The 144,179-nt window shown below is 40.1% G+C and overlaps 1 protein-coding gene across 5 annotated transcripts; it reads right to left on the reverse strand.

Moving 5' to 3' along the window:
* Positions 1-7,323: 7,323 nt before the first annotated feature.
* PALS2 (protein associated with LIN7 2, MAGUK p55 family member) lies at positions 7,324-102,039 on the reverse strand. 5 transcript variants are annotated; one of them, XM_055130932.1, is made up of 14 exons: positions 101,253-101,474; positions 79,140-79,439; positions 60,805-60,926; positions 51,329-51,481; positions 40,445-40,597; positions 39,055-39,282; positions 28,617-28,658; positions 26,771-26,902; positions 24,426-24,525; positions 24,014-24,082; positions 22,195-22,356; positions 16,956-17,158; positions 15,745-15,873; positions 7,324-10,850 (listed from the first exon to the last, which is right to left on the reverse strand). In XM_055130932.1, exons 2-14 carry the CDS (start codon positions 79,213-79,215, stop codon positions 10,674-10,676), a joined length of 1,746 nt encoding a protein of 581 aa, XP_054986907.1. In that variant the 5' UTR covers positions 79,216-79,439; positions 101,253-101,474; the 3' UTR covers positions 7,324-10,673. The 5 variants fall into 5 exon arrangements, with proteins under 5 accessions (XP_054986907.1, XP_054986895.1, XP_054986927.1 ...); XM_055130920.1 differs by lacking the exons at positions 79,140-79,439; positions 101,253-101,474 and adding an exon at positions 102,019-102,039; XM_055130952.1 differs by lacking the exon at positions 79,140-79,439 and having other exon boundaries at positions 101,263-101,474.
* Positions 102,040-144,179: the final 42,140 nt, after the last annotated feature.

A 144,179-nucleotide genomic window follows, 5' to 3' on the forward strand; every position in this document is an offset into this window, starting at 1 on the left:
CCCGTTCTCTGGACCCCCTGACCCTCAGGGAGGTGGCGGGTTGGACAGGCTGCGTGGGAAGAGGGAGGGAGGCAGGCAGGGGTCACAGAAAGGTTCTGGCTAACTGCCATTCTTGTCAATAAACACTATTTAAAATCATCCTATTTTTACTGCTTCCACCAAGAATCAGACTTTTTTCCTTGGTTATTGGGTCATACCTGGTGGTGGTCGGTGGGACAACTCCTAGCTCCTTGCCCGGGGGTTGTGCTCGGAGTGGGGGTCATGCATCTCTCCAACACGCAAAGCCGGTGCTCCAGTTCTTGGACCATCTCCCCAGCCCAAGAACCACACTTCTACATCAGTTAATTTGCAAACAAGTTAACTACATCTACATCAGTTAACTTACAAACAAAACTGGTAGTACAGGTGACCCAGAAAACAGCCAATAAAATAGAATTTTCAAGCACGGAGCAGTCACTCTGACGCTGATTTTCAGTCATGAGAGGACCACTTGTCTTTCATAAATGGGCTTGGGAGGCGGCCCTGGTGTAAGCTCATGTGTGGCTTTGACTACGGGCCCCTCAGTGTTCCTGGATTGTGGTAATACATTACCACATGGCAAGAGATTTTGTCTATAAGATTACAATTGTGGGACAGATTATTCTGGACTGTCCAGGTATGCCTTTTTTTTGGTTTTTGTTTTTGGGTCACACCTGGCAGTACTCAGGAGTCACTCCTGGCAGCTCAGGGAACTCTATGGGGTACGTGGGACCAAACCTGGGTCAGCCACATTCATGGCTCATGCCTTACCTGCTGTACTATCTCTCTGGTCCCCGGGAGAGACATTAGCATTGGTGAGACCTGGCGACAAAAAATGCTGGACGAGTTATGAGCAGCATCAAGTGTCAGCGTTGGTCCTCGGGGAACAGTTCGGAGACCAGAGAGCAGAAGAACAAACAGCTAGACTGGGGACGCATGTTCTACAATGGCATGGAGTGGGAGTCAGCTGACAGCTTGCCTGGCCTGAAGTAGTTTATCCTCCCAGACTCCAGCTAAGAGACAGGAGGTGTGGCCTACCCTGGTTTGATGCAGTCCCTGGCACTGCATATGGTTCCTTGAGCACAGAGCTAGGAGTAAGCCCTGAGTACCACCCAGGTGGCCCCAACCCCCCAAAGAGATGGGGTAAGCCCTGAGAGATATACCTTCAGTTTTGTACCATGTAACCTTCGCTAGATTTCAGAGCTATAGATCTGAGTTCAGAAGCTGTGTCTTAAGCTGCTAGTGTGGTAACTTGTTACTGCAGGAAGAAAACTGATAGCCAGTATAAGACGAAAGACTAAACTTTACAGTGGACTAGCAATGTCTGAGGTGTAAAGCATGGAATTTTAGAAACTAGCTAGAGCGATAGCACAGTGTTTGCCCTGCATGCGGCTGACCTGGGTTTGATTCCTCCGTCCCTCTCCGAGAGCCCGGCAAGCTACCGAAAGTATCCTGCCCGCCCGGCAGAGCCTGGCAAGCTCCCTGTGGCGTATCAATATGCCAAAAACAGTAACAACAAATCTCACAATGGAGACGTTACTTGTGTCTGCTTGAGGAAATTGATGAACGACGGGGCAGCAGTGCTACAGTGCAGACAACGTGTGAAGAAGTTCCAGAGCACCGTCCTGGGGGCCAGCCTCTCGCGCTTACCTGGCGGACTTCCACCTCCTGCCTTCCCACTGGAGACCTGGGGCAGAGCTACGCCCCAGTAGGCTGTGCTCCCCACAGGTCTCTCCCCACCCACCCTCTCACCTGAAAGATGGGAATGGGATTTTGGGGTGGGGACACACCCTGCAATGCTCAGTGGACCATACAGGGTTCTGGGGATCAAACCCAGGTTGGCCACATGTGAGGCAAGCAGTTGGCCTCCTGTACTATCTCTATGACCCCTTGATTCTGTCTTAATTTTCTTTGTCTCTCAAATTCTCTCTTGGACTATATTGTCTTTGAAAGCCACTGACTTGAGTCACCAGTGTTGGGACAGGGTAAACAACTGTTAGGGTTTCCTTGTTAAAGAAGAAAAATTAGGGGGCTGGAGCGATAGCACAGCGGGTAGGGCGTTTGCCTTGCACGCGGCCAACCCGGGTTCGAATCCCAGCATCCCATATGGTCCCCTGAGCACTGCCAGGAGTAATTCCTGAGTGTAGAACCAGGAGTAACCCCTGTGCATCGCCGGGTGTGACCCAAAAAGCAAAAAAAAAAACAAAAAAAAAAAAAAAAGAAGAAAAATTAGTGAAGATTTATTTTGGCTGGAAAAACTAAGACATTATAAGCTCTTTTCAAAGATGATTAGTATTTAAGAGAAATTACTAAAGTTAACCTGGTATCTTGTATATATATTTTTTAACTATTACTTTTCTCCCCCACTTTTTGGACTATAAACAGTGATGCTTGGGGTTCCCTCCTGGTGGTGGTAGGGGGCAAGATGGTGGCAGGAATGTACAAACATGGGGATCGAGCATGTAAAGTGCAATCTTACAAGAGCACTAACCCTCTGAGCCATCTGCCTGGCCCTAACTGCGATATATTATCTCTAAACCTTGTTAAAAATGAAACACATTTGTCTAATATTAAATATCTATTTCTTCTGCAAAACATCTTACCACAAGTATTTGATCTCAAGTTGACTGTGAGACTTTTTGGGGGACAGCATATGAAAATGTGTGCAAAGAAAAATTATAGGGAGAGTTTCTGAAAAAAAAAATCAATTTCTGAAAAAATCAGTTTCTGGCAAAAGAAAACTACTTAATTGTACTGCAGGAAAGCTTTGTTTACACAAAGGTATGTCTTTTATACTGGAACTGGTAACCAATTACTTAAAAACAGTATCAATATGGGCTGGAGCGATAGCACAGCGGGTAGGGCATTTGCCTTGCACGCGGCCGACCCGGGTTCGATCCCCAGCATCCCATATGGTCCCCTGAGCACCGCCAGGAGTAACTCCTGAGTGCAAAGCCAGGAGTAACCCCTGTGCATCGCCGGGTGAGACCCCAAAAGCAAAAAAAAAAACACAAAAAAAAACCAGTATCAATATATATTTTTTTGGCCTCCCCTGGCCATAACCAGGGGTTATTCTTGGTTCTACACTTGGGAATCACTCTTGGTAGTGTTTGGGGTGCCAGGGACTGACCCCAGGTCATTATGGCCCCTTTATTCAAATGCTTAAATCAAAATTCTACTTTAGCACTTTGTTCAGCTTATTTTTGGTTGTTGTTCAACATTTTGTCCTCCATTTAAAAAAAAGTTATTTTCTACAATCACTTCAAAGACTAAAAGTTAAAAAGAGCAAGTGGGGTTGTGTTTAAAATGAAGACAGGTATTTGGAGAAACAGTTCAATGGGTAGGGCACTTGCCTTGCATGTGGCCGACCTGGGTTCAGTATGGTCCCCAAGCCTGCCAGGGATGATCCCTGAGCATCACCAAGTATGCCCACCCCCCCACACCAAAAATAAAAAATAAGATGAAGATAAATCAGAATAAAAAAAATAAATTCACCAAAGCAAGACTTTCACATAAAATACTTGAAGGTTGGCTGGAGCGACAGCACAGCGGGTAGGGCATTTGCCTTGCACGAGGCCGACCCGGGTTCGATTCCCAGCATCCCATATGGTCCTCTGAGTACCGCCAGGGGTAATTCCTGAGTGCAGAACCAGGAGTGACTCCTGTGCATCGCTGGGTGTGGCCCAAAAAGCAAAAAAAAACCCCAAAAAAACCCCATAAAACCTTGGTGGATTCTAATACAAATCAAGAGCACATGTAGAAAATTACTCTGACCCTAGAGCTTATTCTTGTCTTTTTTTTTTTGGCCACATCCTGCAATGCTCAAGAGTTACCCCTGGCTTTATACTTTTGTACTCAACATACCTCTGGGCAGGCCATTTGGGATGTCAGGGATCAAACTCAGGCTGGCCACATGCAAGGCAAACACCTTAGTCAGTCAACTATCTCTCCAGCCCTAGAGCATATTCTTTTACAGCAGAATTCAAGGTACTATTTCCTTAAGAATCATTCCTACTGGAGAAACAGGAGCAGCCAGCAGTTTTCTTTTAAAGAGGACATATAGATCCAAGAAATAATTATCTTGTTTTTCAATTACACACAGAAGATGAGCCATTCCTTGAAGTAGTTTCTGCATGAATCATTGTGACATTTCACATCGACACCATATTTCCTTTAGCAAGCCCATTATCTTCAAAGCAATGTTACTAACAATAACAATAACTAACCTCCTTTCCTATTTAAGAAGATAAAACACCTCGTATTTTTCCTGGTAAGTACTTCTGCTTTAATTTTTACCTGAGTTTTAAAATACTATCCTTCCCACCCCCCCAACTCTTCAAGCTAGTTCATAAGCCTTTCTCCAATCTCCCAGGCTATCTTGTTTGATATGAGGAAACTCAAATTTCAAATGACTTGTTAATTTTTTTACTCCTGGCTTGCTATTAATTTGCAGTAATGGCATGCATTTCCCATTTAAAATAAGATATTCTGGCATCTGCTCTGTGGTGGGTAACGATACCTGTTTCGTAGGACTTGGGATATGTTTTACAAGCACCGAGTCGCTTAATCTCTGTAGTTGGATATGACATTCCTGTTCACTGTAAAGATGCTCATTCCATTTGTGCTGGGGATTAAAAAACAGTCAGATCTAGCAGGTGTGGGCAATGAAGATGAGAACTGTCACTTTTAATCACCTCTGGTGTGTAACCCAGATAACTGGACTTATAATTGCACCAGTCAGTGGCCACAAAGCAGTTAGAATGTTTATACATTCACAGAAAATTTGAGGTGAGATGTGCTGACCAGACATTAGCTTTCTCCCTTATATAGAAAACGATTTTTTTAAAATATAATATTGTGAATTAAGCCACAGGATGTGGGGATCACTTTTGAATGTAAGAAAATACAGCAGAGGCTTGAGTGATGACAGGACAACAAGGTAGGGCTGACCTGGGTTTTTTCCCCAAGTCCTACCAGGAGCGATCCCTGAGTGCAGAGCCATGGATAAGCCCTGAGCATTGCCAGGTGTAAACCAATAACCAAATCAAGGAGGAAAAAAAATACAGCAGTATCAGGGAGCAAAGGCTGGGATGTCCTCTGATGTAAGAGCAGAACTAGATTGCTGACTTCGATTTCATTTGGTGTCTGGATGGTCTTGTTGGCAGCAAACATGTGTTACAGGTTTGAACTTAGGACTCATGAGTGATACGTACCTCTCATCAAGTTACCTACTACCGAAGAAGATATGCTTTAAAAGACCCAGGAGAAACCTCAATATAAGTCAATAAAATTTAGTGAGCAGCTAACATAGCCTAGTAAGGACTGTTCTGTTCGGCATTTAATATGACTTGCAAATGACTTTTAATAACTGAAGGGAGACAAATGCCAATGAATCCTATTTAACAAATTTAATATTAAAAGGTGCCATAGTTCGAGTCAGAATTAGGAAACAAATACCACCTATATTTCTTATAAGAAGAGACCATTTTAAAATACTGTGAATTGAAGAAGTAAAATCTAGATAATGTAAAATATAGTTTAAATTTTTAAAAACGTTTTTGTTGGGGCCCGGAGCAATAGCACAGCAGGTAGGGCATTTGCCTTGCATGCGGCTGACCCGGGTTTGATCCCCGGCATCCCATATGGTACCCCATGCACCGCCAGGAGTAATTCCTGAGTGCAAAGCCACTCAAGAATTGCTGGGTGTGACCCAAAAGCAAAAAAAAAAAAAAATAAAGTTTTGTATCACATCAGGCAGTATTCAGGATGGTGGGGCTAGAGGCCATATGGGGTGTCCAAAACATGCAAGGTAAGTGCCCTTACTTCCTAAACATGGTATCGTCCCTTCACTTTTTAGAGTATAAGGACTCAGGAATTCCAGAAATACTTAAAATAACAAGATGAGATGCCCACTTCCCAAGCCACCACCATGCGGACTCACCCACTGGCACTGCTCTACCGATTCATGACTAAATTTCCAAGGAGATGCATGCCAAGTGGCTAAAATTCATAGGCACACTGGGCCCTGCAGCTGAAGACTCTGGGGTGCCTCAGGAGGCTGGTGGGCCACGTGCCCACCCTGCTGATGCTCCAGTACCCACACCCCACTGCTGAAGTCACACCAAGAGCTCAACCCCACCACTTCACTAATATTTTCAGACTCACCAAACTGCGAATAATTTTAGGTACCCTGATGCCCAGGCAGATTCTGGGGTCTTTTCGGAGTGGGGCAGGCAGCTCCCCCAGCCCTGGTACTTCTGAAAGCCCCTGCAGCCATGCGCCACCCACAGTCTCTCCCATGTCAACTTATTGGCTCAGACCATAGATCCCGAGGTCTGTGGAGTGTGTGGCTCTTTTCGAGGCTGTGTGATACCTCTTCACTCCTCAATGCTGTCATTCTACAGGAGCACACCAAATTAGATGGGAAATTAACACAGAAGCCAACTGAACTCAACAAAAATAATAACAAAGGCTCAACTATCAACAAGGAGCTTAGTAAATTCTTAGGAAAGGACTTAACAACCCCTTGATGAGATATAACAATTTCCACATAAAAATTGATTTTTATACTTATTGATTTAATGTTGGAGGTTTGTTATCTAAACAATTTCAACACCAGAATTGCATCAACTGTTGTGGCATTTGTCTACATTAAATAAATTAAAGTGATTTTAAATAATTAAAAAAATAGAAAAAAAAACAGGATGAGTTATGGGCCATATGAAAAAGTAAACAGAATTGAAAGCTAACAAAAAATTTAAAAATAATCTTACCATAAAAATTAAAGGATTATCTTCTTAAGGTTTATAATACATAATTAAGTAAAAACTGATATGCTGAATTATCAGCCAACTGTAGTTCTTATAAATGTGAATAAGAATCACTAGTATTATAAGTAATACTCCAATTACTTAAAATAGTGAACTCCTCTAAGAATTCAAAATACAATTTAGATCTCATCACAGCAAATTCCTTACAACACACAGGAAGAGGGTAAGTACTACATGCTCAGCCTCAATCATAGAACAAATCAATCCAAAAGTTCAACACATTGATGCCAGCACACCTATTTGTGTTAAGTCACATCCAAGAGTGATACGCCAGTGGTACGGGCCAATGTCAAATATTTCCCAAGAGGCTCCATTTAGGACTTTGTCCTTTTTACTCAAGAAATTTTAATTTTGAGCAGAATTCTCCATATATTTTTCACAAAAGAGATTATTAGTATTTGGGCTCAAGGTGAAACTAGAACCTTTTCAAAAACTATGTGATCAAAGTTTTAGAACTGTAATAATTTTGAAGCAATTGAGAAGTTAAGAAAACTAGTTATAATTGCATGAATGAATATATTTAGTTTTATTATTCATGTATTCTGGGAAAATCTTACATATGTACACACATACACACATTTGGTGACTCAAACATTTAAAAAAAATGACCTACCTATATACATAAAACTTCAGGATTGCTTTTTATCCTATTCATTATAAAGATTCATTGCTATAAAATTATTGGCAATAATGTCTGTGATTTCCGGAAAGTAGTGTTGTCTCAGAACTTGTAAAAGTATAATGTTAGTATATTATTATTCTGAACCATTTTTTAAAACTTTAATCTTCATTGTTTACCAATTTATAATAATTACACTTAAACTCCATAACTATCTTAAAAATCAACTCCAATCATGACATGGGTTGTATATCTATATAATAGCTACCAATTTAATGAGTTTTTAAAGCAGTTTTCTCTGTTAATGGAATTGTGTACTTTTAAAGCAGTTAGTATCTTGCATCTTATGAAGCCATATTAATTATAATTTACTGCTATCTGCATTGTTTTTTAAATTTATGTTAACCAATTTTTCTTTAAAGAATTTCAAAATTAAAAAATCTTTAAATTCCTTTAAAAATATAACTATAATCAATAAATTTAATTGCTTCTAGAATCTAGCTCCAAGATACTACTGCTGTAGTCATTGGGTTTATGATGATTTGTTTTAGAAATCTATGTTCAGCAATCATATAGTTAAAAATGGGTCAAAGAATTAAAACAAATTGAGACAGCATAATCAAGGCATGATTAATGAAATGAAATTCTAGTATATCATATACATTCTATCATTTATGGTTAACTATCTTATCCAGTGGGCACCAAATATGAATAAAATGCTGAATGTAATACTCAACTGTATACACCCATGCATTAAATGCCGACTATGTATACTCACCTATCCACAAGGAGTCCTCAGGTACAGTAATGTATTGGCACTCATGCTTCTTAAGATCAAATGTTTCTCAATAGCACTTTAAACCATATTTTCTTTGGTAAAGCTAATTTAGACCATTCCCACAAGAGAAGATCTCATGTCCTTGATTACAAATATTCTCTCAGTGCCTTGGGAGACTCCTTGCCCCAACAGAGCTTGCTGGCTCCTGCAGATGTAAATGGGACTCCAAGTTCAGTGACTATTTTCCCCCTTTTCTTGTGGGGGGGCAGGAAGGATTAGAGTCACACCCAGCAGTGCTCTGGGGCTACTGATAATGCTGGAGGACCAGATGGGGCTTTAAATGGAACTGGGATTTGTCTTATGCAATGCAAATAACTTCACTTCTGTCTTATCTCTCGATCCCCTATCAAGTTCAATGGTTCTTGACTGAGACACATTGAACTATTTTCTACAGATTCTCTTCGGTTCTGGCATTAGACAGAAAATAACTGAACTACATTAATTTTATGTTATATTAGAATGAATCTAGTGTGTACATGAATACTTTGTAGACTATTTCCTAAGGAACATGACACCATACAATAAGGCTGAAAATCTCTCTCCTCTTGTCAAGATGGCTGAACTGGTTTGTGGATAAACTTGTGTGCTGCTCTAACAATCCAAAGCTGTTCAGAGACTCCACACAGCAGCTGGAAGCACACTGCAGCACTCAGTACAACTCCTGAGAGTGTGTAAATAAAATTTTCTTAAAATTTTACTGTGAATTTAAACACCAGGATATGACATCATCTTGACACTCTTGTTTGATGGGTGTTACTTTGAGAAGTCAAGAGTTTGGTCTAAACATATGTGGTTTAAAAGCCACCAAGACTTATAAAGCATATGATCTATTTTGTTACCAATTTCCTGTTCTAGGATAAGTAACACAAATTTGTGTTCTCTATATGAAATTCTGGAATTAAAATTAAACCCATAGATTTCCAATCTTAACAAAGTCACTTGGGAATTTTGTTTCATTGTGAAAAGGAATGAAACACTGTGTATTAGTTCTTAATTTTAGGTAACCATATTGGTGAGAGGAAATAAAATTCAGCAAGTAGTTGGCTGGTGCTACAGCCAAAGACGATCACCAGCATGTAAGCACTTAATACTTTGGTGTAAATAATGCGGATGTGAAAATCTAGCAACAATATAAAATGTGGCCATAATGATGAGCAGCATTATAGATTATTTTTTAGGGATAATTTATACTATCCAAGAATCCCAAAGGAAGGTATTAACCCAACTGAGATTTGGTATCTGTATATATTAATACACCTGAAAGAGAAGAACTGTTTCCCAATCATTAAACAAAATGCATATCCTAACAGAAATGTAAAATACAGATAAGACCATATTGTTCTTCCAAAAGCATAATGACAGTTCACAAAAATCCTAAGTGCAATGTACGCTCTGAGGCATTTGTGATTTTCTTCAAAAGAGAAATTTGCAAAGGCATGATACAGTTGTTGACTATCGTCCTAATTAAAAACAAACAAAAAGGCCCCCCAAAAAACCCAAACTCATCTATCTAGAGTAGAAGGTTCATTTTGTCAGTTAAATTTTTACAAGTGAAAATAAATTAACTTTGAAGTGCCACTTTGCTGCAAAATTTTATAGGTTAAGGCACTCCCTCAGCTGGCATGGCCTTATTTGCTCTGCAGACATTAACTTAACATCAACCTGTCACTGCAATGAATGAGAGAGTGCAAGATATTGCTCTTCACTTTTTTTTTTTTTAACTCAAGATAGAAAGCAAAGGGAAAACCCAATATATCTGTACAAATTAGAATGGAGAGCCACACATCTCTGAATGAATGAAACCACATAGCACTGAGCAGACTTCAGATGTCAGATCTGGGTGGTAGTAGGCTAACTACAGCACTGACATTAAAATTCTGCTTCTGTAAGAAAATATATTAGGAAAGAAGGCCAATAGCTATTTTCTCCTAATAAGAGTAACTTCCTTCATTAAATACGGAACTAAATAACAGCTTTACAAAACTATTTCAAGTATTCATTATCACAGTGAAAATGTGAGACCAACACCAGAGTGAATGATTTGAAAGTTCCTTTGATGAAAAAAGCAAGTGTACTAAATCAAAACATATACAAAATGCTTCAACGCATTTCTTTTATGTGATATGAATAGAAAGATTATCCATAAAAAGTTAGAAAAATTAAGATAAATTATATATTAGAGTACACCTTCCCAATCACATTTTATATAAAAATTCAAAAGAGTGTACTGGTATTTCAATCTACACAATAAAAATGCCTGAACTTGGCAAATTTCTTCTATCTGTGCATGTATTTTTCTTAGTAGAAGGCTAATTTGTTGCAGTCACCTTGTGAAAGTTTTATTTTAATTGTCAACCTTATTGACTCATCAGTAAACCCAGCTGATGGGGACCCACTGTGGCTCCAGTCTCAGTTTCTCTATGGCAGTTTGTAGTTTCTCAAAGGCTTTGTCTAGATTGTCGTTTATGATGATCAAATCGAAATAATGGTTGTATGCTCTCTGAATCCGTGCACTTTCATCCACTGTTTTCTTCAAGTCAGAGTCCTGTGGAAGAGTTTTAGAAGGAAAAGTTTATCGTTCATAATGTGCATTTATTTGCTCAGGCAGGCAATTCAAAGTGAGCATAAGTCAATAGTTTAGATATTTATTATAATTCTGATATTAAATCCCCAAAGCAATCTATATAGACTATTAAAAAAGGCATTACCATCTGGTCAGAGCTAGACTTTCCAGGTGCAGTACATCTGTTTGCATTTATGAGTATTCTGTATTATCTGTTTCACTGATATTAAGACTCCTAATAAAATACTGCTGACAATCTCTGGGTGAAATTGGAGATAATAAAAATGATCATATTTGAGTGTTTTCTAGTCTAGCTATATCATCTTTTTCAAAAAATCTTTTATTTTATGGTCTTAATAAATTATGGGATCCAATTTCCAGTGGCTATTAAAGCTAAAAACCAAATTTGCTGCCTAGATCTGAAAAAAAGAGAATCTTACAAATGTGGGTGTTCTATTTTGTTTTGTTTGTTTTTTAGGCCACACCCAGCAGTGATCAGGGCTTACTCCTGGCTCTGCACTCAGAAATTACTCCTGGTGGGCCTTGGGGGACCATATGGAAGGAATGCTGGCAGATCAAACCCAGGGCGGCCCCGTGCAAGGCAAGTGCCCTACCCGCTGCACTATCGCTCCAGTCCCTATATTTTAAAGACCAACTTTACTTGCCCCCTCCCCAGTCCCAATAATTTTACTTGAATTAGCGTGGCTTATATTTTACAGAGCATTTCTAGTCACTTAGAAATGATAAAGGGAATAAATAATGGGTTCTACACAGCCAAGTAAAGCTTTTCATTAAATTGCAGGCATGTTAAGTATCACAATACTTCTGCAAGTTCTAGAATTATTGAGTTTGTTTTAAAGTGTCTATATTCTTTCATAATCTGTGGATAGAACAATGAAAGAGAAAGGATTTTATGGAAAGCAAAAAGAAGCAAAAAGAGCAAAAAATAGCAAAAAACCAAAAATCTCCCAAATGAATAATTACTATATTAAAAAAGAAAAGCCAGAGGAATTTCTCAATCTAACTTCGAGGCGGTTGACTAGAAAGAGACTGAGCAAATGCCACCTAAGTTGGGAACTACAGTGGGAGAAGTTTTCAACTATTGTGGGGGAAAGTGAATATCAGGCAGAGGTAACAACAATGTAAAATCCAGTAAAGAAATGACCTCAAAATGTTAAAGGTTATAAAGTGACAGCTGGAGGGCTGGAGGGAGGTTGGAAACTGAGGTGAGCACAGACCATGCCATGGAGGACTTAGATGCAGTGAAAAGACATCTCTGGGTTATGATGAAGATGGAAATAACATGAGAGTGAAAATAAAGTTTGGTGATAAAATAATCTGATAGGATGACGAGCCAGGTGTGAAAAGAGAATGAATCAATCAAGAAAGGACGGTCTGGCAGAGATGCTTCCTGACCCTGTACCAGGCTAAGTCCCACTGGGGCACCAGTAAATCTTCAGAGAATGTTGTTAGGGACACCATAATGAGTATGCTCAACACGATGAAAGAAACAGTGGCACAGATAGCCAGCAAAGCTGTAGAGTATAAAGGTGAAATGAAAAAACTACTACAATCAGACATGACAGAAATGAATAACATGGTAGGTGATACAAGAAACTAAGCAGCTCTGAATACCAGCATTATAGCAGCTAAGCAAAAGATCACTGAGCTCCAAGCTGAGGAGAAAACCATCAGAAAACAGCAGATGGCTGAAAATTGTCTGAAATGAAAGCACACCAGAGAACTATGGGCTGAGTTCAAGAGGAACGATATAAGAATCATCAGACAGTCTGAAGAACAGGAAAGCAAAAGCTGATGAAGAAACAAGTTAATGAAATCATAAATAAGAATTTTCCAGATATAGGCACCGAGATTTTAGAGGCCCAAAGGGTCTAAGCAAAAACAGACATAACTAGGAAACTCTGAGGGAAAAACTGTAGCAGGGAAGTAAACCTTTTCATAGAATCACATTATTGGCGGTAGTGAAGAATACATTCTCACACTATAGGGTATTAGCAAATCAGCAGTCATGCAGTATTTTAAGAGTCCTGGCATTTGTGAGAACAGGGAAATTCTAAGGGACTGGAGCAATAGCACAGCAGGGAGGGCATTTGCCTTGCATGCGGCTGACCCAGGTTTGATTCCCAACATCCCATGTGGTCCCCCGAGCACTGCCAGGAGAAAATTCCTGAGTGCATGAGCCAGGAGTAATCCCTGTGCATTGCCAGGTGGGACCCCAAAAGAAAAAAAAAAAGAAGTTAAATAACCCCTAAAATCCTGAATTTGGCTGGGAAGTTTCAGAATGAGTTCATGATAGTGTTTCCTTCAAATAGAGATATTCCCTGGCGCGTGCACTCGCACGCGCGCGCGCACACACACACACACACACACACACACACACACACACACAGCAATTTCCAAATACCTGAGTCCCCTGAAAAAGAGCTCACAAAACAACTAACATGCAATCAGTAATTACCAGAATTTCCAGAAAGAAAAAACCAAACAACCCCCAAAACAACCTAACTTCAATGAGCAGAAATGTCATTAAATCAAAATAGTGCAGAAATGACACACCATGATTAGTAAATGATGACACTTTTAATAATTTAGTTATATTGGCTATTAAAAAAACAGAAACAGGGAACAACTTGAAGAAAACAAAGAGGACAAGTGTTCCTAGACTTCAAGTGTCACAGTTTCAGTGTGAGAAGAACAGCAGGAGGGAGAGATTTTAGAGGAGCACAAGGAAACGTTTGGAAGAGATGGGCATGTCTGTGACCTTCACTGCAATGGTTTCACAGGTTTGCAGATAAGCCCAAGTGTGTCAAGCTAAGTGTGTTTGAAATATGCACAGCTTATTGTGCACCAATTTTATATAATTTACTGGGGAAAACTTAGAGACATTCAGTAAAGGCAACGTGTTGCTCTTGTTTGGTGCCTCATCTGAACAAACCAACTTGTAAATAAGCGATGAATTTCAAAGTGCAAGTAACAGCTTGAAATGCGAGTGCACGTGCTCTGCATGCTGGAAGTCCAGGTTTGATCCCTGAGCACTGCTGGGAGCAACTGCTGAGCACCAAACTGAGAGCCACCAGTGAGGTATGCCTCCTATGAAATAAATACCAATCTGAGGCAATGAAAGCAGTCTGTATATTTATGGCATTAAGAAATGGCCCTTGCTTAGTACCTCTGTTACAAACCACAACACCCTTGGTGAGAGAGAGCAAAAGGGAATGCCCTGCCACAGAGGCGGGGTGGGGTGGAGGGGACAGGGTGGGGGTGGTGGGAGGGATGCTGGGACCACTGGTGGTGGAAAATGGGCACTCGTGGAGGGATGGGTACTTGACCATTGTATGACTGAAACGCAAGCACGAAAGTTTGTAAGTCTGTAACTGTACCTCATGGTGATTCACTAATAAAAAAATTAAAAAAAAAAAAAAGAAAGAAATGGCCCTTGGGCCAGAGCGATAGTCCAGTGGGTAGAGTATTTGCCTTGCATGCAGCCAACTGGGTTTTATCCCCAGCATCTCGTATGGTCCCTCGAGTCAGCCAAGAGAAATTCCTGAGTGCAGAGTAAACCCTGAGCATCACTGGATGTGGCCCCAAAATAAAACAAACCAAAATGTGGCTCTTAATTTTTCATGTATTTATGATGTTATGTTTCTGTCTTATAACCATATAAAATGTTTGGGGGTTATTAGGGTCACATCTGGTGGTGTTCAGGAGCTCTTCCTGGCTCTGAGCGACTCCTGGAGTGTGCTTGGGGGAGTGACTCCTGGAGGTGCTTGGGGGATCACATGTGGTGCTGGGGAATCAAATCAGGGTCAGCTATATTAAATTAAGCCCCTGTGCTCTCTCTCTGACCCCAATGGCTATATTTACAAAGACCGTTTTAAAAAGAATAATACCAAAACATTTATAGTTGATATTTCAAAGATTTGCTTCAAAATAATTTCATAATAAGGGAAGAAGGAGGGAATCTAACAAATAAAAAAACAAACCATGCTACTGAAACTATGTGAGATCCATTTTTACCTCTTTTGTGTTTATTTTGTACTTGGGTAGGGAGGGAGAACAAAAGAAAACATATCCCAAAACAAAACAATTAAAGCACCCAATTGTGTGAGTAATAAATCATGGGATGTGGAGGAATGAGGAGGAAGAAGAGGCGCATTAGAAGTGACAGCAGGATAGCAGGATAGTAGGTCGGCATTGAGGTTTGTGGGTGCTCCATGGTGGTGGAGGGCCAGTAACTGACACCACAAGCATACAAGTAAACAACCACTATTGGAACCATGCTCTCAGATGTGTACCACTCCATTAATCACGGTGAACATGCTTGCTGATGGTCTTTGGGAGCCAGGAGACAGTATAAGTGTCAGAATGCAAGGTAAGCATGTGCCTGACCCACATTCGATCCCCGGCAAGCCACACACTCCCCTGAGCACTCCAGCACACAGGACTAAGCAGCATCGCCCCCTCAGGCATTAAATTGCCAGCTTGGTTTGCTGATAATTGTTGGGGCCACCCCCTGCCCCCCTCCATCTCCTGAGCATGGCTTGAGAGTCCCTAATACAAAGAAAGTCTTGAGGCCCAGTTCCTTCATTAATAAATCAAGAGGGTTGGACTAATATGCATATATTGGTTCTGGCCCATTTCATTAACACAGGGGAATTTTAAAATAAAATTTAAAATTTTTATTTTAAAATTCGTGATTTTTAATTAGGAGCAAAATTGTTCCAAACCCTAGCTACATCTAGGGAATGAATTTTCATTCCCTAATGCCTTATGTAGTATGGTCCCTTCATATGCACGACAGGCTACAGTTAAGGAAACATTTGAAGAGAGAAATAGTCATCCTCCAGCAGCTCACCGTCAGAAGCTTGGTAGTGATACCGGCATCCACCACAGCCTTGTGCATGGCACGCAACGTCTCCAGCTCCGGGGCAGCAATAAACACGACATAGGGCATGAACTCAGATGTCCTCAGCACTTTCAGGGCCTGTGCAGAGAGCATATGCAAATCAGTTCGTCGGGTTAGAATCTGAACTATGCCACCCTTTAGATTTTTACCAGATCCAACGCCTTCAAAGCCATTCTGCCTGCTTCCTGAAAATCAGGGCATCATGCTCCCACCTTTCTAGCCTCTGGACCCCCTTTCAGTTCTTTCTTAAGATGATTAATTTTGTTCTGATCTGTCTTGACGCTTTGATCCACTTGAGCAAGTGAAAGTATTTATCTTAATGATCCACAAATCATCATGACAATGTAAATGCTTTGTTAATTGTAGAGTACTATGAATATCGGAGAAGTAGAAATAACCTCGGTATTCTCAATGGGAGGATGGTTACAAAAGTTAATATTATGCATATTATGAAATGTCATGTTGCAATTGCAGGGATTAAAGAAAACTCTATAGAAACTGGCATAAAAACATTTTTTAAGAAATGCTGCATTCCCCATCTTCTACTGGGGTGACCCCCCACAAAAAAAAACATAATCTTCAATGCAGAAAATTAAGGAATTTGCATATTTATGTCAAAAGAAAACAAAATCCATTATACTTTATATACATGTATTTGTATTTAAAGATAAATACACAAATACTGTTATGTTAATAGTACTGATATAAGTATTATTATTGATATTTATGTTATTGTGCTATTGATAATGTCAATAGCATATTACTAATTGAGAATATATTAATGTCATTTACCATTAATATTTACCTCACTACGGAAGTGAATTTAGGTTGAAAACAGAAGGATAAGAAGAGGACGATGAGATGTGGAATGAAGTGTGTGTGCATGTGTTGTAACTTCAAACTATTCTTTATGTTGCATCCGTGTTTAAATTTTATACATTAAAGAAGCAAATAAACTGTCAACAATCAAGTTCCTACTGCTATGTAAAGTTCTGTTGGCTGACTAATCAGAGATGCATTTAACTAGCTGTAGTGACATAATAACACATTCTCCCACCAAAAGGAAACAGAGGGGGAAAGGCACCTCCACACTCTCAAACAAAATAAAAACTCCAGAGGAAACAAAATTACAGAGCAACTCTGGGTAGCACACAGCTTACTTGGGGGTTGACATCCAAAATGCACGTTCTTCCGGTTTGGACAACTTCAAGAATAGAATCGATCTTTGTTCCATAGAGATTTCCTTCATATTCCCCATGTTCCAAATATTTTCCAGCTTTAATGTCGGCTTCCATCTCAGATCGTGACACAAACTTGTAGGCCTGACCATCTTTCTCATCTTCCCTTGGTTTCCGTGAAGTAACTAAAAACAATGTTGGTAATTTGTACAAAGAAAATGCAGGATATATATACATATATATGTATATATATGCATATATAAAGACTAAAATATGTAAGGTAATTAAAGACTTTTCTATAGTGCAGGGGTCAGTGAACTATGGACTATGGTTAAATTTGCCCTGCTTCCTACTTTATATAAAAGGCTTTATTATTCCACAGTGGTACAGATTTGCTTAAGCTATCTCTGGCTTCACTGTATGACAATGGTGGCATAGTTGAGGTAGACTGAACAGCATGCAAAGCCTAACATAATCACAATGTGACTACTGAATAAAAAGTTTGCTGACCATGATCTAGAGTAATATTTTAGAGGTAATCCCCTAACATAAAATCTGTATCCCCCTCCCCCCGAAAGTGCTCAAACATACTCATTTACCTAGAACCAAAGTCCTAACTTTAATATCTTACTTGTGTCTGGGTTATAGTAAATTTGAGGCCAATTCCCTCTGATTGGGATTCCTCTCCTCTGTGCTTATTTCACCGTTACTGTCACTGTCATCCCATTGCTCATCTAGTTGTTGGAGCAGGCACCAGTAACGTCTCTCATTGTGAGAATTATTGTTACTGTGTTTGGCATATCCACTATGCCACGGGTAGCTTGCCAGGCTCTGCCGTGCGGGCGCAATACTCTCGGTAGCTTGCCAGGCTTTCCGAGAGGGGCAGAGAGTTGAACATGGGTCGGCCGAGTGAAAGACGAATGCCCTACTGCTGTGCTATCGCTCCAACCCTATTTCACCCTATCTTTACATTTTCTAATTGAGTGTCCAATAGGTAAGCAAAGTTCTATTTTTATTTGATGTTATCCATTTTCTGAAATGTAGTTTTGCCTGCAAATGCTCTATCCTTTATCACTGTTTGTTCTGGAGTTATACCAGCTGTGCTCAAGGCTTTCTCTTGGCTCTGCACTCAAGGATCACCTCTGGTGGGCTTGGGAGATGGTTATGGGGATTGAACCCCCCACCCCCATGCTTGCAGGGCAAGCGCCCTACCTGCTGTATTCTCTCTCCCTTTAGTTTTACTATAGATATACTTCGGACATACTTCGGACTGGAGCGATAGCACAGTGGGTAGGGCATTTGCCTTGCACGTGGCCAACCTGGGTTCAATTCTTCCATCCCTCTCGGAGAGCCTGGCAAGCTACCGAGTATCCCACCCACACGGCAGAGCCTGGCAAGCTATCCGTGGCATATTTGATATGCCAAAAACAGTAACAGGTCTCACAATGGAGACATTACTGGTGCCCGCTCAAGCAAACAGATGAACAACGGGACTACAGTGCACCAGTAATGTCTAGCAAGCGCCCTACCTGCTGTATTATCTCTCCCTTTAGTTTTACTATAGATATACTTCGAACATACTTCGGGCCCCAAAGTGAATTAATAAAAGCAAAAGATACCTACAATACATAAAAACAGTTGTTTATATATAAAATTTCAAACTTAAATTTTTACTAAAAATAAAACACCATAAGAAAGGTAAAATAATACTTCATCTGGAATTAATTTAGAACTAGGATATCAATAATTTGAAAGTTATATATATATATTCCTTTAGTTGAATCATTTACAACTGAGATTTATGTATACAATTTGCCATTACTTTACTTGTAACAAAACATGTAAGTGGGCATTAACAGTAATGATTAAATAAAACAGTATTTTATATGCTAGAATATTAAGAAAATGTTAAGATTATTCTTTTTTTTTGTAGTTTCCTTTTTTTTGTTGAATCACCGTGAGATAGCCACAAAGTTGTTCACAATTGGGTTTCAATCATACAATGTGCCAACACCCCTGCCTTCAGCAGTGTATATTTCCAGCCACCAATGTCCCAACCCAATGTCCCTAGTTTTAGTTTCCCTCTCAGCCTGTCCCCAAGCTGGCCTCTATGGCAGATACTTCTCTCTCCATCCCTTACTCTCTCTCACATGTGCACTCCACATTGGTAGTGGGAGATATGATATATATATGACTGAAACTCAATCATGAACAACTTTGTAACTGTGTATCTTGCTGTGTTTCAATTAAAAAAATAAAAATTTTAAAAGGAGAAAAAATAATTAAAAAATATATGATATATAATACCAATCTAAAAGATATGAACTGGCATGTGACTGAAATTTTCACTTGCATATCCCCTATAATAAGTAAATACAATAATACATAATTACATAACATATATAACACTGACCAACCTTTTTTAAGTTTCTTTTTTTTTTTTTTTTTGGCTTTTTGGGTCACACCTGGCGATGCACAGGTGTTACTCCTGGCTCTGCACTCAGGAATTACTCCTGGCGGTGCTCAGGGGACCATATGGGATGCTGGGAATCGAACCCGGGTCGGCCGCGTGCAAGGCAAACGCCCTACCCGCTGTGCTATCTCTCCAGCCCTTGACCAACCTTTTTTGAGAAATGTGTATTCAAGTGCTTTGCTTTTTTTTGTTTTTTTGACTGCCTAGTTATACAATTAATATTTATAAAAATATTAAGTTGCTTAATAAAAATATTAAGTTGCTTTAGTTGCTTGATATTAGACATATGGAGTCTTTGGAATTGAATACAGTTTGGCTCTGTACAAGAACCTATTGTATTAATACTCTGGCCTTTATATCAAGTACATTTAGAAATATAAAGGAACATTTATAAATGATTACAAATGACACTATAAAAGATGTAGGTGTGCACTACTGAAAATCAACATGTTTGATGTATAATATACAGATATTATATATATTTTATATATTACATTAACTTCACCACTGAAAGTGCTTTTCTTTTTTTCTCCATACATTTGTTGAGGAGGCAGAATCTCCTGCCCCCATGTCAGGCTGTCTTCACTGGGCCTCCTAGGAGGGGGGCGGGTTGAGTCTCCCTCCCCGCCCCAAGCAGAGCTCCAACAGCCAAAAACCTCCAGAACCTAGCCACACCATACTCAAGGCCACTTTCTGCATGCTCAGATAAGCCTCACCCATGATGGAACTGACAGAGGAATCCAGGTATGCGGGACCCGTGGCTGAGCTCTCCAAGTCTGCTTGGATTGGGACTGGGCCTCCTCCACCCAGATCCCCGGTTTTCAGTAGCTTGGCAGTCATACCCACAAACTCCCCCAGGGTGCCATGTAATCTCATCAATGGCCAAGATCTAGAGATTATAAAACAAAGCTCCCAGGAGAGCAATGCAGAATCACGCATGGCAGAGCCTGGCAAGCTACCAGTGGCGTATTCGATATGCGAAAAACAGTAACAATAATGGGCCTCATTCCCCTGACCCTGAATGTGACAGGGATGAATGGAGACATTACTGGTGCCCACTCCAGCAAATCAATAAACGGGATGGCAGTGATATAGTGATACAGTGATTAAGTTGATTGTGAGAAATCCGTTCATTAGTTATTGGGTACATGTTACATCCAGACCCTGTTCTAGATACTGGGTATATATACTGGCTCTGCCAAAGAAAGATAAACACTCAGTTCAAGTAACAAATATTTAAGTGCTAAAACACAAGCAGTGGCTATTGTGGAGGCTAGTTTAGTCTGAAGGGTGAGGAGACATGAACAAAAGTGAAATGTAAGTATATGAACAAGGAGGCATTGTATTCCAGGCTGAGGGCCAAGCAATACGCTGGAAGAGTCTGGAGGAAGGAAAGATCATTATGCTGAGTAGGAAAGGAAGTATACACATTTCATATGAACAGTATGCCACTCTGTGCAGACAGCCTTACTGAAAAGACAGTGTTTGACAGTCTCTGTGCTATAAAGGACTTCATTCTCTAACAGGCAAGGTTTTTACCCGATAGTGCTTTATCCCTTTTCCCTCTCTGACCCGAAGAACCCAGAAGTAGCAGCAGAGGGCTCGAGTGATAGTACAGTGGGCAGGGCACTTGCCTTGCACACATTCAACCTGGGTTCAATTCCCGACACACTTTATGGTCTTTCAAGCCTACCAGAAGTGACCCTTGAGCATAGAGCCAAAATCAACCCCTAAGTACCATCAGATGTGGCCCCTGAAACTAAACAAAAGCAATAAGAAAAATCTGGTAAAGAGCCAGGGTGATAGAACAGGAGTTAAGGTGCTTGTTTTGCATGTGGCCAATCTGGGTTTGATCCCTGGCACTGCCCGAGGTCTCCTGAACAGCACCTGGAGGAACCCTGAACACAGAGCCAGGAGGTAGCCCGACACTGCTGGGTGTGGTAAGGGCAAAAAGGGGAAATATTTGATTAAAATACTTTGCATAGATTGATTTGATATAAACAAAAAGGTAAATGTTTGAAAGTACTTAAAATACTTCAAAGTCCTTCTAATGTCAGTGATACAAACTCTATGATCTAATTCCATTCTTAGCATGCATATTTCTGACACCATTATTTAACTTTCCATGCAATATCCAACAGGTTAAGAATGCACAGAAGCCCAAATGAGTGTCTGATTCAAGTTTTCTCTGATCAGTACTATTTATGAACTCTAGTGATCTTAAGTAAAATGCCTTCTCCATAAGAGAATCACTCTTAATGTGCTCTTAGCAGCAGAGATAGGGACTCAAAAGGCTGGAGGACAGGCCTCAAGCTTGACACTTGGAACACATAGAGAGGCAATACCTGCAGAAGCATGTCCCCATCCCCTTAAAATGTTAGCTTTCTGACCTTACAGCTATATACATTCACACTGGGGGTATGTGAGGATATAGCAGGTTTCTTCTTTACCTTAAAGGAGGTGAAATTAGTTGTGCAAGAAAATGTGAAGTTGATACTGCTTTTGCTGCAAATCTTAATACTGAATTTAAGTTACACTGGAAAAATAATTTTCACCAGAACAGCAAGCTGTAAGCACTACAGTGCTATTTTAAGACTGCTATACAATCACCGAGTTTTTCAATATCTTACAACTTTTTCATTTTTACTGGCACAATAAAAAAAATTATTTGGAGATGAAGGAAATAATTTGAACCACCATGGTTTCCCCAAACACAACAACAACAAAACACAGAAAGAGAGAACTTACATGGTACTGTGGTTCCAAATCGAGTAGGATTCAATACTATGAACCTGTTTTTCAAGCTTCTTCGGCCCACACCTTGAGCTCCTATTAATACTAATGTCTTTCTCTGGAAGGGAGGCATTTTGGCTACCTCCTCATATATCTGGATTTCATGACGATCAAATTCTACATGGAAAAGGAAATGGCATCATATTCAATTATCTTTTAGATGAAATTTATTTTGTTCAATGATGGCACTTCATATTGACAGCTAAATACTACTTGAATTACACTCACTTGATATAGATTTGTTTTTATAAATTTGGTAACAAGTGAAAAAAATTATTGTACAGCCAGTTCTAAACATCTGCTTCCATGTATTTGCAAGTAAAAATTTGTATGACTAAGTCAGAGAAATACCTATACCTCATCTTATTACACATCTTACTAAAATCGTTTTTATCAATGTTAGCAAAAATAATTTTACTCTGGAAAATGGCAAATTAATCTATATACTTCAACTATAAACTTCATCAAATATGAAGTACAAAGTACACTTAATCTATTTAAATAAGTCTCAGAGGATAAGTAACATAAGTACATAAATGAATAACTATTCTATATTGATTCTATATTCATAAAATGCAGAGACAACATACTAACCTTTAAATATTGATTATGGAGGACATGTCTCTGGGAAGGCCTCAAGCTTGACACTTGGAACACATAGTGAGAGAGGCAATACCTTCAGAAGCATGTCCCCATCCCCTTAAAATGTTAGCTTCAACATTTGGGTATTATGCATGAAATAAAGTGGTGAATCTGAACTGTTCTAGCAGAAATACATTCAAAATTATAATCTTAGTGGGAAAATTAGAGATTTTTTTTTTTTTGCCTTTTTTGTTTTGTGTTATACCCAGCGATGCTCAGGGGTTACTCCTGGCTCTGCACTCAGGAATTACTCCTGGTGGTGCTTAGGGAACCATACGGGATGCCGGGAATTAAACCCGGGTCAGCTGCATGCAAGGCAAATGCCCTACTAGCTATACTTCACTCCGGTCCCAGATTTTCTATTTTGTAAGAAGGCTTAGAGGACATACGCTTAATAAAAAGGAAAAGTAGATTTGCATTACTACCTAGACATTGTGGTTGTAGCTTTCAATCTGGAGCATAAGATTTCTTCCTTAGGTTATTATCTTAGCAGCAACTTTATGTCTAACTTTTCTACAGCAGACTAAACCAATATTGAGATCATTTTTCCCCCCTTATTATGTTATATCATAATTTCCTTTCTAGTGCACTAGTTTATTACTAATGTAGAGGTAGGTCTGAAATAAAGAAATTGCTTTAAAATGATCACTTCCTGGGGCTGGGGAGATAGTTCAGAGGCTAGGACACAGGCTGCACGTGTGCAGGACCTACCTGCTTCCCAAACTCCTGTGTGATTCTGTTCCAGAGCATCATGGAATCCACTGGGACTCAGCTCTAACTGGCAACTCCTGGTTGGTGAAGAGTTGGGGTACTGGGAATCAAACCCAGGTCGGCCACGTGCAAGGCAAGTGCCTACATACTGTATTAATGCTCAGGCCCCACAAGCATCTATCTTAACCACTCAAACCTACTGTAAACTCTTCTCATGAAGCACAGAGGTGATAATGAATCTAATCAGGATTTAAGTAATTTCTCTACATAATGCTGTACCATGTGTTCATATGCCAGTTCCATTCATTTGGGTATTAACCAGATACGTTCCTTTAAAAATACACATTTGGAGTTAGCTCCACATGGACTAACAATGTAAAGCCATTGCACTTGGTGTTCCCAATAGCTCTTTAAAACATACCTGCATTTCTGGTTGTGAGATACATCATCTTTTTCTTTTTTTTGCTACTTATGGTTCCACAAAAAGGCCCTGAAAGATGATGACAAGACAAATGTAACTAAAACAACATGTCAGAAAATGATATAACTGTCCTGAAGTAATCGACAGAGGTGAGACTGCATTTCCGCAGTGCTTCAGCCTATTATGGAGCAGAAGGGGTAGCAGGTAGGGAATGAGTTAAGCCAGCAGGTGGCAGAAAGAGATTTTTTTAATTTAAATGTTTGAGAACAATACAATAAAAACAAACATATGGGAAGAATTAATTCTAAATGTGTTTTCAATAAATTCATCTGTTAATTCAGATGAAAGAGCCAAAGAAAGGTGGAAGAGGGCCACAGGGACTACTTGTTACTTATTGGGTCAAGTTCGTCACCTGAATTGTCCCAGTCTCTTCTAACAAATGCCTTTCTCTTCTCTTCCAGGAACTGGCTTGGAATGAGACCAGCACTTCCTCCCTCTTTCACATGGCTAGCCTAGAATCAAATTGATGAATTGTGTATCTCAGTGACCAAAGTTTGATACCATATTGAAATAATTAAAACAAAATAGAAAAAAATCAACCAAACAACAAAACACTTAAAAGCTGACCTTGACATTTAAATTCATGGCACTATCAGTTCAGATATTTAAACACGTTAGCACTGAGAAATCTATTAGCACCTACTCAATCTGTCATCTGGTAGTGAAATTTGGGACCAACACGCCAAGGTACATGGCTCTTTAAATTATAAAAGCTTTGATTTATATTACTTAGTCAAAGAATAGAAAGGAATTCATGCTAGTCTATCTGTTACAGAAACATTTCATCCAACACTCTTTAGAAAGGTATGTTCTAGGCCATGTCATTGAAAAAAATAATTGAGAAAACAGAACTAAATGTTAACTCATGCTATTAAGAATCTGAGTATCTTAACAAAGTAAATTTAAAATAGGTAAAACTTCATATTGTGTCAAGAAACTACCTTTTAAAATAAATCTAAGGAATATATTAAAATAGTGGTTTCAAAGAAAAATCCGGTTTTTAGTTTTGCAATTAAAATCTTGAAAAACAGAAATGAAGTAAGAGACACAAAAGGCAAGAAACTACTGAGATAATAGTGACAGGCATCAGAAGAGAAAGAAATGGCACTCACAAAAAGATAGAGAAAAAACTGGTAAAGTTCATTTGTCATTGTCACTGTCATCCCGTTGCTCATCGATTTGCTCAAGTGGGCACCAGTAACGTCTCTGTGAGACTTTTGGTTACTGTTTTTGGCATATCAAATACACCATGGATAGCTTGCCAGGCTCTGCCGTGCGGGCGAGATACTCTCGGTACCTTGCCAGGCTATCTGAGAGGGGTGCAGGAATCAAACCTGGGTTGGCCACGTGCAAGGCGAATGCCCTACCCGCTGCACTATCAATCCAGCCCTGGTAAAGTTCAATAAAGAAAAAATAAAACATGTTTTTAATGAGAAGTTTAAGAAATTAAGAGAAAACCTCTCTGTTTAGCTTTTTTTATTGCTTTTATCACTCAAAATAAAATATAGTAAGACATCAATTTAAATTTATTTTTATTTGGTTTGGGGGCCATATCCCCCGGTGGCACTCCGGGGCTACTCCTGGCTTGGTGCGCTGGGGTCCCTCTCAGTACTGCTCCGGAGACCAGGGGGACTAAACCTGCATGCAAGGCATGTGCTCACCCGGTAAGCTCTCCTTCCAGGCAACATGGCAGTCAAAATTTAAAGACATGTGAGTAAGGCTGTTCTCATTCTATAAGCCATTCCTGCCCCACAACTCCTTACAAGTCAATACAACTTATGAAAACTGTGCATCATTGCTGTTTCATTAAATTTAGGTTTTAGCTCTGGTCTTGGATCCTTTGGATCCTTGCTTTCATACTTTTCTTCAATAAGACTTTCGCTGGTTCTGAGCAGGGCATGGTCTTTTCAGCCACCGCTCTTACAGGTGTGAAAAGGCTTATTAGCTCCACTGGCTTGAGGATTTCAGATTTTCTCATGTCAGTTTCTCCAACTCACAGTTATTAGTCAATGTAAAAGTAAAAATACAGACTCACTAATGCTGGGAGAGATTTCTAAAAGTTGAATGGGGGGAATGGAAAAATACCGCCACACATAGCTAATAGAAAAAAGACTAATATAGCACACAGCCCTTTGACCAAACACAAGGAAAAATCCTCATTTCTTACAAAATGAGAAGACAGGCAAGTAGACATAAAATAGAGTAGACATAAAATATAATACTTATATAAATATAAGTGGCCTATACTTATAGACATATAATAGTGCCATGAATATACACAGATAGAAGGGTGAACAGAGAGACACACTGTAATATTCACTGTACTACATATTCACTGTAAAAGATTCCTGGTTAATAAACAAAAAGCAAATATTGAAAAGGTATGACCTAAAATAAGTTCTTACCCAAGAGTGCATTTTATTTGTCACCCATGTGGAAGAAAGATTGATCTAATCCCTAAACCAATGGGATAGTACCAGAGGCTAGTTAATTCTCCATTTATTAACAGCTACTCACAAATTCCCTCTCAATATGGTCTTCTGTCCACAAAATTAGCAGCCATGAAGCAGGAGCTGTTCATGCAGGAAAAATCATTGGAACAAATGCTAATACCTTCTTCCTGAATATTCAGATACTGGCCAGATCTAAGATTGAAAATAAAACAGCAGTTGAGGAAATTCTGAGAGGAATACTGACCTGCCACCAGTTTGGGTCTTCTCTGTTTACAATCTGAAGAATTTCTCCTTTGGAAAACTTCAATCCTGCTTCTTTGCAGGGTATCAGGTTATCATTGTATGGATTATAATCAAAATGACATTTCACAAACACCTAAAACACATAGCACAATTAAAAATACTATACACATATCATTTGTCACTAGATTTTGACATTTCACAAACACCTAAAACACGTAACACAATTAAAAATACTATACACATATCATGTCACTAGATTTTGAAATAATTCTCAAACCACTGCAATTGACAGTATATTTAACAAATCAACTAAGAGATCTGTCTTCTAAAAGACAATTAAGTCCGTTACAAAAGTCAGCAAACAAGAATATATTAAAATTCCATTGTAACTTCTAAAGTTGAGTCAATAGTTGGAACATCACTTACCTTACTATTTGTATACTTTCCCCCAATCATTTTACATGATTTTCTAACACTAATTTTCATGCAAGTTCTACTTTTCTAATTAGCATATTAAAGTAATATGCAGTTGATTTAAGGCAGATGTTTGGATATGTTAAGAATGAGTCTTTGAGGGGCTGGAGCGATAGCACAGAGGGGAGGGTGTTTGCCTTGCACGAGGCCGACCCAGGTTCGATTCCCAATATCCCATTTGGTCCCCCGAGCACCGCCAGGAGTAATTCCTGAGTGCATAGCCATGAGTAACCCCTGTGCATTACCGGGTGTGACCCAAAAAGAAAAAAAAAAGGCAAAAAAAGAAAAGAATGAGTCTTTGAAAGTATCTTGAGACCAGAAGTAAATAAAAGTTCTTAGTATCCTTAAGAAAATCGAAAACTGGTAATAGGGTTGAAAATAGACCGGCAGCTAGGGAGACAATACCGGCTAAGGGTATTTCCATGCCCTTGACTAGGGTTCGATCTTCATAACCACAAGGTCTCTGCAGCATTGCCAGGCATGCTCTGACACCTCAGAGCAACTGTGCCCTTGGGCCCTCTCTGAATTCTGCCTGGTTGGCTGAGAATCAATGGAGTGATCTCTAACCCTCCTGGGCACCACTTGGGAAGCCTCCATACTTACCCACAGTAAAGTTCAGACCAAATGCTTTCTTTGTGTTTTCAATAGGAGCCCATATACCCAGGAGGGCTTGGACAAGCACATCTCTGGTGTGGGGCACACAGAGGTGGGGGTGGGAGCATGTAGCATGGTTACATTCAGGACTTTATCCATGGCCCAAAATTACTTTCCTAAAATGTTTTTATGGCATTTAAAGAAATTCAAATTTTACTTTTAAAAGAATAAACTTAGCACAAATCAGCATGAAAACTAAAACAAGCATGAAAGCACATAATTATTAGTCAAAACCCCTCAAAATTATTTTTCTACTTGTTTATCATACTTCTACACTACAACCAAGCAAAATATTCAAATGGCACAATTAGATACATTATGTTATTAATGCAATAAAACATAATGTGATGGGCGCATATTAAGATAATTTAAAAACAAGTAAATTTAAGAACCTGTGACAAAATTTTAGTTATTCACAATTAGATGATCTTGGTAGACAACACTTAGAATATTTTCAATAACTGCAGAAAGGCAAAATATTAATGCTTAAAATCCAACTATTTTACCTAATATGGAATTTTAGAAACAGCTAAAAAGCAAGCACAAACAATATTAAAGTTGCTAAAATGAACAACTGGCTAACTTGGCTAACTTGACAATGGCATGCAGTTCAAGGTTTTGCAATGAAAAATTCCAAAATGATTAAGCTTAACCAAGGAAAATTTAGTTGGCTGATAAGACAGAAAAGGATGTTCCAGAGAAGGTCCTGGATATCATACCTGACGGACGTGTGCTGGATGCCTCTCCATTTTGACGCAACTCTAAAAATATATTTTTCATTGCATAAATAAAGCCAGACTGTGCATTTAAAATTAAACAAGATATAAACAAATGACTGGCCCAAATGATTCATTCATTTGATAAAGTAACTCAACTTAATTAGCTATGCAGGAGTGTATAGTAACAGGAAATTACAAATGATAGGAGCCAAAATTTGAAGGTGTTTGAAATCAGCTAAGAAAAAGAATGTGATCCCGGCGGCTGCACGTGTGTGGCCTCACTGCAGCTGCACAAGCATAGGGTTTCTTTCTCTCTTTCTTTCATTCCTTCCTTCCTTTCTTTCTTTCTCCCTTTCTTTCTTTCTTTCTTTCTTTCTTTCTTTCTTTCTTTCTTTCTTTCTTTCTTTCTTTCTTTCTTTCTTTCTTTCTTTCTTTCTTTCTTTCTTTCTTTCTTTTCCTCCTTTCTTTCTTCTTTCTTTCTCCTTCCTTCCCTTCTCTCCCCCCCCCCTCATATGCTGGACTTAGCTGCTAAAATACAGAAATCCAAAACCCCGGCCGCTAGCAGGTCTGACTCTTGTGGGGAACTCCTAACAATAATAGTGAGTTTTGGGGCTGGAGCGATAGCACAGCGGGTAGGGCGTTTGCCTTGCACGCGGCCGACCTGGGTTGGGTTCGAATCCCAGCATCCCACATGGTCCCCTGAGCACTGCCAGGGGGTGATTCCTGAGTGCATGAGCCAGGAGTGACCCCTGTGCATCGCCGGGTGTGACCCGAAAAAAAAATAGTGAGTTTTTTGTTGAAATATTGAATGTAACCAAAGTAAAGAGAAAATAAAGTGAAATTTATCAGTTACACAGGCGGGGGTGGGTGGGGGGATGGGAGGTACACTGGGGTTTTTTTGGTGGTGGAATATGTGCACTGGTTAAGGGATGGTTGTTTCAGCATTGTATAACTGAGACTTAAGCCTGAATGCTTAAGGGACTAAAACATACAAATAATATACAGGCACAGGAAGATAAGTTCAAACTCAGAGTCAAAATATAAATTTAAACTATATTACAATAATATCGTCTTCTTGTGAGATTAAGCATAAATCCAAATATTTAGTAATGAACTATAGAGAGGACTGTGGGCTAACAGGAATTTCCTAATAAGTTGGTGGAACTGGTTTGATACCTTGGAGGACAATTTGGCAATAGCTGTCTAAGTGAAATATACAGAAAAACCATTGACCTAGTCAATCTACCTCTGGGAAAATATCCAACAGCAACCCTGTTCAGATATATGCAACATGGATACGACTACTAGCTATTGAATTATTCCTAACAGTAAAAGATTGAAAGTCTCACAATAAGGAGCTGGTTAAATAAACAATAATCTATGTAATGTATTAATATACTTCTGTAGAAAAAAAGAAAAAACTTGAAGACATGGCATGGGAAACTATCCAACATGAAAAATAGGAAAGAAAGTGATTGAAACAAATGAACAACCACCACTGAGCTCTGTGAAAGCATCAAGGAGTCCAGTGTACTAAAATTAAAGTCTTCAAAGGGCAGGAATGGGTTGGAGCGATAGCACAGTGGGTAGGGTGTTTGCCTTGCATGTGGCCGACCCAGGTTCAATTCCTCCGCCCCTCTCAGAGAGCCTGGTAAGCTACTGAGAGTATCTTGCTCACACAGCAGAGCCTAGTAAGCTATCCATGGCATATTTGATATGCCAAAAACAGTAACAACAAGTCTCACAAAGGAGACATTACTGGTGCCCACTCGAACAAATTGATGAGCAATGGGATGACTGTGATATAGAAAGGAAAGGTATGCAGAATAGAAAAATCATTTGAAGAAACAATAAAAATTTCTCCACATCTGATATCTTTTCAACAATGAAGCTGGCAAAGCTGGGTATGCAAATATGCAAAAATTCAAATATTTGGAAAAACTGAACTTTGTTCCATGCCTTATATACTCCTCACAAATGGATAAGAGCTTAATATAAAGCATAAACTATAAAACTCATAGAAAAGTCTTTATGACATTAGAACATACAATGTTATTCTTTAAACATAGAAAACAGTATGTGATCCACAAAAAATAAGGCTTCATCAATATTAAGAATTGAAATTTTTTGTTTTCTTTTTGGATCACACCTGGCTCTGCACAGGGGTTACTCCTGGCTCTGCACTCAGGAATTATCCCTGGGGGACCATATGGGATGCTGGGAATCGAACCCGGGTCGGCCGCGTGCAAGGCAAACGCCCTACCTGCTGTGCTATCGCTCCAGCCCCAAGAATTGAAATTTTCAATTCAGAAGGAAAGACAAGCCACACTGGGAAAAAAATTGCAAATCATAATTTGATCAACTACTTACACCTAGAATATACAAAAGGACTCTCAAAACCCAAAAGAAACTTGATTTGAAGGTACTTCGGCAAAGTAGATAAAGTATGGCAAATAAGCACATGAAAAAGATGTTCAGTAATATTTGTTACTAGGGAAACAGAACCCAAATCATGCTGATGCCAACGCATTAGAATGGCTAAAATTATAATGACTACACCAAATTTTGGCAAAGATATGGACTATTTGAAATTCTCATACAAGGTTGATGGGAACATAGATAGGTATTATAACTTTGAAACAGCTTGGCTATTTCTTTAAAACCTCAAAATATCTATCTATCTATCTATCTATCTATCTATCTATCTATCTATCTATCTATCTATCTATCTATCTATCTATCTGTCTATATCTACCATGTGACTTAATGCCTCATTTCTGAGATATTTGCCTGAGACTCACATGTAAATGTCCACAGCATTCTGATAACAGCCCCAAGCTGGAAAAAACCCAACTGCCATCGATCAGTTAAAAGGAAAGTTAAAAGGAACACAAAGTGTGGGATAGCCAGGTAACGGCATTTTATTCCATTTGTCAATAGAAAGGAACCAACTACTGATACCATAAAAACATGGATGAATCCCAAACCAAGTACACTGAATAAGAAAACCCAGATTAAAAATAAAATACTTATTTTGTATGCTTTCCATTTATATTAAAATATGGACAACGTAAACGAAACCAGCAGTCGAGCAGTAGTTGAGGAATAGGGGTCCAGGTGAGAAAGGAGCCGGAGGGAAGAATTGCAAATGAATACAAGAAAAGTGGGGGAAATATGTTCATTAATCTTAATTGCCTTACTGGTATCAAAGGTGCATATGCATGTATACATGCATATGCAAGTATATTCTTTAAAAAAATAAGACTTTAGTTGTTTTAAATTAAAAAATAATTGGCACTTGGGGCTGGAGCAATAGCACAGCGGGTAGGGCATTTGCCTTGCATGCGGCAGACCCGGGTTCAAATCCCAGCATCCCATATGGTCCCCTGAATACCACCAGGAGAGATTCCTGAGTGCAGAGCCAGGAGTAACCCCTGTGCATTGCCAGGTGTGACCCAAAAAGCAAAAAAAAAAAAAAAAAAACCTGGCACACTATCTGAATATAGTATTCTTTCATAATTTACATGCTTGTTAACATATTTATAGTCATACATGTAAGACTTATTTCACAAACTTATTGTTTCTTAATATAAGTGATCATTTTACACTGATAATGCTAAATTTCTTCTAAATGTAATTACAATAACAATTTACACTGTCACCTATGATATAGAAAAGGTACTATGGATTCACATCACTAATTTTTGGTAAATGAATGCTGTAAAATTGCATCTCACCAGTTAACATTTATTCATGTATTAACTGACCAATTATCTTCTTTTACTAGTTTTGGGTATGCAGTGTAAACAGGAATACAATATTGTCAATGTCACTGTCATCCCATTGCTCATCGATTTGCTCGAGCAGGCACCAATAACGTCTCCATTGTGAGACTTGTTACTGTTTTGGCATATCGAATACGCCACGGGTAGCTTGCCAGGCTCTCCAAGAGGGATGGAGGAATTGAAGCTGGGTGAGCCACATACAAGGCAAATGCTCTATGCTGTGCTATCGCTCTAGCCCAAATACAATATTATATATGTATATACATATGTATATACATATACATATATGGGGATTACTCCTGACTCTGAACTCAGGAATTACTCTTGGTGATGCTTGGGGGACAATATGAGGATGCCAGAGATTGAACCCGGGTCAGCCACATGCAAGGCAATGCCTTACCCGCTCTATCACTCTAGCTATATATATTATATATTATCCTAACAATAACCAAATTTATTCACTGATTCATCTCCCTATTCTCACTGTTATTTGTTATATAACAAAGTATATATATATGTGTGTATATATGTGTATATGTATATACACACATATATCTGTGATATAACAAATAAAATATATATATACATATATATGTGTCTGGGACTCTTTAAGCTCTCCATTGCATTGCATTGCATTCTATTTCATGCCAATATACATCTTTATACATTAATAATATACTTCCAGGGGCTGGAGTAATAGCACAGAGGGTAGGGCGTTTGCCTTGCACGAGGCAGACCCGGGTTCAATTCCCAGCATCCCATATAGTCCCGCAAGCACCGCCAGGAGTAATTCCTGAGTGCATGAGCCAGGAGTAACCCCTGTGCATCGCTGGGTGTGACCCGAAAAAGCAAATAAATATGTGTATATATATACTTCCATTCCTGCTTTTCTGCCTCAAAATCATCTGGGCTATTCATATTATCAAATACCATAAAAACATTAAAATTTTATTGACATTTTATTAAATCTACAAGTCACTGAGGAAACTTGACTTTTTATAAGATTGTTTTTTATAAGATTTTTTATAAGATTGATTTTTCCTGTCCTAAACCATGATACAGATTTATTTATTTTATTGTTTGTCATAATTTTCTGTGGGCAGAAGTTAATATTGATGTTAGGCTTATTACTGGACATAAAAATGATAGCCTTTGACTCTGTTATAAGTGATGTCTTAGTAAGATTTCTAGATGTTTGCTGAGCATAGAAAAGCAATTGACTTTTGTATTGATCTTATTTTACGTACCTTGTTAAATTACGATTTATAATAACATATAGTTTGGAGAGGTTTCTATGTAAAAACGTTATTTGTGAGAAGTTTTATTTCCTTCCTTCAAATCTTTCCTTCTGTAGTTTGTTTTAGCCTTATGCTTATGGAACTTCCAATAAAATATTGAAGTAAACATGCTTCTCTAGTTATTTTTCCCTTTTTAACTAGGAAAAGACTGTGTGCTTTTGGACCACACTCGGTGGTGCTCAGGGGTAACTCCAGGCAGGATTCGGGACCATACACAGTGCTGGGTATCCAACCCAGGCCAAACACAAGCAAGAAGCTGCACTATCTCTCCAGCCCCAAGCCTTTACTTATACTTGTAAACTTCAGGTTCTGACTTCCTTGGCTTAACTAACCGTACCAGTCACAACTGAAAGGAGGCAGTCATTGAGACTAGGACAGGGATTCAGAATTTTTAATACTGCAGGTTTTTATTTCGTTACATCCTAAACAGAAAATGTTTAAAGTCAAAATTCTCGAAGCTCATAATTTTTCAAAGAAGCTGAGTCTATTCTGTGCACTTCGTTATTGGAAACCTCATCAACATTCTAAACAAGATCACCATCAAGTGGTATTTTTCCACCCAGCTTCTGCCAGGGTCCTTAAGCTTGTCAACACCAAGCTGGTTTAAAATGCTGGGTGGTATTTCTGTCAGCTGCTTTGTCTCAGCATGGCTGGTAATGGTAACAGTGTTTGCTGCAGAGATATATGAGTGTTAGAATTGTTAAAGTAGTTAGCTGTTGCTTGGCGTGAAAACAAATGTATCCCTTTAATATCAGAGGTAACTGTTTCTTCCTAACCTTCTTAGAACTGGAGATTTAAGTTTTCCATGACAACAGACATCTGTGAATTCACCTGTTGTTCTATATATCTTACGAGGGCAGGTCTTTATTTCGAGCAATGCAGAATTGTGCCTGAAATTTGGCAAGCTTCCCTTGGCTTATGATGGGTTCTTATATCATGTTGGAGAGGAAGATGGGTTTTGTGCTGAAGACTACTGGGAGTCCAGGTTCTGATGTTAAAGAGATTGCCTCTAGCATTCAACTAGTCAGAATAATGTTTGTTTTGGTTTTCTTAAATAAGCTGAAGCGCTCTCTGAGCTCTGACCTTGGCCACTACCTAAATCTAGAACTTGGGACCTATGCTTTGCACTCTGTTCAAAGGGCACCAGACTCCTTAGTTTGGGGATAAGCATTGAGGATGCTGGCCCCTCATCACACTGCCCGTGAACCAGTCTCTGTGTGCTTTCAAATCTTACCTCCATCACTCGCCCAACTCTACTGGACTCTCATGAATAGATAATGATCATGTGTTTAAAAATTTTTTTTCTGGGGTGGGGGTAGGGGGTGGGGGTGGGGAAACCTGGTGGTGCTCGGGGCTTACTCCTGGACTCCATAGTCAGAGATCACTCCTGATGGTGCTCAGGGAGGATCGCATGCAGTGTCGGGGATCAAAGCAGGGCTGGCCACATGCAAGGCAAAAGCCTTAACATCTATACAAGCTCTCTGGCCCCTTGTCTTTAAAATTAATGACATCATGCTTATAATTTTACCTTATTTTTTTCTTAGTATATTTTAAGACCCATCCTTACCAGCCTATGTGAAAATTTATATTTTCAAATTTATGAGCACAGTATGTTTCTCTGCATTTGTTTCCTACCACACATATATATTCCTAGTGTATATGTTAAAGTAAGAAACACATTTTTAAAAACAGTAAGATTAAGAAAAAGTTTTCCCATTCTTAATGTACAAACATTTAAAATTTTTACAAATAGGTATTAAATTTAATCATTAATTGTGGAGGTTTTACTCTCTTATTGTTAAACTGTTAGTTATGTGTTAAGAACTTTCTAACAAAATCTTTCTAGCATAGGTGAGAAATCCAACTTGGATATGTTAATTTACTGCTTTTACAGATCACTAATGTTCATTTGCTAATATCTTCTTGAGAATTTTTACAAGTACAGTTTGCGGGGCTGGAGCAATAGTACAGTGGGTAGGGCGCTTGCCTTGCAAGCAGCCAACCCGGGTTCGATTCCCAGCATCCCATACGGTCCCCGGGCACTGCCAGGAATAATTCCTGAGTGCATGAGCCAGGAGTAACCTCTGTGCATCACTGGGTGTGACCCAAAAACCCACTCCCCGCCACCTAAAAAAAAAAAAACCCCAAGTACAGCTCAAATAAAATGCAACTTTAAGACCTCCTATGTTTTGGGGAGATGGATCAAAGATGAGTAAAAGAGAATTCTTATTAGTCTGACCTTAATAAGAAATGGAATTATGAACCACCTTTAGTGACCTAGCCTATATGTAAGCAGAAGAACTTCAGAAATGACTCTACCATAACTTACCCTAATCTTCAAATTTAAAAATGCAGACACACAGAGCCCATGAAAGATTTGGGATTTTTAGTAAGCACCTCAGTGATTCTGATAAAAAGATCTACTGAGAATGTTTTACATATTACTACCCTGGTAGGGAGAGTTTCTATCTGCTCTGATAACAATCTGAGGAAGATCTGAAAGAGGTGTAATAGAACTGGGTGGTAGCTGAGAGTTGAAGACACTAAACATCCTTACTCTTCTGTCACTTCCTTAATAAGAGAAGTCTTCATTATTGTCTCAGCGCTGAATGTCTCTGTTTGGATAAGCTCCCCTCCTCCCCTTAACATTCATCCTCCCTGTTTGAAAGGCTATATAAAAACAGGAATTTGAAAAGGCACAGAATGTGTGATGGTTGTGGTATTTCACAGTTATTCATAACAACAATGCAAAATAAATTATTTTGGCTCTGCTTTGGTGCAGGGGTTTGGGTTTGGGATGGAAACATCCAAAATATGGTGGTGGGAAGGTGTAATGGCGGTGGGATTGGTGTTCAAATATTAAATGTAATCAAATATTGTGAATTACTTTGTGAAAATAAAATTAAAATTTGGTTTTGGAAAAAAAAGGCACAGAATGGGGAACATTTTATGATAAAGACAAGATTAAATATCTTAGCACTTCATATTATCAGAGCAGTTCAACAAAGGAGGAAAGAAGGAAATAAAGACAGAAGAATAAAAAAGAATTTAAAAAACAGAATAGTTCAATAGGTACAGAACCTACAGGGGAATCTGGAACAATTCCCCAGCTACTGAAATTACAAAAATGAATTTTGCTATGCAAGTCTATGGTGAGATGTAAAACCACTAGAGGCTGGACACAGCAGAAAAGACTTCCTGGTGATTGTAATGAACACATAATAATAAAAATAAATCTTACACTCTATTTTCCAGTCTACTCAGGTCTAAATGTCAGGGTGCTAAGTGGTGAATGTTCTGGTGGAAGTGAAGGGGAGAGGAGAGACGTGAAGTCATTTAATTTAATTTGTCTTGCTCGTTTAATTGGTCCTTTTAAATTCTGTCTACCAGAGGGGAAGCCAGATAAGTAAATAATGGAAGTGGCTGGGAGCAGAAAATGGTTCTGAGAGGACAGAGGGTACCATCCAGGTACCCTCCTCTCTGCCCTCTCTCCTACGCCCTGGCAGAAGGAAGAACAGCAGAAGTTCCAATTCACATGCATATGGCTGTAGTTGGAGAAGAACTAAGGAAAGCCAAGAGGCAGGGAGTCCGTGAGAGGTGCAGTCAGACACTATAGAGCAGCAAGGGGACACAGGTGCCAGGGCTGCAGCCACAGACCTGAGACCCAGAGGGCAGGAGCAGGCTGCTGTTCATTGGGAGAGAGCGAATCAGGAACGGGACGCTAGAATCTGGATCCAGGCAGTGAAGTGGCAGGACAAGGGACAGTGTGCACAATGGAAAGGGACCCAGAACCATTTCCTTAACCTGTATGATTAACTAACGTTTAAAACATCTTTAGTTTTGCATGCAAGTCTTTCATGCGATGCTCATGGATCCACAAACTCAGAAATACAACTTTTTTTTGTAGTGATCGAGAGCCATTTGTGTTATGTAATGTCTAATTTCTATTTCATTCTTCTCCATGAACACTGGTCTCTACTTTCATTTTATGCAAAGTTTATTAAAAACCTATTTCTTTTCAGCCTATTTCTAAGTTATTAAAATTCAGTATTTAAATATTCTGTTCTACCCTCCAAAGTATAATATCAAACAAGGAGTCAACATGTTATTGCAAAAGAGTGCATGAAAATATAAGAACAAGGCTTTTAAATTCCCATATTTACAATACAGAAATAAGCCACACTGGCAGCAACTTATATAAAAAGTTTCACTTGCACATGGAACATGAAAAAAATTTCTGAAATAAACACAAAGGACTATTCCCATTTCTACATTATTTGGGCTTAAAACTCTCCAGTGCCAACATTCTGACCATAACCCTGATTATTTCTATGCAATTACTTTATTATTTCTCTCTTTACAAGTCCATGACACCATTTCTCCACCTCCTCACCACCATCACAGCAACAATAACAATGGCTACTTGTTAAGTGCAGCCCTGAGAACTTTACATAAATCAATTAAACCTCAGAACAATATTTTGATAGAGAAAAATGATCCTTAATGACAGATGAGAAATTGAAGCAGAGTGACCTGTGCAGCGGCAATGGTATTTCGACTCCAGCAGCAGTCTCTAAGCTTCAGGAGTTGCCTTTCACAAACTCATTACATTTTTAATAATCTGCCACTGGTCAGAGAATCGCATCTCTCTTTTTGAAATTCACTTAACACAGGACTAGATGACCACTGTCATTAAAATGTTCCCCTGCTGGGGGCAGAGGCATCAGACAGTTGGGAAAGGCATTTACCTGGCACGTGGCTGACCCAGTTTCCATCCCTGGCACTCCATCTGGTCCCGAGTGCAGAGCAAGCCCTGAGCACAGCCAGATGTGGCCCAAAACAAACAAAAAAGTTCCCCCAGCTTAACAATGTTTCACTCAAGATTTAGTTACAAAATATGATTAAATGTGTCAATGAAAGATTCAAGACTCTTTGATCTGTACTCATCCTCCTTTCCTAGCCTTCTTCTCTACTCAGAACAATAGATAAATACTCAGCCAGAGGTGACTGAGACATTCCCATCCTTCCAGGGCCCAGACCAGGAAAGGTTTGCTAGGTTAACATTGAAAGGCTTTATGGGTTTTTCCCCTCTAACACCTAGCTGTAAATTACTTAATACCAGGGTTCATGGTGTTCTCAAGTATATTTTACTACTTCTTTTATAATAGCAACACAGTGTTAATTTTTGTACACTCAAAATTCACCCATGACAAAATGAGACAATGAAGAACAACTAAAATAGTTTTTTTTCCTCTTTGGCTTTTTAAAAAAGTAGCAACTGGTCGTGGTTATATCCTAAAACAGGATTCAAGTTATCCAAGTATTCTTATTGTTACCAAGAATCTTTTTACTAACCTGTTGTGGAATAATGGTATCTCTATAGCTTGGTAAAATTTTTAGGGTGACACTTCCACTAATATTTTTCAGTAATTCTTGTAATTCCTTTGGATTATTTCCGACCTCATGGCCATTGACTTCTTTGATGATATCTCCCACATGAAGCAGACCTTGTCGATCTATCATTCCTCCATGAAGAATTCTAGCAATTACCAGATCATTATTTTCAACCCTGAATGTCACACCCTAAAGAAAATAAAGGAAAAATGATCAATGTTTGGATTTTTAGGAATAAATATTAAATATTCAAACATCTACATAAATATATATGAACTCTAAAAACTTTAAAGATAAAAACTCTTTATATCTTTCATAAATCCTCCCCTTCCTTCTTCAATGTTTTAATCCCATTATATCAGGAGTAAATAAATATGGTAATAACAGCCCCTTTCAAACAAAAAAAAAGAAAAAAGGAGGAGGGGAGGGAAGAAAGGAAGGGAGGGAGAAAAAGAAGGAGGGAGGATAAAAGGGAGAGAGGAAGGAAGGAAGGAAAGAAGGACAGGAGGGAGTAAGGAAGAGAGGAAGGGTGGGAGAGAGGGAAAGAAAGAAGGAAGGAAAGAAGGACTTTTGAGCCCTAGAGCTAGAACAACTGGCGTGGCATTTGTCTTGCATACGCCAATGCAGGTTTGATCCTGGGTACTCCATATGGTCCCAAGCACTGCCAGGAATGATCCACTAGCACAGAGTCAGGAGTAAACCTCAAACACTACTCGGAGTACCCAGGTCCTTCCTCCAGAAAAATCCAAAACAAGCAAAAACCTTTTAAGACTTGCACAAGCAATAATAACCTTAAAAATGACTCATCCATCAGGCACCCTTTCTACATATAACCGGAAGCTCAAGTGAGCAACAAAAGTTATATGTGTACTCTGATGGTCTTGCTGGCATTTTTTTTCCTACTTCACTTATAGTCAACCCAGAAAAAATGATCTCAGCAGGGTGTTGTAAACATCACTATTACAAAGGCCCACCATGGTTTCAATATTAATATTGAAAAACTTAATATTCAATAAGTTTTTCCTAATGTCTCGATATTATCATTAGCAAGCAGATTGCGTTAATTTCCTTCAAGTCTATGGGGGAAAATCGAGTTGATATTTCTGAAATTTCTGTTATTTCTACCTCTAATCTTGGATTTTAAATTTTGGCTTAATTCTTAATGCTACAACAGGCTTAGACAGCCTCAGCTATGTACTTATACATAAACCAAAGATACCGATAAAACATTAGAAGTAATTAAATGGAAAGAAATACTAACAATACAAATTATGAAAGAAAAAAATAAGACAGACTAGAGACTAAGTTCCAAGTATGTCAGTTTTCAGAAGACACTGATTTATCTACTCACCAATGGTTCTCCAGCTCTTTTGTGAATACCAAGAATACGAATAGCATCTACAGGTAATAACTGATTGTTGATAGAAGCGTTATTTATTTCTGGGCTTGAGGGGGGTGAATCATAACACTTTGATGCCACAATGTCATGGGCTTCCAGGAGTGACTATAAGGATTCAAAATAGTCTGCTGTTATACATTGCTGATAGAATGTTATGAAAACTAATCATCTATTAGGAGTGTTGAACACTAAAAATTTCCAATGCATACATTTTCTTTATTAATTAGTTTCCAACATTAGAGAACTGCTAAGGGCAGAGCTTAAATCTTTACATGTTGTCAGTCAAACCACCAAAGTTTCAGCACTACTTTCACCATAAAGACCCCTCTACACATTTATTTCACCCCTCTCCATTCCTCCCAGGTCATATTATTATTATTATTATTATTATTTTTTTTTGCCTTTTGGGTCACACCCAGCGATGCTCAGAGGTTACTCCTGGCTCTGCACTCAGGAATCACTCCTGGCGGTGCTCTGGGGACCATATGGGATGTTGGGAATTGAACCCGGGTCAGCCGCATGCAAGGCAAATGCCCTAACTGCTGTGCTATTGCTCCAGCCCCGGTCATATTAATTTTTACTATGAACTTGTTTTGTATTCTGCTATCTACTTTATATTCTATATCAATTATCTTTCACTTCCTTATTTCACTAGGCAAAATTAGCTTAAATTATATTTATTTTGCCCCAGAATGCATGATTTTACCTTTTATGTGGCACAGTAGTATTCCATTGAGTCTACAGATCACAGCTTTTTATCCAATCATTAGTCTAAGGCCATTTAAGTTGCTATTTTGCTTTTGTTGTGAATAATAGAGCTTTTGTAAATATCACTGTCATACCATTGCTCATCGATTTGCTTGAGCGGGAACCAGTAACATCTCCATTGGGAGATTTGTTATTACTGTTTTTGGCATACAGAATACGCCGCGGGTAGCTTGCCAGGCTCTGCAGTTCAGGCAAGATACTCTCGGTAGCTTGCTGGGCTCTCCGAGAGCGGCAGAGGAATTGAACTTGGGTCAGCCGCATGCAAGCAAATGCCCTACCTGCTGCGCTATCGCTCCAGTCTCCTTTATAAATATAGGGGTGCAAATTTTCTTTCTTTCTTTCTTCTTCTTCTTTTTTTTTTTTTTTTTTGCTTTTTAGGTCACACCCAGTGATGCACAGAGTTTACTCCTGGCTCATGCACTCAAGAATTACTCTTGGCGGTGCTTGGGTGACCGTACGGGATGCTGGGAATTGAACCCGGGTTGGCTGCGTGCAAGGCAAATGCCCTAACCGCTGTGCTATCACTCCAGCCCTGGGATGCAAATTTTCGATGGACACTTTCATATCTTTGGATAAATGTCTAGGAAAGGTTATTGCAGGGTCATATGGTATTTCCACTTCTAATTTATGAAATCACTGTATCATTTTCCATAGAGGCTGGGCAAGTTTATATTCCTGTCAACAGTGTATACTCGGTTCCTTTTTGTCTCTACATCGCTTACCAACATTTGTTGTTTCCAATCTTTTTTCATTTTTGTGTCACATCCAGTGGTGCTCAGCATTTCCAACATTTCCAATCTTTTTCATGTAAACCATTTTCAGGCGTGAGGTGATGCATCATAGTGGACTGATTTGCATTTCTAAATAGTAAGTGATACTGAGCATCTTATCATGTGGTGTGGACCACTTCTGTATCTTCACTGGAGAACTGTATTCAGGGCTCTTGCCCATCTTTTATTTAGTTGGGTTTCTTGTTTCTTTGTTGTTGAGCTATGTTATCTATCTGTAGTTATATATCTATGTCCGTATGTTCTGGATATTGACTTCCTTGTCAGATGCATGGATATGCAAACAAATTCTTCTAATTGCTAGCTTTGCCTTTATGGTGTTTTGGTAGGCATTTTCAGTTTATTTGGTGTTTTTTTGCTATTATAGAAGCTTTTTTAATTTCATGTAGTCTTATTTGCTTGCTGCTTTCATTTCCTTTGCCATTGGAATCAAGTCTACAAATAATCTCTATTCTAGTTCTGAGATGTAAGACCTACTTCTTTGTACTTAGTTGTTTGGAGTTATATGGAAGCCTTTAATCCATTTAGTGTTAGTTTTGTGCATGATGCATGACGTTAAATAATGATTATAGTTTAACTCATGTATGTGGCTATCCCAAGTATACATTATTAAATTTCTAAATATCAGTTAAATCATATTACATTGAAACTTTAACAACAAAATCTATGCTTCCAAGTGTAATACAATGCAAGCACTAGATTTAATTTCCTCATTGTTATCACCATCATCCACATCCAATATTAATTCCTATTATCATACAAATTTAATTGGCAATGATCCTAAGTTTTGCTCTCAAATTATTATCAAATTACATTTCTTTTTTAAAGTTTTTGATTTTATTTTTAAAAGTTGTTCACAATAATGTTACATTTAATCTCCCAATACTAATATTACCACCAATATTACTCCCAATACCAATATACCTACCCATGACCATGTTTCGAATGTTTTCACCCCACCCCAAAAAACATGCCCCCAAAGCGGGACCTAAACAAGCAATTTTGTATTGCTTGTTATGAATAATCCACTTAAAATGATCAAAAAAGTTTCCTTAGAGGAAAGTGTGTGGAGATTGTTGTATCTCACCCTGGAGCCAATCAGCCCTTGTATAAGAGATTATCAACATAAAAAAAATGTCATGTGGCCACATTTGCACCAGGAATTCTAAAATTTTAAATGTCAAAGTACATTTCTACATATACAATGTATCTGATAAAGCTAAGCATTTTGTTTTTAACTGAATGGAATGCAAAATAAAACAGAAAGAAGGAAGTGAATGCTAACAGATTCAGAACATAAACAATTGACACATGGCCTAATTTGGTCATTTCTGACCATATTAAAACATCTATAAAAGATTGAAGAAAATTTTAAAGAAAATATAAAAATTTGTATGTAATAATTATTACTGTAAATGTTATAATGTTATCTAGCCTGCATACCTGGTATGCGGGACCGGTGGCTGAGATCTCCGAGTCTGCTCGGATCAGGACTGAGCCTCCTCTACCTAGATCCCCAGTTTTCCAGTAAATTGAAAGCCACATCCACAAACTCCCCCTCACCCCCAATCCCTGCCATGAAATCTCATCTATGGCCAACATCCAGTCACTATAAAACAAAGCTCCTGGAAGAGAGCGAAGCAGAATCTCCTGTCCCAGCACCAGGCTGTCTTCACTGGGGCCCCCTTGGAGGGGGGCGGGTTGAGTTTCCTTCCCCAACTCAAGCAGAATCCTGGCAGCTGAAAACCTCCGGAACCCAGCCACAGCCATGATCAAGGCCATTCTCCACATGCTCGGACAAGCCTCATGCATAAAGGAACCAACAGAGGAATGCAGGTTCCTCTGTTCCTCTGTGGCTTGAGATCTCCAAGTCTCCTTGGATCAGGACTTGGCCTCCTCCACCCAGATCTCTAGTTTTCCAGTAGCTTTGTAGTCACACCCACAAACTCCCCCCAGTGCCATGAAATTTGATCAATGGCCAAGAACCGGAGACTATAAAACAAAGCTCTTGGAAGAGAACGACACATTTTTTCCTGGAGTGTGTGGCTGCATTTGTGACCATGTGACCTCTTTATTTTTACTTTTTCTCCCTTGAACAGCAGAGCCTGGCAAGCTACCTGTGACATATTTGATAAGCCAAAAACAGTAACAAAAATGTGCTCTTCATGTGTTCCTGGAGCGAGCAAATGCCATTGGGCTACACTAGCACATGACAGGGACAAATGAAGACATTACTGGAACCTGTTCGAGTAAATCAATGAACAATGGGATTACAGTGATACAGCAAAATGGTATCCAAATGTCTAACTGACCTTGTTTTTAACCTTGTGTACTTTTCTTAGTCTTTATTATCCACTCCTCATATTTGAAACAGACTGGAGCAATAGCACAGCAGGTAGGGCATTTGCCTTGCATGCGACCGACCCAGGTTCGATTCCTTCGCCCCTCTCGAAGAGCCTGGCAAGCTACCCGTAGTATATTCGATATGCCAAAAACAGTAACAACAAGTCTCACAATGGAGATGCCACTGGTGCCGGTTTGAACAAACAGATGAACAATGTGACGACAGTGCTACAGTGCATATTTGAAACAACTCACACCTTGGTAACTGGAGAGTGTAGCTCTGGTCTAGAATCTGGTCATGAGCCTTAGATTTATATAGCAAAAATCTCCCCACCAAATTCACAATAATTTATAAAGAATTAAGACTTGTAAAAAACTGGAACATATTAAATTCTAAAAATCCCTAGATGACTAGTATGACAATAAAAGAAATTATCACTCTAGACAAGAACTGAGTGTTGAAAGTAGGTAAAGGTATACATGACAACCTCTCAGTATCTGCACTGCAAACCATAATGCTCAAAAGGGGGACGTGGGGAGGGAGAGAGGGAGGGAGGGAGGGAGGGAGGGAGGGAAGGAGAGAAAGAGAGAGAAAAGTGCCTGCCATAGAGGCATGGAGTGGGGGTGGGGGCAAGAGGGAAACCGAGAACATTGGTGGTTGGAAATGTACCCTGGTGAAGGGATAGGTGTTGGAAACCCAATCATGAACAACTTTTTAAGTGTGTATCTCACTGATTCAATAAAAAATATAAATAAATATAGGGTTATATGGATTTGCCCTTAAAAAAAGAAAAAGAAAAAGAAAAATCCCTAAGAACACAACAGTATTTAAGAAACAAAGGAACGAAAAAAATTGCTAGCATTTGAGATTGCTATTTTGGGGGTGAGGATGGGGGCGTAGAGCCCCCCAACAGTACTGGGGGAGTTGCGAGAGCATAACTGGTGGTATCTGACCCAGTATCTGGGTCTGGCAGGGCAGAGTTATGGTGCAGGGAAGTGGAGCTGCTTGAGATCTATGGTACCAGGTGCCATCGTTCTACCCCAGTGAAGGCAGGGGTCTCTAGAGTCACCTCTGGAGGAAGATGGAGGTCTCCAGGGCTATACCCAGCAGTGCTGGTACAGGAGATTCTAAGTTGGCTCCTGAATACAAAATTATTTCCCCAGCCTGAGACTGCTGTTTTAAACAAGTCTTTACTTTGAAAATTGGTAATGGATCAAGTATCTTCCTGACTTCCAGAAAGCAACTAAATTATAAGGCAAGTGAAAAATCCCAGTTGAAAAAAGCAATGTTCCACATAAGAATACTAGTTGTTGGGGGCTGGAGCAATAGCACAGTGGGTAGGGCGTTTGCCTTGCACGCGGCTGACCCGGGTTTGATTCCCAGCATCCCATATGGTCCCCCAAGCACTGCCAGGAGTAATTCCTGAGTGCATGAGCTAGGAATAACCCCTGTGCATTGCCAGGTGTGACCCAAAAAGCAAAAAAAAAAAAAAGAATACCAGTTGTTAAATACAGAATGAAAGAATCTGAAAAAAGTTACTGTATAATCGCTGATAAAATTGATTCAGGCAGGGGTTATTTGTCTTTATCAGGAGGTGAACAGCATTTATATGTCAGAATAAAATTGCCTGAGATTGCTTCCTAAGAGAGAGGATTCCAGAGGACAGAAATCAAGGGAATAATGGCGGAATAGTCCGTGTAATGCATGCTCTGATGCAGTGTAGTACAGCACCACTGCATTTATGAGGTATCCTATTAGCGATAGCACAGTGGATAAGCTGTTTGACTTGCACACAGCCGACCTGGGTTCGGTTCCTCTGCCCCTTTCGGAGAGCCCGGCAAGCTTCTGAGAGTATCTCGCCTGCATGGCAGAACCTGGCAAGCTACCCATGGTGTATTTGATATGCCAAAAACAGTAACAACAAAGTCTCACAATGGAGATGGTACTGGTGCCTGCTTGAGCAAATCGATGAGCAATGGGATGACAGTGACAGTGACAGTAACTTGACGTATTACTTTTTTTGTTTACTAGAAATTGAAAGAACATAGTGTTAGAAGCAACAAGTTGAATCCAGGAAATAGGACATAATGTAGGAAAACAGAGAGGACAACACAGTTCAGTAAGTTACTATCTTAAGCAAGGAGGAAAGATCCAGCCAGATGCAACACACAAACCTTGGATAGAAAACCATGTGCATAAATCAGTTATATAGAATTTTTGACAGGAAGGTGAAGCATTTGATGTGTACTACATGAGACAGAGATCCACTTCAATAGAAAAGTAGAAATCGATGTATTAAAAAAAGTAAGTCATAAGCCAGCTTGCTAATTACCTCAATTTTTACTAAGTACAAAAGTAATTACAGCCACTTTTCTTTTTTCTGGTCAAGTAAGGTAGCTCTTTTTCCTACTTCTTCTTTTTGGGTCACACCTGGCGAAGCACAGGGGTTACTCCTGGCTCATGCACTCAGGAATTACTCCTGGCACTGCTTGGGGGACCATATGGGATGCTGGGAATCAAACCCAGGTTGGCCACGTGCAAGGCAAATGCCCTACCCGCTGGGCTATTGCTCCAACCCCAAGCAAGATAGCTTTTATCTAAACTTATTTAGGAAGATGTGAGGGGAGAGCGAGTAAGCATGTTCAAGAGAGAACATAGGCTTGAAAAACTTTTTTATCTCAGTTAATAAAGAAAAAAAAAGGGGCGAGAATGATAGTACAGCGGGTAGGGTGTTTGCCTTGTCCGTGGCCAACCCCAGTTTGATCCCTGGCACTCCGTATAGTTCCCCAAGCACCGCCTGTAGTGATCCTTGGAGTAAGCCCTGAGTACTACTGGGTGTAGCCCCAAAACAAATAAATATTTAGAAGGCGGTTCAGTGGTAAAATCTTGCATGTGTTAGGCCCTGAATTTGAGCCCTAGCACTGTGAAAAATAAATGAAAATAATTATAAACATATAGAGGAATGTGCATTAAGATATTACAGTATTGACCTGGAGAGGAAGAATGTGATCACTGTATCACTGGCATCCTGTTGTTCATCGTTTTGCTTGAGTGGGCACCAGTAACATCTCCACTAAGACTTGTTACTGTTTTTGGCATATCGAATATGCCACAGGTAGCTTGCCAGGCTCTGCTGTGCAGGCGGGATACTCTTGGTAGCTTGCTGGGCTTTCCAAGAATGTGATATTTAATTTTCATATTTTTGCTTGCCAGTATTTTCTTAAAAAGCTTGCATAAGTACATATTAAATCATTTCTACTTATTAATGATATATATTATGGGGAGGGGGGGTTAGACACACCTGGCTGTGCTCAGGTGTACTCCTGGCTCCGCTCTCAGACATTAATATTGGTGGTATTGGGAGGACCAGACAGTGCAGGTATGGAATAGGAGTCAGTTGTATGCAAGGCAAATAAATGCCTCACCCCCAGGATGATCTCTCCAGCCCATAATTTTATGTATTATTAAGACTATATAGATATCTGAAACTCTGCCCAGATGCTTCAGAGGTATCACAAACTTAACATGGTCAGTTACCTTAACATTAGCACAACAATAAGCAGAAGAGTTTCACCAAGTTTCCCTATAGCAGCGGATTCATCAGTGGTTAGCCAGGAATTCTGTCCTTATTAATTTTCCACATCTCTCTTCTACAGCTGTCATAGACAACCAACCACCAAGTCCTGGTGATTTTATGGTTGAAAACGTGAGCTTCCTCACATTGCTTCCCATCTGGACTGCCTTTGGAAGTTCCTGCCTTTTTATTAACTCTCTCGCTCTGTAGTCAGATGTCTCCTAGTTTTAACATCTCACCGCATGCCTGCCCATGGCTGCCTACAGCCACAGGATCTGCCTCAGCCAACTGGTCCCTGCAGTACATGGGATGATTGTGACATGACCTTTTCTTGTACCTAAGATACTGATTTATGGAGGGAATTTTCTCTCGCTAAGAAGTTTCAGATATTGTAGTAAAACGTTGATGAGTGACAATGTTTCTGAGAAAAAGCAAAGGGACTATTCTCACAGATAGGAGATGACATTGCATCATGCTTATGATTTGCCTTTTCTGAATGGCAAGTGCGAATTCCATGCACCTGCTTACCTTTTCTGAAGAAGCGTCTCTTTAGATCCTCTGTCCATTTCCATGTGCTGGTTTTATTTTGGGGCCAATCGGGCAGTACTTGGGAATCCATATATGGTGTAGAGGATCAAACCGGAGTCAGCCAGAGGCTTGACAAGTGCCTGACCCACCATTCTATCTCTCTGCCCCCACCTGCCTATTTATAGAGCAAGACTGTTTTTGTAATTATTGCTGTTGTCATTGTTGAATTGTATGAATGCTTCATAACACTTTAAATACTAGTCCTGTTGGATTTGTCAGTTGTATATTATTCTCCCATATTGTAAGTTACCTTTTTATTTCTGTGAAAAAAATTTTTTTTTCAGGTCACACCTGGTGATGCACAGGGGTTACTCCTGGCTCTGCACTCAGGAATCACCCCTGGCAGTGCTCAGGGAACCATATGGGATGCTGGGAATCAAACCCAGGTCGGCCTCGTGCAAGGCAAATGCCCTACCTGCTGTGCTATCGCTCCAGCCCCTGAAGATTTTTTTTTACCTTGCATAAGTCTATTAGCAGATACAACCCCATTTTCTAATATTTGCTTTCCACCCCCCCCTTACCGGTAGATTAAAATTTTCAAATAACTGTAAAGTCAAAGTCAGTGACTTTATGGCCTATAATTTTCCTCTAACTTATCTTTCTGGTTTCTTGTCTTTAAAACATTTGAATTGATTTTCATGTATGTATGGTCTTAAGAAGTGGTCTGGCTTCATTCTCTTGCATGTGGGTCCCCAGTTTCCCTGGCACCATTTACAGAAGAGATTTTTCTTTCTACCATTGTATATTCAAAAATAAGGAAAATCTAGTGCACTGTCAGTGAAATATAAATGGATAGTCACAATGGAAATCTGAGTGGTTATGGCATCCAAAATTCACTGTATCATTGTCATCCCATTTGCTCGAGCGGGCACCAGTAACATCTTCATTGTGAGACTTGATGTCACTGTTTTTGGCATATCGAATATGCTATGGGTAGCTTGCCAGGCTCTGCTGTGCGGGCAAGATACTCTCGGTAGCTTGCCAGGCTGTCTGAGAGGGGCGGAGGAATCTAACCCGGGTCGGCCTCATGCAAGGCAAACACCTTACCGGCTGTGCTATTGCTCCAGCCCGGTTATCCAAAATTAAGAACTGAAATGAGTCACTTGCTTATTTCTATTTGTTTATTGTTTATTCCTCTTCCAATATTAGGAAATACACAATCCCATCTCTGGGTGTGGATCCAAGTAATATGAAAACATTAATTCAAAGAGACTCATGCACCCCAATGTTCACTATAGCATTATTTTCAATAGCCAAGATACGGACACAATCCAAGTGCCATGAAAGGGTATATAAAGACAATGTGGTATGTAAAAATAATAGGCTATGACCCAATTAAAAAAAAGAAAGATGGGGCTGGAGAGATAGCACAGCGGGTAGGGCGTTTGCCTTGCACGCGGCCGACCCGGGTTCAAATCCCAGCATCCCATATGGTCCCCTGAGCACGGCCAGGGGTAATTCCTGAGTGCAGAGCCAGGAGTGACCCCTGTGCATCGCCAGGTGTGACCCAAAAAGCAAAAAAAAAAAAAAAAAAAGAAAGATGAAATTTTGCCAAATGTGACAAATCAGATGAACTTAGATGAACCTAGAGGGTATTTTATCTTATAGAATAATCCATATGAAGAAAAACAAATACCACCAAATACGGTAGTGAATGGAAAGAAAGTTCTTTTGTTGACAATCATAATGCAGCATAATATTCAGTCATCAAATAGCAATGCTGTAAACATGAAACCTACAACACTTGGTTTTTAATACACATGAAACCTAGAGAATTGGTTTAAAAGAGATGTTACTTCAATTAAAAAAAAATCAAAGAGGTGCTGTCATTTGATTTTCAATACTATGATTAAAGAAGAGGTAAATCTTAATTCCTCTATCCCAGAACAATATATTGATCAATTTTACTCTCCATTAAATGCAAATCTGTCATAAATCAAGTTGCCATGCATACGTAAATATATTTCTGGGGTTCCTAGTCCCTGGAATTACTCTATTTTTCTTGTATATTCTCCCAAATACCTTTTCCTATTAAAAACCTTTCCACCTTTGGGGCTGGAGCGATAGCACAGCAGGTAGGGCATTTGCCTTGCACGAGGCCGACCTGAGTTCGATTTCCAGCATCCCACATGGTCCCCCGAGCACTGCCAGGAGTAATTCCTGAGTGCAGAGCCAGGAGTTGATCCCTGTGCATCACCGGGTGTGACCCAAAAAAGCAAATAAATTAAAACAAAAAAAACAAAAAAACACCTTTCCACCTTACAAAATTGATTTTTCACTGTTTAACTATTAACTCTTCATTGACACACATCACTGACTAAATGATATTTCTTTTTGGTAAATATAGGATAGATTATATAAAGGTTTCTATCTTTTTTAACAAGGTATTATAACCTCTTGTTCTGAGATCATCAGCTGCACCCCAGTCTTGGAAGGGATACAAAAATGTCTATTACTGTCATTAGAAAGGCCGGGAACAGTAGGAATAATGAAGAAAAATCCATTAGCATGGTGAAAGCAGGTGGTCTGGGGTTAAGTGGAATACTTATTTTTTATTATCAAAGTCCATTCAGATGCATTTCTGTGACAGACAGTATATATTTATGTAGTGTGTATAAGTTATTCAGCATATCATGGTATTAAAACACATAGGCTGAAACTTGCATATTTATGAGATTACTAATTTTAAACAACTCCTTAAATAGAAACTGAACTACTAAAATTAATTTGGGAATATAGGGGGCTTGAGGAAAAGAGTGACAAGAAAAATATACCTGAAAGTGAGGCTCCTTGAGTATGCCAACCAGTTCTGCCACATTTTCATCCACATTCATTAGCGGAGTGATATCTTCAAGAATTTCATTAACTAATTCCAAGTTATTGTCACTGACAGCTTCTAGTTTTGAATCTTCTAGCCTCTCATGAGCCTGCAATATAATTGCATATTAATATATTAATAGCACTGTCTTATATCTGATTGGATTTCACAATTTGGGGTTTTTTAATAAGGAAAACTTAAAGCTTGATTTACTGAAACAAAATTTAATTATTTTAATTAGGAAAAATTTTTAATTAGGAAATATATATATATGAATTTGTAGTATATGTTTCAGGCAGTATAATAAATTTGGCGTCTGTTCCTATCCTAAAAGTCATGAAAAACTCATCTTTACAACTAAACCATGAAAAATCTGAATAGATGGATGACAATTTAAAAAACATATTCTATTCACTATTCAAAAGGATTTCCTAAGAGACTTTCTAGGACTCTAATACTAGGGGACGGGTTTGTGTTTGTGTTTGTGTTTGTGTGTGTGTGTGTGTGTGTGTGTATGTGTGTGCGCGTGCTTTATTAAAATAGGTGATTAAACATGTTAAAATAACTTTACACTATAAGTAAATGAATTGTTTATGTTTTACACCTTAAATTTATAGAAAGCTGTAGTGTAATTTCCAGAAAACTGAAAAAAAATTATCATGCATAATAAAAATAAGAATATAATCATATGAATTCCCATTTAAAAATAACACATAACTTTAGGAATTTTCAGAACTCAAAATATAGGTAAGTTCAATAAAAATAAGTATTCATTTTTTTGAAAAAAGCAAATGCAGTTCCATATTATCAAATTATTGTCAACGAAGTTGGCATTTCTATTCACTTTAAAGGTACAAGTTACTTTCAAGAGGTAAGTGCCAACTTGAATTTAGCTAATAAAAAAATAAATAAAGGAAACACTCAAAATTAACCAGAGAAACAGATGAAATGTCTTGTTTCTTTTTTAAAGACTTTATTAGAAAGCTAACATAAATTAATAAAACATATTTTACCTGTAACAAGTGATTGAAAGAATATGCCATGACTGGCTTTACAGAATACTTGGAGTAGATACAAACATGACCTAAGCTTGATGTCTAATTCTGGGAATCCTTCTTACTACTACAACATAGAAAAACAAACTGCAGAGAAAGAGAAGTTTCTTTTGGAATTTATGGGACTTCAGCTAGTACAGCTCAATCAAGCCTAAGAATTTAGTGATGAAAGTAATAACAGGATGATGATAAGAAAAATAATATTCCCCGAATCAAGGATCAAAATAATTCATTTTGTTTCTACCTTCTTAGATCCAGTTAAGCACGCAGTAGTTGCTAACTAAATATTTCACAAGTCCACAGTCACAAATAAGAATTTGACCTATAATAGAAATAAGACTCAGAGAATAGAGATGATTTCTATTTTCCCTCTTAAAAGTTTTTGGGTTTTGTCCACACTCTGTGGTGCTCAGAGCTTACTCCTGCCTCTGTGTTCAGGGATCACTCCTGGTGGGGCTGTGGGATCGTATGGGATGCTGAGGAATGAATCCAGGTCGGCCGTGTGCAATACAAATACGCTCCCCACTTTACCGTGTCAATGTTACTCTTTCTTGATGTTGTCTCATATGTCTCATTTTCTTCTTCCAACGGCTCCTTCTCCATTACCCTAGACCGCCCTGATTCCTTCCTCAGTTCCCGTCCCTGTGCAGCTCAGCTCCTTTCTGCTGTGCTCTTTAGTGCTGAGTGAAGCTTTCTCCTACTCACTCTTTCTGTGTCTGGACTCTATTCTACTGATTCCCACAATTCAGTGACTCCTCCCCCTCTGCTGCTCTACTATTCAATAGAGAATCAAAAAGCTCTTTTGTGCTGGGGCTTTTCCTAGACTTTCCTCTTTTCCCATCCAAGCAGGTGAATTCTTCCCTTTTTTCATCACTGCCTGGCACAGGCTAGGGGTGAAGGTCTGATATTTGTGCCATCTAGGCAGCAATTTGTGGCTCATGTTTGCTCATTTCAGCAGAGTCTGTAGCTCTGAGTCTGTCACTCTGGCCCGCTGCTGTGAAGGTGCCGCGCTACACTTTCTGCAGGGGCTCCGGCACCAGGAACGGCCAGGCCTGTGTTGTATCCTGACACTCTTGGTTGCTGGTGCCTGACGGGGGCTCTGGGGCTGATGTTCCTCAGGTCTGGGCAGCAAACGGGAACTCTGGTCATGAGTGTACAACTGCAACGGTAGCACCAAGCAGGCAACACCTGTCAGGTGTTATGATCTGCCTGGCTCTGACAGCAACTATTATTTCCAGAGGTGAGTAGACGCGGGAAAAGTCCTGTGGCCTGACAGCAGAGGCCTGGTGAGACCACAGCACCCACTCTGAGCATGGCTGGGACAAACCAGACTGGATCTGAGCACAGTGAGCTTGAGAAGGCTGCCCTGCCTTCCGTGGACTGTGAGGGAGGCCATGTCTTCTTTTTGAGGACTCTGAAAGTGCTTTCAGACTCTGGGCATTCATTCAGGTTATTGGTTACCCCTGAAAAGAGTATGGGGAGGAGCCAGTTTTGTGTAGCCCTGGGCAAGGGAAAATCACTCAGCTCCCTATTGCTTAACCCTTAGCTCAGAAAGGTGGAATGTGTCCTCAGGCTCTTCCTTGTCCAAGGAGGAATCAGAGATCCCTTCTCCTAGCGAGCTCGAAGCATCCTGCTGAGAGGCAGCTCACTGCAGGGCCCAGAATGTCTTGCCAGCCTCAGATCTTGCCTCCTCACCAGGTTTGCTCAGAGCTGCAAATTCGAATTTGCGCATCACTGAGGTGCTGGTTTCAGTTAGCCCTCCCTTCCCCCAGCACCCTCAGCTGATCAGGAATCCTGGGGGGCCTGTGGGTGCTCGCTGCTCTGCCTTCTCCTGCAGTGGGGTCTTGCCCCGGATAAGTTAAATCCCAGCTGCTATTCCTGGTTCCATGGCAAAGTTCTCACACCCCAGAGAAAACTGATGGATCTTCCACTTAACTTCTTTTTAGTGGGGGTCCATATAGGCTTCGCTATGTCATTCAAACTGTTGTCTGAGGGAAAGGCACTCTATGTTCCCTCCCATTAGGGGTCCTGCTGGCTCTGACTCAATCAGGGACTGGTTTAAATGTCAAGGTAGTAATAGCCATATAAAACAAGATAGGGACTCAATCATATAGGATTTCTTCCTTAAATGTTGGATAGAACTTACTTTTGGAGCATCTGAGCTGGAGAGTCTTTGTAGGAAACCTTTAAGCTGCAAATGTCCAATTTTTTAAACTATTGGGCTATTAAGTATTTGTACACGAACTCTAAGGGTCTCTTTAAAGGAACTGCTTAATTATATCTGCAGTGTCATATTTGTCATAAACTTATTAATAAATTTAGGTGGAGCTGTTTGGCGACTCCACCCCGTCGTGCTTAAGAGCTATTTCTAGCGCTGTGCCTGGGGTCCCTCCTGGCAGTGCTCAGCCTCCCCTGTGTGCAGGAATGAGCCCGGGGCCTATGCTCTCAAAGCCTTTCAACCACTGCAACGCCCCTGAAAATAGCTTACTATCCGTGCAAGGTCCACTGGATTTGAAGCGACACTTTGTCACTCTTGATACTGTTAATTCATGTCTAACCAGAAGCAGAGGTTTCTAAACTTATCTGGTTTATATCTCCCTTTAAAAAAACCGAATATCAAATACACCACAGGTAGCTTTCCAGGCTCTGCCATGGGGGCACGATACTCTTGGTAGTTTGCCGGGCTCTCCGAGAGGGGCGGAAGAATCACAATGAGAGACATTACTGGTGCCCGCTCGAACAAATCGAAGAGCAACGGGATGACAGTGACAGTTTAAAAAAATAAAAAGTCAGCATTGTCCCACCGCCCACCCCCCTGAAAATCTCCCTTCTTAAACCATGTGACAGAAAGTGTCCCCCAAGGGGCTGGCGTGATAGCACAGCGGGTAGGGCGTTTGCCTTACATGAGGCAGACTCAGGTTTGATTCCCAGTATCCCATATGGTCCCCTGAGCACCGCCAGGGATAATTCCTGAGTGCAGAGCCAGGATAATTCCTGTGCATCACCGGGTATGACGCAAAAAAAAAAAAAAAAAAAAAAAGTGTTCCCCAGTTGCACCCCAGGCTGCTAGCACCCCTGACTGTTTCAGCACTTCCAGGGGGAGGGAGCAAGATTGCTTCCACTTGGAGTGGGCACTGAGCTATAGATTTACCAACAGTATTAATATATTCAGTTATATGGATTTTTCTATTTTTGTCATTTTCAAATTTATAGTTATTATTTACTCTTGCTTATTTTGAATTTAATTCTCTTCTATATTTTAAAACCATTACTTAGTACATAGTTATTTGTGCATACATTTTCCTCTAAGCATTGCTTTACTTTACTGCACCCCACAAGTTTGACTTGTACTTTTCAGTGACTTCCATTTCCCTGAATTCCAAACTCTTTAAAGCAGTTGAGCTATTAGTTTCTTCTTCCTGTGTTACTGCCTGGAAACTTCCCCTAGATATTTTCTAATGCTCATCTCATTAATTTCTTCTCTCTCAGGGATCCTGTTCTATGCTGCCTGCATCTAATGTCTGAAGAGAGTCTATCCAGTCACCAAATTTTGTTCCTTATTCTAGCTGGCATTATTTGTCACAAAACAAAACACAATTCTACATAAAGACTTGGCTGTAAAAACGTGAAAGTATAAATTCCTAAAAGCAACAACAGAAGCAGTAAACTCTTTGATACTGGTCTTAATGTAATGGTACTCTGGGTCACACTATAAAATCAAGGCGACAAATGCAGAAATTAAAAAAGTGTAATTATATAAAACTAAAAATCTTAGGAAACCATCAACAAAATGAAGAGGCATCTACTAAATGATTACATTGGAGAACATATTTGCAAACCATACGTCTTGTACACAATCAACTAATTTGATACAGCCTGATTAAAAAGTGGCAGAAGATCAGAACAGGCTTTTTATTTCCAAAGAAGACATACTAATAACCAAGAGACACATGGAAAAGATGCAACATCATGTCATCAGGAATTGAAAAATCAAGACCATAATGAAGTCTACATACCTCACACCGACATATTTCATACCTCATCAAAAAGACAAGAAATTAAAATGTGGCAAAGATAGGGGGAAATGGAATCCTGTGGGGAGGTAAATTGGTAGTTACTATGGCAAATAGCACAAAAGTGCCTACAAAATTGAAAAATAGAATGTAACTATAGCATATCACTCAGCAATTCCACTTCTGGGTATTTGTTTGAAGAAGACCAATACATTAATTTGAAAGCAAGGCACTCCTATGTTTCTGGGTATTTGTCTGAAGAAGACCAGTACATTAATTTGAAAGCAAGGCACTCCTATGTTTGCCTCAGTGTTGTAACTATTTAGCATCATCACAATAAAGTCAATGACCTAACTGTCCATTGATGAAGAAAATTCATCTGTTGCTGATTGACAGGGATGCACTCTGAGAAATGTTTATTAGGCCATTTCATCACTGTGTGTAAATCACAGAGTATAAGATCGTAGATTCCTAGATGGTTTAGTCCACTGGAACTATCATTATTTATGTTGCTCATTGTTGATTGAAGTGTTATTAAATGACAAATGAGTTTATATGTGTGAATACAGTCTTTGGGGGGAAGGGTTAGCAGGGAAAGAGGTTTGGACCACACTGGGAGCGCTAACAGTCCCTCCTGATGATGCTTGGGGAACTATGAAATTCTGGGGATTGAATTTAAAGATACCTCATCTCTGTCACTTATAAGTGAAGTGACTTTCACTATATCACTGCCATCTCGTTGTTCGTCAATTTACCCGAGCAGGCAGCAGTAATATCTCTATTACACTCAGCCCTGAGATTTTAGTAGCTTCTCCTTACTCGTCTTTCCCAACAACTGGAGGCTTTTTCAGGGTCAGGGGAATGACACCTATTGTTACTGTTTTTGGCATATTGAATACGCCACAGGTAGCTTGCCAGGTTCTGTCGTGCAGGTAGGATACTCTCGTTAATTTGCGGGGCTCACTGAGAGGTATGTATATATGTTACTGTATTTGGATATGAATATACCACAGGGAGCTTGCCAGGATCTCCCAAGCAGGCAATAGACTCTCAGTAGCTTGTCAGGTTCTCCAAGAGGGAGAACTAGGCTATTAGATGTCTATAAGCTTCCGGGAGCTTGGTTTTATAGTCTCTGGATGTTGGCCGTTGATGGGATTACACGGTGCCCCGGGCAGTCTCTGGGTGTGACTGCCTAGCCACTGGAAAATGGGGGATCTGGGTGGAAAAGGCCCAGTCACAATCCGAGCAGCCTTGGAGATCTCGGGCCCAGGTCCCACACACCTGGGTTCCTCCACCAGCTCCCCATGCATGAGGCTCATCCTAACATGTGGAGAGTGACTCTGAGCATGGCCTTGGCTGGGTTCCAGAGGTCTTCAACTGTCGAGGCTCTGCTCGGGGTGGGGAGGGAAATGCAATCCGTCCCCTCCGAGGGGCCCTGGTGAAGACAGCCAGGCTCAGGGACAAGAGACTGTGGCTCTCTTCCGGGAGCTTGGTTTTATAGTCTGTGGATGTTGGATGTTGATGGGATTATGAGGGGTGTGTGTGTGTGTGTGTGTGTGTGTGTGTATGTGTGTGTGTGTGGAGGGTGGGAGGCAGTCTCTGGGTGTGACTGCCTAGCTACTGGAAAATGTGGAATCTGGGTAGAAGAGACCCAGATCTCAAATTTGAAATAGTCAACATAAACTTGAAAGAAACAACTTTTAAGAATGTACACATATATCCCGGAGAGGCAAAACGGTATAGTAGAAATGGCGTATGTATTTCTATGTTCATTGCAGCACTATTTACAATAGCTAGAATCTGGAAAAAACCAGAGTGCCCCAAAACAGATGACTGGTTAAAGAAACTCTGGTACATCTACACAATGGAATACTATGTAGCTGTCAGAAAATATGAAGTCATGAAATTTGCATATAAATGGATCAACATGGAAAGTATCATGTTGAGTGAAATGAGTCAGAAAGAAAGAGACAGACATAGAAAGATTGCACTCATATGTGGAATATAATGTAACTGAGAAGTACAAGTTGGCAACGATGCAACTTCTGGCAGATATCTCTCTGGACTTAGTTACTAAAATACTAAAATACAGAAACCCAAAACTGAGAGGCCACTAAGTGTGGTCACTCGACCTCATACCTCTTCATCCTCAGCAATGGAAAACAAATTATCTAATGCTTCCTTTTCAGCAGGTCTGACTTTAGGGGAGAGACTCTCCAAACAATAATAGTGAGTTTTGTTGAAATACTGTATGCAATCAAAGTGAAAGTAAAGTGAAATTTATTAGTTACACAGGCGGGGGGGGGGGAGCTAAGGGTGGGGGGGTTGGGGTTGTGGGGGTGCGGGGTGGAGCTATACTGGGATTCTTGGTGGTGGAATATGAGCACTGGTGAAGGGATGGGTATTCAAGCATTGTATAACTGAGATTTAAACCTGAAAACTTTGTAACTTTCCACATGGTGACTCAATAAAAAATTTAAAAAAAGAAAAAGAATGTACACAATTTAATTGTAAGACTAAACTCAAAACTAATCAACATTACTGGCATGAAAACATACAAAGTAATGAAAAAGCATGTAAAAATAGACCCATACACATAAATAGACCCATACATATAAAGGTTATGAATTATAAAATTGATTTCTTAGAGACTAAAATCACACAATGAAGACAATATCCTTGAGGGAAGGAAACAAAATTAGGTGGCATCAGTTGATTGCCTTGAAACAATTTCTATTCTGGAGAGCTCTCAAGAGAATGAACTAAGGCAAAGCCTGGAAAACTTCCTGACTTGAAAAAAAACTCAAAAATATGAGTCCAGAAAGACTATAGCACCTGGAGATTGTGCTAGTGAGATACATGTCATTGGAGCAGCATTTTAAAAACACTAGAAGAAAAAAAAAACCTGCCAATGTGTTCTATATCCAGCAGAAGTGACTTTAGGTAAGTAAATTTTTGACTCAGTTAGTAAAGCTGTTGCAAAGACAAAACAGTAAAATTATTTTTAAGATCTTTGTAAGCTATAAATATGTTATATATCCATTAAATATTGTTATCTAGCTTCTAACCCTAGAGATCAAAGCTCTAAGTTAAATAACCATGGAGACGGGATGTAACAGATGCATTGGCAATAGAAACAGAGAAGCAACAGTTGACATCAAGGAAGGCAAAGATCGATTTAAAAAGTAACATTATTTGCTCAGATAAGCTTTTTAATATAACTTTCAACAGTAATTCTTATTTCAACAGAATCTGGAGCTATTAATCTCAATACAGTACAGTGATTGATATTTATAATAAAAAGCTTGAACCTGAAAGCAAGTCGTATCCAGTATATTTTATTAAAATAAAGAAATATCTAATCATCTTTGGAATGGTTTAGCCAATAAAAATATTTAGCCAATAAAGAATGGCTAAAATAAAAATTTCAGCTGATTTACCACTGAGTAGTTTTGACACGGGGATCAAGTCGACCTTGTAAGTCTGTGAATAACATGACTGGATTATGAATGGAAAAGTTTTCAAAATCATTAGTGAAAGGTATGATTTTTCAGAACTCTTAGAAAAACAAATAATAGGCTGTGGGTAAAAAGTGATAACCAGAGGGGATGAAATCAATACTCCAGAAGAGTATAAAATAAACTGACTGACAGTGTGGCACATGAAGACAAAGGCAGAGAAGACATGTGGCACAGGTTCTCAACAGCAGGGACCACTTGGGGGAATGCTAAAGAGTGAAGAGGCAGGAGGCTGTGAAGTAAGGTTGTTATGCTCTAGTGATGCTTATGAGATTACGATGAAATAGTGCAAGTGAAATAAAACGTAAGTAAAAATGGCTGGAAAGTTATATTTATAACTGAGCTAAGGAGACTGCTATACAGTTTACTATGGAAACAGACTTAAAACAGCTGAGTAATGCAAGAGAAAAGATTTCCTAGATATAGAAAACCAAGACTGCAAATGACAGGCATTTACAGTCTAACATAAAAGAAAATAAATACCTTCCTGTCGCCATACAGAGATATGACCAGTATCTTTCTCACAGGCCCTACTAGGATATTACTGTGACTTGTGATGCCAAAAACAGTAACAAGTCTCACAGTGGAGACGTTACTGTGCCTGCTTGAGCAAATCGATGAGCAACGGGATGACAGTGACAGTGTGATATCCTTAAAATTGTTTATGTCCAAACTAACAGTCATTATGTCTGTATTTAAAGTAACGTGAAAGAATAGACATTTTTTGTGAAAGATACCATTTTAGTATGTGACAAATGTTATTATTTGCTAATACTGATCCAATTCAAAAGATATCTCCCAAATTTTCAAAAATAATATAATTTTGTGTGTGTGGGGGAAATGTACCTTAGCAAGTGACTTTACAATAGGATTCTCCATAATTCCCTTGAGGAAAATCAAGTCGATTTCTTCTGCTCCTGTTGATGAGGGCAGCTCCGTAAGATTATCCAACACTTGCTGCATTGCCGCTGAGAAAAAAGCAACACAGAAAACTTTAAATTCCAAGTCATTAACTATAAAACTATGCAGTCATAAAATAATGCAAATAAAAAGACAATGCTGCCTTTGAAAGTTCACATTTTTAAAAGTTTGTTAAATACTATAGGTTTTAAGTGGCTTTCCATGAATTAGCAGGATTGATTTTCCCCATACAATTTAGGCCATAGTTGATATATTAGATATACTATTTTTTTTTTTTTTTGCTGCTTTTTGGGTCACACCTGGCGATGCACAAGGGTTACTCCTGGATCTGCACTCAGGAATCACCCCTGGCGATGGTCAGGGGACCATATGGGATGCTGGGAATCGAACCTGGGTCAGCGCGTGCAAGGCAAACGCCCTACCCGCTGTGCTATCGCTCCAGCCCCCATATATTATACTTTCAACTTTATATCCTTCTCCCCCACACACATACACACAAATTTTAAGTCATTATACTGATGAAGTAATACAAAATTTTAACTCTTACAGAAAAAGCAGCTACTGAATTAAGCAGATATACTCATTTTTTTAAAAACTCCCCCAAAGCTTCAGATAGGGAACCAGATAGCTTCACTGGTGAATTCTTCAAAATATTCAAGAAAAATTAAAGACAGGACTGCCCAAACTCTTCCAAAACAAAATAGGAAGGAGGTACTACTTCCCAACTATTTTAATACTCTAATACTAAATTCAGAAAAAGAAACTACATCATAGGAAAATGAAAACCAATATCATTAAAAACACACATGTGTAATTCTTTTACTAACACAAAATTTTAGTAAACTAAACCCAGAAAACTTTAGAAAAAAAATAAAACAAAATGAACAGGAGCCAGAACGATAGTATAGTACGTTTGCCTTACATGAGCCCAACCCAGGTTCAATTCCCAGCACCCCATATAGTTCTTCAAGTAATACCATTAGTAATTTTTGAGTGAAGAATCAGGAGTAACCGTGAACACTGTCAGGTGTGACTCCCAGCCCCCCCAGAAAAACACCCTACAATGAACAACTGCAACTTGTCTCAAGAAATGCAAGGGTGGCTGATCAACATATGAAAATAATTTTAGCATTGTATTATTAAAATAAAAACCAAGAGAGTCTCATAATATCTTACTAGACACAGAAAAAGCATTTGACAAAAATCCAACATACTTTTCCAGGAATAGAATATTCTCAAACTGATAAAGGGTACCTATAAAAATTCCACAGCTAATATTTTTAATGGTTAAAAAAAAAGGATGCTTTCCCATATGAAGAGATAAGGAGTTACACTCTTGCACTTGAATGCTGAATATCAATTCAATATTGTTCTTGGAGTTTGCAGGCAATGTCACTGTCAAGAGGGGGTGGGGGGAACAAAACCAAATCTCCAGGTTAGAAAGGAATACATCAACTATTGTTTTGAAAATGACATGATCATGTATGCATGAGCTTGTATCCTACAAAGACACTAACAAAATAAATACTAGAACAGAATTATTAGCAAGGTTGCAAAATACAAGATCAATAAACAAAATTAACTTGACATCTATATGCTATCATCAATAGGCAATCTGAAAGTGAAATTAAGAAAACCATTCCTGGGGCCCTAGAAGTGGCTCAAAGTTCATGCCGGGCACTCAGAGAGCCTGAGTTTGACCCACAGCACTGCACGGCATCCATCTCCTTCCCCGGCACTGGCTGCTCTGCAGGGCCTGAGGAGCACAGTGTGACTGGGCCCAAGTACTGAGCTGTCTGGCCTGCACTGACAATACTACTGAGTATTGTCAGCCTCTCCCCAATTGTTTTTAGTGAAAAAAAAAATTTTTTTTAAAGCCTTTTAAAAGAAAACCATTTCTTTTACAACAGCAACAAGAGCAATAATCAGGAATAAACATAACAAAAAAATTAAAGGATCTATACAATGAAACTATGTAACAAAACACCCATGAATGAATGAAAGAGGACTTATTAATGGAAAGACATCTCATATTCGTGGATTGGAAGTCTTATAAGAGGTATTATTTCACAAACTGATCTAAAGATTTTATGTAATCCCTATCATAATCTGAGCTGCCCTTTAAAATTTGGAAATAGAAAAGTGCAAGAATTTAGACTAGTAATCTTCAAAAGGAAGAAAGCTGAAGACTCATAATTTCAAGATGTACTAAAAAGCTAATGTTTACCAAGAAGCCTGAGATTCCCTAAAGATGGGCTTGTAACTGCAAATGCAGCATGCAAATGTACCTGTGGCATAGAAGAGTCCAGAAATAATTCAAGCACTGATTTTTGAAAAGATTATTTCTGAAATGATTATTTCCAACCAATGATACAGGGACAACAGGATATACGCATTTATAAGTCAGTGGCCCACACCCCTACTTCATTCTGAAATGCAGCCATTTGTTAAAGGTATACTAATATTGCTATTTTATGATCTACTCATTTTAGACATCACCTTGTCATGATCTCAGTTCTACATAAGTCCAAAAAGTAGCTGTCATTAGGCTCCACCCATCCCTTTGTTTCTACATATACCACATATGCAATATTTGTTTTTTGCTTCTTATTTCACTTATCAGGATCCTCTTCAGTTCCATCCAATTTGCACCAAAAGGCAAAACATTTTTTCTTATACTGAGTAGATATGCTCATGGTGTCTACATGCCAAACTTTATCTACTAATGTCAATGGATACTTGGCTTTGAACTGAAAACTTGAAAAAAAAAAGTATCCTCTAGGGCCAGGAATGCAGCTCAGGGGAGCACATGCCACCCTGTACCACCCACCCACAAACATGAAGGATCTCTTTTTAAGTTCTTGCTGGGCTAAAATTTTCACATTGGCTCTTAAATTGATCATGAACTGAGAAAAGAAGGGGTAGTGATTGTGATATGTACCCTTCCTTATTTTGAAGGTATTCATAGGCTCGTACTGATTTGTGATCTTATTAAGTTAAAAAGGAATGAACCTGGCAATGTCCCATGTCTTGGAAAAGAAATCCTGATTATTGAAAAAGCCACTAAGTCAGGTGTGACTGAGTCCCTCCCCATCGGGGAGTTCGGGCTGAGAGGTAGGGCAGCAGGAAAAGCCAAGGTGCCTCGGGGAGCAGGTATCTGGCAGTAACCAGCTGTCCACAGCGCATGTCATGCTGGCCACAGCTGATGGGAGTCGGGTCTTTGTACAACTTATTTTTGTGGAGTGCTTAATCAAGGGCTTTGGGAAGAAATCTGAGGGGGCACTCCTGTCCCACAGCACATGTGACCTCCCTGACCACCCCAGCACATGAGAGAGGAAACTGATACTCAATTGTCCACTCTCTGGGATGCCACATCTGAACCCAGCACCTTACAGATGATGCACAGAGAATTCCAGTTAGAAACTCGGACAAAGTGGAATTGTTCAGGCTATACAAGACAAAAGCTTGGGATGCCACCCTCGCCCAAGATCCCACTTCAGGCTCACGCCCTCTTCCCCGCCATGGGTGAGAGTGGCCGTCCTACCCAACAGATACTGCAAGTACTAGAGGCCCTGATGGAGGACTCTGGGATGGACTGCTGGAAACGGGGTTGCAGCCACAGTGGGTGCCTGCTGTTAGGAGGCCAACCAAGGGCACAAGTAAGAGCTCTCGGCGACAACTCCTGTCAGCCGCTGAAGATCTACTGCTGATTCCTGGTCTCCCCAACCACTGCCAGGGAACACACGTTCTTCCTTCCAGTAAGAAAAGTAAAAAGGTCAAGTGCTTCCCTTGGGATCAGAGGCTTTATGTTTGAAACCAATCCATCCTTCCAGGGGGTGGGTGGGGTGCCTCCTGTAGACCCAGCCAGACTGTGCAGTTCAGGGTTCAAGCCAGTGCTGTGGTCTCTTTGGGGTTGGGGGGGTAGTACAACTTCCAGTCATAAAGAAGGGTAAACATTTTAAAAAGATAAATATTAAATAATTTTCATTAAAAAAAATTCTCAGTGTGTTAGTATAGGCTTTAGACTACAGAGGCCTTAGTTTGCATTGTGCGGTCCCCTGAGAACTGCCAGAAGTGACCCCTGAGCAGAGAGCCAGGAGAGATGGTGCCTGAGCATTGCCAGGTGTGGCCCCCAAACAAAACAAACAAAAAAATGCCTATGAAAGAGCAAGACGCTATCAGTGCCTTAGCTCTCAAACTAGTATCTTGAAATTCTACTTTAGTTATATTGAATCAGAGGGGAAAAGTAAACTTTGCACTTATTTAACAAACATTGACGGGGATTGAGGGACCAGGTGCAATGTGTGTGAGAGATAAGCTATCTTTCCTCAAAAAATTCAATCTAATTGAGTGTGCCCAAAATATGCAATACATAAGGCACAAGGATAAGAACGCTGAAAGATCTGCAGTTGGGTGACAGAGCAGAGTGGCGCGCAGGGGCTCCGCCACCGCTGAGCTACTTCTCAACACCTGTATAAGCGACCAGTCTCTAAGGCTGCTCTCTGTTCTGTGTTACGTAGAGAAATGACAACAGCCACAAGGTGTGGCTGCAAAATAATATGTGAAAAACTGCAAAAATAATTCCTCCTAACTCATTAGTAACAGTGAGGGGAAATATAAAAGCAGTTAAATGGTAACACATTTGTATTGTATAATATTGTGATGTTCATAAAGTTTTACAATTTTCTGTCTATATTAGACATGATACAATATAAAATTGTGTGATATTTGTATTGTATACTGTGTTGCTCATAAAATGGTATAATATCGTGATTCTCATATTACAAAATAAGTGACTAATCTCCTAAAAGTATGTAAATGCTAATTATTTTATCTAGTATTCTGAAGGGCTTGTCTCCTCAGCCATCCTCATTATGACCACTGCTAATTACTTCATGTAACCATGAGAAGCTCATTTTAATATCAGTAACTTAAAGGGTTCCCTAACTTATATAGCATCATTTAAAAAAATTAGGTAGGCAAGATTTTAAAAAATCACTTTAACTTACCACTCTTTACCTTGTTATCTTCAAGTACATTTAGTTCAGAAAGGAAAGCAGTTTTTTAATACTCTATTATGAGACTGTGTCTTGCTGTTGAAACTACAGAATGTGTTGCTATTTTAGCTTTAATAAGCACCTGACCGTTGGAGAGTTCAGGGCATGAGTTCTACCTTTCTTTTTTTGGGGGGGGTTCACACCGGGTGATGCACAGGGGTTACTCCTAGCTCTGCACTCAGGAATGACTCCTAGCAGTGCTCAGGGGGCCATATGGGATGCTGGGAATCGAACCCTGGTCGGCTGCGTGCAAGGCAAATGCCCTACCCGCTGTGCTATTGCTCCAGCCCCGAATTCTGCCTTTCTGAGGCTTCAATGCCATTTTAGTTTAGTCTTCTGTGTTTAACTGTACCCTCATTTGTGAACTTGCATTTTCATTCTGTTTTAGAGGTGGAACTGCTAGGTGACATGTTGAGCATGACGTTTAATTATACGAGAAACCGCTGAACTTGGCACTGTCTGTCCACATATCAACTACCCAAAGCCCGTTGTGGGAATCTCTCAGTATTCCAGTATCAACCTCTGTGCACGCTCCTCTGGGTCAGATCCAACAGGCACAGCTCAAGGATGAGCCCAGAATGCATAAGCAACTAAATTAGGAGTTTGTTTCCAAACCTCCTTCCCTCTGCAATATTCCTGGTACTTTGGGTTCTCCAGGTGCTTTTAATCAATCCTGCAGCCAGAAAACTAGATCTATGCTTCAGCTACTTAGCCATGTGTTACCTACAACTATGCCTACATGATTCAAGCAAAATAACAGCAAGGAGTGGGGGTCCTCCAGCTGCAGATGACCCCCTCCCACCACCACCACTGCCTTGGGGTGTATTAGGCTGCCTTTGGCTACTGAGGCTATTTCACACCGTGCCAAAGAATTTCCTGGGGACTGGGATGCAAGAGAACACTAAAAAGAAAAAAGATTTTTGCATTCTTGATAAGACCTCTTGATCTTTGATTAAAAAAGTTTCAGGAGTTTTCCACTTATTCTTGGATTTTGCCAATTTTTGGATTTTGGGCCTATTCAGGGTATACCAAGGCAAAAAAAAAAAAGTTTAAAAGACAAATACAGCCTGAGAGATAGTTCAAAGGGTTATGTACGTCACATACAAAGTGTGTGGGAGTCCCAAGTTCAATCCCTGCATGGCAAGGTCCCTGAGCACAGTTGGGAGTGCTCCCCCCACCCCACTAAAAGGATAAACTCACCATTAATTCATTGGTACTTAAACCTCTGATTATCTTTACCAACATACCTGTTACTGACTGCAGAGTTTGCAAGCAGCTATTCTTTTATTCTAAGAGCTGTCCAGCTGCATCCAACACAACATTGTGCTACACTTAGCCTCTCCTTACTAGTTATATTTGCCCTTCACTTTGGGATGGTTTAGTGTCTATTTCCTCAAATGTTATTACTGACCCTTTCTTTCCTTCCTGTCTGTCTGGGACTCTCATTACACACACATATTGAAATTGGTGACATCACTCCACTTGTCTCCAAGGTGCTGTTTACTTAACTGTTTTTTAACCCCCCCTTTTTTGAATACTTCAATACCTTTAAATTGATCTTCATGTTTTCTCTGCCTCCTCAACTGTGTTTAGCCTATATGTCCAGTGCATTTTTTTGAACATTGCATTTTTCACACTTAAATTTTTCATCTGTTTCTTCCATTCTAATTTATTTCTCTACTGGCTTCTCTACTTGTTGAGTCTGTTAACATACCGTCTTCACTTATTTGAACATACATAATAGCCAATTTGAAAATTTTGATAAATACAAGATTAAGCCCACTCATGTTAGTATGCATTGACCATTTTTCCTAATTATCAATGAATTAGACTTTTTTGGTTTTCCTTTTTTTCTTTTTGGAGGGTGTTGGGAACTGGACCACATCAGCAGTCCTCCTAACTCTGTGCTCAGAAATCATGCCTGATGGTTCTCAGTGGACCATATATGAAGCTGGGGAGAGAATTGGCCTAACATGCACAAGGCAAGAGCCTTTTAACCCTGAAACTGCCCCAATTTTTTTTTATGCTTATCAGTTTTGGGGTGAAAATTTAATCTTTAACATAGTATAGTAGCTCTAGATTCATTTAATTTCCCAGAATTGCTGGGTATTTTTTAGTAATTAACAGCTCAAGCCCAATTTAGTAACTGCACTTGAACCGCAGAATCTGTTTTCCACATGGTATGCAGCTGAAACATCTCTGTTCAGTTTTGTTTGTTTTGTTTTTGGGTCATACTTAGTGGTGCGATTGTTCCCAGTGGTGTTCCGGAGAGCATGAAGTGCCAGGCATCTAACCTGGGCATCCTACAAGCAAAATACTAGCATTTTAGCTCCTATGCTAGTTTTAAAATTCTTTTGCTCTTATTTTTAGCATTGTCTAGGGGTGGTGTATGTGTCTATACAACAGTCAATGACTTGGGCAAATATCTCAAGAGTGTATGACATCTGTGTCCTAATAGTTGACTTGAATGTAGTCTGGGGAATGCATTGAAGGCTGCATCCAGCTCTCCAGACCCCATAGGTTTGAACTTGATGGAAGGCGCTCAGGCTCTCAGCTCTCCTTTCCACTTTGCTTTTTTTGGGGGGTCACACCCGGCGATGCACAGGGCTGACTCCTGGCTCTGCACTCTGGAATATCCCCTGGCAGTGCTCGGGGGACCATATGGGATGCTGGGAATCGAACCTGGGTCGGCTGCATGCAAGGCAAACGCCCTACCTGCTATACTATTGCTCCAGCCCCTCTCCTTTCCACTTCTACCAAGTAATCAAGCAGAGCTGTAGGGACACCTGTAGGGATGTGTTTCAGCCTTTCTATTGCTCTCTCAAATCTAATGCTGTTCCTATGAACCTTCTACTAATCCACTGCTTATTTTCAACCAAATCTACCATTTCCCTCAGAAAACCATGGGTTGGATTTTTGTTGTTTTTGTAACATTTCTCACACTTCTGAATTGTTCCCCTCCACCCCCAATTCTTTGAAGTAAAGCCTCTACTTTTCTCAGTCAAGCTGAGCAGGGAAGCCTGGGGAAGTGCCCTGCCCAGCAAGGCGGCTAAGGACTCCCACCTTCTTACCCGAGACTATAATAGCTCAGTATGAGCCATGCCTTTGCTCAACTTCCAGCACCCTAATGTTTTCTAACCATTCTCCCTCCCTCTCACTCTCCACTTGCTTTGTCTCCCCATAGACAATCTCCTTAATAGAAAACTTTGTCCCCTAAACATCCCCTGCTTGATGTATTAGTCTCTACTTGTTTTCAGGGACTTCTCTTCTTGTGAACCACTTTCAGTCTCTGATATTCAACAATACCTTCTAGCAACTTTAGCAAACACATTTTAAATTATAATACTAATATTTATGGTAAAAATTACAATGAATTTGAAACTCATTCATTACTATTTGATTTTCATCCCATAAATCATATTTTCCCCAAACATTTTTGCCATAACTAAAATCTCTATAGAAATTTCTAAACGAACAGAGCCATCAGGACAATGTGGTAATAGATTGAAATTCTTCTTATTCACAAACACAATGAAAACTGTAGTTCCTACACATAGCTCCAGGGTATCTGGTTTGATATTATTAACAATTAAGATCTGTAATGATTCTTCATAAATAGTGATGAGGTTAAAGGGTGTTTCTTACTCTCCGGTAATACTACCTTACTCTCACAATTGAAACTGATACAATAGAAAATCTTTTCTATTATACTATGATGAACAGTTTCATAGTGGTATTACTTTAAGGAGTCCCATTCATAAGAGTTCTTCATAGATTTCCCCTTCTGTAAACACACCTACACATGCTAATTCAACCCAAACCATCAGGTGTTATCAGAGTTCACAGATGTCTTAAATCTCTCACTTGCTGCAACGCCTCCATCATTGACTCAGGATTGCATTCCACACCAGATATGCAAATTATTTTATTTTAATTTCTAAAATTATCTAATTTTAAAATTAGTTGGCCTACCTAAATTAGTCTCTTCAATATTCAATTTTGGAGAGTCTAACTTAATGAACCCTCAGAATTGTTTTTGAAGCCACCACTGCAATTAAGTAAGATCTACTATATGTGTAGAGATAATGTAAATGTAAATAATATAATAACATAATGTAAAATAATATCATTTATTCTTCTATTTTAGTTTCTAAAAATTGTGAGCTGAACAGAGGTACTATTTTTATCTGTAGATAACAAAGACAGGATCTCAAGATGCTAAGACGGGCCAGAGGTAGATCATAGGAGGAACAAACTTTAATAAGACTAGCATGAATAACTGACCCCCAATGCTTCTCATTTACTTTGGCAGTAACTGTAACTTTTACACAGTGTTTCCCATGAAATATACTTCAATAGAACCATTTCAACATTTTCTTTGAACAGAAAGAAGAAAACTGTCGAAAAGAGTGGAGGATATAATGAAATATTGTGAACTACTTTATAAAGCAAAAAAAAAATTAATTAAAAATAAAAAGACTGGAGGATGGAAAATCAGAATATCTGCAAGCGACTGGCCAAGGTCATTAGGGCAAGATAAACTCAGTTCTACCATCCAAGTCTTACATCTCAAAAGGTGGCAGATATGACGGAAAATCACAAAACAATCTAGTTAGGTCAGTGAAGACAGTACCAGGAATAAGAAAAGTAGTTTCTTGTCCCAGTCCACAGACAGTATGACTTGGTCATGACTGTAGCCTGAAGAAGCAGACACAAATTTCTAAAAGGTCAACACTAGCCACTTCTCAATATACCTGTCACCATGCCAAGTATTGGGACCTGGGAAAGGAATCAGAAATATCCCTGAGAGAATTGAAAGCCATTGCCAAGTTCAGTAAGATGGAAGAAATGTCGAGTGCAATAATGATTTGTTTAGGAGCAAATGAGTGAAATAAATGCCTGCAAGAATAATTATGACCCAAAAAAACCCCTTAAGCCCCCACCCCCATATAACCCAACAAATCCCTGCAAAGTTAATGATCATAAAAGGCTGATAAAAATGATCTGCAGTCAGGTGGGTCCAGGGAAGCTGCTGCTTGCTGTATGCTACCTATAACAGAAGATTAAGACAATTATTCTTATACCTTATCATCACTTTCTCCCTGAGGTGTGAATGTTTTACTTATATATATTTATGCATATAAAGAGATACATCTTTCTATTGCTTCTCCAGCAGAGCTTACAGGTCAAAGGGTCACTTCTAATGATTAGCAACTCAATGGTACAGGCATTCTCGCTTATTACCAGGATGGCACCACTGTGCTGCTTGGCCTCTGAGTGCTACAGACCACCAGGACCACCTAGACCACGTAGGAGGAAGGGGAGTGTGGCAAGGGAAATGAACGAACTAAATGTCCTAGCTACCACGCATCCTCCCGCTCATCTTTCTCTCATATTCATTGCTTAAAGTAATCTTTTGTGGTTAAAAGCAATTATCAATATGAAAAAATACTGCAGGAATAATAACAGAACTTGATTTTAATTATGCCATTATACGTTATGTAATAAAATAATTATAATGGTTAAGTGAAGACATGGTCTAAAGGGAATACTGTATTCATAATTTTGCTCATTTTTACAATTGTTTAAAAAATAAAATATATCTGGCAAAACAAGGGGAAATAATGGTATTGCAGCATTTAATAGCATATCATGTATGCATTGTTTCTCTTTATTAAATTAGAACCTCTCAAAAAAACAGAGTTCTCTTTTCTGTAATACCACCCAATGCAGTCAGTGCCTTGTACACAATAGGTACTCAACAAATATTAGTAAATACTTATGTGCAGTATGATTGATCATCTTTATTGCTTCTTTCTTATTATGTAAGTTTTCAACTGGAATTAGGGATGAAATTTTGTGCATTCAATAATTTGCAGATATTAAATAAAGTATAAAGTCACCATGGGACTAACTTTCATTTGTAATAGAACCAGTATACTCAAGGAGTTAATTCACTTCTTAATTCTACCACTCAGAGAAAAATTCAAAATGAAACAAAGTATGGTTGGCTTAAGTGGCTCAGAGAACAATATTCTGGAAGAGAAAGGTGAAGTGTGCTCATCATCACAGATTCTTTCACCCAAGGCATAATTTAAAATTAAAACCAACAATGGTTTTCCAGAAGAAATGTTTTCCTAATGAAGTCCAAAGATTTGAAGTGTTTGGATTTAACAAAATCATGTACAACCCTGAAAAGCAGAGAGAAAGACAGAAAGACAGAAAGAAAGGGGGAGAGAAAACACAAATGCAAAGTGAATAATTTCATCTAAGAGGGTAAAATATCAATATCCATATAAATACAAGTTGAAACCAATCATTCTTGTTCTCATGCAAAAGTCCTCTAAATTGCCTACAATTTGTCTTTTTGCTCTGAAAGGTATAAAGTTACAGAGATGGGCAGATTAAGAAAACCTGATTTTAGAAGCTGTTGCTGTCACTGTCATCCAGTTGCTCATCGATTTGTTCGAGCGGGCACCAGTAACGTCTCTCATTGTGAGACTGATTTGTTACTGTTTTTGGCATATCGAATACGCTATGGGTAGTTTGCCGTGCAGGCGAGATACTCTCAGTAGCTTGCCAGGCTCTCCAAGAGGGGCGGAGGAATCGAACACGGGTCGGCCACGTGAAAGGCGAATGCCTTACCACTGTGCTTAAGTGGCTCCTATAAAACATGAAATAACTGACAGGCAACACAAAGAAATCAGCTTCTAAATAAGCTGTGGGGAAAGCAGAGATGACTTTACTTACAGGACGAAATATTCCAAAGGTTCAGAATTGAGCAGCACAAGGTACTGAAGGGAGAGGGGAACTGTTAGCAGGAGACTCTGACAAGCAAGTCAGCATTCAGAAACTGATCCATGCATGAACACATCTACCGTCACTGGTCCTATGTTTTAATTTTCTTGGATTTAATCATTATTTGTTTACTTTTCCCATAATATTTCCATCCTTCCCTCTTTGTAGGATAACTGCCTGCCCTTATCCTCAAACACACAGGACTGAACCAGAGTTGTTTATGATAAAAATGCATTTCTCCACAAAAAACTAACAACGTGCATGGAAAATAGAATCATCTCACTATAACAGCATGAATGCCATGACGGTGCCTCTACCTACTTCTCCCTCTTGACTACCAGAAGCCTTTGGTCCTATGTTACCTTCCAGATATTGGTGAAAAGTCTTCTCTAAACACTTAAGAGAAAAGACATTCTTCAAGGTCAGTCTTTGCCCCAGAACAATCTAGTCAGTTGGCTACAGAAAAGCTCAACCCGGGATGAGCACTTGAACTATTTCATCCTCCGCTCTCAGCAATGAGCTGATAATCTTGGGAAATGAGAGAGCTGAGCAAAGCCTAAAACATGAAAGACTGGAGATTGGAACAAACAAACAGGTAGAATTTACTTGGGATAATGCAACTATTCAGGAAGAATAAAGGTAATTCAAATTCTTCAAGAAATAAGAGAATATTGTATTCATGAAACTAGAATAAGACTGCTATAAAAGAGGGGCATTCCAAGGAAAACAAAAGAGCTCTGGACAAAAATAAATATGCAGGAGAAAGACAAGAATGCAGTGGAAATTGTGTTAAATTTGGGAGAGCCACAAAAAGTGGAAAATACAGAAGTGAAAAATATCAGAAGAGATTTAGAGATCCTTATGGAAGACAGATAAATATTAATGAAATATTTAATGTTCTTTAGAGCAGAAAGCTCAAAGTTGCTAGGGTAGGGAGATCATAGCAAAAGAGATGAAAATATTCATACCAAGAAATATCATTGAAATTTTTCAGAATACTACAGGTAAAGGTGTGTGTTTGTGAGTATGTGAGTGTGTGTGTGTGAGTGTGCATGTGTGCGTGTGTGTGTGTATGTGTGTGGTGGTGGGGGCCCCCACTCATGTAAAGAATGAGCAACTGAAGTGCTTTTGAACTTTTTGACAATGACATCTAAAGATAGAAGATGGGTAAATGGTGCCTTTAGGAACATTTATAGCTAAACTTCTTTATCCTGGCAAATTTTCATCACCGTGGTGACAGCAGAAAATAATTTTCAGGTTTACTTATAAGGTTTTATAAAATTGACCTATCACAAATACCTTTTATGAGAGGAAGGAAGGAAGGAAGGAAGGAAGGAAGGAAGGAAGGAAGGAAGGAAGGAAGGAAGGAAGGAAGGAAGGGAAGGAGGGAGGGAGGGATCGAGGGAAGGAGGGAGGGAGGGAGGAAGAAAGGGCGTGTTGCCCTCTGCATATAAAATGGCAAACAAAAGAGACATAGGAAAGTGATGAGAAATGAGAATTGGAAGGTCCAACCCAGAAGAAAGGCAAAGGTGACTCCCGGGAGAATGGGGACAGTGTATCCCAGGTATGGAGTGGAAGGAGCACCCAGCAATGTGTCAGCAGCATCACTTTCTGGTGATCTCTTCAAGATAATGAAGGTGCTACAATTCAGTAAATAAAGCCACTAGAGGGTTATTTAGAAGAGTAGCAGAGGGTCCTGGAGAGAGCTTGCTGGCCTCCTGAGTGCAAGGCTGAGTGCTGACCTCAGCGATGGTCTGTGCGCAATCGCCCTCACCACCACCACAACAGTGTGCAATTTCTGGAGCTCAGCCAGCTGAGTGAGGACCCCAACTCAAACAGTCCCGCAGCAAACATAATGGGAGATGTGCAGGCATCACAGTTGGGAGCCCTCCCCCCCCCATTAGGAGCCCTGCCAATGCTCCCCATGACCACTAGGACTAGAAAGAGCTCATGCACCGTGCCCTTCCACTGCCCCCCCCCCCAAGGCGTGCAGCTCCCAGCAAGCACACATGCAGGCACTGACACTAAAGTGTGTGTCCCCAGGAACACTAGAGCCTGATGTGCAACCCCAGCAAGTGCACCTCAACACATGTAGATGAACCCCAGTAGATGAACCACAATAGCAAGGGGAGGGTATGAGGGGTGGTGGGGGAGATTCAGTAGAGATTTGGAGGTTAAATGTGGATAAGCAATGCATATTGAGAAGTAAGCACAGAGCCATTAATGCCATTTTTTAAAAAATACACGTGTAGAGAGACAACTACAGTTTACTGACTGATGGACTAACAAATATCAACCTAATCAAAATAACTAACATAATTATGTTGAGAGGGAACTGAGAGTTCCTAAGTGTGTATGAGTGACAGAAATAAGCTAACTCATCTTTCATAATGATTAAAACTGAAAAAAAATTAAATACATAAGCATCTTTTACTGATAAATGTCAAAACCTGCTGCCAAAACATTTAAAGCAGTAGCCTCTGGGAAGTGAGTCATGTGCCAGGGCAGGAACGCTTAGGGAGAAAGCAGGCTCCTGGCAGAAGGACGTCTGTGCAGAGCAAAACAGTACGGGTGTGAGAAAGCCACGACAATCCTGCATCCAGTAGCCTTAGTCATTATCTAACAAGAGTTTCAAACATTTAGAAAATCCAAAGAGCCATATTTAGGTTAAGAGCAGCAAATTACTATCTCTCCTAAGTGAACAGACTATTTTTGGTGTCAAGGTCCCATTCTTCATTTCTAGTTCCAACAAACTTATCGTGCAGCCTGTTCCAAGGGATGAAAGAACACTCTAGAAAGATGAAATGGTTACTGAACACTGGTAAACTACTTGAATGTTTTACTCGCTACACTGGCAAGCATGTAAATACTAGATACACTGGAAACCCTTGCCCATACTCATTTCTAGAAGGGATTTCTGGTTAAGTGGAACTGGATGCTACATTTTAAGGATACTGGTAACAAAATGTACTAAAAATGTAGGCAATTTGTATCTTTTTTTCTTAAAAAAAAGTTATATTAAAATACAGTTTTACATATTGAAAATTCTAAGTCCTTCTCTATAATAAAAGTTTTCTGGTTTAGCGCAATTTCCTTCATATGCTTTTGTTTGATAAAATGTTTTTATGGTGTAGCCTATATTTAAATGTAATGACGAGATTTGCCCACTGGCCTGGCATGCTACCCTAGCCAAAACTGAGGCCATCACACGCCTTTAGCTTCCCTCACCTCTCAATGCTCCATGGCCTTTCTATTCTTTCCCTGTGTTTCTTTCACAAAATGTTCAGAGTCCGGGTCCCAAATATTGAGCCACACAACTCTATTGCCTTTTGTTGAGTTCTCTCACATTCCCTATTTCAACTATTTTATGACACTAAACTGTACCAGAAGGAAAAGGAAAAGAGGCTATTGTTTGTAGGTTTGCTGAAATTTCTTTTTATGTATCAAATAAATATATATTAGCACCCTCAAATTTCACAAGAAAAATGGCCTTGTGATGAGTCAAGTCCCTCCCATTTTTTTAGTGAGACCAAGAGCTATGATCTCTGTTCCCTAAGTTGAAAATTTTTTCCCTTTACTGTATACTTCGACATTCATATGCTAATGTTTCCTTCATCCTTAAGCAATAATTTTCAATCCTTATTTTATGAGGGAAGAGGGGAGCAGGCAAGTGATGCTCAGGGTGTAATAGTGAAGGTAGAAGGGACAGGTAATTTAGTTAAATATAATTGGTCGTTTTGTTTTGGTTTGGGGGCCATACCCAAAATGCTCAGGTTTATCCCTGGCTCTGCACTCAGGAATTACTCCTGGTGGTGCTCAGGGGATCATATAGGATGCAAGCAGGTTCACAAGCACCCCACCTTCTGTACTGTCACTCTGGCCTAACTGCTTAAAACTCTGCTGAATGTCAGATAATCAATCAGGCAAATAATGGAAGTGTCTATAGGATTGAGATAGTAATAGTTAAAGGGGGAAATGGGTCAGGTAACTTCCTTTTTGATCCTATACTGACCCAGGAAGAAAAGCAGCCTCTTTTTGACCCCCACATGTGCTTGGCCAAAGAGACAAAGTGCAGCAGTGGAGCAACAGGCCCGAGAGGCTGGCCTCGAAGCACAACGACAGACCATAGAGCAGCAGACCTCACAGTAGGCCCACCACAGATCAGAAGCATAGATCAGCATGCACCAAGGGTGGCATACATGGGCACCGGTAAGGAACCAGCGTTAAGCCTGGACTCAGGAGATGGGAAGACTCACAACTACCTCCCGAAAGCTGCTAAATAAGTAGCTGTAGCTTCCCAAACATCTGGTGTTTTGTTTGCTAATATTACATACAATGACGCAAGGACCCAAAGACCACCCTAGAAATACTCAGCCAGGCTGGATGGTTCAACGTTTGGACCCCAATATGCTGTGCTGGGGGGGCAGGGCTGGGCCACTAAACTCAACAAGGCACGTGCCCCAACTCCTGAACTTTCTCCACAGCCTGTAGCCCCTATTTTTGAACCCCAATTTCCTTCTATGCAGCATAATTTCTCCAGTTCCCCCTTCCCATCCCAGTCTCTACTGTCCATCTTCCTCAACCACTGCTCTGCTCAAACTTTCTGAATGAGAAGCTGTAGGATGACCTGACAAGTCAATTCCAGTCTATCCTTGTCCTGCTTGAAGACCGGATCATTACTTCTGCTGGTATCCCCAGATTTTCCTTCTTTTCTTTACTGATCTCTTCATTTCTAGGGTGTCATCCAGTTTTGATATAAGCACAATTTCAAGCCTTCCTTATATCTCTATACATCTCACCTTTTTTCTTCTGTCTTCTTAATTTACTTCTTCTAGGGGTCCCAAAGATGGTGCTTTGAATGTGCCCTATTCTAAGCTACCCACCCAATTTAAGTCTACTATTCTAACTGCAATTCTAGCTTTCACTTCAATTATGACATCACCACCCACCCATTCTCCAAAGCTTAAATCTCTAAACCCCAGAACCTTCTGATAATCTTTCCTTCTCCCCAGCACCCAGACATCTGTCTCTCCTCCATATCTTTTCATTCGGCTTCACAAAGTCTCAAATCGATTCTTAGCATCATTTCACTCTAAAAAATTATAGCATTCTTATTTTCTCTCCTCTGAACATTAAATCCCTCCCTAACCAGGCTACCAATCCCTGTTATTTTCCTTCATCCTAGTTCCTTCAGATTCTACAGCGTATGCAGAAGCAAACTAGAAGTTCAGGCTTAGCCAGAGAAATGTTAGGTCAGAGTATCTCAAACTTGTATGGTTCACTGCCCCTTCCTTTTTTTTTTTTTTTTTTTTTTTTTTTTTTGTGGTGCTCAGGGCTTACTCCTGGCTCTGCACTCATGGATTAGTCCTGATGATGCTCAGGGGACCATATGGAATGCCGGGGATCAAACCCAGGTTAGCAGTGTGCAAGTACCCTACCCACTATACCATTGCTCTGGTCCCAACTGCTCCCTTCTGCCCCATTTCTTAGAAGAAAAAAAAACCAGCATCCTCCCATCCTCTGGAAATTCACCTTCTGTAAGTGAACCAAAGTGCCCCCAACCAAGGTTACTACTAACCCCCCAAAGTTTCTAGCACCCCCAGGGTGTGGCATCACCATTTGGGAAACCACTGTGCTAGGTCCACTGAGATTCTCTTTCAAATTGCTCAGATAATAAGCTGCTCCTAATTTACTCTCTCAGTGCTGGCATCTTGCTTTGACTACATTTTTATTGACCTAACCACTAATTAACGAGAGGTCAAAATTTCATTACTTAATAAGAAAACATGTACCCACAGAATTGTCAGAACGTGTTTTTATAGTACTAACCAAATATGAAATGTGACAAGATCACTGCTAGATTTAGTAAATATCAGAATTTGAATACCTTTTAGTATTTCAAAACTAGATTTGCTTGCTTTGTTTGGAGACCGCACTGGGCTCTGTGCTCAGGGATCACTCCTGTGGGCTCACAGGACCAAAAAGCTAGATCACTTACAAAAAGGGAATTTCATAATTAGTTTCTTTTTTCATTACTAATATATGAACTTATAAAAATACCTCTAACCATACAGACCCAGTGGTGAAGGATTCTTAAATTCAGTCATGATGGAGCTTTTTGAAGAAAACTATGCTTCAGAAGATTCAGTGCTGGGCCAGGGCAACAGTACGGCAGGCAGGGCTCTTGCCTTGCATGCAGCTAACCTGGGTCTGATAGCCAGCATCCCATATGGTCTCCTGAACCCACCAAGATTGGTCCTTGAGCAGTAAGTTCTGAGCACCACTGGGTGTGACCGAAAACAAAAGAAGACTCAGTACTTTTGGCAAAATGGTAAAACAGTCATTGGCAAAGTTCTACAACTAAAGCCAAAATGGCTACATTACACACTCTCAGTTTTGGTTTACCTGAGAAATACGTGGGCTGTCGATCTGATGGCTCGAGGCGGGTGGATGGTAGTCGGGCTGAGAACCTCCCCTCCATCAGGAAAAGGCACAGTCCTCAAGATGCAGTCTCGAGGCAGAGCTAGACAACAGCTTTTTGGCAGAAAGGCCAGGATGGTGGGGGCAGAGGCAGAGGGACAGCACGGAACTCTCTCTCTCAGCAATTCCTCTCCCACTCCCCCAAGTCATTCAGTGATGGTCCACTGCTCTCCTCCTCCCTGTCAAGGCCACCAAAGAATTCCAACACCCAAGTCACAGCAACATCTGCAGGAAGATAGAACAGCTGACCCAGATACACAGGCAGAAAAATCTTATAGGTAACTATTGCAATACTACAATGAAATTTCTCTAAGAAAACAACTTGGTCAGGAAGCCAAATGCAGAATACAGAGTTCAGGGAGGTGATGGACAGAAAATGGAAAAGAGTTACCATGAGAAAATGTAATGAAGTCAGAGAATCTCCAGTAAACACAGAAGAGCAATTCCAGAATATTAAGAAGACCTAAATGAGCCCCTGGAGTTTTCACCAGGAAGACTGATGAGGTTGAAAAATTCCAAACATGAATGTTGAGTATGAAGAGTACAATAAATGAGCCAAATACTCCCCAAACATAAATAACAAATAATACATACCCAGCAAGTTGAGAACACCCAAAATTTTGAACCCCATATGGCCTATATCGTGACATATTATTGTGAAATTATCAAGTCAATGAGAGAGAAAAGTTACTGGAGGTTGCTAGAAAAAAAGGAAAAAGGAACACAAAAAGACACTTCCACCAGGATTTCATTGGATTTCTCAGTAGAAACTGTATACTGGAAGAGTGGAATGACATTTACACTACTTAAAAACTGTCAGCCAAGAACAGTAAGGCCAGCAAAATATGATGGAAAATGCATGACTTCTCAAGACAAAAATTAACAAGAATTTACTTCCACCAAACTTGCTCTACTAGAAATGTTAAAAGGAGTTTTTTTTTTTTTGAAAGGACATTTTATTTGTTTTTTTTTGTTTGTTTGTTTTTGCTTTTTGGGTCACACCCAGCGATGCTCAGGGGTTACTCCTGGCTTTGCACTCAGGAGTTACTCCTGGCGGTGCTTGGGGGACCATATGGGATGCCGGGGATCGAACCCGGGTCGGCCGCGTGCAAGGCAAACGCCCTACCCGCTGTGCTATCACTCCGGCCCCTTAAAAGGAGTTTTAAGTGAAAAGAAACAAAAAGACAGCAAATCCTAACAAGGTGCTGACTAGATACAAAGTACCAAGGGCCAGGATTTGAGACAGTAACAAAAGATGAAGGAGAAGAAAAGAACAGAAGCCATTTAGTCACATGATGAGTCAAGTCAGCCCCCAATACTGCTAAAATATGAAGGTATGATACAATTTCATGGTAACCACAAAGATCTGAAGCAGAGATTTCAGATGATAAAAATGAAGAGTCACCAGAGAAATAGTTAACATAAAAAGACAGAAACACATGGGCAAATATCACTACAATGTCCAAACAAGGAAAGGCAGAATGATGAAAGGAAGCACAACACAGTATCTGATGAACAGAGACAAAAAATCCTCAACAGAATCTTAGCAAATTGAATCTAAGAGCAAGCACATCAGACATATCACTCAATAGGACTAAGTGGGATGCAAGGATAATTGGTTCAAACACGTATAAAGCAATTAATGTATTATATCACTTTTAAAAAAGATTAAAATTACAATTGCCAAAAAAGCTTCTAACAAGATTCAACATTTATTTATGATAAAAACAATACATGAGGAATGGAAGGAACTTACCTCCACAGAATAAAGACCCTATATGACAAACTCATAGCTACAAATGATACTTAGTGATGAAAAACTGAAGGCTTCCCCCCTTACGGTCTTGAACAAGGTAAGTCAGTCCACTGACACTGCTAATTTTTAGCACAGTTTGAAAAGTCACTGTCAGAAAAATTTTAAAAAAAGAGAAAATTTCCAAAAGAAAGAAAGAAAACAAAAGAAATCCAATTTGGGAAAGAAGTAGAAGAGTGAGCAGAAAGAATAGTGACATCCACTATTTTGTGGATGTCACAGTAAAACCTGCTAAAAATGGGCTCAATACAGTAAGAGTACACAAAATTAATGTACATAAATCTGTCTTTTTGGTGTAGCAAACAATGAATTATAGGAAAGGGAGATTAAGACAATAATCCCCTTGTTGGGAGGACCCATTCAGGTTGCAAGATTCATGCTAAAAGTAGACCATAAACCGAACATGAAGGCCACTCAACACCTCTATTGCAAACTACAGCACCCAAAAGGAGAGAGAACAAAAGGGAATGCCCTGCCACAGAAGCAGGGTGGGGGGGTGGGGGATGGAGTGGGGTGGGTTGGGAGGGATACTGGGAACATTGGTGGAGGAGAATGGGCACTGGTGGAGGGATGGGTAAATGATCACTGTATGACTGAAATGCAAACACGAAAGTTCATGTTGTAACTGTACCTCACGGTGACTCACTAATAAAAAATTTTTAAAAAAGAAAGAAAGAAAAGAATCCCTAAGGTCCAATCTCCCAGGAGTAAATCCTGAGCACAACTGGGTGTGGCCCAAAGACAAACAAAAAATAAGAACAACCCTCTTTAGAGTTGCATTAAATTAGACAAATAGGGCTAGAGAAGCTAGCAAAGGCAGGGGCTTAGCTCATGGCCAGCTCTGATCCCCAGCATGGCATGGTTCCAGGAGCACCTGTTGGGTAGCTCAGAACACTTGAGTATGGTCCAAAAAACAAAAAGATTCAAGTACCTGGGAGAAAGTAAGCATAATACAGGAGGTGAAAAGACCTATACACTCAAACTACAAGATATTACTAAAACAAAAGACACAAAGCAATGGAAAGGCATCCAGTGCTCAGATGGGAGGAATAAACATTATTCAAATGACCATTTTACCTAAAGTCATCTCCAGATTCATATAAACTGCAACAAAATACCAATGGGATTTTTCAAGGACATGGAATAAACAATTTGCAAATTTGTACGAAACCACGAAATATCCTGAATAGTCAAAATGATTCTGAGGAAAAACCAAAAACTAAAAATAAAGACATCTGGCTTAATTATTATTATTGAGGCCTTGGGGGGAGGAGGCGGTGAGAAGAGATGTGCCTCAGGGGCTACTCCCAACTTGGCACTCTAGGGTCACTCAAGGTTGTGATCCAGGGGACCATGAGGGGCCAGGGATCGAACCTGGGCCTTCTGCAAGCAAAGCATGTGTTTCAGCCCACTGAGCTGTCTTTTCAGCTCCGTAGACATGTGATTTTAAATTTTAAAATATTTTGTTAATCTTCTGTACAGCTGTCCAATGGCTTCCCATTGCACTATGAAAAATATCCACAATTTGCACCATGACCTCCAGGAAAAAAGCTTTCGTAATTCAGTATCCTGTGTACTCCTTTGAGTACATCTTCTACAATTCTCTCCCAGCTATCCACTCATCTCCAGCTGTACGGGCCTGCCTTCTGTTTTTCAATCATGCCCAATTTATTTCTCATAGTTACCATCTTCTTTCTATTTTCTCTGCTCAGAATACTTTTCCTATCCGGCCCTATGCATATATAAGCTCTCTTCATTTTTATCTCAATAATTGTTACATCTGCAGAGAATGAGCCCAAACACGCAACACAAACTAGCTCCTCCCTTTTTCCTCTTAGTTTCATTTTCATTATAGTACTACCTGAATCTATCTTTTCACCATTGTTTGTCTTCCCTCACTAGAAATTCATTCATTGCTTTATCTCCCCAGCACTAGGCAGTGCCTTGACCATTAGAAAGCATTCTGATATTTACAAATTAGTAAAATGCATGCCGATACCATTCAACCCTCTAGTTCTTCATTGTCAGACTCTGTAAAGATGTCTCAATAATTATAACACTTCCCAAACACCATGTGTTATTTCCTAAATTGGCCTAGCCCCCTCTATTTACTATCTCAATTAATGGAACTCAGGCATTTCTGAACTATCCCATTTATTCTTTATAGCTTTTCTGTTACCAAGACCTTTAAAAATATTTTTCAGTGTCTCAATTTTATTAAAGCCCCATGATTTACATGGGTGTGCGGTAGTGGGTCACACTGGAGATACTCGGGGCTTACCCCAGGTTTTGCACTCAGGGATCACTCCTGGTGGAATGTGACAAACTGTATGTTGTGTCGGGAAAGAAACTAGGTCAGCTGCATGCAAGGCAAACACCCTACATGCTGGACTATCTTTCTTGCCCACAATCTTCCCTTTGAACTGTTCAAACAGCCTTTCTCGGTTCTCCTTAAGCATGGCTCTTTCCATTCTAGTCACACTAGGACACGTGCTATTTCCCAGACCCATCTGCTTCATATGATTACAATTTCATGTTGTTTTAAATGTTGCCTGTACCTCACTCATCCTAGCATTATTTAGAATATCTTAACATTGTACTGTAGTTGATTCTATTTGCGGATTCTGTATATGTGAATTCGCTTACCTGCTATATCTATATTTTTAACCCCCAAATCAATATTCATGGTACTTTGGTGGTCATTTGGTGGACTCATAAATCAGAAAAAAAAGTAAAAACCCTGCCTAATGCCACGTGTTCCAGCTTAAATACAAGGCAACACAGTGACTTTCTGTTTCAGTTTAGCACTTAAAATAAATAGCCTTTCCTGTCATCTAGTTAGCACTGTATTTTTTCACATTTTTGTACATTTTGTAGCAGCTTAATTGTCTTGCCCATACTGTGTTGCCTAGTGTGCCTAAGCCCCAAAAGACTGATTTGTAACAGAGAAAAACACATGTGTCACAATCACCCTGACAAGGCTGCTCGATGTCCGAATAAAATATGTGTTTTAAACAGAAATGCACATAAACTGATTGTATTGACTGATTCATAAAAACATGATTAGACTCTCACAGGAATCTCTCCCTGTCCTTCCCCTAGAAGCACTGACTCAGTATTAACTACGTCAGTTTGCACAAAAAGCTTTATAGAACATAATCACTGCAAATAAAGAAAACAGTATTTTCATTTATGTGTCTGTCTTCACAAAATTAAGAGAATGAGGTAAGAAATAACTTCTTTGAACTCCATTTTTTTTTTTTACTATTTAGCCAGATAGAGAGCAGTCAGTATTACATGTACTTTTAATTATTTGGGAGCTGGGGACATTCACGAAGTGCTCTTGGGACTTAAGGACCACTCCTGGGAATACTCATGCTGACCCAGAGAGCCTGATGACTCAGTGCACAGGGCTTGAGGATGCTGTGATGGCCCCCAGGGCACTACAGAGGTGTCCACTTTCCTTTCCCGCTCCTGGGCAGGGCAGCTAGCATACAGGGGGCTCCTTGTATTAAATGGTCAATATGCTTAAACTAATATCAAATGGAGGTAGGTTAAAGAAAAAACATTGTGATTCTTTGAAAATATCGGGTGTTTGATCATTGTGTGATTGTAACCCAAACATGAAAGCTTGTAACTCACGGTGATTCAATAAAATTAAAAAATAACAAAAAAAGAAAATATCACCATTTCTTCATTAGTGACAGCTCACCCAACTTTTCTCTTAATGTTTTAATGGGTTACACTGCTGCTTAACAACAACAATAATAAAACTGTCACTGTCACTGTCATCCCGTTGTTCATGAATTTGTTTGAGCAGGCACCAGTAATGTCTCTCATTGAGAGACTTATTGTTACTGTTTTTGGCATATCCAATACGCACGGGTAGCTTGCCAGGCTCTGCCGTGCGGTTTCTATACTCTCGGTAGTTTGCAGGGCTCTCCAAGAGGGGCGGAGGAATCGAACTCGGGTCGGCCGTGAGAAAGGCGAATGCCCAACCACTGTGCTATCGCTCCAGCCCAATAATAAAACAAGAACAAAAACAAGAACTGAAAAATAAAATAATAAACCAATGTTTGTGAGCCTCAAAGAAATGGCTCAACGGGTGAGGCCCTGGCTCTGCATGTGGGAAGTTGGGGTTTGACTCCCGCACAGCATGCTTCCCTGAGCACTACAGGTGTGGCCCAATCCCCCTCCCAATATTGTATTTCCTGCTTCATTCTAGAATTTCACTGTTTTCCATTAGCACTGCACTGCAGCACTGTCATCCCATCGATTTGCTCGAGCGGGCACCAGTAACGTCTCCATTGTGAGACTTCTTGTTACTGTTTCTGGCATATTGAATATGCCACGGGGAGCTTGCCAGGCTCTGCCATGCGGGCACAATACTCTTGGTAACTTGCCGAGCTCTCCGAAAGGGACGGAGGAATCGAACCCAGGTTGGTAGTGTGCAAGGCAAACGCCCTACCCACTGTGCTATTGCTCCAGTCCATTAAAAATTATAAAATAGTTATGAAACTTGTATAATGCTATTAGGTATTCTCTAACTCCAAGCAGGTGGGAATGATTTTAAAATTAGTAACTCTTAGATTGGGGATGTATAGCACAAATAAATGAAGCCCTGAGTTTGCTCCCCAATACCACATGGTCCCCATCCTGGGCCACCAAATATGGCTACATTTAAAACAATTTTTAAAGCAATAATATCTCTCCCTTTCTCCCCTGAACCACCTCTCTAACCCAAGACTTCAAATATGAAAAATTAAGGGCTCTACCACAAAGCTACACTGTGACCCCTGGATGGTTGATTTTCCTTAAAATTAAGCAATTTACCTAAACAAGCTTCTCATAAAAAAAACTCAGAGCAGGTCAATTCAAATATTACCAGAAAATATTCTTGCCTGAAAAATTAGAACAGGTTCAAATATTATTCAAAAAAAAAAAAACCCTACAAAAATTCAAAGCTAAACAAGCACACACAAATCTGGATTCAAAAACTAGCTCAACCCAGATCTAGGACAAGACTTGTTACAAGGGAAAAGCAAATCAAATGGGCTGCAGATTTTGGAAATAGACTTTTCCAGAATTAAATTAGTAAAAATAAGCACAAGACACACAAACTTAACAGATAGAAAAGGGAAGGAAAGGGAGGGGAGGGAAGGAAAGGGGAGACCAGGGAAAAATAGAGAAGAGGGATATATCTGGAAATATTTGTCATATACATACCCTTAGGTAAGATACAAAGAAAACCTTTAACAATTAACAACTGAGCACATTAACTGGGATAGAGAAGGGACCATCATGACAAAGATAGTTGAAAATGACCACCCTGGATAGAAACTGCATGTTGATAGTAGGTAAAGGAACAAATGTGATGCCTTCTGAGAGAGACAGACAGACAGAGACAGAGAGACAGAGGAGCCTGCTATAGAGCCATGGAGGCTGGCTGGGGGTGGGGTGGATGGCAGGAGGAAAACGGGGGTTACTGGTGGTGGGAAATGGACACTGGTGGAGGGATGGGTGCTGGATCATTGTATGATTGAAATCTGACCATAAATAGCTTTGTAACTATGAATTTCATGGTGATTCAATTAAAGAAATTTTTAAAAATTAATAATTTTTATTCATTACAAACAAAATTCACTTATTATATATACTGAAAAAAAAACAATTGAATGCATCAGAAGCTGCTGAGAGAAAATAGCTGAGAAGGAGTGTCTGGTCAAGTCTAAGGAAAAGGAGAGTAAGACATTGACTCAGAGCTCTAACACTCTCCAGGGCGTAGCTGCTTTCGCTGCATTTCATGCTTACCCAGTCTTGGCACTACTGACTGACATATTTGGCAAAATAATCCCATATTACTGGAGGCTGTCCTGTGAACTGTTTCACCTACAGGAGGATTCTAGCCCTAGCACTTGCATGGTCCCACAAATATCACTCCCCTAAGATGAGCCAGGAGTAGCCTCTGAGTACTGCAGGGTATAACTTCCAAACAACATTTTTTTTTCTTTTTGGGTCACACCTGGCAATGCACAAGGGTTACTCCTGGCTCTGCACTCAGGAATTACTCCTGGCAGTGCTCAGAAGACCACATGGGATGCTGGGAATCAAACTCAGGTCGGCCGCATGCAAGGCAAACTCCCTATCTGCTATGCTATCGCTCCAGCCCCAATTTTTTTTTTTAATTATCAGAAGTAGTTGAGGACAATCTGCTGAATGCTAGAGAACAGAACAACTTACTAAAAACCTAAAAGAAACTAACAAAAGCAGGGTTTAATTTGGGGAAAGACCCAAAGCTCTGAAAACTCAAGACTCTCCCTGGCTTAAGAATTCCCTGGAAACTTCAGCACGTGTCATATGTTGGCAATTTTCAACAGAAAATTTAGAATTTTCATACTCGTTTTATATTCACTTCTTGCTTGCCAGCCTCTCTATGCCATTGTCTTCCAAACTCTTTACCTTTCAATTACCTTTACCTGCTTTACCTTTCAATTATCACTTGCAAATCTCTTTGTACTATTCTTTTCCTCACTCTAATCCACTCAGCATGGCACAGATGATGTTAAAATAGTTTAATGACAATACTGTACTAGAAATATTTATGAGTTTGTTGCATTGCTTGGTATTTATCTTTTAAAAATCTAGCTTTTATGTGTCTGCCACAGAGGCTGGGTGGGGAGTGGACGGAGTTGGGGATGGTGGAAGGAATACTGGTGGCGGAGAATGGGCACTGGTGGAGTGATGGGTACTCGATCATTGTATGACTGAAATGTAATCACGGTAGCTTATAAGTCTGTAACTGTACCTCACAGTGATTTATTAAAAATATTTTTAAAAAATTAAAATAAAATCTAGATTTCCATCTGTTGAATCTAATTCCCCTATTGCCTAGTATAAACTGTTTTAACCACAGTGATCTTCTTACTTCCCATAGATGTGGTCTTAGTTCACCCCCTCCTAAACGCCTCCCTTACTCACATCCCCATCCAACTAAACTCTTTTCTTTCCAATTTGTTACCTAATCAAGTTAGGGACCACTTCTTGCTTCTTCAGAATCAAAGTTTTGCACTCTTGGTACCCAGTGATGTTCAGGGAAGAATCAACGTTTGAAGCTAAAAGAGATCTGAGAACTCAGCACCGAATGGATTCAGTCAACTACGAAGCATGTCCTTCCCTGAGATGAGAATTTCCTTTCATATCCTCTTTTAGGATTTAGTTTCCTACACACGGCAATACATTATTTATATGCTAATCTGTACTGTTTTCTAATCTGTTAAAATATTAAGCCTATGGTCATGGTACAATGTCTGTTTAATACAAAGACAGCTTTTTTTCCTCAAATTAAGCAAAGGCAAATTATTTTACATTACTTTCTATACTGTAAAAATCAAATGTGTACATGACATTTTTGGTAAAAAATTTTCTGCTTGACAACAAATCATATGTTTTTTTAAGAGATATTTTGGGAAGGAACTGCAGGTTTGAAAAATAAAAGAGAAGGGAAGTAAGGAGATGACCCAGTAGAAGACATCTGCAATGTGCTTCTAGATGAGGCAGAAGCAACTATTTCCCAGCTTTCAATCTAGAATCAGTCTGTTGGGGAGGAGAGAAAGGACAGAGCCAAGTCGGTGTTCCATTATGTTATGTTCTGATGAGTACTGGCATGAAATTATCATGGGTGGAAAAGAACTATAAATACACACTTGGCTATAGCAAGCTGAGTTAAATAAAGGTTACTAAAAGCTTATTTTTTTATCTCACACATTCAAATTATGGTATCTCTAGAACAACAGTTGGAACCAGAAGCTGATAACTTTTAAGTGAAAATAAGGCTCAGAATAAGACATTCTGAAATATGCCTCTTGGGATTTATGAGCCCTTCATTCTGTGTCCCACATGGGAAAAGCTTCTTTCAATAAAGCAGTAGTAGGGGCTAAAGCAATAGTACAATGGGAAGGAAGGAGGGAGGGAGGGATGGAGGGAGGGAGGGAGGGAGGGATGGAGGGAGGGAGGGAGGAAAGGAGGGAGGGAGGAAAGGAGGGAGGGAGGAAGGACATAGAAACTTATTGCCACCAATTGACACATTCTAATTAACTTGCCTGAAATGCTGTAGATATGATATAGTTTATTTGATGTTTTAACTGGATGAACATTCAAAGTTTATAAGGGTATTTATGGGTTTATTTACAATCTCAGACTCCTAACCTTTACTTCCCCTATAGCATCTTAAGTTTTTAGGGAAAGTTTCCCTCGCTTAGAGTCTTTAAGCATGTGCCGAGGAAGGCAAGGGACACTGTGACTGCTGCATTTATCGGCCTCTCCACAAGCTCTGCCCATGTGAAAACGCAGCTGAGATGCTTCTCACTTATCCACCCCCACTTCCAGAAGGTTACTGGTTTCAAAAAGTGAAAGACAGCTGACTCCATGCATATAAAAACATGCATGGCCATATTCTAATTTCAATAAGCAATTTCACTGGATTAAAGACATTTTTTATTTTTTTTTTTTGAGGCCACGCTCAGCAATGGGCAGGCATTACTTTTGATTTCATGCTCTGGCATCACTCACAGCTATGCTCGAGGGACCATTCTGGGTTGGGGTCCAGGTCTGTTATGTGTCTGTTATGTACCCTAACCACTGTACTAATGCTCTGGCCCCTAAACTTCTTTAACCAGTGTTTATATCAATATAAAGGGGTCTTTTTTTTTAATAAAATGTAAAGGCAACCTTACTTATATGCAAGTAATTTTTTAATAAAACATGATTGTACATTACATAGACATACATAGTCTAGGTTAAAAACAAAGATAATTCCAGGGCCAAATTAATCCATTGTATATAGAGCATATTATCAGATTTGGAAAAAGTAGTGACATTTATTTACTGAACACTTAAAATGTATCAGACCCTGTATGAAACATTTGACTTACATTATCCAATTAAAACCTTACATTAAACCTATAAAGTAGGTATTATATATGCTACTTTAGAACTGATATGCCAGAAACAGTAACAAGTCTCACAATGGAGATGCTACTAGTGCCCGTTCAAACAAATCGATGAACAATAGGATAGCGGTGCTACTTTAGAACTGAGATAGAGTAAGTTCAGTAGTAATGGCAAACATGTATGCCAGAAAATTTATTCTCTACCTAACGAAGGTATATCCTGAACAAAGAGCTGGAATTTAGAAAAGCTGAAGTCTCTCGCTCTCTTTCCAGACTAAGAAAATTATAAGTGGGCCTGGAGTGATAGCACAGCGGGTAGGGCATTTGCCTTACACATGGCTGACCTGGGTTTGATTCCCAACATCCCATATGGTCCCCAAGCACCACCAGGAGTAATTCCTGAGTGCAGAGCCAGGAATAACCCCTGAGCATTGCTGAGTGTGACCCAAAAGAAAAAAAATGAAGAAAATCATCAGATGATGCACTGCAGCTCAAGGACTTCTATTAACAACTATGTAAGAAAAGGTGAGGACCAGGGTGATACTAAAGCAGGTAGAGTGTTTGCCTTGCACACACGGCTGACCTGGTTTTGATCCTCAGCACCATATATGTTGTCCCTGAGCACAAAGCCAGGTATGTGTTCTCTCTCTCTCTCTCTCTCTCTCTCTCTCTCTCTCTCTCTCTCTCTCTCTCTCTCTCGCACATTGAAAGCATTTTCCCAATAAGTGAGACTCAAAAAGAAAATAAAAAGACCATTAATGAAAAGTCAATATATTTACTAGAAGAGTAACTCAAATATTAAACTAATAATAACAGTAAGGTATTTACAGAAATGAAAAACTATTGTTATAGCACTAAAACAAGATTTCCTAAGTTACAAAAAGTGCAAGCAACTGTGGCGAAAGCTTCCCTTGTATTACCAGGTTAGAAGTCATTCAATAAACTGTAGATGGGAATTGGGAGCTGCATTTCCTTTATCTTAAAGTCATTAATTTTTGTATAAAATATGATGCCTAATGGGCTGGAGCTATAGAACAGCAGGTAGGGCATTTGCCTTGCCAACTCAGGTTCGATTCCTCTGCCCCTCTCGGACAGCCCGGCAAGCTACTGAGAGTATCTCACCCACACGGCAGAGCCTGGCAAGCTACTCATGGTGTATTCAACATACCAAAAACGTAACAACAAGTCTCACAATGGAGACATTACTGATGCCCTCTCATGCAAATTGAAGAGCAACGGGATGACAGTGATAGTGATGATGCCTAATGGGTTTATAGATATTTGTGTGTGTGTGTGTGTGTATAAAATACACACAATACTACACTTGATACAAGACTACAGGAGTTATTTTATTGCTTCTAAAAAACCAAGCTGAATGCATCAGAAAGAAAGTAAGACACAAAACAAGAACACAAATAGCCAAATGTAGCTTAATTAAGCATAGGAAAATAATTTACACAACCAAGAAGTCATGAAACACCAGATTGATCCTAAGCCCTTTGCAAGTTTTGATTTCTACCCTAGAAGAATGTTGACCCAGACTTTCAGGCAAAAGATGAATCATTTTACAACTCCTCATCACTTAACTCAATTTTCAATCAACCAATAATTACCAACAGTCAAGAACGAGTCAGATTAGAGGGTTTTATGTGCTGATTTAGGTATAATTTTTTTAAGAATGATATGTAAAAAATTATTAGCTAAGAGCTCTCTTCATAAATATTTATAAGCCTCAGGTGTATGACATTTTGGAGGAGACAACCTTTGGCTGTGGAGGCTGGTCCTGTCCGTTACCCGCAGGTTTTCTGCTCGCCTCTCATAAATGGCAACAGCAGCACCTCCCCCCTTATGACAGTCAAGTGTCCCTGAAGGAGTGAGGGAAAGACAGCAAAACTGTCGCCGGCTAAGACATACTATCTCAGAAGTTGAGAACAGAGTAAAAGCCTCTCTTTACTGATCTGTTTGAATTATCAATGTGGTAAAAGCATGGACTCCTGAAAGACAGTCACATCTTAGTTTCTGACTAGGATGTTCGGTAACACCCAACCATGGGTGTTGCTTAAAGACCCTAGGAGGGTCTTATTTAATATGGCCAAGAAAAGGCTACTGTGATGTAGATTATCCTGGATCACCAAGTGGGACTGAAACGCATGCAATAAACAAATATACATTACATATGCCCCATATGTATTTCCCTTCTTCATTTTCTCCTTCTCCCTTACACACACACACACACACACACACACACACACACACACACACACACACCATTCTCTGCTTACAACCTGAGTGTTGCTCAATAATGCTGATGAGAGAGTATAATTCTCTTCAGTATTGTCATCAAGTTTGTGGCAATTTGTCACAGCAATCACAGAAAACTAATAGGCATTAACTTTGGTTTCATTTTACTTATGATGAGAAATAACAGAAAGTCTAGGGAACCCTAAACATGGCTCCTGAAACCGAGCAAGCAATCAGTAATACTGTTCAAGCCATGATCAATATACCAAGTCAATTCCTCTAAATTCCAAGTCCTGGCACTGAGAGAAACAAATAATAAAGATATTCAAAAGGACAAAATCCAGCACACGTGTGCAAGGGTCCTGTGAGTGAAAGCATATAAGCTAGTCACTTACAAGCTACTTGGCAGTTACATAAGTGTTGTGTAGTTTTCCATATGCAGAAAATAAATGTAGATGTGGCCAGGAAAAGTGTTTCTTGGGGGAAGCAAGCTTGAACATTCTTTTTAGAAAAAAAAAAAACAAGGCAGAGGAAGAAACAAACAAAGATGAAAGAGCAAAGAGATGGAATCAATCTGGCTGAAGTAAAGCCAAGGGGATACAGACCAAATTCTAGAATTATCTGAATGGCACAAAACCCTAAAAGACACGTAGAGATAAAGTGGTCTTTACAAAGAAATGTGCAGGGGCTGGAGTGATAATACAGTGCATAGAGTTTGCCTTGTACACGGTGACCTGGGTTTGATCGCTGGCATCCCATATGGTCCTGTGAGCCCCGCCAGGATTACTAAGTGTGGCACCACAAGTTACCTCAAAGCACTGCCAGGAGTGCCCCCCCCACCACCACCAAAACAAAACGCATTTATGTGTACACACACATACACTATACGCTACATATACGAGTTCCATCCAGCAGTTCCTGGGACCCAGGGGCCACTCACAGTGATAGTTTGGTGGTTCTGTCTGGCACTATGTGGCTTGGCTGAGTGATGAGGTGCTATTTGGGCTGGGAGAGCTGGGCCAACCACACCCAGAAGTACGGGAAGGGCCCTGGGCTCCACTCCTCTACGTCAACTTCTTGGCCCCTAGAGACTTAAGAGATTGTTTTTGCTTGCTTGTTTGGGCAGTTTAGGTAACACGGTTACAACAGTGTTCATGTTTAGAACTTCAATGTACCAAGTTACTGCACATTTGACACTACAAAAGTGCCCCAAACCCCTGACCAGTGTCCGTGAACTGCTTCTGGTCCTCCTCTTCCTTCCCCACCTCTCCCCTTCTCCACTCCCCAAACTGTTTGGAATCTGTTTTGTAATTCATCATTCCATTCTGTCTATTCCTTCATTTTGTTTCTTCACGTACCGCAGATGAGTTAGATGACCAGGTATTTATTCTTCTCCCTGTGATTTATTTCACTTAACACGATGCCCTCCAGTTCCAGCCAGGTAGCAGCAAACTTTAAGATTTCATCTTCGAAATAAACAGAAACTTTTACAAGGAAGAGATACGAATGGCCAAAAGGCACATGAAAAAGTGCTCTACATCACTAATCATTAGAGAGATGCAGATTAAAACAACCATGAGATACCACCTCACACCACAGAGACTAGCACACATCCAAAAGAACAAAAGCAACCGCTGTTGGAGAGGATGTGGGGAGAAAGGGACCCTTCTACACTGCTGGTGGGAATGCCGACTGGTTCAGCCCTTTTGGAAAACAATATGGACGATTCTCAAAAAATTAGAGGTTGAGGTCCCATTTGACCCAGCAATATCACTGCTGGGAATATATCCCAGAGGAGCAAAAAAGTATAGTCAAAATGACATCTGCGCTTATATGTTCATCGCAGCACTGTTTACAATAGCCAGAATCTGGAAAAAACCCAAGTGCCCTAGAACAGATGACTGGTTGAAGAAACTTTGGTACATCTATACAATGGAATACTATGCAGCTGTTAGAAAAAAATGAGGTCATGAAGTTTGCATATAAGTGGATCAGCCTGGAAAGTATCATGCTAAGTGAAATGAGTCAGAAAGAGAGAGACAGACATAAAAAGATTGCACTCATCTGTGGAATATAGAATAATAGACTAGGAGACTAACACCCAAGAATAGGATAAATATATACCAGGGGGTTGACTCCATGGCTTGGAGGCTGAACTCTCATTCTGGGAAACTCAGAGAAGGGAACACCAAGTAAAATGTGGTTGGAGGTCATGCAGGGGAAGGGTGATGTGTGCCGAATGTAGACTAGAGACTGAACGCAATGGCCACGCAACACCTTTATTGCAAACCACAACACCTAATCAGAGAGAGAGAACAAAAGGGAATACCCTGCCATAGTGGCAGTGTGTGGGGGGTGGGGAGATGGGACTGGGGAGGGTGGGAGGGATGCTGGGTTTACTGGTGGTAGAAAATGGGCACTGGTGAAGGGATGGGTTCTTGAACTTTGTATGGGGAAAACATGAGCACAAAAATGTATAAATCTGTAACTGTACCCTTAAAAATAAATAAATAAATAAAGATTTCATCTTCGACCACATAGCTGAGTAGTATACCAAACTTCTTTATTTCCTTACCTGCCACAGGACATTTGGGTTGTTTCCATATCCTGGCTATTATACTTCAGTGAACACATACCTTTTCGAATGAACATTTTTGGGTTTAGGGGCTAGATGCAAAAATGGAATGGCAAGTTCAAGAAAAGAAAATCTTTTCTAATATTCTGAGAAATCACTACACTTTTCCATAGAGGCTGAAACAGCTTATTATCCCACCAACAGTGAATGAAGGTTCCTTTATACAATGTCACTACTAGCACTGGTTGTTTCCAGTTCATATATGCCATGCTCACTGGTGTGATATCTCACTGAAATTTCAATTTGCATTTCCCTGATAAGTAATGATGGAGATTTTGTCATATGGCTGTCCACATGTCCTCTTCAGGAAAGTGTTCATCTCCTCTCAACATGTTTTGATGGAGTTGTTGGTTTTGGTTTTGGTTGTTGTTGAACTTTGTGAGTACTTTATATATATCTTTGAGCAATATTTGTTTCTTATTTTAGCTCAAGTTGGGGGTGGGAAGAGAAAGCATAAGGATTAATATTATTGTCTTGCCCAGGGCCTTTGATCCCAGGTACCACATATGGTCCCCTGAGCAGAGCCAGGAGGAAGCCTTGTGCACCACTGAACTGTGGTCCAAAAAACCAAACCAAAAGCATATTGTCTTTTTATTTTATATAGTTCCATTTGTTTATTTTTGTTTCTGTTGTCCTTGCCAATGGTGTCACTTTTGAGGTCCATATCCTGAAGAACTTCACCTATGCTTTCCTCAATTTTTTTTAAATAAATTCTGACCTAATTTAGGGGTCTTTTAATTCACTTAGAGATAACTTTTGTAAGTGGTATAAGATAGGGATCTGGTTTCTTCATTTTTTTCCCCTTTTCTTTCCTTCTTTTTTTTTTTTGCAAGTGATTATCCAGTTTTTCAAACATGCTTTGTCAAAGAAGTTTTCCTTTCTCCTCTTTATGCATCCAGTAAAAAAAATGTTTCATGGAATGTTATACTTTATGAATACATTAGATATTGGGGATTTTAAAAATATAAACATGTCCAGTTCTGCACCAGGCACCAGATTTACTCAATTAAAATCTCTCTAAAGCAGCATTTTCCAGAGAGGACACCATTCCCTGGATCACAGCAATGGGGGCAGGAGGGAGCAATTGAGGGGTGCTTTCTCTTTGCTTAAAGAAGGTAGATTAACAGGGAAGTGCTGAGTGACTTCTTTTCTGAAAAGAAGGTTGCAGGACAAATAAGTTTGGGGATCCCTAAAGGACTAATGTCCATTTGTGTGGAGAGCCCCCTTGCAAGAAATCAATTCATAAAGGTATCATCAAGTATATATTATACTCTCAAAGTCTGCATTCAACTAAGCTGGCATTATTCTAGGTTAAAACGCCTAAGCTATGGAACTGGAGTGATAGTGCAGCAGGTAGGGCGCTTTCTTCCCATGCAGCGGACCCATGGTAGACCCCCAGCATCCCACAACCTCCCCCAATCACCGCCTGGAGTAATTCCTGAGTGCAGAGCCAGGAGAGATCCCTGAGCATCACCAGAAGTGGTCCATTCCCCCCTCAAAAAAAAAAAAAAAAAAAAGACAACCAAAGAAACAAACAAAAAAACCATCCTCCTAAATGTGGTCCCTCAGGGTCCCATCAGACTTCCCTAGAAGAATTCCTCAATCTTTCTACTTCCTTTCATATGCATATGGCCCCTGATAGGCTCATTTTCCTCATACAGTTCCACAAAAATTTCTAAAAATGTTCAGTGTATCTTCAGCTGCTCACCCCCAGCACTTATCCAATCCTAGTAAGAACAAAGGAACATGTAAAAATTCCATTAATATATCATATAATAAACAATTGATTTCAACTGCTCTATTCACCCCTAATTCTAATGAATATTCCAGTAATAAGTAGATTTATCAAGTGATATTCTTAATCACTTTTTACAAAAGATTTCCAAAAGCCCAGAAGTGTGAAGACGCTCTATAAAAAGCTAATAAGCTAACGCTTTCCCTTCAGTCTTTCTTTCTTTTTTTTTTTCTTCCTTCAGTCTTTCTTAAGTGCTACTAAGTAGCTAGCAAAGTGCTAGGCTCTGAAAGATACAAAGTATATGGAAATCTCCCAGATTGAGAAACAAACTTCCTAAACAGAGTGACAGAAGAATGGGTAGAGCTGAGTAGTGGAGGAAAAACCTTCTAAGTAAAAAACCTGGCAAGGATTTGTTTCTTGGGACTAAAGCCAAAAGCCCTGACTTTAATAGATAAGTCTTTAGAACACCCCCCCCCCATTATTTAACATCATCCTAAAGTTAGTCAGGAACGAATATCACTGAAGCAAAGAAGAGCTCTTCTTGAACTGGTATGTTTGCACACATTTTTTATCTATACATTTTTTTAATTTAAAATAATCTTAGGTCCAATGCAAAGCCCATCTTAAAGAACTGATGATGATAATAAAAATTCCATATTCTATCCTATTTAAACTGCTAATAATGAATTTACTAAGATCAAGGTTGTACTAAGGTCATAGCAAAGGAAGGTCAAGGAAATCAAGTTCTTAAGTTACTGTAAATATACTATCATTTGTTATGTTAATTGTTCAGTATCACTGTATAACTGTCATCCCATTGTTCAGTTGTTCATCGATTTGCTTGATCGGGCACCAGTATCACCTCCCTTGTGAGACTTGTTACTGTTTCTCGCATATCCAATACTACACGGGTAGCTTGCCAGGCTCTGCCCTGTGGGCGGGATACTGTCGGTAGCTTACCCAGCTAGAGGGATGGAGGAATCGAACCCCAGTCAGCCCCGTCCAAGGCAAACGCCTTACCCACTGTGCTATCGCTCCAGCCCATGTTGTTATTGAATTGAAATTAAACAGTAACAAATTTAAATACTGTTCAAAAAGACTTCTGACTTTACTGTATCACTCAACAGAATTTAGTGAACACAAGGTGTGAATCTTAATCGTATCCATCACTACACATGAAGAACTTCACCTATATGGTACAGTTGTCTACAGTTATGTACAGGGGATGCTTCAATATGTGCTCCTCTAAAAGCTTACTAAAATAGATCAGTCTTTTTCCAATGGGATATACACAGGCAGGGGAGGGGGAGAGAGAGACAGAGAATGAGACAAAGTACACTTCAACAGTGATATTCTCTTCAGATCTTTCGAGATTGCCAGTACCTGTGTACACCAAACACATAACTACACTGCTCCTAAGATGAATGTCAGTAAAATCAGATCTTTGAAATGCTTTAATGGATGCACAAAATCCCATCTTTCATTACATTAGTTAGCCCACTTAACAGCAGACCAAAACATGCAGACTGTTAATAACACAATCTATAAAGGGAGGAACTTTGTGAATATGGTGTGAGTTAAAGAAATAAAAGACATTAGACACCTTGATCAAGACTAGTGTCTGAGTGCATCTTTATCAACACATTTCTAGCAGTTTGGCAAAGCGCCCAGAGATGATTAGCAGCCAGTGTAAAGGAGGAAAGGATATGGTCAAATAAAATTGTAAAGTCTCCTCCCAGTGGCAACACACAACAGCAGCAAGAGCAGGAAAGCAATGCAGCTTCTGAGGCTAACCTGGCAAAATCCAAACACTCCATGCAGAACTAGGTTCTTACAATGAAAAAGTGAAATCTTAAAATCAGCACCATATCAGACAACAGAACTCCTAAGTTTATCTGTTCATATATTCATAAAGGTGAAGGATCTATAAGGTAAAATAAGCGAGCATAAATGTTCAGAAATAGGTTAACAGCTTTCTCAAATATCCCAGTACTGGTTTTATCTGATGGGCAGGTATCTATTCTTCCTAAAATAAAGTAAGCATCGCCACAGCCCTTGCAAAAAAGAGTTCTGATACAAATCTAGTCTCTTACCAAATGAACAATTTTGGGAGAGAAAATTATTGCCAGTAGTTAGAAGTCTAATTTGCAAAATCCTCTTTTGCTAAGAACTGAGTAATTTATAAGACAGTAAGTAATGTCAAAAGTAAAAGTAAAAATGTAAAAATACTTATTTTCTAGGTGCATTAACAAACACTTTGACTAGCTCTGGCCCTGAATTACTTATAACCCTGAGTGATCAGTAATATTATAACACAAGCACTGTGGCACTGTTATCCCATTGTTCATCGATTTGCTCAAGCGGGCACCAGTAACATCTCCATTGCGAGACTTGTTACTGTTTTTAGCATGCTGAATATAACACAAGCAATTATCAATAATAATTTATTGACATTCCTTATTTCTAACAAAACATGGATGTCAAAATCACTGTTACTGTCATCCCGTTGCTCATCGATTTGCTCGAGCGGGCACCAGTAACATCTCCATTGTGAGACTTCTTATTACTGTTTTTGGCATATCGAATACGCCAAGGGCATCTTGCCAGGCTCTGCCGTGTGGGCGAGATACTCTCCGTAGCTTCTGGGTTCTCCAAGAGAGGCAAAGGAATTGAACCCAAGGTCGGCAGCATGTAAGGCAAATGCCCTACCCACTATGCTATCACAATATGTTTTAAAAAGCACTGTTTTTTGCTAACAACCCATATTTTATATAGCAAATAAAGGGACAGTAAATATTCAAATAACTTCCATTTAAGAACAGCTTTTATTCAAAGAGTCCCACATGTCTTATTTTTCAGTTATCCTTAGCTAAAAAGAGGGAGAGGAAAGGGGAAGGAAGCAGACTGTATTATCTTCTGGAACAATTTCATCCTGAAATGAGACTCAGGAAAAAAAGCAAACTGCTCCCTAAAATGCTGAAGGAAAAAAAGGATTCATTTTTGAAAAATTCCAACAGTTGGCCTAAGAAAACAAAAAACAGATCCTGTCTTCTACAGAGCCACCGGACTTGAGTAAGTACCTTAGTTTCCCCCAGTGTTTACTGAACTGAGAATGAGAAAAAAAAATTCTTTTTTTTTTCCTGATGGAAAAGAGTAGCATACGCTGGGTGTACAAGCCTAATTTCCGATAATGATATTGAGAATGCCATCTCGATAGGAAGCGAGGAGAGCGATTAAAAGTGTGCCCATCTGTATATTATGTAACCCCGAGTGGGACATAAAACACGGCCCTAAAGAGTGAAACAGAGTGGGACCACACATTCAAACAGTCACATGCATGTCAGATTTCAGGGACACGGAATCTCAGAATGATAAACGCCAAAGTTCTTGATTTTTAATCAGGCGCAGGAGACGCAGCACTCCTCAGGCCTGATACCTCCTGCACAGATGGATGTAAAAACGTGCAGCACTACAGGAAGGAGGTCCACGGTGGAAGTGAGGGCCGCCACCGTCTCCGCACTGCTAAGTGTCTGACGCCTCGCCTACTACTGTCCACACGCCCAAGTTTCTAAAGGACCATCTCAGAAATTTCTCCGGAAGAAATGGCTGCTAAACCGGAGTTCCACCGAAGAGCATTTAAACGCGCCCCCCCCCCACCCACCCAAACGATCCGAGCCTACCGTGCACGGGGCCCCACGCAGGGAGCCTCGAGTGAAATTCCAACAGTCCCCGAAGGGGCAGGGAAGGGAAACGCGTGGCCGGCTTGACCTTACCCAGCCGCTTAGAAGTGCTGCGGAGAATTTTCTGAGCTTCCCTCCCCATCCGCTCCCAATTTCCCTTACTCGCCTGCCCCGACTGCTCCCCCGCTCCACCTTCCCTGCACGCAGATACCAGAGCCTGCCCCCATCGGCGGGAGTTTAAGGGCTGCCGCAATCGCCGAGCTGTAATCCCTGGAGCCAGTGAGGTGGAGATCAAACTCCCAATAAAGTGTCCCCCCCCCAAAAAAAAGTCCTTCTGCAAATAAGAACCCACCCACCAACCCACATCCTGTGATCACACAGCCACCTTAGGCTCCGTGCATGAAGTCCCCCAGGACCCTCCAGTCCGCCAAATAAATGAATAAATAATTATTAGATAGATACATTTTTTTTTTCTGCCCAGGCACCTTTCGGGTTCCAGATCTCCGTGCCCGGGCTGCGAGCGCCCCCGGAGGCGCGCGTGCTCGGCCCCGCACCTCTCCGCTCAGGCAACTGGCGCCTCGTGCCTCTCGGAAGTGGCCGCCGGAGTTGCCCAAACGCCGCCTCCCGCGCCGGCGGGATTGCCCCCTCCCCGGACCCCCCAGAGGTGTCAGTGCCCGCGCCACTCCCGCCGCGGCCGCGTGTCGCCGCCCGATCCCCGCGCTCCGAGGGGGGCCCCCCGGCCCGGGTCGAGCGCGTGGGGAGCGGCGGGCGCCGGACACGTTGCGGCGCTCGGGCCCGCCCGGCCGCCCGCGCCCGCCCGCGCCCCCCAGCCCGCACCGCGCCCAGGTGCCGAGGGGGGCGGGCCGGGGTCCCCGCGTGCAGCCGCGTGGCCGCGAGCAACAGGGCGCCTCCCGGGTGGCCCCGGCGCGGCGCGCGGCCGGACCGTTACCCGCGCGGCGTGGTTGGGGGCCCCCCCGGCAACTCACCGACTCGCACCTCAGCCGCCTCGGCGCCCCCGCCGCTCCCCTACGCCCGCCGCCGCCGCTCTGGCTCAGCCGCAGGCGCCGCCGAGCAGCCCCATCTACAAAGTCGGGGCTCCGAGTTGGGAACTGGAGCGCGCCCCTCCGTGCCGCGCTCCTCGCCGCCGCCAGCACCGCGCGCGCAGTCCGGCTACCCGCAGCCGCCCTCCTCCTCCTCCTCCTCCTCCGGCTCGCCCTCCTCCTCCTCCTCCTCCTTCTCCTCCTCCTCCTCCTCCCGCCGCCGGGGCGCGCTCCCTCCCGGCCTCGCGCGTGCGCCGGACGCCGGGGAGCGCGCTCGGGCGCGAGGGGGCGCAGCAGCCGCCCCGCCGCCCGGCCCCGCCTCTCCCGGCGCCGCGCCGAGGCCAGGTGGAGCCCAGCTCCGGGCGCCCGCCGCAGGGACCCGGGGCGCCCGCCGCTGCCGCCGCCGCCTGCGCCCCTAGCCTCTCAGCGGCTCCCCGCTGTACCGACCCCGCGCCACGCCCGCTCAGGGCAGAGCGCGTCCGCCGCCGCCCCCGCCTCGGGTGCTCGCGGCCGGAATTGCCGCTGTCATTTCTGCGGGCCCAGCTCGCCCCGAATCGGGCCCTTCCGACATGCTCTTCCCCGCCCTTTCTAAGAGTTTTTACATTCCAGGAACCGGGCGCTGCAGCACAAAGGCTCAGTCAGACCTGCAAGAAGAAGCCCCGGGAAATGTCCCTCTTCCCCGACCCCCCTCCCCATCTCCCCACCTCCTCACCTCCTGCACGCACGACCCTGACTCCGAAGGGCGTTTGGCCTGGCTGGACAGCGTTGACGGCGTCCTTCGTGCATTTCATCCCCAAGTCCCCTGAGCAGGGACCCGCACTTTTGAACAGATCTCGGAGCCCGCTCTGCCAGACACGCGCAGGGCCCCCGCAGTCCAGCTCTTCTTCCCCAGGTATCTGATCTCCCCAGATCCCGAAGGATGGGGTTCGACACCTCCTTTCCACGTCCACTCTGATCTGCATGGAGTACGGTCAGCTCTAATGTACAAACGCCCCGGTGCGCGGATGACACGTTTTTGACAAGAACGCAGATTTCATTTTTCAATTGAAAGGAACTAAGGAAAAGCAAGTGTGGCAGCGGCTCGGGCTCGGAAAGAAACCTAGTAGAGAACTTCCCGATTCCCGGAATAGATACCCAATCCACGAAGAGGTCTTAGGAGCCCTCAGACCCAGAATTGGGAGGAGGGAACATTTGGAAAAGCTCTCCTGTTTTCCCTTAATTTGAAGAAACTGCGAAATGCTGTTTAAATTTTGCAAATCATTTGCTGCAGTCTTTTCCAACTGAATGTTCAAAGTGTGAGGGAAACTGACACACCAGGGTGTCACATCAGGCGCCCCCTGACAGCCAGTCCTGGCTGAGGGGCACGGTTTGCACAGCCCTGCACACACCACGCGTGTTTGTGGAATGAGTGAGTGTACCGTGGCTCTGGATTAGAGGTGCGTGCGGTATCAGACACCATGTCCTCCCCCCACTGGCACCCCCCACCCCAAACCCCACAGCCAGGTGAATGGTAGGCATGGCAGGGAGAGAGAATACGATAGACAGGGGTGAATGAAGAAGGCCCAGCGCCCGAACCTGTTTTTCTCCTTGGCCTCAACTAAGCATCAAAGATTAATTTACTTTTCCATTAGGAACATTAATTTTGCAAACCAACATGCAGAGAGACTTTGTAGAGTATTAATTTAGAACCTTGTTTCCTGGAATGGTGGTGCTGAGGAAGGGAAATTGGAAGCATTTCAGGAGAACTGAAAGGACCAAGGGACAAGGTAACTTTGCCCATGTGTGACAGCCACCCTCTCTGAGGACAGGCCAGCAGAGATAAGGGGGTTGGGGGGAGTTGAGCAGGCCCATACAGGACAGAATGAGATTACTCTTCTAGCATCAGAAGACTCCAGGGCCTCCATGTCTCCCACCACCCCTCTCTCCCCATCGTATTTATCTCCCACGGGATACTCAGGGGCTCATTGGTGCTGTAGCTTCTCCTACCAGATCGCCTTCGCTCTATGTGGTACTCAGATGGGTACTCTGGGTTCCTCTGGGGAGCAGAGGGGAATGCTCATTCTGGGTGCCTTTCTGATCCCTTTCTAGTACACTTTTATTTCCTTCATGTTCTTTTGCAAACAAGGTCAGAACCTCAACTTTACCCTCAGGTCCTACAAATAGTATGAAGCTAAGGCAAGACATCTTGCTGAAGGAGAGCTATGGGTCTTTTTGCCTCAAACAACCCCAGTTAGACCTTCTTGACTCGCAACTGGGAAACGCACTGGCCAATCCTCTCCTTTCTGTAGATGGGGGAGCCAGCATGTGGGGACAGGAGCTCAGGAAGAATGATCTTAAATTCAGAGTTCCCAGTCTGTTCTCTAATGGCAGCGGCTCTTAGACAGATGTTCCTTGTGGTTGTTAGAATCTGCCATATCCTCAGAAAAAATGGTTTTGCTCCATAACTACCATCTCTTTGGGATTCTCTTGCAAGAGAAATAAATGTCTCTTTTCACATTTACATTTTATCAAATGCTCATATATATAAGTACTGCTATGAAATACTACTTTTTTACAAATGATAGTGCCCATTTTAGGACATTCTGCTCTTCCTTGAAATTTTAAAGGTGGGGCATGCTTGCATAAAGTGAAATATCATCTGAACATCAGAACCCTCATTATGGCTTGCTAGCCCAACTTTCTGAAAGGGCCTCATTTCTGAGGCACTGCACATCCATTCCCAGGCCTGTTCAAATTCTTCATTCCAGGCAAGGAATGTTGTGATTGAAAATGACGGGGAATCCTTCTTTTCAAGCATCCTTAATGGACCGACTTTTCATTTCCTTCAAGGTTACCCTAAAGGGATCATAATTTTCCCACAGCCTAGTATCTCCTAAGCCATAACTCATCCAAAGTCTGAATTTTGATTCTTAATTCTGGAGCATCTGCCACTGGCTTTATTTCCTCTTTTGAACAGAAACAAAGCATGAACTTTTAAATGCCTGTGGTTTTTTTTTTTTTTCTCTAGTGACCTGCTTTGCTACTTTGGAAATTGTGATTTTTTAAAAAAATTTAGTTAATAGTGAGAGCCCCCAATTTTAGCAAAGCCTGAAATTTTCCTACTAAGCCATCATAATAAGAGCAGTGATGCTCCTGGAATAGAGCTTTGTGAAAAATTGCAACTGACATGCTTCACAGAGTCCACCAAGCTTTCCTTCCGAATACTTTATTTAGCTTCACCCTTTTTATCTCTGTTCACAAAGCCAGGTCAGACTCTGATTTCCAGCCTCCTTGCTGACCTTTCTAATTCTAGTCTCTCTTGCTTGCAGTTTACCCTGAGCTCAGTGTATATACATATACAAGCATATGGACCATCTAGCAGTGCTGGAGGCCATCTGGGCTGCACCTGAGGTGCTAGGGGACTCCGTGCTACTGGGGATCAAACTCAAGGCCTTGTACATGCTAGGCATGTGCTTTAGCACGTATGCCATCTCCCCTGCCTCTGAGCAGTACTTCTTACTTTTGGCTATTGGAATAATTGAGAGAACAATCTTCACCCCTCTTTCTCCCTTCTTCCCTCCCTCTCTACCTCTCTCTTTCTCTCCCCCCTCCCATCTCTCGATTTAATTGTTCCAGGCTGCAGTCTAGACATGAGACTTTTTTCCAGAATTCTCCAGGCAATTCTAAGATACAGCCGGAGTTAAGGACTTTTAAAATGAGTCATTTTTGCAAACGCCATTTCTTACCACGGCTTCTCAGAACTTTGGGATGGCTCCAAGTTACCTCAAGTGATCAAATTAAATATCTAATCCTGTACTTTAAGACTCTTTGCCAATCGACTAGAATAGTCTCCTTTCAGAACAGCTTAAATTTATCTTCTTTCTAAAGCCTCTCCAGATTAGTCTCACCTGGCTGCTTCCAGCTCCGTGTTCCTAAGTCTCTGAGCACCCCAGCTGGCACTGGTATACAAGCACTCGGACTCCGGTTGATTAGGGATATCATTGTTTTAATCTTGCTATTGCACATATCTGTCAGAGACTTTCCTTGTAATCCAAATCTCTCTGAAGTCCCACTAGGTCAACAGGCAATCTCAAAATAAACAGATATGCTATTCTTAGTAGAAATTTCTCTTAGCTATCTGAAAGAACATACCTGCTACAATGGGAGTTCATTAAAAAAAAAGTAGCTTTATGGGGGCTGGAGTGATAGTAAAGCAGGCAGGGCACTTGCCTTGCATGCAGATGACCCAGGTTCGATCCTCAGCATCCCATATGGTCCCTTCAGCCTAGCCAGAAGTGATCCCTGAGCAAAGAGCCCTGAATACCTCTGGGTGTGGCTCTGAAACAAACAAAAAAGCAAACTTATTTTTATCACCACAATTAAAAACCAGCAGCTGTAAAACTACCATGATCAAGAAAGCTTTTCCCTCGTTACAACAGAAAACCTCTATTTCAGGGTATCTCTTGGACTTCCTGTACCACCATTCATTTAACTCATGCATTGAAATTGGGCTTCACCACCCACTTCTCTAATGAAACTACTCTTTATGTCTCAGTTGACATTTATCACTCATTTATTACTTCTAAATGCCTGGAATAAAACAATTAATGATATCAAATTGCTCCTGCTTAAGAATGGAGAATAACAGGACATTTCAATATCACAGGATAAATGCTATGTCAGGAGTCTTTTAAAACTTGATTTAAATCTATTTATTCTGGGTTTGCGGGGCATACCCATAAGCGTTCATGGGTTGTTTCTGGCTCAGTGTTAAGGGATCATTCCTGAAAGTATTCAAGAGAACCTATAGAATATTGTGGATCAAACTGGGTTTGGCCATACACAAGGCAAGTGTCTTAACCTGTGTACTATCTCTCAGGTTGTCCCTATCAAGAGACTTAACCAGATACAAAAATGTTGAGTCATTATTCATACACTTCAACTTCTTTGTGGTGTTTGAGAAGCCAAACTTCCACCCTCACCCCCAACCCTCATTTTATAAACTTTCCTTCCACTTTTCTAATACTGTGTAATCCTGGGAACTTTCCCCCCCCCCCCCCCCTATTTCTCTGATTATTTCTGTTCTGGCGTCTTGTTGCACACTTTAAATAGAAAGGTTCTGCTGAAAATGGAAGAGATTTTTGAGTGAGAAAGGCAGAAAGCGACTGCTGGTTTTTTCCTCAAAAATCTCATCACCCCTTAGGACCTTATCTTTTGCGCTTAAGAGTCTCCTCTCCCCGGAGGCATGTTTTCAACTTCCTGTTGAATGTCTCCATCTGGAGAAGCCATTTACAGCTCTAAGTAACAGTCTAAAATAAAATTCATTGCTTACCCACCCTGGTGAGTTCCCTCTTGCTGCTTTCCCCCCCCCCGCCCCCCCCCCCCCGTGCTTACTTCACCCCCTTTTATTCTCTCCCTTTCAGATACAGTCTGTGGCACCCATCTCTCTAAGTCCACCTTCTCAAATGTAGAAATGGATTCTCTTGTCCAATTTCTCTACCAAGAAGAGTCTCCTTAGCCAATTCCAAGTGCATCTGAATGCAGCTGTCAATCATACCTTCTCGGCCTCTCCCAGCCAAAGGGAGTCCATTCACCAGCTCATTCCTTTCAACAGCACCACCACTGCCACCACCAAACCATGCATACTATACACCAATGAGACCTTTTACCTTTTTGTTCATTCCTTGGTTTTAGCAGAATTGCTACTCTCGCCCACTTCTCAGCTGGTCAAAATCGAAACTTTTATGATCTCCGCACACCCCTGGTCCTTTAAAACTTTCCTGTCCCACCCAAATGAGGGTAAGACTTTTCTTTGAATTTCTGTGACCTTTGATCTCGTATTAACATTCTGCTTGCAATAGGAGCATTCATGTATTTGAAAATAAAATCTTAACAATTTTTTACCACCATCTCTAAGTCCCATCCCTTTCTTGCTTGGGGATAAGAAAGTGGGTGAAAGCCTAGAAATTGGCACACTGCTAGTAATACTAGGGGTTGATTGATATATAGTGTTAGTAGTGGACTTCTATATTTTGAGCCACCCCCAGCAATGCTCAGGGTTTACTCATTTCTCTGTATTCAGGAATCACTCCTGGCAATTCAGAGGGGACCGTATGGGATGCTGGTGATAGAACTCAGTTGGACCCTGTGCAAGGCAAACACCCTACCCACTGTACTCCAACACTACCTGCCCGCCCCCCCTAAAATCAGAGAGCAGGAAGTGGAAAACAATGTTGCCAATTAGAACTACATTTTTTGTTTTAGAAGATACTAGTAACTATGAAACTAAGAACTACAATTTTTTTTTTAGGCACATCAGAATTTTATTACATATTTCCACTGGGGGAAAATGGAGGAAAAGTAGATCCACAATGTCCTCATGTCAAGATTATCTAGATTTCCTAATGCATGTTATCGCAGTTTCTTTCTTCATATTCATTATTATTTTTAATTTTTTACTGAAAAAAAATCTTATATAACATAATTTAACTGCTCTTTGGCATTTTTATTTCTTTCACTTTTAGGTCACAACCAGCACCTAATATGGTCTCCAAGCCCACCAGGAGTAATCCCTAAATTCAGGCCAGGACTAAGCCCCAAACACTGCCAAGTGTGGACAAAAATTAAATAAAATAAAATTAACATGATTTTCACCTGCAGCCACTTTGAAATATCTTGTGGGCCCACAGGAAATTTGATAGTTTCTCTTTGAGAAAGACTTTTCTAGTGCATCACCCATTACAGGGTCATAAAATAAATATATTGAATCATGAGTAAGAATTGAATTCTTGTTCCTGAAGATGCTTGTTGTAATTGAGAAACTAAGAACTGAATTCTTGTTCCTGAAGATGCTTGTCGTAACTTAGAAACTCCTTCAGTGATGGTTAAAGTTTATGAAGGAACCTCTACTTGAACTTACCCTATCGGCAACTAGTCTCTGAGACTCTCATTTTAAAATCACTTATAAATTTTGTCTCTCCCATTTCTATTTGCGCTGATGAAATGTAACTCATACCAAAAAAAAGAAGATTTTTGTTTTTGGGTCACACCTAGTAGTGCTTGGTTGCTACTCCGGGTTCGCTGTTGGGGTGGGGGGAGTGTTCACTCTCCAGGATGCTCTGAGGACCATGCTACGTCAGGGATTGAATTTGAAACTCCTGCTTGCAAACTGTTCACATCAGCCCATTGACCATTTTCTCAAGCCCTTAGAAGATTTAAAGGAGATAAGAACCTAGGGAAAATCTTCTTTAAAGTGTGTGTGCGCGTGCGTGCGCGCGCGCGCACGTGCATGCGCACGTGCACGCGCACACACGTATTCACTCTAAAATCCTGGGATCATTGGAGAATCAGAGTAGTATGAAGACCTGAAGAGCAGAGGAGGTCTTTATGGGTAGAGATGGTGTTATAGACCCAAAAAAAGTGAATTGTGTGAATAAGTGCAAAAGCAAAGGGTAACTCTAAGTCTCATGGTCCTCTGGAAGACTGAAGAGCATTATTGAGGGTAAAACCAAATCACAACAGTGCTAAATAGGCATCTAACACATTTTCATTACACAGTGAATGTAAGATGATCAGCGTTAGGGGACTTGGAAGAAAAGTTTTAGTGGAGGGGGTTGGGGGGCAATCAGAGCAAAGTGCAAGCTGGTTTTTTTAAATCCCAAAAGAAATGGCCCATTCTAAAGTGATACCATATTCATAGTATTCCTGTTTATAAATGTAAAAAATCAGCTAGAACTTATAAAAAAAATCCTGCTTTAGTGATTCCGCTTCAAGGCATTTACCCCAAACACAAAAACATTAATTTAAAATGAGAGATACACACCTATGTTCATTGCAGTACTTATAGAGTGAAATACAGAAACAACCCAAATGTCCAATGACAGATAAGTGGATAAAGAAGCTGTTGCATATCTATGCAATAGAATACTATGCAGCTATAAAAAGGATGAAACTATGCAGTACAACTGTATCTTGGATGGTACTGAAAGACCATGCTGAGTGAAATAAGTTGGAGGGAGAAGGACAAATACCAAATGACCCCACTCTTCTGCATATAGAGAGCATCAAAATAGGAAAATAGACAATTTTAGGGGTGGGTTTACCCCCAGAAGTACTCAGGAATTACTTTTGGCTCTGTACTCAGGGATAACTCCTATACCCAGTGTGCTATATCTCCAGACAAATAGGTAGTTTTGAACAATAACAAACTCTTGGGTCTGGATTCCATAGCTGAGAACACCATGTAGGACTGATGAGGTGGACTGGCCTAGATAATATGGGGGGCAAGGCACCTGCTGTGCATGCATAATCTGCCTCCCTGAGCCTCACCAGGAGTGATCCCTGAGGACAGATCCAGAAGTAACTTCTGAGCATTGCCGTGTGTGACAAAAAGATAAAAAACAAGCAAAACCCTCAAACATTCAGAATTAAATTATAAAAGAAATCTTTGTATAAAAATAACACACTGCTTTGGTAAAAATAGTGAATAATAGCTATCTACTGAGCTCCTTATGTGGGAGAATGACCATGTTCAATGTCTTTTATATCCCATTTAAACCAGTATTATCATTGCCACTTTATAATTGGGGAAACAAGCAAAGACAGGTTGGAGAATGCTGGCAAAGTCTCCATCAGGAGCAACTATTTCAATGAGTTCACTGCAATTCTCTGACTTCTTCCCACACTTCATACACAGACCACTTTTGTAACTTTCAGATCAATTCCAGGAGAATGAACTAAAAGACAAGTCACTGCAATTAAAGGTTCTTTGCAACATGTTATTTAACTCAGGTTCATCATTATAATCTTCAGACTGTGTGTGTGTGTGTGTGTGTGTGTGTGTGTGTGTGTGTATGTGTGTTTAACAATCTGTGGAAAATCTCTGTTTTTTGAGCTTTTGGTCATTATGGTAGAACTGTACTATAGAAAAGTATTGTTTTAAAGACCATTCTTTTCAAAACCAAGAGGACCAGGGAGATGGTTCTAGGCTCAGTCTCTGGACCATATCTCATGGATCACCTGGGGCCGTTACTCAGGCCTACACTCTATACCTGTGGTTCCCTATGCCAAATATTGCACCCTTCTCTATCCTCCCACACATGTGCACCTCCCGACGTGCACATGAAACTGTCTGAGAGGTCCTGAGATGACATGCAAAGAGCCCCATTTTAATTCACTCATTATATTGTCATACCCTTGAGGGAAAGTATAACCAAATCTTATATGCTTAGTCATTTCAAGGGAGCCTGATGGCAGATTTGTAATCTGTTTAATTGTATCTGTGTACAGATTGTCTATAGTTTTGTGTTGTACGATCTTCTTTCCATACGGATCAAGACAGTTATTAGAAGAGATGCAACTCAGTGAAAAACAAGTTTGTTCTCTGAAAATCACTTACAACTTTTGAAGAATCCATATTTTTTCCCTAAGCACTGTTTCTTTCCTTCTCTGATAGGTAAGACTTCTCTTTTCCCTTGGGGAGACATTTCTTTCACTGCTTGCTATGTTAGATTTGGGTGGGGATTTTCCTATTCGTTTTCTATTCTCAGAAAGTATTGGCATGGCCCTGTGAGCCAGGCCTGACCAATTAGAGATCCCCTTTCTCTCTGTGAAGACTTATTCCTAAACCAAGACAAGTTCAGTTGCCATGGAATTAAGCAGGAAAAATCAAGTTGTATTCTTTCCTCAACCTGACACTTGAAGAAATAAGAAAGGGAAGAACTAGTCATGCCTAAAGCTAACCCAGGACTTTTCTGGTTGATAAGTATATGGGACCCATTTGGGGTTTTATTATTTTTGTTTGTTTGTCCTGGGGTCTAGTGGTGTCCAGGGCTACTACTGGCCTGGTGCTTGGGGGCTCTCCTGCAGTGATGCTTGGGGGTCCATGCAGGTCTAAAGCATATAGTTCATTCCTTTGAAATAGCTCTCTGGTCTGTAGACTCTTTTTAACTTAAGGTAATTTGAGTTTAGTTTCTATTAATTGTCACCAACAGAACTCTGACTTATAGACAATGTTTGGGGAAAAAGTTATGTATCAGTGCAATGCTCAGGCATACCACTGATATGATTATATGGTAGTTATGTGAATAATTGTGAAAATGCAGAGAGCATGAACATGTAACATTTATGAGTCATTGTACAATGATAAAGTTTAAGCTTTAAAAAAATTTTTTTGAGGCTTCAGAAGCAATGTTCAGGGGGTCTGGAAGTCACTTCTAAGGATACTTGACAAATTGGGTCTGACAGTTCAATGCTGGGCCCAGTGGAGCTGGGGCTTTAGTCATCCAAGTCATACATGCCCACCCTTTGAGCTGTGTCCCCAGCCCCTCTCCAATTTTTATTTTAATTGAGAAGTGATTATAATTCACCTCATTTTCTGTCAGTATGCAATCCTCACAAGTTTAATACTTACTAAAAATTTCTTGAAATGTACAATAGCAATATACAACAATGACCGAATCAGATTTATTTCCATACATCAGGAGTAAGTCATTATGGCAATTACATAATACAGGTAATCTGGTACAAGGAAAGAATTTAGAATCACAGAGATTGAATTCTGTTTCTGAATTTACCACTTATGGGTAGCTGCTGTCAAGTTATTCAACATATGAGAATTTTTCTTTCCTTGTCTGAAAAATGGGTATGAAAGTCCTGCTTTGCAAGATATTTCTATTATTATTGTTATTTGATTTGGGGGCCACACCCAGCAGTGATTGGGGCTTTCCCCTGGCTTGGCACTCACGTATCACTCCTCATGAGTTCAGGGGATCATATGAGGTGCCAGGGATCAAACCTGGGTCAGTTGTGTACAAGGCAATTGCCCTATGATATTTCAAATATAACTTGTGATCTAACTGGTACAGTTACTTTCTCAGAATAGATAGAAGTTTTATGTGGATGGACATGGAGAGTATCATGCTGAATAAAATGAATCAGAGGGAGAGGGATAGACATGGAATAATTGCACTTGTTTATGGGGTATTAAAAAAATCATAGCATGAGAATAACGCCCAAAGACAGTAGAAACAAGGGCTAGGAGAACTGATCATAGTAGGCGCTTGCCACAAAGGAAGAGGGGGGATGCAGTTAGACAGAGAAGGGACCGCTATGCTAATGATAGTTGGAAATGATCACTCTGGACTAGAACTGAGTGCTGAAAGGAAGTAAAGTGATATGTATGATGCCCTTTCAGTAACAGTATCACAAACCACAGTGTCTAAAAGGAAAAATGGAAAATGAGAGAGAGAGGTCAGAGAGAGAGAGAGAGAGAGAGAGAGAGAGAGAGAGAGAGAGAGAGAGAAAGAGAGAGAGAGAGAGAAGTGCCTGCTATAGAGTCAGACTATGGGGGTAGCAGGGCTGGGAAGGAAACTGGGGACATTAGTGGCAGGAAATGAACACTAGTGAAGGGACAGATGAAACTCAATCAATAACTTTGTAACTGTGTATCTTGTGGTGATTCAATTAAAAAAATAAAAATAAATAAATTTTAAAATGTTAACAAAAGAATAGATGGAAGTTAATTGGCTTATATTTATGCAATTTGTAGAATAGAAAGATGGCCCTTTGCTAATTATCTTTAATGCATAAAACTTTCCTCTCAAAGCAGACAAAATTTATCTTTAATGCATAAAACTTTCCTCTCAAAGCAGACAAAATTTCCATTATATCTACTATTGTTGAACATTGATCTGGAAATTCTAGTTAGTGTGAAAAAAAGATAAGACATAGAAGAAATATGGTATTAATACTGGAAGGGGAGACAAAGTCATGATTTACAAATGAGACTCACTCTCTAGATACTTGCTTCTTAAACTGTGGGTTACGACCTGATATAGATTTGCATAATTGAACTCAGGCATCATTCAAAAATTTCTTCATGATTTATCAAACAATATATATTTGATTTATGTACCTATTTTATATACCTTTATGCATTGGATTTATGTAAAAATTTCTTGGGTGAAAAGTTATTACAGCAGAAAAAGTTTAAGATGGCCAAAGATAAAGTAAGATGACCAAAGACAATCAACTAAAAGAGCTACTTAAGGGACCACAGCAGAAAGGTACTTGCTTTGCACAAGGCCAACCATAGTTCAATCCACAGGACCACATATGTCGCTCTAAGCACCAGGAGTGATTCCTCAAAGCCAGGAATAAGCCTGTGCACAGCTCGGTGTGACCTCGACCACAACTTCTTCCTATACAAAAAAAGAAATGATTCAACTGAAGTGAAATATTTAAAACATAGAACTTATCAAAACTTTATAAAATGTGATTTGTATTTATATACATGATAACAAGTTAGAAAATGAAACCAAAAATTAAAATGTTTTATTCAAAATTGTAACAAAAGTGTAACATGCAGGAAATTTAAATATAAGGCCAAAGAAGTTTAAGTATTTATTATTGGAGAAAAAAAGATGGTTAGTTTAATGGAAAAAATATCCAATAAGCAGATTTTATTATATTTTGTTATACATTTCCAAACAGAGAAATTTAGGGAATCAAATATTATTACTTATAATTGGTTGGGAAAGTTTGGATCACTCAAAAATTGGCTTGAGGACAGTTGGGAAAACATTAAAATCATTCCCCAAATAAAACCTAGATGAACTGAAGATTGCATCTAAAAGATTAAATCATAAAAGTAACTAAACGGCATAAAAGCATCAGAACAAAGCAAACTATGATCAAAAGACTTCCCCACTTCAAGCAAGAGAGAGAGAGACAGAGACAGAGAGAGAGAGAGAGAGAGAGAGAGAGAGAGAGAGAGAGAGAGAGAGAGAGAGAGAGGGAGAGGAAGAGAGAGAGAGGGAGAGGGAGAGAGAGAACCCCAACTGTTATGGCATGGCATTACTGAGAAAAGAGATGACATTAAAAAGAGTTGAAAATCAAAGGATAAAGTTGGGTTAGAGAGATAACTCAAAGGGCTAGCATGTATGCTTTGCATGCCAGAGATAAGGGGTGTATCCCTGACACTGCATTGTCTCTTGAGTACCACCAGGGAGCAACCTCCACCTGCACTCCCCACCCCCAGCAGCTAGGGAGGACTAAATCTTGAGTACCCCAGGTATAGTTTTAAAACAAAAAAGATTAATAAAATAAATTGAAATCGATGTCAAAGTGTTGAGCCATTACATATAAAGACTGCCTAAAAGCTAACAGAAATCGACCAGATCTAATTTAAATTAATATATGAAAATAAATTTGATTAATCAAATCAATGTTCCTTGGACTGCTTTGCACACTTGACAATTGATCAATGTTAACAAAAAAAATATCAACAGGATAGCTTCCAACTGCTCAGATTTTTTCTTAAATTTAAAACAAAATGTTAAGAAACTGTTTTTAGAAAGAAGATTATTTGAGTGAACTTGAATGCCAGGGTGTAGAATTTGTATTTGTTTTAATTAAAGGCTTTGCATGCACCTAGCAAGATTCTTTACACAGATGGGTGTTTAATGTGATGTAGTTTATAATAATGTTCACACAATATGTGAAATATTTTGTAATCATGTGAACTTCTTTATGACAGCAAACATGACTGATTAGGTCAATATCATTTACATATCATTATAGGCTTGATGCTTTTTAATTCTCTTCTTACATCTTAATGGTATCTGAGTATGCTAAAAGAATATTAACAGAATTATGGCCCTTTTTTCACTTTACATATCTTTTATGGACTTCTAGAGGCAGAAGAAGTGGTTATGTTTTATGAAATGTTACTATATAAATAACCTGATAACATACTGTCTCAGAAATAACATCCTTGGGTTATTTTTTTCTACCTCAACTTGAATGTAGGCTACTTGTTGGTAAAAAATAATTTTTCTTTCCTCGCACAATAATTTGTAATAGGTAGGTGCTTATTAAATCAGCCACTTCAACAAAACTTAATTAAGTACCTTACATATGTATCAGAGAGTACTCTGAAAACTTGAGTATGAAGGTGACTAAAAAGGCCTTGCCTATTCTCTCTCAGTGCTCATAGTTTGGTCAAGTAGACAATTAGACAAGCAAATGCATTAGATTTAATAAGGAAAGTGGTTGGGTAGGCCACATCCAGATGCAATGTGGGCTAATTATGTAAGTCAGACTCTTTAACCAATTGACTAAAGATTGTTAGTGTACTGCATAATACTTGGTCTTAGCATAAGAAAACCTGGTGACCCTTGGCTCTACCATTAATCAACTAAGTGAATAAGCAGTAATTGTGCTCATATACTCACTACTTATCCTGAAACCTACATAATACATGTTTTGGTGAATTTATAAATAAGGTAGAATCTCATTTGCTTGGCCTTTGCCAAGTACCTGGTAGTATGACAAATATATATATATATATATATATATATACATATATATATATACACACACATACATAAACACATAACTATATATAAGTTTTTTTAGAGCCTGAAAGTGCTTGATATCTGAAAGACTATGTTACTGTTCACAAAAATGAAAAGAAAAAATATGACAAAATTTAATTTGCTATTTTACTAAATATTCACACTATTATTGTTAATTTGGTCCTTCATTATATTTTAAAATAATTTCTGGTTCAGTATTTCTACTTTAGGAGAATTATAAATGTATTTATGCAAAAAAGATTTATAATTTATAAATTTCCAACTTTTTGTATGGAAATTAAAACCCTTGAGAATTAAGTAATTTATTTGTACTAAATAATTTTTGGGGAAATTATAAATGTTATTTCCAATTCCAAATATTATAACAAAAAGGTTTTGTTATGTGAGGTCATTTTAATATATTTAATATAAAATGTAATAAAGTCTAATCGTTTAGAATTAAAGTGGTCCCTACTGGGTATTGGCTATGTCATGTCACTGTCACTGTTGTCCCGTTGTTCATTGATTTGTTCGAGCAGGCACCAGAAACATCTCTATTGTGAGACATGTTGTTACTATTTTTGGCATATCGAATATGCCACGGGTAGCTTGCCAGGCTCTGCTGTGCAGGTGGGATACTCTTTGTAGCTTGCTGGGCTCTTCTAGAGGGATGGAGGAATTGAACCCGGGGTGGGCCGCATGCAAGGCAAACGCCCTACCCACTGTGCTATATAACTCCAGCCCATTGGCTACGTAAAACTATCTAATATGTGATTTCAATTCTCAATGAACACAGTCTGCTAGAGAAACATAATTTTTTTTATCATACTACAGTACCTTAAAGGATATAATCATATCTATAAATCATATCTTTTATCTAGGATACAGTGACAAAATGGAAATAGGGTCAATTATATAAACAGTTCCGAGAAAATGTCTTAGAATTAAACTTCTCTGATGTGTCAGATTAGGGCAAATCAATAGATTAGAAAAAGACAGAATAAGTCAAATAGTTTGTTATATGAGGGAATTTCTGTGTTTCCACCCACTGTTATAGACTACAACCCCCTACCTTAGAACTTGATAAAAATGCAAACATTTTTGGATCCCATGGTAGAACACATACATCCCTTTTGCTTAGTCATTGTGATTGCCCCAAACAAATAAATGCAAAGTCTGGACCCAATTAAGATTAGAGCCCAGTCGCTTTCTAGGAAGAAAAGGCAGTAAAATGCATAGTTCACTACCCTCCCTTCTCTCTTCTTCTGCTCCTGCCCCTCCCAAATTCCTTCTTCTGAAAATCTAAGGATTGTATTGCCCTTGTCTGAGCTGGGAGATATTCAAAATGTGTCTAACACATTTTATGGTGTTATTCTTTGAAGCTAGAAAGAGTCAAAAGGTAACAGATGTTAAGGTGAGGAAGGTCTTTTAAAACCACAGACCAGGGGCTGGAGCGATAGTACAGCGGGTAGGGCATTTGCCTTGTACATGGGTGACCCGGGTTCGATTCCCAGCATCCCATATGGTCCCCTGAGCACCGCCAGGGGTAATTCCTGAGAGCAGAGCCAGGAGTGACCCCTGTGCATCGCCGGGTGTGACCCAAAAAGCAAAAAAAAAAAAATAATAAATAAATAAATAAAACCACAGACCAGAGTAGAAGTTATAAAATGAAATGACTGATACATATAATCACATTGTTTAATAAAACCTCTGCAAAGTTAAAACTCAACAAATAAGTTAAACACTTGTTATAAACTATATATATATGTATATATATATATATATAAAGTGGCTGCACAATATTTGGGAAATAAAAAGTCATTATATGCTTTATTTTAAAAATGATCTTATAAGAGAGGAAAGAACACCCTCAATAGAAAAATGATTTAAAATATCAACATTAAAAGGCAATTCACAAAAGATGAATTCAATACAGAAGCCAACAAATGTTGACCTCAAGAGAAATTTTAAAAAGCATATTAAAACATGAAACCAACTTTCACTTCCAAATTGACTTAAAATTTTTATTAATTATGTAATGCTGTTGAGGGTCTGGGAAAACACATGCACATAAGTCATTTTTGAAAATATAAACTGGTAAAAATCATTCCTGGGGAAATTTCATACTACACTGCTTTATTCACCTTAAATTATGTTTTAAATTTTATTAACTCCAAGTTGACAATTGACTCTTAGATTCTGTCTATATGGAGCTAATTTTACTTACCTCTTTTCTTCAGATTTAACTGTATTTTCTTTCTTTAGCTAAAGACAGAATATAAAGAGCTGGAGTGGTAATTACAGCAAGTAAGGTGCTTGCCTTGCATATGGCCAATGTGGTCCTCTGAGCATGACTAAGAGTAATCTCTGAGCATGAAATCAGAAGTAAGCCTTGAGCACTGCTGGGTATGATCCAACCCCACCATATGCAACAAAAGGAATATAACTTTAATGTAAAAAAAAATGACTTACTGTGTTGACAACCAAATATTTGTTGAGGATCTATTATGCGTTCATAGGCTATCCTAAATAAGCACTCTATTGCCACTTAGGAAAGATGCTTTGCTTCTTCATTCTTTGGTGGCAGATGGGGAGAACAACCCAACAGTGCTCATGGGTTCTGTGCTCTGAGTTCTGTGCTCAGGGATCACTCGGTGGGACTCAGGGAACTGAATGTGGTGCCAGGGATTGAACCAAGGTAGACCATGTGCAAGGCAAGTTCCTTATTTCTGTAGTATCTCCCCAGTCCTACCTTTCATTCTTATAGAAATATGTGATTTAAAGATACACAAATCAGGAGACCTTAAGCGGCCCTGCGCGAACAGCTCCTCCGTTCCTGAATGACCATGAACCCAGAGGCCCACTAACTACTATTGGAACCCAGCGGCTTCTTGCAGAAATGCCTCTACACTGTGAACTAAGCTATGGCCCCATGCCACCCTGGGAGGGCAAAGATTTTTCTCTCTTGGCCTTTCCTTTCGGCGGTGGCAGCAGCATGGCAACCACCATCTCTTAGAGCCCACTAAACAGAGGTACTACCTTACATCTCTGCTAGTAGTACCTCATATGCTCTTCATTCTGAGCAATGGAAAACAAATTATCAAATGATACCTTTTTGGCAGATCTGATTGTTGAGGGAAAATTCCAAATAATAATAGTGAGATTTCTGTTGAAATATTGAATGTAATCAAAGTAAAGAGAGACTAAAGTGAAAATCATCAGCCACACAGGCAGGGGCTGGGGTGGGATGGGAGGTATACTGGGGTTCTTGGTGGTGGAATATGTGCACTGGTGAAATGATGGGTGTTTGATCATTGTATTACTGAGACTTGAACCTGAAAGCTTTGTAACTTTTCTCATGGTAATTCAATAATAAAAAAAAAGATATACAAATCACTGTATCACTGTCGTCCTGTTGCTCATTGATTTGCTCAAGCGGGTGCTAGTAACGTCTCCATTCATCCCTGTTGTGCTCAGGATCAGGGGAATGAGGCCCATTATTGTTACTGTTTTGGGCATATTGAATACACCACGGGTAGCTTGCCAGGCTCTCCCGTGCAAGATGCTGCATTGCTCTCTTCCGGGAGCTTTGTTTTATAGTCTCTGGATCTTGGTCATTGATGCGATTACGTGGGGTGGGGGATAGTGTGTGGTGTGACTGCCAAGCTATTGGAAAACTGGGGATCTGGGTGGAGGAGGCCCAGACCTGATCCAAGCAGGCTTGGAGATCTCAGCCCTGGGTGCCACATACCTGGGTTCCTCTGTTGGTTCCTTCATGGGTGAGGCTCGTCTGAGCATGTGGAGAGTGGCCTTGACCATGGCTATGTCTGGGTTCTGGTGGTTTTCGGCTGCTGGGGCTCTGCTTGGGGCAGGGAGGGAAACTCAACCTGCCCCCCTCTGAGGGGGTCCTGGTGAAGACAACCTGGAGCTGGAGCAAAAGATTCTGCAATACACATGCATATTTCTATAGATCTGAAATATTGCTGCACAATTTCTTTTTATTTAGGTGAATTTAATAATAAAATACAAGCAGAATTTGATCTTGTTCTTCTCACTGTAATAGTTAAGAGTTGCACAGTAATTTATTTTAGGAATGTGATAAATATCATCTAATAAACCTCTAGCGTTGTTTGAAGTTTAGGTAGTTTTCAATTTTTTTATTCTATCATCGTAAGCTGATGAATACTTTTATAGATAAAATTTTGCGTATACCTATGATTATTTTCTGTGAGACAAATCTTTCTAAAACAACATGGTCTTATCTGTAGGCTAAAGATCAGGCATAGTTTCGAGACTTGATAAAATATGTGACTATAATTCAGGAAACTCAGCCCTCCTCATTTGCTTTATGTTGTCCTTAGACTGTGATTTTAAAACTTTCCCACTAAGTATATTGAAACAGAAAAATTAAATTTTTCTCCAAAAGTGAAAGTTTTTCAAGGTTCCTCTCTAACCTTTATTCAAATTGTACACTGAACTTGATGGTATATCAAGTTCATTTTCATTCATGTAAAAACATATGAAATTTCTTACTATCAGTTGAGAGATTATCTGGAAAATTCTGTTACTCAGAGGAATGGTAAATTGACTAATTTATACTAATATGCCATATGGTTGGCAGGTATACATATTTCATTGCATAGGCATTTAAACATATATATATATACCTACTAAGCAGATGGCATATTAATATAATATATAGTATATATATTATACACCAAGCAACAGCATATTAGTATAATATGTGATATATTATACTAATATATTATATAATAATTATGCTAATATAATATAGTATGTGTACTATATGTGGTAATATATTATATACTATATTATATATACTATTGATCAAGAATCAGGGACACTGTCTTGTTTGCCAAGGCATCGAAATCAGATGTGCCGGACACGTAATGTGATTCAGAGATGACCGCTGGACTAGAGCTGTTACCGGCTGGATTCCACAGGACGTCAAAAGACCACGTGGCCGCCCACCAATGAGATGGTTAGATTTCTTCAGATTTCTTCATATTTCATTGCCTATATATATATATATAGGCAATGAAAAATCTCACAGGGTTGGAATTAAATGAGATATGTGTTGAGTACAATGCCTGACACGTGGTAAGCGCTCTGTAAAGTCCAGCTGTTACTAATGATTACTTCCAGAAAGAGTTTTCACACCCAGATGTCGCTACCACTTACATGATCAAACTAATTACTGTTACTCAGACTCAATGTGCTCCAAGACATTTGCAGGCAATTATTCAGACAGATCCCCCCTCCCCCAGCATATGAATAATCAAAATAGATCTCTGCAGCCATTCTTTTTTTCGGAAATAACAAACAACTGCGTGCTACTTTACTTCTCCCTCTTTATGGGAAGCACCAATTTCTTTCCTGTGGAATAGTGAAATGACCTTGGAATGTGGTGATTTATCAAGGTGAGGCCACACCATTTTGAGACAGAGCAGCTTCATGTCTTTTCTAATCAAACATAGAAGTTCATTTTTCAAATTACCATTGACAGGAGCATGATCTTTCTAATAAGTCCATATTCCCTAAAGTAGAAAGTTTCAAAATATTTTGGTCATGGTGCATAGCACAAAATATACACAGTAATGTATTTCAGAATGGATACAGAGTTTTGTGAAACAACACCTACTTTTATTACATTAATTTCCTAAACCAAGAATTGTAAGCAAATATTGCTAACTTGAGAATCTATAGATGCAATCCAGTCATACTTTCCTGCATAACAGATGGTGAGTAAATGCAAACCCATTCCACTTATTTTTTTAGTTGACAAATGAATGTAGATTTGATGTAGACATAGAGTGATAGTACAGCAATGTAAGTGTATTTTAAACACTTGCACGGTGCTAAATGTTTCATATGCCTTATCTGATTTAGTCTTAGAACTGGTCAGTAGGGCTAGAGATATAATACAAAGATTATTGGGCCTGTCTTGAATATGTCCATCACAGATTCAAACTCTGAGTAACACCAAGGGTCATTCCTGAGCACAGAGCCAGAAATAGCTCCTGAGCACTTCTGGGTGTGGTCCAATTCTCCTCCCTTCACCCAACTCTAAAGAACAAATTAACAGGGTTACTTTTTATTTTACAGCTAAGAAAAAGCGAGGTACATAAGATTAAGGAATATGACTGTGGTTGCAAGATGAGTACATAGCAGGATTAAAACCCCCAGATTAGAGGGGCCAGAGAAACAGTCCAGCAAGTAAGGCATGTGCCTTGCATGTGGCAGAACCAGGTTGGATTCCTGGCACCCCATATGGTCTGCCTGAGCTGCCAAAAGTGATACCTGAGCACAGAGCCAGAAGTAAACCCTGAGCACTGCCAGGTGTAACTCCAAAACAAAAACAAACCTCAGATTAGAAAGATGGGCCCAGTTTAGTATCAGGTCCATCAGAGTTCAGAATTACCTATAGATTAGATGACGATAGCTCCTTCTATGCACTGTGCAGTGACTTCTTACCTGTCCTCCCCATTAAGTTTTTGAAAATCTTCAGCATGGAGCAGTTAGAATAAAAAGTTAAAGTGACATTTCTTGCCTGTCCTCCCCACTAAGACTATTTTTGAAAATCTTCAATATGGAGTAGTGAGAATAAAACGTTGAAATTCATCATATGAAAATTTCTTAATTATTTGACTGTCTTTTCACTCCCTATTTTTTTCTGGTAATGAAGTGGTTAGGATAAAATGTTCTGTGACTCAGCCAAAGACCAAGCAAATGCAGTTGCTCCTTGGGCATTTGCTTTGCTGCTGAGCTCAGGGAGCCCCTGCCTTGATGTTACAGCTTCCCAAACACATTTTTGTTTATTTCAAAGGCCAATAGGTTGTCATGTGCCTAACCACAGTCTATATGTTTATTTTGGTAATAAATAGTGCTTTTCCAGCTGTTCAGTTTTGTACCTTCTTTGTTTCCCTGTGGTTGAGCTTTTGAACTCTAACACTCAGGATTTTTTTCTATTACACAAAAACAAGGTTTGTTGTCCTAGCATTTCAGAGGATTTGACTGTCCATGTTCAGACTTAAATGTCTGAAAGAATCATCTGCTATTGAGCATACGTAAAAGATAAACATGTACAGAGATTTTATATCTATAAATATTTTAAAATATTTATACATATGTGAATTATACAGGTTTAATTACCTACATATATTGAATTTATTTTTGAATGGGTAATATGTGTACATGATTTAAAGGCGAAAATTATATGACAAGATAGATTCAGAAAGACCTCTTACCTGACCTCTCTTTCTCTTCTTTCAAGTGTAATATTTGTGTGCTTTAAGAAGTGCTGACATCTATCCATATTCACAATGAAGTACTCATACTATTAATGTATACTGCTTGATGAATAAACTTAATATACCCATGGACTCGCTACTGAAATACATAAATAGAATATTTCTAGCAATCTAGAAATTGTCCTGTTCACTTCCCTTGTCTATCCTTCTCTCTTCCTAAAGACTCTTTTGAGTTCAGACACTGCAGATTAATATTTCTAGATAAAGAACTGTGTCTAAATATAGTACAATGTGTAATACAGCATATTTTATTTCCTGCTATGCACATTTTATTTAACAATATATTTGTGGGCCCATCCACATTGTTGGATGTCATGGAAGCACTCACTCTTATCCATGTTAATGGTTTCTATTGTGTTGTTTATTCAGTATGCCATAATTTATTTACCCATTTTGCCATTGAGAGAGATAAAGATGTCTAGTTCTGGGCTTTAATCAAGAGTACTTCTTAAGATATTCCTGTAAGTGTGATTTAAGGCACATATGCATTTCTGGTGGGCATAGTCCCAGAGGTAGAAATGTTGGGTCCTGTAATATGTGTACTCAAGCTGTAGATACTGCCAAAGAGTTTCTAAAAGTGGATGTTCCAATTTACACTTCTTCCAGCAATGTGTAAGAGTTCCATTTGGGAGATTCTGTAAAAAATGAAAATAGAAATACCATATGACCCATAGTACCATTCCTAGATTTGATCTGAAGAATATAAAAACAAATTTTAAAAGATTTCCTATGTTCATAGAAGCACTATTAAAAATAGTCCAAATATGAAAATAACATAGATGTCATTCATAATTATTTATGTAAATAATTATGTATTTATTTATTTATTCAATGGAATATTAGCTATTTTTTAAAAAGGATTAAATCATACCTTTTGTGAGAACATGGATGGACGTGGAGATAATTATGCTAAGCAAAATAAGTCAGAATGTGAAGCACAATTGTAGACTGTTTTCCCTCGTGTGCATAACATAAATATCAAAGCAAACAAATTAACAAAGTTCAATGAAAAGATTTCTTAGACCCTGTGAAATATGATGGTTGACAGAGAGGGTGAGGAGAAGGTGGAAGGAACTGTAGAGGGGTTAGTCTAACATAAGATTGGTCCTAGAATTTGGGAACATAGTGCAGCTTATATACAGAGGTGTGAAGCTGTATTCTTTTTTATTTCAAGTTGAAAGCAATTGTTTATTAATTAACTGGATTATAAAACTTTGGTAGATATCTTATTATTAAGTTCACCTCTATAAGTTAATAGTTTCCCTGTATCCAGGGTTTCTACTTCCTAAAAAAATGGTAGGTCTTTTAATCTCCTCTTATTTTGGTGGTGTTACTTGGGTCATTCCAGCTATGTTTAGGGCTTACCCCTGACTCTGTTCTCTTCAGGGATGCTGTAGCTCTAACTGGGGTTGGCTGCTTATAAGACCCTACCCACTGTACTATCTCTGTATTTTTCCTTATCCCATCTCATGGAGAAGAGAATTGAAAGAGTCAGAGGAAGTTGTTTTCCTTTCTAAAGTCTTTTTCCACCAATGTAGATCTCATGAATTTTATCTTCCAGGAAGATCATGCTATAATTACCAAAGAGGCTTAGCAATATGTTAGGGAAATTCGCTTCTTGTGGATTTTACCATCATCGTGTTTATGAATTTACTTAGTGACTTCAGACCTGGGTACTCCCACACAATATATAAGTCCACAATTCTCAACAAGTTCATTGAAGATTGGATGAGCTTAACAAGGTGTCTTCCTGAAGATCTGGTAGAGGTGGAGAAACAGTGGCATCATTTGGATCTTTGGGCTGATACATCTGATACCTGTGGCCCTGATGAAAAATACCAGTTTGGGTTCAGCAGGTAAAAGCTGCCAGTTTTTCTTGTCATCACAGCTATACAATGTACATGTCATTCTGCACATCTGCTTAGTTTCTTGTGATAGTATTTCATAGGTAAGATTCCTTTTTGCTTTTGGAAACATCTTTGGGGCAAACTTCTTTCTAAGGCACTTGGCCTTTAGCTCTGTGAAATTCATTCACTATTTTGTAAGTGTTCTGGCATAGATGGAACTTTCTTTTTCTTCTCTCAGGTTGCTAGTTTAGCAGAAACCTTTTTGTTTCTCGTCTGTATTCTCCATGGTTTTAATCAGAAAAAAAAGCTATACTTCTGAAGCTTTTAGAGTATTGTAAATCAACAGTAAAAATTAATAGCAAAATTAAATCAAATATGTACTTTACAGGGAAAAAATGTTCAATTTATTTCTCATTTTTTCTAACACTTGGTAATTTCTATCTTGTTAACATGGCCTGTCTGGTCAGTATTTTGCTGTGCTTTATTTTGCTTTTCCCTGATGACTAATCATTTGTATTAGCTTTTGGTTTCTTCTTTCACTATTTGTTTTTGAAAAAAGAAAGAAATACACAAATCCTTTGGGCACACCATTCTTTGTTCTCTGCTTTGTATTTAGCTTTTCTTATTTAAATTTTATAAACCATAGGTAGATCCTTATGTAATATAGTATATAAAGATCTTTCTTGTTTGTTCTTACATTTATAAAGTATTTCATTGCTTTGCTTATTCCAGTTCTCCAATTGATAGTTTTTTACAAGAATTTTCTGTTGTAAATATGATATCATTAACAGACAGCTAATAACACAGTAGCACTGTCGTCCCATTGTTCACCGATTTGCTCGAGAGGGCCCCAGTAACGTCTCCATTGTGAAACTTGTTGTTACTCTTTTTGGCATTTCAGATACGCTCACTGGTAACTTGCCAGGCTCTGCATGCTAGCGGGATACTCTTGATAGCTTGCTGGGTTCTCAGAGAGGGATGGAGGAATCAAACCTGGGTAGACCAGATGCAAAGCAAACACCCTACCCACTGTGCTATTGCTGCCATCTATCCTAATGGACTTATGCATATATCTTTTCATATTATTGCTACTAGATCACTGTATCACTGTCATCTCATTACTGCTTATCGATTTGCTTGAGCGGGGATCAGTAACATCTCCATTGTGAGACCTGTTACTGTTTTTGGCATATTGAATATGCCACGGGTAGCTTGCCAGCCTCTGCTGTGCGGACAAGATACTCTTGGTAGCTTGCCGAGCTCTCCAAGAGGGATGGGGGAATCAAACCCAGGTAGGCCGTGTGCAAAGCAAATGTTCTACTCGCTGTGCTATCACTCCAGCCATAGTTGGTATCAATTCTTTAACTGGCATTTCTATGCCAAAGGTGAATGCATGCAATTAAATTAATTAATTAATCAAGTTAGTTAGTTTTTGACTTTTTGGATCGCTCCCGGTGATGCTTGGGGTTACTCCTGACTCTACACTCAGGTATTACTCCTGACAGTGCTCAGGGGACCATATGGGATGCTGAGGATTGGACTTGGTATGCCCCACCCTCTATCCTATAATTCCAGCCCCAGTAAATGCATACTAGACATGTATTAGATCTCATCAAATTTTCTTCTATCAGGATTATGCAATTCTATATTGCTACAAATAATCTTTGAAACATGCACCCGTATTTTATGCAATAGCCTTCATTTCTTTTTAGATTATTCAATAACCCATTAATTAAGACACTTGGTAAATTTATTTTTCTTTTGGGCTACACCCAGCAGTGTTCAGGTTGTTATGAATTGCTATGATCAAACTCAGGGAATCACAGATATGTACTCTACCATCTCCTGGGCCACATGTTATGTATCATAATATTCTCATACAAAATATTTTGGGACTTATTCTGCAGTGTAATAATCAGGAATATTTTAGTGGTATATTTATGAGTCAATGTCCCTTAGTCTTTTTCCACACAGAGATCACAGCCTATATGCCCTCTCCTAGTGCCCTCTTCTACCACTTGGTGATCTCAGTTCTGTTCGAACAGAAGTAAAAATTTGTTTTCATTTGATGCGATCCACTCTCTTTCTTTGTTTCTTTATGTTTGCTCCTTTGATAGACATGAGTAAGATCATCTGACATAGGCGTGCACATATCTTTTCAAATGCATGTTTTTATTTTCTTGGCATGGATACCAACACATGGAATTTCTGGATCAGTAGTAATTCTCTATTGAATTTTTTTAGGAGTCTTTATACTTTTTCCATAGACTGAACCAGAAGATAATTCCACAGCAGTGAAGAGTATCCTATTCAACCCACTAACTCTGATCGTTTTCAGTCTTTACATAGGCACTTCTCTCTGAAGTGAGGGGATCTCTAGTGATTATTCCAATTTTTCATTTCCCTTATCATCAGTGATGGTGCAACAGTCATTTTCCCATATGCCTTTGGCCATCTGTAACATTTTCTTTGAGGAAATGTCCATTTAGCTCTCCTCCCCATTTTTGAATGGGATGGGTTTTTGAGTCTCTTTGTTTGTTTTTTGGCTACGTCTGCCATGCTCAGAGGTTACTCCTGGCTCTGCAGTCAGGAATTATGCCTGATAATGCTTGGGGGTCTATAGGAGATGCCAGGGATTAATTCTGCATCAGCCCCAGGCAAGGCAGCCCCCCCTACTCTCCTGTACTATCTCTCCAATCCCTGGGATTTTTTTTTTTATGACTTTTACAAGTGCTTTAATGTGGACAAGCACCTTTCCTGGCAAGATTCAGTCTTGTCTTTGTTGCTCATACAGCTTGCTGGCCCTCAAGGCAGGGGTTCTCTTTTAAAGCATTCCCAACTCTCCCTACTCACTGACAAAGGACTCCTGTCCTGAGGGAAGCAGGAGCACTTACCCTACATCACAGAAGGAGTGGTTGTGAAGAGCTTTGTTTGACAACTTTGTGAGAAACAAACAGAATACCGAGAATGAGATTCCACAATAAATGGTCATAGGCCAGAACTGGAGAGATAGCATAGCAATTATGATGCTTGTCTTGAATGGAGCTGATGTGGTTCAACTTCTGGCACCCCATATGGCATCCTGAGCCCTTCCAGGAGTAATCCCTGAGAGCAGAACTTGGAGTAAGCCCTGAGCATTGCCAGGTGTGCTCCTTCAACTACCTTCGCCCCTAAATGTCATGGGCAGCTCTCAAGGCATGCATATAATTTTATAGCTTAAATTTCTGTCATTCAGATACACTATGATTAATTAGGCCCTCCTCCTACTCCACCCTCACATTTAGCTTGTATGCAGGTCTATTTCATGCTGTGATAAATCTTCTTACCTTTACATTTTTATTTCTTAGGGGTATATCTGTTCAAATGGGATTCTGGTGAAAGCATATGGATAGTTGACGTATGTGGTCAAACCATTCCAGGTGTTCATAATAACATATACTCTCAATAGCAAGTTGATGAAACTGTTGTTCTATCACACCCCAGTGAGTATTAGGAATTTAAATTTAATGGGAGCTATCTCATTGCTTCATGCTTAATTTGCACAAACAATAAATATCTGCCCTGTTGATAGCAGGTATTCAATATAAAGCTCCCCACTTGATTAGCATTTCACATTTTTGACGTTCCTTCAAAAATGCTTACTTGTTCTTCTTCCAATTTAAAAATTGTTTTTAAAAAAACAGATAGTAACTAGTAAGTACAAAAAATGTCAAGTCCTTAATTTTCCTCTTTATAACTAGGATTTATGAGGTGACCTAAGCAATTAGTGAAGTACAACTGCAAAACCAAGCAGTGTCTCAGGACTGTAGGCTGAAGGTTGTTGCTTTTTCAGCTCTATGTTCAAACCTCTCCAGGTAAACAGGCAATCTAAAGACAGCATGCTTGAAGATCAAAAGTTTTCATCCTTATAACCCATAGTCTTTTTTATACCGGAAATCCTGTAAACTATTATTTTATATTGCTTTTTCTGGTGGTACTCAGAATATAGACCCAATCACCAGTCTCAAAATCACCTGGGAACTCATCAGAAATGCAAACTCTCAGGCTCCACCTTGGACCTTTTATACTAGTAACCTGGTGAGGGGTCTGACAATCTTTGTGCGATTATGGTAAAATACATAGTATTAAATGGACCATATTATCCAATTTAAAACATACAATTCAGCAGTGTCAAGTACAATGGCAATGTTGTATAACCAGCCTCCAGAAGTCACTTTTTCTTTTGGTTTTGATTTTGTTTTGGGGTCACTCCGGGTGGGATCCAGGGCTCTGTGCTCAGAGATCACTCCTGGCAGTACTTGGGGGACCATATGAAGTGCCAGGGATTGAATCTAGGCTGGCCATGTGCAAGGCGGGAGCCCTACCCACTGTACTGTCGCTCTGGCTCTAACCTCCAGAAACCTTGATGCAAAACGGAAACTCAAATTAAAATCTTTAAGTTAAAGGCCAAATTTAAGCAACAGATTCTTTTTTTCCCTCTACCTGCAGCCCTGCCATTCGACTTGCTGTCTCTATGGATTGATTACTCTTCCCACCTCTGAGAAGTCGAGCTGTATAGTATTTTTACTATAAACTGACTTAACTCAATTAGCATAATTTCCCCAAGACTCATCTATTCTGCTGCATGGGGTTGAATTGCCTTCCTTTTTACAAGATGGAATAATATGCCTCTGTATGTTTCTATCGTGTTTTATTTGCTTATCTACCCACTGACTAGCACTTGGGTTAGTTCTACATGGAAATCTGCATTTTAATAAGTGTTCCAGCTGATTCATCTCAACTTAAGTTTGAGAAATACCAGTAATAGAAAATAAAAGTTATCTAGAAAAATCTAGAGTGGTGGTTTTTGTTGTTGTTTTTGGGACATCCTCAGCAGTGTTTCAGGGACCACGTGGGGCCAGAAATCAAACTACTACTTGTGGAGCATGTGTTCAGTCAGTTGAATTACTTCTCCAACCCTCTAGAATAATTTCTTAAGAGTATTTTACATTGTATTTTGTTAATATTTTAACTTATTTAATCCATATAAAGCATATGAGTAATGGGGAGAAAAGGGCCTTTGTCACCTCTTTGTAGTAATCTTTTAATGATACAGTATTGAATGCTGTGATGCCAAATGAAAACATTTGGTAATATTAAAATCACTTGTATCACTTGTCATCCCGTTGATCCTCGATTTGCTCAAGCGGGCGCCAGTAATGTTTCCATTTGCTCCTGTCTCGTGCTAGTGTAGCCCAGTGATATCTGCTCGCTCCAGGAACAGGAAGAGCCTTAAATCGTTCATTCAGGGTTTTGAAGAAGAAGTCTGACCATCTTGTTGGTGAGTGGCCAAGCAGTCTTTTGACATCCCGTGGAATCCAATCGGTAACAGCTCTAATCCAGCAGTCGTCTCTTGTAGCATGACATTACTTTGTCCTTTCCCTCCTTGCCACAAGTAGCTTGTCCTGGTTTTCCCCGGAGTTTAGGCTTACCCCAGTCACACCCATCAAGGTGTTCCCGAATCTCTCCCATCCCTTTGTTTAGCTATAATCACTTCTCCATGCTCTCTTCCCCAAAAGAGTTAATCCGAGGCTTTCCCTTAATCTGACTCTGCTAATTTGTATAGTCAGACCTTCCTAGGATACTGAATTTATATCATATAAGTTAATATTGCCTTTCTCCTCTTCTTGTGCCTTTTGAATAATTTACTTTAAAGCTATGTCTGTTTTGTATAGACACAAGAAGACAATATTATGTTTTTATAACTTGGGAATTAATTGGCCTCGAATATTATTCCCTCCCGGGCAACTGCTTTCTCCACTTAAGCCTCAGTTGCCCTCAGTTCCTAGCACCCCAAAAGCAGGCTCCCGACGAGGGACGGGAAGGATCCAGGGCAAGCGATGAGTTATGTGCTACCCTGGCATCGAGATGGACCTGGCCAAAGTGCCTAATTCTTAACTATAAGTTAAGAGCTTGATCATAGACAAATGCTGTCATGATCCAAAAGTAATGATGAGACTAGGACCCTGCTAGGGATAGGAAAGACTGATCTGGCCTGAGCACTGTACTCTGAGATTGAGATGGCCCCAGGAGAGCAATTCCATAAGCTTTAATGCATCTCTTATTGTGTCCATACAAAATGATTAATATTATGAATTCTTTTTTTTTTTTTTTTTTTGCTTTTTGGGTCACACCTGGCGATGCACAGGGGTTACTCCTGGCTCTGCACTCAGGAATTACTCCTGGCGGTGCTCAGGGGACCATATGGGATGCTGGGAATCGAACCCGGGTCGGCCGCGTGCAAGGCAAACGCCCTACCCGCTGTGCTATTGCTCCAGCCCCAATATTATGAATTCTTATATGTTTGCTGGCTGAGGAGAAGAGAAACACATTCATGGGACTCCACCCTTGGGTGGATCCTCCTGCTGAAAGAGAATTAAGTCCTAGGAGAAGCATCCCCTAAGGGAAAGGAACCTTACCCTATTGATGGTGACCACACCTATGTGTACACCCCAACCCCCCCCACACATGCTGTGGAGATTTAACTAGGCTGTAAGAGTGGGTTGGGGGGCCAGATCCACGGGGGCCAGATCCAGAGATCCAGAGAGAGATCCAGAGCCGGGAGCGAAGCAGAGAGAGAGAATGAAATAAACTGATGGAGCAACCAGTTTGGCCTTCTTCCTTCTGTCGCCTGCCCTCGACCAATGGCACACACAGCGGTTCCGGGGCACCGAACGCGGGCGGTGAGACAGAGCCGCCCGGAGAGCCCGAGAGTGCGCGCGCCCCTCGGCGAGCCTTAGTTTTTTACAGTCTCTGAATTGCATTATTTGTCCGGCCCATCGGATTTTCGCCGCCTTGGCAAACAAGACAGAAACCCTGATTATTGACTGTCATCGGAGGTTGGAATTCCGGATTCCTTCTCTCACTTGGGTGAAACGTGATACTCCTAGGATAGCTCTTTCAGTTCCTCTTTGGGATACCTGAATAGCGTTCTCATCCTGTTTTCTTAGGGCCCAGGTCTTTGAAATGTCTAAAATAAATGTCTAAAATAAAAACCAGTGGGGTTGGAGAGACAGCATAGAGGGTAGGGTGCTTGCCTTGCATGTAGCCAACACAGGTTTGATCTTTGGCATGGTTCCAAAGATCAAACTTGTGTTCCCTTAGCCCTCCAGGAGTGATTCCTAAATGAAGATCCAGGAGAAATTCCTGAGCACCAACCAACTGGGTGTGATACCCAAACCAGAAAAATAAAAACAAATAAATTAAATAAATAATTAAGATGTTTAAAGTCATTGATTTTTATCCAGCACTGATTTTAAGTGATGATATACAGAAAAGTAGTTTGATCTGGGGAAAGCATGCTTTTGAACAAAGTATTTGTATTGGAAGGTTTCTCCTACAAAAGAATAAATAAAGATTAATGCAGGAGTTAATAGAATACAATAGAGATTCATTTAAAGTGAGTTTTGTCTTAATTTCTTTTTTTTTTTTTTCTTTTTGGGTCACACCCGGCGATGCACAGGGGTTGCTCCTGGCTCTGCACTCAGGAATTACCCCTGGCGGTGCTCAGGGGACCATATGGGATGCTGGGAATCGAACCCGGGTCTGCCGCGTGCAAGGCAAACGCCCTACCCGCTGTGCTATTGCTCCAGCCCCTTGTCTTAATTTCTTTTACTCAACTTTGATTCTCACTGACATTCACAGTTTTTTTTTTTTTCTCTTTCCCCACTTAAACATCATGGTTTACAAAGTTGTTCATGATGATTTGTAATGGGCATTCAATATTCCAACACCAATCCCACCACTCTGTCACCTCCCCTCCAACACTGTCTCCATAAAAAGTCTTTAATGATACGAGTATGTATGATATTTCATTAAAGACTTGGGGGTTGGAGTGATAGTACAGAAGGTAGGGTGCTTGCCCTGCACATTGCCAACCAGGTTGATTCCTGGCACCACATGTGTTCTCCTGAGAACTGCCAGGAGTGATCCTGAACGCTCTATCAGCCTTTTTTATTTTTCTTTTTGCCTCACACCTGGCAATTCACGGGGATTACTCCTGGCTTAGCACTCAGAAATTACTCCTGGCAGTGCTTGGGAGACCATATGGGATGCTGGGAATAGAACCTGGGTTGGCTGGGTGCAAGGCAAATGCCCTATACTATCACTTCAGCCACAATCCTAAACACTCTAGAGCCAGAAGTGAGCCCTGAACATAACCAGATGTGGCACAAAAATTAAAACTAATAAAGAATATGTCTGATAATGAACTGTTAAATTAAGCTAAGCTGATGTAGGGACCACACTGGGATAAAAAACAAATAAATTTAACTTGATAAAAAACAAATCAATTTAACTTGATAAAAAGATAAGGCAGATAGAAGGCAAAATTAACAAATTAAAAATAACAGACTATAAATACATAAAGGTAAACAGAAGTGCTTTATTTTAAAGAACTTTTTTTAAAACTACTTTGTTTTATTCTTTTTAGGTCACACCCGGCAATGCTCAGGGGTTACTCCTGGCTTTGCACTCAGGAATTACTCCTGGCAGTGCTCAGGGGACCATATGGGATGCTGGGAATCGAACCCAGGTTGGCCGCTTACAAGGCAAATGCCCTACCCGCCGTGCTCCAGCCCCAGAAGTGCTTTACTTTATGCTCACTACTAAATTTAGTGTGTTCTTCATGGTGTTAACTATTACAGTAATTCTGAATGAGCTGAATTCTTTTATAGTTGTCAGTCACATGTGTGATTATGCAAACTACTGAAACAAGACTGGTCAAATCTCATGAAGCAGCATCAGTAATCTGTCCAAGATAGCCCATCAAAAGCTTCAAGGCATAGCATTGTTTAATGGGATAAATGGGGCTTGAGTGGGGGAGAATTCAACTCTCTTGTATGGTTTCCAGCTAGGGAATCTTGCTGGAAGTGATAATAGTATAAAATAGACTGATACAATTTGATATAGGAATAGTCATTCTTATTCAAGGAATGGACATATGTATTTAATTCTTATATATTTTACTTGAAGTAGAAAATGATCCAAATAATGATTTACCTGATACTTTGGCACAGTACAGGTATAGGTATTTCTGTACAGGCAATCTGAATGAGTGCATAAATAAAATAATTAATTTTATTTTTTATTTTTATTTATTCACACATTTGCTAAGTACCTAGGATATGTAAACTAATAAGTGGGGTTATTGAGAAATATCAAAAGAGAATACATCAGCAAATTACTTAGTGAACAAATAAATATTATCTTTTTGTATTGAATCTCTAGTCCCCATTACTAAATTAATTGTATGATACAAGGCAAACTTTTCAAATATCCTTGAGTCTCAGTTTATTTTTCTCCCAAGTTGGATCCTGTGCATATATATAAGTTCCATGAAATGCAAAAATAGATCATCTTTAGCCTTATACCATTTTAGAATTTTATTGCCTCACTGCTCCATTTTTTTTATTTGTGGCACTGGGTTGAAACCCAGGGCCTCCCACATGCAAAATATGTATGTTAGCACTAAGCTTCCTCCTCAGCCCACCAAAAACATGTCAGTCTTTTATTTTATTCATGAATATATGTATGCATGTATGTTTGTGTGCGCGTGCGCGCGCGCGCGTGTGTGTGTGTGTGTGTGTGTGTGTGTGTGTTGCTGGGGATTGAATCTAGAGCCTCACACATTTAGGCATATGCACACCACCAAGCCACATCATAGGTCCAGTTCTGGTATTCTCTTTATTTGCTTTAGGTTTTTGCAGGGAGGAGGTGGTCTTATTTAATAATTCATTCAGCAATATGTGTGGAATATGTGTAAGTCATTGTGCTATAATTTTCCAGAACTTATTAAAAGCACTTTTCATCACCATAAAAAAGCACTGTGAAATGTCAAGGCAAAAAAAAAAATGTCTTCATTTTTATAAACGCATCTACTCCGAAGCTATAAAACTAATGCCAAAATAGCAAGCCCTCTTTGGATCCTGGCAGAGCCTGACTCTGAGTTCGGTTCTCTCCTTTCTCCCTGAGTTTCCAAGTTCCACGAGGTGTTGATTGGAACACCTGTAGTGAGTCTGACCTTATCCTTATGCCTTTACAAAATATTCTTCCGTAATAGCTCTGTAAAGATCTCTAGGCCTTTCCAACGATAAGCAACGCTGTGCAAAAAAGTCAAAACCAAATCTTTAAGAGGCATTTTATTCTTTAAAGATTTGAATCTTTCTAAACATATTCATCCCAAGTGGTAGAGAAATGGGACTAGCAGATGTTGCTTGATTTTTCTTTTTACCTAGGGATTTCATGGTATCTGTTTTTCAATTTCCAACTAAGTATTAAATGCTTATATAATTTAAGTGTTTCATTTAATTAAGTTGGAAAATGTATTTAAACTTTAAATCAGCCTAGATAAGTTGAAAATGGAACAATTGGAATGATTCTACAATTTCAGTCTTGATATAGGGTATATTCTATCTTCACTAATTTTGGCATTGATACACATAACTTTATCAGTTTTGGAAATAAATACCCAGAATCTCATTTACATGAAGCTATAGCTCTACCACAGAGCTATATCCCCAGTCACCCATCCCCAACTCTAAATTCTCACATCCTTCAGGACTTTATATTTATATAAGAAAAGCTATCACAGTCTGTCTTACCTCCAAGCATTTAAAAATTAGCCCAGTTGTTGGGTCTATGATGGACAAAGAGTATGTTATTTTAAAAATTTACATACAGTTGCCATGTGGCAGAAGAGCACCTTGACACCCATGATAAATCTATTCCTGAGAAGTTTTGTTTACATACTTAGTTTGAACATATTGCTATTTTCCGCATTTATGGGTTATTGCTCTACCACTTGAAATATAATTGAATGCAGCAGTTTTTATTTGACACAAACGTACACAATAGATTACTTATTGTTTGCTATATTGAGCCATAGCTACAAACTAGATTTGGAAGGGAGAACAATGAAATGTGGCTTGCATGTGTATCTATGCTGGTTCTTTTCCTCAGAGATACTAAGAACAGTATTTATCGCAGACGGGCTGATTTCAAAGTGTGATAATCCCTTTTTAATGAATATGCATCTCAAACAACATATTTTCTTATGGAGGTAATTAATTTATATTCTATAAATTAACCATAACAAATACTTGTATTACATAGATTATTATGTGAAGACTTATTTAAGACCTTAGGGATGTGTTCTAGCTATGTATTGCCTCCTGTGAAACCCAGGATGAAGAATTCTTTCTACCTCTCCTCTCTTTTTTTTTTTTTTTTTTTGCTTTTTGGGTCATGCCTGGCGATGCACAGGGGTTACTCCTGGCTTTGCACTCAGGAATTACCCCTGGCGGTGCTAGGGGACCATATGGGATGCTGGGGTTCGAACCTGGGTCGGTCGCGTGCAAGGCAAACTCCCTACCCACTGTGCTATTGCTCCAGCCCCTCTCTCCTCTCTTTTTGAGAAGCAGGCTTTAGGGGCCTCCAGAGACCTGCCCTGACCCCACTATTAGCCCTAGCTTTGTTCTGGCTGCCTCTGTGCAGAATGAGATGAATGCCTTTGACACTATTCGAGTCTTTGCTGCCTAAGAGTCTTTGGTCCCAGGATTCATCCCATTCCAGCCTGAGCTCTATCCAGAGGCCTGCTCTTCTGGAAATGCCAGTGTGACTCTGTCACAGCCCAGCACAAAGTCCAAAGTGGTTCCCATGACATCCAGGACATCCTTCAAATGTCTTACATATCAAACAATGTCAAGACCATTATCACTCTGCCACTCTTGTCCACCCTGATTTAATTATTTCCTTCCATGTGAATGCACTTGTTTGTTTTCTCCTGCAGCCTTCTCTGGGCCTCAGTTCTCAGACTCATTCATGGTGTCTTCTTACTCTGAGCACACTTTCCTTGTCTTTCATCTGATGGATACAAACACACGTTTCATTTCTGGTGTGAAAACTTCACTGGTGTCCCTGCTGAGGGAGGTGCTGTCTCTGTTCCAATGGTCCTGGACATGCCTTACCACACTTATTCATTTACCTGCTCTTCTGTCTCTTCCATTAAATAAGGAATCCATGATTTCAGCAACCCTAGATGTTAAATGTTTATCTTTTCTATCACATATTCAGTAGCAATAACTACACCTGGTATGTGGTAGTTTCTCAATAAAGAGTTGTGTGGGTATCTGCGTACACTTGTTCATTCATATTCTGGTCAACTTTATATTTCAAAGAGCTCTGTAATCAGGGAACTTGTGATGTTCATAGCATATTTTAGAGTATGTTTAAAAAATTCTGCACTTAGTGTCATTTTTATAATTTCATATTAGCATTAATATTCCATGATATTGATACAGTGGAGCAGAGGAGTGGAGCAATAGGTCACTTTAAATCTCCACCCATGGAATGAGTTGCCAATCAGAATGGAGAATGGAATGGCTGGGGGTGGAATTTGGCCGCAGGTAAGATCCCCCAGCCCCATCTTGCTCTTTCTCTGAGCACAAGATCTCTGGACTCTCTCATCTCTCCCAGACCTCCAGCATCAGACATGGTGGCACATCCAGACACAGGGCACAGTACAGGCCAGCCTCTCAGGGCCAGTCAGGGGCAGGTGCAGACAAGGCTCAAATAGATGCCCAGGAAAATTCACATCAGGGAGGGCTCGAACACCTAAGTAGTGACAAGGTACTGAAGATAGGAGTCCCATCCATGCACATGTGCCCGTGGCTGGAGAGTGAGGGAAATGTACACGGGTTAGACAGACTGGCCTGGGACAGGACCTGGCCATCGTTCATGGGAGGCAAGTACACGGGCATGGGATGGGACTAGAGAAGTCATTCACTGGTAAAAAAGAGGCCTTTTTTTTGCCTGGGGAGGTGTAGGGAGCTGCTTTACAAGTCTGGCTCTTATTTCCTAGTAAGAGGGCCTGGCTCTTCTGATTCAAACAGATGCTTGTAGCAAGGTTGCCACTATGGTCGCCATTTGTTTCTCAATAGCCTATGCCTGTAACAAAAGGACAAGTCAATCTGCATTTGTATGTGGGTCCAGACACCATTTCCTCCCAGCAGAGAGGTATAAGTATTATAACTGCCAGTAGAATAAACTCTCTTCCTCCTTGCTGCTTTCTGGCTCTGCATCTGTTCATTCGGCCCCTTCTCAGCCCCACAAAGGGTCCTCCCTGCTGGACAGGACGGGACCCCACAGGGAGGGACCTGGACCCATCAACTTTATCTGTACGATGAACTAACTTTGAATCTTCCGAGTTTTGTTTGCAAATCTTACATACAATTCTCAAGAAATCACCAGAGCAGGAAAGATATCTAACCAGAGTTAGATATTTCACACAAACAATATCACAGTGTACCTAATGCAACATGGCAGGATTTGCCAAAATATAAAAAATAAGAGCTGACTCTGGAATCACAAGTAATAATATCAGGCAGATCCTCTTGCAATGTCACATACAAAGAGGTTCCCAAAGCCCAGGGATGTGCCTTCATGATAGAGAGCCTGCCTTGTAGGTGTGAGGCCAAGAGTTTTATCTCTGGCACTGTCCCACATGTCAAATGTGATCCTGGTGACACTGCCATTGTGAACCCCAGCAACACAAGAAAATGTGTATACCACTACAACAAAATGTATATGAGCACCATAAAGAAAGTGTGTGATTCCCCACCCCCATCATCACAATAACAACAAAGGGAGGGGAATGGGGAGAATGTCTCACCTAGTTTGTCTTTTTAAAGAATTTCCCACAAAGCAGCAGGGGAATTACATTTGGCACTGTTACTCAGTACTTGAGTCAATGCTTCTATGGGAGTGGTCAAAAATACATTTTTCCTTTCCCAACAAGTTGTACCTGCCCAAATGAGCACCTTCTCCATTGTCAGCTGGGGAACAAGAAAAAAAGCTGTAGACTTCATGCCTGCCAACACCCACTCTGGCCTTCAGGGGCCATCTGGCTAGAGAACAGATTTTCTGGTATGTTGAATTAACTGTGCTTAAATCCAAGCTTCCCTCCGTTCCTCCCTCCCTCCCTCCTTCCCTCCCTCCCTCCCTCCCTCCCTCCCTCCCTCCCTCCCTCCCTCCCTCCCTCCCTCCCTCCCTCCCTCCCTTCCTTCCTTCCTTCCTTCCTTCCTTCCTTCCTTCCTTCCTTCCTTCCTTCCTTCCTTCCTTCCTTCCTTCCTTCCTTCCTTCCTTCCTTCCTTCCCTCTTCCCTTCTTTCCTTCTTCCCTTCCTTCCTTTCTTCCTTTCTTCTTAGTTTTTGGGCTACACCCAGCAATGGGTTACACTTGGCTCTGCACTCAGGAATTACCCCTTGGGCTATATGAAATGTTAGGAATTGAATAGGCTCAGCCACATGCAAGGCAAGCCCCCTATCGTCTGTACTAGCTTAACTCTCTTCTTCGTGGCTACACAGAAATTTGTGCTATGAGAACTCTCACACTAGAATTGTGGTTCTCAACCAGAGTAATTATACTTCATAACGTCTAGAGAAGTTTTTCCTCATTACAACTGGGTAGGAGGGTGACAATGATAATAATATCTAGTAGGGAGAGGCCAGAGATACTGAGACACTTCCTACAATATCCAGGATAGGGTACTCCCTTCCCCTGCTCCACCTCCAACTCCACACACAGTTACACACACAAACATATTTGTTCAGATATCAGTACCAGTAGTGCCCCAGCTGGGAAACTCTGTATGCAGAAGAACCAAGAAAACTTGCACTTCAGTTCTGGCAGTGAGAATTTGTGATCTCTGAGATGGATAAATTTTTGTGGTGTGGGGTTTTTCCAAGGAATGTTCTCATGGGCAGCTCACAGCATGGCTGTTTGCTTCCTCAAGGCCAGCAGGAAGTTTCTCTTACTGGGAGAACTGACTCTTCTGTGGGGGTTAGGGCAGGGATGTTGGGCCATTCCTAACAGTGCTCAGGACTAACTCCAGGGTCTGTGCTCAAGGGCTTGAAGCTTCATCAGCCCTGTGTAAGGTAAGGACTTTACTCAGTATACTGTCTCTTTAGTTCCTGTGTCTTCCAGAACATCACAGTGATGACATGTGCCTCACCTTGATTGTATTCTATGAATTGAAGCCATTGTCCCATCCCAGCTGTCCTCAGATAGGTATTACACAAAAACTTGGACACTGCTGGCAGTGCATCGCCCAGAGCAACCACCCTGGGCTCTGCCATCTAGCTTATTTGTCTGTCTGGATGGCAGGTGCAGACACTTTGTGTTGTGTTAGACTGAGCTACTCAAGGCTAGAAGCAGAAATAAGGAGTGGCCACGCTCTCAGCTGATCTTTGATCATTGTCAGATCAGGGGTGGAGAGATATGCAGCCAGTTCCTGTTCCTGCTGGTCTGGGTCAAGATCCTCTCCCCAGCTGCCAGCCCCACTGGCGGCCCTGCTGAGCCTGCACCAGGCAGTCACAGTACAAAGGCAATCCTGTCACCCTCCCTTAGCAGCCCCTTCCTGACTGGCTTCTAGGACTGACTGGATAGTGACTCCAGCTCACCAGGAGACTTGCATTTCCCAGCTCCTTTCAACTTTCTGGGTCAGTTCCTAGCAGCAGGCCCTGTGTCCAGGCAACTGGGCTCCTCATCAAACCCTCAGAAGCACAGAACATGTTCCTTACTACTCAGAATATGTTTCTGCTGTGGTTTGAGTGTATGCCTGCGCTCCCACTGCCTTGGAACTCTCCCTTAGCTTCACTGCTTTCCCCCAAGGTCAGGAGTGGTTCCCAGCTTAGAGTTGACACTCATCAAATAGAATCTTCAGGTACAAGAAATAGTTTGGGTGATGCCTATAGACATATACGCATATATACATATGTATATATATATGTATATCACTGTATCACTGTCATCCATTGCTTATCGATTTGCTCGAGTGGGCACCAGTAGCATCTCCATTGTGAAATTTGTTGTTACTGTTTTTGGCATGCCGAATATGCCACTGGTAGCTTGCCAGGCTCTGCCATGTGGACGGGATACTCTTGGTAGCTTGCTGGGTTCTCCTAGAGGGATGGAGGAATCAAACCCGGGTCTGCTGCGTGCAAAGCAAACGTCCTACCCGCTGTGCTATAGCTCCAGCCCATATATGTATACAATGTGTGTGTGTGTGTGTGTGTGTGTATCTGTGTGTCCTGGTGAGTCTGTGTGTGCATATGTTTGCATACATAAACATACAAAGTACCTTTCATTGCAGTATAATTAGATGAATTATACTGTTTGTGAATTATATCTCAGTTACGCTGATACTTTATCTCTGTGTACCTTTAATCTTATGTCTTATATCTCTCTTTACCTTACTGCACAAAATATATATACTCTTTAATATTTAAAAATGGAGAGCAAATTTTAGTAAGAATGTCCCACCCCTACCCCCGCAAGTTCCCCAACCATTCATCATAAGCTTCCTACTTAGACCTAACTTAGATCTATTCTACTATGGCTAGAAGGATGAAGGGCCCCACTGTTCCTTTTTCTGGTTGTATGCCCTTTGTGGCTTCCTGACCTTGTGGGAGCAGTGGGTGAAGCTGTAGGCAGCAGAGATATGGCTGTGGCCACTGCGGCACAAGCTTACAGTCCTATCAGAGAAAGTCAGATTTAACTACTCATCCAGAATGCTGAAGTAAGGATAGTGTTTAAGTTCTTCATTAACTAAAATTATAAAACAAAACAAAAATACCACAAGCAAATACCTTAAAAAGCAATGCTAAAGCTTCTGGGTTCTTAGCAAAATGGACCCTGTAAAAAATGGGCAACAGTCATTTTTTTTTTGGCAACTTTATTTTAAATGAAGGTTTTTATTATTTTATTCTGGCTTTCTTCAAAGCTGAAGATCTGTAACTTTTTATTTTAAAAGTGTTCTTAGCCTGTTTTAGTGTTTAGTTTTTAGGCATTATTTCATGGACAGATAAAAAGATTTAGTGTTTTTCATCATTTAGGTCAAGGTTAAAATGTAGGAGTATGACCACAACCATAAATGGTCAGCACCATTGTAAACACATTAACTTAGCTATAAAAAATCTTTAAGAATGAACAAAATATAGATACATCATAGGGAGAGATCGATGGCAAAATGTCTGTCTTGCAAGTGTAAAGCCTTGAGTTTGATCCCCAGGACACTCCACATGTGCTGAGAGAGATCCTGAAAGAATTGCTGTTTGGGATCATTGGCATCAGAAACAGTGCATGATGTGTGAGTACCACAACCAAGTGTGGGTGATTCTCAGTCATCACAACAACAACAAAAGAGATGCCAAAAAACTAATAGAGTACTGGATGAAAAAATGTACTGTAATAGAGGGGGATACCTCGATCACCCTTGACCCCAGTGTTTAGAGAGGAGAAGAAAAGAGAGGGAAAGAAATCAAAGAGGGAAGAAAGAATGAGAAGTAATAGGTAAATAGGCATCAGGGCTTCAGTTAGACCAGTGATAAGAGTGACAGGTATAACCATATACCCAAAATACAGATTGAACAAAAGTGAAGACATGAGATCTATGTGTCAACCACTGGAACTTTGCAATGTGCCTGTCAAGGTGATAGATGGGATGAAGCTGGGTGGGGGTGTATGGGTGTGGGTGGGTGTAAGGAGGGAATCTTGGAATACTGGTGGAGGGACGCTAACACTCGTGTAGGGATTGGTACTGAATTACTGGATGCCTAACTCCAAAACATCAGTAACTTTGTAAATTATGGGTCTTTAATAAAATTTTAAAGAAAAAAATAAAAGAAACATCTTAAAAGGAGGTATAGCACATTCGAATCCTAACTGTTTTTACTGTTTTTTTACTGTTTTTACATCAATGTTGCTTCATTCAAGGAGCTATTTCTTCACCTTATAGTTCATGTGCTGAGCAATGTGATGGGTTAAAGATATATCAGCACCAAAGTTAGGCACAAGTCTGCACTCTAAAAGAATCTTCAGTTTAGTAATAGGAAGACAGGAATAGGAAGAGGAAGACACAGTAGAAATAAGAGTGAAGAACAGATGCTAGATGCTATGGAAACCATTAAACCTTTATGGAGAGAGGGGGTTTGTTTTTATGCTAAAAACTGAAGTTTGAGTCATTGGTTTTATGAAGACACAAAGGTGATTGTTTATAGTGATTGGAGAGTACACTTGGCTGTGAGAAGGTTCTAGTGAAGGAACATCTAACACCATGAAGTTTATATGGCTGGGTGTGAGGGCTGAGGACAAAGGGTCTAAAATGAGATTGATGAATGGACGGAGATGGAACAGTCTTTAAAGACTGAATGAGAGGTTCCCACTTTATTGTAGGGTCAATAGAAGCCCATTGAAAAGTTTTAAGCCATGAAGAGTTGTGATCTGGTTTTTAAAGAGATCCCCGCAGTTCCTGTGTGAAAAACTTTTCAAATCTGCCTATCCTAGCAGAAATCAAAAAGAAAAAAAAACCATTACACATCTTCACTCCAAAAGTCTCTAATTGCCAAAACTCAGAGGAAGTTTAAAATTTCTTTGTTTGAACTCACATATAAAATGTCACATTCAACTGATGTTATTTAATCACTGGGTTATTCAGGGATAGAGCATAGAAAGTTTGTTTTCAGCAATAATTTTCTTCATTTCAGGCATTTAAAATTTGAAATCCAATATAAACATGAACAAAGACACTTTTAAATTTCTAGGACAAATGCCACAAAAGCAAACAAATGGACTATCAAAGACATAAATTATTTGAGGCCCAGTGAATTCGGTGGGTAGTAGATGGCAGACTTTGTGGGTGTTGGTATGTTGAAAATTCAAGCATTTCTCTACTAGCTATGGACTAAGTTGAGCAGGACTTACAGTCAAAATCCTGGAGGGAGTGTGAAAAGACCCCAGAAAATCACCAACTCTTGGCTACTGCAAATCTAGGGCAGCTTGAGAAGAAAAATTAATTTCTTGATGTGGTTTAATGATATTACACCTTTATTCAAATTTATTAATTCAACAAGTCCTGAAGTCTATAGAGAATATGTAATAATGAGGAGTAGCAGTCCATTATAAATAGATCATTGGAACTACATAAATAATTTGGTGCTGGTGATGGGGTTGGGATGGGGTGGTTTGAGCCATACTCAGCAGTACGTACAGACTATTCTTGGCTCTGTGACCCCTAGTAGTATTCAGGGGACCACATTCTTAAGAAGCAAGTGTCCTAGCCTTGGCACTATATCTCCATCCCAGGTAAGTAATTCTCTCCCCAAGAAGAGTTACATATAGTTCATCTCTCGAAGTTAAATAACATTCTATATAAACTGTTATTTAACGGTTGGTCTCCAGTAAGTCATGTCCTTAGAAGTAAAAGCTAGAATAAGTGGTCCAAAAGACATATTCATGGAATGATGAGATGAGATTAAAAGAATGC

The sequence above is a fragment of the Sorex araneus genome, chromosome 1, assembly GCF_027595985.1.
Source record: "Sorex araneus isolate mSorAra2 chromosome 1, mSorAra2.pri, whole genome shotgun sequence".
Taxonomy (NCBI): Eukaryota; Metazoa; Chordata; class Mammalia; order Eulipotyphla; family Soricidae; genus Sorex; species Sorex araneus.

Coding starts and splice junctions, on each gene's coding strand:
- PALS2 (XM_055130932.1), bottom strand. CDS start 79,215: ATGGAGGGGAGGTTCTCAGCCCGACTACCATCCACCCGCCTCGAGCCA. Junction 40,598..51,328: donor TCAAGGAGCCTCACTTTCAG/GTATATTTTTCT, acceptor GAATCCTTATAG/TCACTCCTGGAAGCCCATGA. Junction 28,659..39,054: donor ATACCATTATTCCACAACAG/GTTAGTAAAAAG, acceptor ATATATTTTTAG/AGTTGCGTCAAAATGGAGAG.